The sequence below is a fragment of the Macrotis lagotis genome, chromosome 8 (genome assembly GCF_037893015.1).
Source record: "Macrotis lagotis isolate mMagLag1 chromosome 8, bilby.v1.9.chrom.fasta, whole genome shotgun sequence".
Lineage (NCBI taxonomy): Eukaryota > Metazoa > Chordata > Mammalia > Peramelemorphia > Peramelidae > Macrotis > Macrotis lagotis.
This window is the reverse complement of record NC_133665.1, coordinates 191941703-192085881: the sequence shown is the minus strand read 5'-3', so window position 1 is coordinate 192085881 and position 144179 is coordinate 191941703. Positions and strand designations below refer to the sequence as shown.

The window sequence follows — 144179 nt, the reverse complement described above, 5'->3', positions numbered from 1 at the left end:
TAGGAGTGCAAAGACCCTGATCGAGGAAATGAGAGCAGATGGACCTTATTTCTTTGTCTGCTAAATCAGAGAGGAAATCATCACCAGATTCACAAGTAAGGTAATGTAATGATTGGGAATCACTTGTGGAAACATTTGGGTGACAATCCAGGGAAGGGGAAATAGAAGCAATTTTATCATTGTAATAACTACAGACCTCCTGGACAGAAGGAAGATATGGATGAGGAATTTATAAAATTTATCTGAATTCTGACACCGAAGTTTGACATAGTGGTAATGGGGGACTTCAACTATTTACACACTGGTCGCATTTCTACATTTCTCTCTCTCTAAAGTAGAACATCTAATATCTTCTGAATTCCTGATTCTGCTGAGTGAGCTTTAATATGAGGACCCACTTATTCTTATCAAGATACCCGGACAATTGAATTAGTAACTAGAAGATTGATGAGTGTGGAATCAAGGCAAGTAAATGGGATCCTAAGATTTACAGGACAAAAGGGAGAATAAGCATTTCTATAGTTTCTCTTATGTTCCTTGAATGATACTAAATCACTTTATAAATATTCTCTCATTTGACTTAGAAAGAGATTATAGGTCACTTATAGGTTCACCTTATTTCCCTTACCAATAAAAAAATGATAGTCCCAAAGATGGGAAAGGCCAAGTGAAGTCCCTCAGACTTTCATTGACACAAAACTCTATTGTTATATTTTTGGTGGGAAGCATCTTCAAAAAATGCAAAAGAAAAGCAGGATGGCCTATTTGGATGAGAATTTCATACTTTTAGCAAAGAATCACTTCTTTTAGTTGGGCTCTTGTCATCCAGGTGACTCCTTCTCCTACTGAGGAGTTCTTGGTGGAGCCTCCATTTAGAGAAAGGACCCAGGGTAGCCACGCTTCATTACCAGGGTTACCAGGCCCTTTGGGGGTCCCCTCCCTGTCTCTTTTCTGCTCCTGTTTCCCCCCCCATTAGACAGTTGGCTCTTTTGGGGGGGTAGCCTTCCTTTTTGGCTTGTGTTTGTATATGCAATGCTTATGATATATAAGAAATACTTAATAAAAGTTTGTTGATTTGACTTGGGGTGACCTTTTGGCAATTTAGTTCAGCAAATACCTGAATAATCAGTTAAATAAAAACAATTTTAGTACCTCCTCTCTGCCAGGTGCTGTCCTAAACAAGACATACAATTACAATGTTGATATTGTCTGTGGTACCTTTTAGCAAAAGTGTAGCTTTCCTGATTATGTGTTTTAATTAGGTTGACTTTTGCTTTGCTTTGCCTGCAATCATTATGGTTACCCCTGTTTTGTTTTTGTCTCAGTTGAAGTATGATAGATTCTTCATCACTTCCTTCTTTTACATCATCTTTTTGTTTCAAGTGTGTCTCTTGTCAATGGTTATTGTTGAATTCTAGTTTCTAAGCCATTCTGCTCTCCTCTTCCATTTTATGAGTGAGTTCATTCCATTCACATTGATAATTAAAATTTCTAGCTGTATATTTCCCTCTTTGATATTCTCTATTTCTTCTTTTTTTTTTAGCCTTGTTCCCACCTCAGAAATCTATTTTACTTCTATTTCTTTGACTCCTACTTGTCTCTTGGGTAAGATGACTATTTTGTATGTATATATATATATATATGTATATATATATATATATGTATATATATATATATATATATATATATATATAGTCTTTATTTTTCTCTCTGTGAATTGGTTCAGATGAATATAAGATTGAATTTTCCATACACCTTTTCTTTTCTCCTCCTTTGTAAAAATTCTTCCTTGCAACTTCTTTTTTGAATTAAGTTTGACATATTTTTAAAAGTCATTTAGAGGGTTGCGTTGGAAAATCTCAGCAAAAATGCTCACTTCATTCCACCATCTCGACTCTGCTCCCATGCCCATTAGTTTTCACTCACTGGGCCAGGCCAGCAAATCTGCTTTTGTTGCTTGTGTCACTAAATGAGATTCTATCTGTCTCAATGCCTTTTCACGAATTTTGAATTACTTACCCATCACTTTGTGAGTTCCCTTCAAAGCTCAGTTCAAGTGGCACCTCATTTTAGAAGACTTTTTCATGTCCATCTCTCCCCATAACTATCAGCCTTATCCTCTGTATGATCTTGAATTTATGTCATATATACATATGTATGTCCATATTGTCTCTCCTGATAGAATGTAAGCTCTCTGAGGGTTGGAATTGCCTCCTTTTTATCACCCCATGTCTAGGAGGTCACCTAGTACCTGATACACACTCAGGGCTTGATAAACTCTTGTTGACTGAATCATCTGTAAATGAAATGGTGTGCTCCCTCCCTTCCAAGGCTGTTGGGAGATAAAGAATCTAAACTTTAAAATGTGATAGAAATGCTTATTAATAGAGTGTTTACAATCTCATGTGGCCCCTGCCATGTATACCATGATATGAGAGGATTTAAGGGAAGGGCCAGAGAGAGGCCCAGAGGAGAGATGGGGAAAGGTGTTGCTTAAATGGGACTTGGAGAGCCAGCAACAGGTACCCCTTAGGGAGAGGGAGTGAGAATCCCATGCCTGGCAGAGGAGGATAGCTGCAACAGACACAGAGGAGTAGAGGGTAGGAACTGAAGAAGGGATAGCAAGTTCCAGTTTGAAGCATACACTAAAAAGAAAGGAAGTCAGTGGGCTTCCATAAAACTGAATGGTAGGATGCCTATGGAAGGCCTTGAATGCCAGAATCATGATATTTTTTTCCTTGTCAAGAAATAGGGAAAGATTGAAATGTTCCTACTCGTAGCATGACAAGATTAGAGCAGCATGTCTCAGTCTTAGGCATAATTTGTACTTAAAAGTAAAGAAATGCTTGTGATTGTTACTCCATTTCTCCTGATCCCCTTTAGGGTTAGGCAGTCCCTTTATTTGTTTTCATTGACAAAGTTCCAATGGAGCCTGTAAACTCTGGGAGTGATACAGACAATGCTCCACCAAGTCATTTTAGACTTTGTGTGAAGAAAAGGAGAGGAGAGGAAAGGAGAGGAGAGGAGCCCCATTGTGGACATCAGCTGGTCCTGCTCCTCTCCCTTCTCCAAGGAGATGCAGGTTTGACCCTCCTGGGAAACAAGCTCAAACCATTTCCTGTTAAAAAGCTAAAGGTATTCCCCATTCCTCCCTGCCCCCTCACTCCAAGATGTCCCAAGTCTGACTCCACTGGTGACACCTGGATCGTGGGTTGACAAAAAGGATGACTTCCCTTTTCCACATGGCTGATTCCCAAGGGGGTTAATTTTATTTTCTGCCCTATGACCACAGACCAAGGTGATCAGAAATACAGGTGTAACCCTGGGTGCCTGTGACACTACCCAGCTGGGTTAGGAGCATGAGCCCCCCAAAAGCCCTTAGCCTGGCACCCATGGCAAAGGGTAACTCCTCTCTTCTCCAGCCCTTAGTCCAGTATCTAAAGCTTAATCCATGTTTATTGACTGACTGGTGCTGATAAGTAACACTGATAGCTGTTTCAGGTTTGCCAAGAGCTGTACAGACATCATTTAATCCTGGAAGCCTCAGCCCCAGTCAGCTATCTGACCTGGGATTAGAAAATGCTTTCAAACCTTTCTCATGTGGCCTCATGGCCCTCACAGCTGGGATTCACACCATAAAACCTTCAGGTCAGATGATGGTACTCCTCCTTCCTTCTGATAGAAGGGCCAGCTTCTATGGACACAAGAGGATCAGACTAGGCAGGTGAAGTCATCCAGTCCAGAGGCATCCCTCCACCTGGGAGCCCCGATTCTCACCGACCAGGTGTGCCACCATCCCCAGAATCTTCTGGCTTCTATTGCTGCTAGCACTGCTGCTCTCCCCAAGCATGCCCATATCCCTGACCTGGAAAGGAGTGTATATGTGTGTGTGGGGGATGTGCAGCAGAGAGACTAGCCTGGGGGCCAGGCCTATGGTCCTCAGCTTCCCGAACCCGATGGCAATCATCACTCAGAGGCCAACATAACTACAACAGCTAAACTAATTAAAATAGTGATGTGTGTGAGATTTATTATATTGTTATAATTATAATCATAATTTTGGTTATTGTCACACCAGTAGGTGGGAAATCTCTATCTCTCAATACCAGGAAGACACTGCAGGCCAGAAGACGGTTGGCCTGGGGAGAGAAGGGCTGGGCTGGCTCCTAGGACTCCCAAAGATTAACCCTAACTCTTGTTTACATAATCACCCCAATGTGTTCTGATGGGGGGTTGGGCAAGCTGGGTAGAGTGGAAACAGCCTCCAATTTTGTGGCTGTAGAAACTCCCCCCAAAAGAATTCAGTCAAACCAGTTTGGCCATTGTTCTCTGGGTGCTAGCTTCTGGGGCTTGCAAGCTGATTGGCCTGGAGCTGGAGTTGATTGAGAGGAGTGACAAACCCCTACTGAGACAGGCCCTGGGAAGGGATTCTTGGCAGCTTCACCAAACCCTTGACATCACCAGGAGCCTCTCAGGCTTGGAGAGAGACCCTCATTCCTAGGCCGCTTGGGACTTGTTGGGGAGCTGAAGCCCCCTCGTTGCCCTTGGCTCCCTGGGAGGTGAATCACCGGGGAACAGGGAAGAGTGGATCCACTGCCAAGCTCTTGTTTCTGAAAACATGTTTGTTGCTAGTAGTGGGTCCAAGGTGTCCCAAACACAGCTCGACAAAACAAAGTGTTTTATAACCAGGCAGGTGAGTCACTATTTTCATGCAGAACCCCCTGAGAACAGGTTTTGCTGCTTGAAGCTCCCCCCTCCCTGTTTTTTCTTTTTATCCTAATTAAAAAATTGCAAACTTTGATAACCATCACTGAAAAGAAAATGTTCATATACACAAACAAAGCTCTTAAAAATGAGAACATTGTGAAAATATAAGCAATTGGCAATTTGCAAAAAGAAAAATGCCCCCCCCCCCAAATCCCAGGTATGGTCAATTTAAAAAAATATAGCCAAAAAACTTGTTTGCTTAGGCAAGGCCATATGGGATAAGGATTAGATACTGAGCTGAAAGATAGAAAGCCCTGGGTTCAGATTCTACCTTACATAATAGCTGCATGAGTGTGTCAAAAGCCTCAATGTTCCTATCAGTAAAATGGGGTTAAAACAGTACCAATTTCCCAGGGCTGTCAATCAAATACTCTCTATATACCATATGCTTTACAAACCTCTAAGCATGACGAAAATATGTCAGGTGAGTTTTCTGTGGTCTCTCTGACCTAGTTTTCTTTGGTATATAGTTATTTGTTGAACTAATCTTATTTTCCCAGACATCATCTCTGCTCTAATTCCACATTTTCCCTCTGAAATCACTTCCATATTTCTTTGTATTCTTCACATTTTTCATTTCTTAAGGCGCAATAATATTGAGTTACAATGATACATCACAAATATGGAGTTATTCGTTTCCCAAGGGGTGGAGACAGGGGTGGTGACTAGTTTTTTTTCCCATTAATAAAGTTGCTCCAAATGAATAGATGAGTCTCTTTTTACCTTTAGTGATACTTAGAAAACTGCCCTAAACTTGGGACTATTGGGTCAGAAAGGGAGTCTAAGGTTCTACATTCTTTTCTTTTTTTAGTGGGTTTTTTTTTTTTTTGCAAGGCAATGGGGTTGTTAAGTGGCTTGCCCAAGGCCACACAGCTAGGTAATGATTATGTGTCTGAGGCCGGATTTGAACTCAGGTACTCCTGACTCCAGGGCCGGTACTCTATCCACTGCGCCACCTAGCCACCCCTTAAGGTTCTACATTCTTTATTCAGCTTATCATATTATGTCTTTTAAAGAAGGCATCAACTCTTACCTTCATATATATTTTTTAAAGTTTTTTGAAAGACAAATGGGTTTAAGTGACTTGCCCAAGGCCACACAGCTAGGTAATTATTAAGTGTCTGAGGCTGGATTTGAACTCAGGTCCTCCTGACTCCAGGGCTGGTGCTCTATCCACTCCATTACCCCATTACCTTTATATTTGACAAACAAGCATCCTACATTTCTTACTGATCTAACTGTTCTGGAGAACAATCTGGAACTATATTCAAAGGGCTAAAAACTGTACATCCCTTTGACCTAGAAATATCCCTACTAGGTCTATATCCCAAAGAGTTTTTTTTTGAAAAAAGAAATGGGCTTATTTATATAATATTTAATTTCTACTTTTATGTTAAGGCAAAGAGGTTAAGTGACTTGCCTCAAGGTCACACAGTCTCTCTGTCTCTCTGTCTCCCTGTGTCTCTCTCTGTCTCTGTCTCTCTCTCTTTGTCTCTGTCTCTCTCCCTCCCTTTGTAATAAGAGAGCAGAGAAAACCCATGATCTCGTTCTTCTCTCTGCAAATTTCAAGACTGCCCAGGTCCTGAAGGAGATTTCTTTGGCAAAGCTAACTCCTAGTCAAGTTAATGGTTAACTAGATAGAAGGTGTGGTAGAGAGGAAGTTGTGATCTAGGTTCACACCTGGGCTCTGTTAAGTATTCCGTTTTAACCTTGAAAAAGTTGTTATTTCCCTGTGCCTCAGTTTCCTCATTTATAAAATAAGAGTTGGACTGAAACTCCATATAGTTCTAAACCAATGGTTCTAATTTCCTAATATTAAAAAGTGAATGTGCCCTGCTCCTTGGTCCTTTACACCAAATTTGGAGATGGAGTGGTGACTAGTTACATACCTGAGATACATCACAGCCTAAAATTTGGCCTTCCAGAAGTAAACTGGAAGGCCAGGAGCTGGGGCACTGAAAGCCAGAATGGAACTCTACCTTAATTTGGAACCATCATTTAAAGGAGCTGGAAGGGTTTGGGGGAGAACCAAGGCAGATCCCTCTATTTACTCTGCTGTCTTGTCCAGAACACTACTTTGGGAGCAGAGAGGCTACTGTACATTGAGAACAGACTCCATTTTCTGGGAGGATGGCTGACTCTCCAGGGATCTCCTATGGCCTTAGGAGATGGGGAGCCTCGTGGTCCTGGAGATGGCAGTGGACCAGAGCAGAGGGAGAGGTGGCATGTTTACTAGTTCCCGAGTCAAGCCAGAGTTGGCAGAGTGGGAACCTTTCTGAATTTGTGGAATCTTTCCTGGGCCCAGAGGGACAGTTCCTATAGTCAGTAATAGACCTTGCCCTTGAGTCTAAATTAAGACCCTTGGTTAGACTTTTAACCCTTAATTCATACTGTGAGCTATGTGGGCTGTTTTTCCCCTGGTGGTAGAGCTTCAGTCCAAGGATTAGCATGAGATTTGAGGGTTGGAGGGAGGGAGTTGGCCTGAAAGAAAGGGAAACTTGAACTGGCTATGGGGTCCTTTAGGATTTCTATTCTCTGTCAGGGAAAATAAAGCTTGTCCTGTGTTGTTGACCTGAGTAACGACTTGGGAGCTGAGTATCTTTTCCCTCTTCTGTGACTGTCTGGGTATAGAGAAGCCTTGAGAGCTGGTAATCCTGACCAACAAGACTTTTTGTGAGATCTTCTCAAGATTGAACTCATTCAGACATGTGAGTCTGGAGCTTTGATTTTGGGTTGTGTGATACAGAAATACACAAATATGGGATCTACGGGGTGGCTAGGTGGCGCAGTGGATATAGCACCGGCTTTGGACTCAGGAGTACCTGGGCTCAAATCCGGCCTCAGACACTTAAGAATTACCTAGCTGTGTGGCATTGGGCAAGCCACTTAATAACATTTACCTTGAAAAAACCTAAAAAAAATTGGGACATATACTGAAGAAATTACAGGTTCTCATGTAAAGAGATATATTTAGCCTCCAGGCATGCCCCAGAGTTGGTGGGATGGGATCTGTAACTAGAATATGGCAGCTGAGAATGATATATCTTTTCCATTAGGAGCAAAATAGTTAAAAGAAGCTATGGAGCTTCAATATATATATTAGGTATAAGCATATGAGGAAATCCAGGGGCTGTAGGCAATGGAGAGCATTTAAGTGAGGATCAATGGATGCATATACAGAGTGACATCCATATTGTTTTGTCTACTACGGACCACCTGGGCAGACGAAGGGACTGGATGAGGTGCTCACATCTGGAACTGAGGAATATCATGGCTATAACTGAGCACTTCAATTATCTGCCTTTGGAGGAGAATTTTCTTTCTGGCAAAAGAAAAGCAGCTGGGAAAGGGATCACCAGGTGGTCTAGGGAGACTTTATAGATGACTCAGCCAATTAATCAGTCAGTTCCACCCGGAGAAATGCATCTCAGTTCAGGGAACCAAATGACAAAGATTCAACAGGATCTTCTTGGTTCTAGATTTGAAGTCAGCCACGTACCGCCCATGCTACTATTAGCATGACCTGGACAAGTCATTCCACGTTTCCAGGTCTCCATTTTCTTATTTGTAAAGAGAGTGAGTTAGATGATCTCTAAGTTTCATTTCCATGTCTAAATCCTGTGATCTTCACTGAAGGGTGGGACATCTTAAAATATTGTATTGCTTTCTAATGAGCAAAGGACAATTTGTGGTAGGTTTTGGGGATAGATGATAAAAGTCAATATTGAGGACTTTATTTTACTTTTTGATTAAAAAAATGGTCAGATGAAGTCACAGATGAGCTTATACATTGAAGAGGTTATTGATGGGGGCAGAGAATCCTGGGAGTCCATTTCAGAAGCATGTAGCTCTATTGATAGAGATTATTTCTCAGCCTGGGGTGATGGGGAATGAGGTTGTTTGAGGTAGATCTGGGAAAGAGATGCTTCCCACCCACACAGAATCCAAATATAATAATTCATGAAAGGGGAACAGAGATTATCCATCTAGATGCAGAGGTGGAAGGCTGCCTTTCAGACGCAGAAGATGACAGATAATTATCCAGTCTTTTGACAGCACGTCTGCTAGCTAATAATTCAAGCTAATGGTACAAAGCAGAAAACCAAGTACCTCCATGAACTTGGAGGCTGGAACCCCCGAAGCTCAGGGAGCAGAACTTTCCTCTGCCTCTGTCTTCTGGGGGAAAGGAAGATTCCTGAGTCTTCTGATGGGTTCACGTTGGAGAGAGGCCTTTCCTGAGGCTTGTCTGGGACTTCAGCTCCAATGACCCATCCCAGAAAAGTAGCTACACAACATCCCGCAGAGGAGACAGCAGACATGGAAATGAGAGGAGGACAGCGAGCCCAGCTCACATATAATGTGCCCTTTCCTTAGTGAGAAAATCAGTACAATGCAGTGTGTGTGTGTGTGTGTGTGTGTTTGGGGGGGTTCTTGATGGGTTTGAATGATCCAATCCTTATGAAGGTTCCCCTCTCTTGAAGCAGTCAAGAGGTGATTTGAGATACTTTTAAGATCTTATAAGATGAACATAATGTTGACCTGGTCCTACCAAAATAGCAAGGCCTTGTGTGTTTGTTCGTGTGTGTGTGTGTGTGTGTGTGTGTGTGTGTGTTTGAGCTCATGTTCAGAGGATCACAGCTCTGAAGAGGAAGGGCTCTTAGGAACACCAAGTCCAGCCTCCTCACGTTATAGATGAGGTGCACAGAGGATAGCTGACTGATACAGGTCACCCAGCCAGTGGCTCCCCCTGACTCTGAGGTCAGCTCTCTAACCACTCCGCTTCAGTGCCTCCCCTCAGTTCATAGCATCCTAAATGTGGCCACCAGTCTTGATGGCTGTGAATATAGATTACACTTGTCCACTGAAGTCTTAACTGTTGTTCCATCTGTTCCATCACCAGCCTAGAGGTGACCCTAGACTCTCAAACACCTCATCAGTAGAGGGTGAAGTCCATTAGGGTCCACTAAACTACAGTTCCTTGGAGGGTAAGCCTGGGGACAGAGAGTTTCTCTCTGGGGTGACCAGGCTAAATTTGAAGAATTTTGCAGGAAGTTCACCATTGGCTAATGCTTTTCTTTTAGCCCCAGTGGAGTGATAACTGAGGCAGCTGGATGGAGATAACAATGGACTCGGAGACAGAAAGACCAGAGTTCAAATTTTGCTTCAGATACTAGCTCTGTGATCCTGGGTAAAGTCTGCCTCTGTATCCTCATCTGTAAAATGGAGATAATAATAAAAGCTACTTTCCAGAGTTTTCATGGGAACAACAATGAGATAGTGTAGGTAAAATGCTTTGCAAACTTTTAAGGATTATTATCATTATCATTTTTATTATTATCTGACTTGGTAGAAGTAATAAACCACTTCAAAGATATGATAGATTCTTGAAATATTAAAATATCCAGTCATTGAGAAACAGTTGGGGTTTTTTTAGGTTTTTGCAAGGCAAATGGGGTTAAGTGGCTTGCCCAAGGCCACACAGCTAAGTAATTATTAAGCATCTGAGACCAGATTTGAATCCAGGTCCTCCTGACTCCAGGGCTGGTGCTCTATCCACTACACCACCTAGCCACCCCAATGGAACAGTTGTTTTAAACCATATTTGTAGGAATAAGTTATGCAAAACAAAGTTGGAGACTTGGTGAATTCAGTGACTATGGGCAGAAAGAAATGATCAGAATAATTATTCTTGACTTTCCTTGTTCTCTCTCAGGTGCTTCCTTATCTGGTAACAATCTTCCTTCCCAGAGATCTGATTTAATAGCTCCCCAAATGAGACACAAATCACTCTTGTCCGGTCTGCTCCTTCATAACCCAGAAATCCCACTGGGGCCCCTTGAGGGTTGTCACACGCCGATGTCACGGCTTGGCAGAAAGATGCTCTGGTCCAGGCTGAAATTTATCAAGCTCCCTGGTCCAGCGCTTTTGAGAGGACAGGAACCAGGATGAAAAGCTATTAAGCCAAAGGCCTATTAAAGGCTGGATGGATGGAGTCTCCGTCCCTCTGGCTTCCCATCCTTTTTTCCCCTTAGAGATGGTTAAACAAATTGTTTTGGTGCTTAAAACAAAATCTGCATTTTGACCAACTGGAACTTGGCTGAAAGTGAGCAATGAAGTCTAGGGACCACTTGGGAGGGGCCTTAGAACGTTTCTAGAAAGAAAAATGCACTTTCCAAGACATCATGTGTCATTCTTTCAAAGATGAGCTGAAATGTGTTAAAGTTTTTATTTTGCTCTAGTACGTTTTGTCCTGATAAATTGAAACCAGGGCTAGTTTTGTTTTTTCCCCTCAGTCCGGACTGAAAAGGATGTTAAAGACCAGAATAAATCGCCAAGTGGTTGATTTATGAAAGGTTTCCCCTTTGAGTGTAGGATGCTCTAAGCATTGGAACACGCTGGGTGAAGACAGAGGAGGTTGCTCCTCCCCCTCTCCTCCTCCTCCTCCTCTCCCCTCCCCTCCTCCTCCTCCTCACCCCCTCCTCCTCACTCCCCTCCTCCTCTCCCTCTTCTCCCCTCCCCCTTCCCATGGCTTAGCCTGGTGAAGGCTGATGAATGCTCTCTTAGATTAGCCAAGACCTCGAACAAGGACAAGAATGAACCTTAGTTAGGCAACAAGCATTTTGATAGTAATTTGTGCCAGGGCAGTGTGAAGGACTCAGAAAGCAAAAGGCAGGAGAAAGAAGGGCAGTCCTGCTGGGCTTGTGTGGCTGCTTTTCTAACTGGCAGGAGAGCCCATTGGCAGATGTTCTTATGTGCATTTCTTCCTGGGAAATTTTATTTCTTTTTTTTTTTTTTGCAAAGCAGTGAGGTTAAGTGACTTGCCCAAGGCCACACAGCTAGGTGATTAAGTGTCTGAGGCCATATTTGAACTCAGCTCCTGCTGACTTCAGGGCTGGTGCTCTATCTACTGTGCCACCTAGCTGCTCCTAGGAAATTTTCTACACTTTTGAGAGTGATGGAGAAATTGTTCATGTAAAACAAATATAAAAATGAATCTTACTACATTTTTTTCCCTCAAGAAGATGGTTGTTAAACATTTACCCACCCTCCGACCCTCATTCTCTGCCTCCAAGGAGTTCATATCTAATGAGAAAGACAAGACTTACAAGGAAGCTGAAAAGTGGGTCTGGTGATTGGAGGGGAGTCTCCTGGAGAGACTGGAATGAGCATCTTCCTTAAGTGGAAGTTCTGGGAGGAGGCATCTGATCAGAGGAAGATGCCCCAGGGATAGAGGGGACTGTCCAGAGGAGGAGAGAGACCTCAGGAAGAGGGACTGGGGCATGACAGAGGAGACCTAGCAGTTATCCTAGAGAGAACACAGAGTGCCATCGAATTCAACTACCATTTTATAGATGAGGAAACTGAGGGCTGGAGATTTGACCAAAGTCCCAGAGAGAGTGATTGTCTGAACCAGAACTCAAGCCCAAGTCCTTCTGGCTCCAAAACTTACATGTGCCATCTTTCATCCTTCAAAGATTAAGAAGGAATCATGTCATGTAGGAGTTGGGTTAGATACTTATGCTCTTGGGGACTCTCCTAACTTTGCTCTTCTCCTTGTAAGTTGGAAGTGCCACCTTCCATTCTGGGGGGGGGTCATCTTTTTATTATATAAATATTTTATTTGTTTTCAAATTATATACAATAGTAGTTTCTACCTATCATTTTTGGTAGGGTTTTGAATTCTTTCCCCCCCCATCATCCCTTCCCTCCCCCTTTCCCCCCACAGAAGGCAGTCTGATGATCTTTCCATTGTTTTGGGGGGGTACTCTTGTGGGTTACCCCATAATTCACTGTTGTGTTTCCCATGAACAGCCAGCAAGCAGCCCCAATTTTCTCTTAGCAAAGGTACATTTAAAACAATAGCCATAAAACATCCTCTCCCATCTACTGAGCTTGTGCTAGCCATACACCCTCCATGGGAAAAGTGGGCTTGGATTGAAGTTAATCAGTATGGGATGCCCGAGGGGCATGGTAACAAGCCCACCTGGTCCTACAGGACCCAGAATTCCTTTCTTTCTGCAGAGGATGTGGCTTTGCTGGGCAGATTCTGCAACTGAGCCGGGGCGGGGGGCTGCTCCTCTCCTTGGCTGGCTCTCTTGTCCATTGGCAGGCTCCAAGCTCCATGACTTCCTCCCTCAGGTGATTGTCTTTCTATATCCATCTGTGTCCGGAATGTCTCCCTATTGCCATCTCCTCACTTGTGTCTCAAACTCTCTGGAACTGAAACTTTTGACCTGCTGAATGGGGCCACTGTCTCCCTCTGGGTAAGTCACTGCTAGTCTTTATGGGTAAGGGAGGAGAGGAGAGAAACCGCCCCCCCAGTGTCATCCTCAGACGCTGTGGGATCCTATCTCTTCAGCTCCCCTGGTTTGCTGACCCAAGGGCCCTGACTAATTGGTTTACTCAACCGATCTTGTAGTTTATTTGAATTCTCTCAGGAAATGTTCACCCAGACCAAAGGGTCATTTCACTTTGTTAGCTGCTATTTGCCTTCTGGAGGATAAAGAATGTGGGCATCCCTCAACTTCCCTGCCCTGAGCCTCAGTTTCTTTCATGAAATGGAAATAATAATTAGATTGGTGGCTTTGGGGGTTGTAGTTCAATTCAATTCAAATTCGTTGTGAGAGGGGCACCCTGAGTAGGAGGAGAGAGCTGGCCTCAGAGGCAGGAAGAGCTGAGTCCAAATCGGGTCTTAGATATGTATCAGCTGTGTGACCTTGCACGCGTCCCTTCACTTTTGTTTGCTTTAGGTCCCTCTTCTGTAAAATGGGACTCCGGACTTGCAGGGTTGGTCTGAGGACCCATGAGATCCTATTTGCACAGTGCCAAGCAAACAGTAGGCACTTAATGCAGGCTTGTTTCCTGCCTCCCTTCCTTCTTCCCATTTTTTTAGTCTAGACAAGAGATAAAAAACTGTGTTGAGTGGAGAGTAGGGCCTGGATAGAAGCTCTTCTGGAGGTAGAATCCAGAGGATGGGGAATGTCTGCAGAGGAGCCTGAAGCAGGGAAGCCAGGTAGGCCAGAAAGCCCGATGGAATGGGCGGAAGATGATGCTGGGGGTGGGGGGACCCATTGCTCCCTCTTTCTGTACCTCTCTGTATAAACAGACATACAAGATGCACAGGCTCCTCGAGGCTCCCTCAAGGAGTTCTGAGGCTTCAGAGTGTCCTGGGAAAAGGACACCCAACACTATCTCCCACGTGAGTGTCCCTGGCCAAGTCACTTCACCCTGTTTACCCTGCTTTCCCCATCCACAAAAGGAGCTGGAGAAGGAAATGAGAACTCATTCCATTATTTTTGCCAAGAAAACCCCCCAAAGGGGACAGGAAGAGTCAGACATGATTGGAAACAATAACAAATGTGAGAGATTTAATATTTAGAGTATTACAAGGAGTCTTAAAAACATGCCCTCCCTCCTCACCTCTTCTCTACACACCTACCCACCCACTCACACAGACACACACACACACACACAGACACACAGACACACACAGACACACACAGACACACACACACACACACACACACACACACACACAGACACACACAGACACACACACACATACACACACACACGGACATGTGCTGTCTTTTTTATTAGAATAACAACTCCCAGATGTCAGGATTGGTTTTCCTTTTGTTTTTATGTTGTCCACAAGGCAAGCCAACCTGCCAATCTCTCTTGAGCCTGGTGTCCTACCACACAGTTCTGGCAAATGCCCTCTCCCACCCCTCTGTGGGCGATGAGCTTCTCTAGCAACAGTCTCCTGGGCTATGGCCCCTATTTGAAACCTTGCCTTCTACAGAGGGATGAAAAGATCTTAAGGCTGTCATTGTGTGTGTGTGTGTGTGTGTGTGTGTGTGTGTGTGTGTGTGTGTGTGTGTGTGTGTGAGACTAGGAGTATGTTGGTCTCAGATGCTTTGCCGGGCCTATAAAACCTGTATCTATCTCCCTACTTTGCCCTACCAGCTCCCGGCCCGTTTGTCTCCTGCTAAACCAAGCTTCCGTCTAAGACCAGGGGTTCAGCCTGTCCCTCTCGTGGCTCTTACCTCTTAGTAATAAATAAGAGACAGCAAGTGGCTCCGATTGATGGATTAATCAGTCAAGTTGAATGTTTTCACATTAGAACAAAGACTCATGTTTCTTGAGTCTCCAGTAAACTCAGGAAGTCTGAAGGGGTCAGATACCCCACAACTCATTGGGTTCTTTCCCTGGGGAGAGGAGAGAATGTTCTGGCTCTTCCCCAAACCTCTGCAAGAGCAGTGGCATAGTTTTTACCCAGTCTAAATTCCTGCTTGGATGTTCATCCCTGTCCCGATTCAAACATTGACTTTTAGACCTTGGTGGACCCTTTGCCAAGGCTTTGGGTCCATCTCTAGTCTGATGCTTCTCTTCCTTTCCCTGCTTCCTCCTTCAAGCCCCCAAGACTCGAGACAAGGGCAAATACAGATGTTGGGCTCTGCCTCATTTGCCCATCTGGTGACATTTTTCCTCCCCCTCTGCAGATATGATCACAGGCCCATAGCTTAGTCTCAGCATGAAGTCTAGTATGGTGTCTTTTCCTGGGTGTATGTCTATTTGTCTTCAGACTTTTCTCTGTGGACATTTCCTGCATTGATTGAACTGAACCCTACTCTATTTCAAAGAGTGAGGCAATGATGGTCGAAATGGCCTCGCAAACACCTTTTGAGTCCTAATATATTGTCTCAGTAGAGATTATGATAGAGGCAGCTCTATCATAGGACCCTGATAGTAGGCAGAAAAGAGAGAAGAGATGGAAGATGCTCAATGAAACTATTTGCTGTTATTCAGGTATTTTCAGACATGTCTGAGTCTTTATGATCCCAACTGGGGCTGTCTTACAAAAATACTGGAATGGTTTGCCCTTTCCTTCTCCAGGTCACTTTGCATATGAGGAAACTGGCCAATAAAGTTTAATGACTTGTCCAGGGTCACACAGCTAGTTTCTGAGGCCAGATTTGAATTCAGGAAGTTCCTGATTCCACTGCACCACCATTCAAATATAAATGAAAATTTAAAATCCATAATTCAGTCCATGTGGGTGTGGACTCCATTAATACAAATCACTCTCTGCCTTCCCATCTTCATGAATGTTTGTGGCCCCAAATTTCATTTTCTGGTAGTCAACCTTCTAGAGATGATCATCTCTAAACTTAAATGATTTGAAATAAATCCTTAGATCTGAACCTTCCTAGAAGGACAGGATGGGTCATCATCTTCCATAACTGATTTTTTTTAGGTTTTTGCAAGGCAAATGGGGTTAAGTGGCTTGCCCAAGGCCACACAGCTAGGTAATTAGTAAGTGTCTGAGACCGAATTTGAACCCAGGTCCTCCTGACTCCAGGGCTAGTGCTTTATCCACTGCGCCACCTAGCTGCCCCCATAACTGATTTTTTGATGAATTTGGTTCAATTCAGCAAAATTTATTGTGCCATTAATGAGCCAGGCACTGTTTGAGGTTCTGGGGATACAGTGCAAAAAAATTCCTTTTTTCTTCTTGGTTTCAAGGAGTTTCCGTTTTACTGAGAGATTATAAACCATACAAAGATAAATACAGAGTAGTTCTGGAAAGGATTTTTTTAAAGAAAGATTTTATTTATTTTGAATTTTACAATTTTTCCCTTAATCTTGCTTCCCTTCCCCTACCCCACAGAAAGCAATCTCTTAGGCTTTCTATTGTTTTCCATTGATCTAAGTTGAATGTGATGAGAGAGAAATCATATCCTTAAGGAAGAAACAAGTATAAGAGATAACAAGATCAGGCAATAAGATAGCAGTTTTTTTCTAAATTAAAGGAAATAGTCCTTGGTCTTTGCTCAAACCCCACAGTTCCTTCTCTGGATACAGATGGTATTCTCCATCACAGACAGCCCCAAATTGTCCCTGGAATGAGCGAGTCCATCAAGGTTGATCATCACCCCCATGTTGCTGTTAGGGTGTACAATGTTCTTCTGGTTCTGCTCATCTCACTCAGCATCAGTTCATGCAAATCCCTCCAGCCTTCCCTGAATCCCTCCTGGTTTCTCATAGAACAATAGTGTCCCATGACATATATATACCACAGTTTGCTCAGCCATTCCCCAAATGAAGGACATTACTTAATTTCCAATTCTTTGCCACCACAAACAGGGCCACTATGAATATTTTTGTGAAGTTTTTACCCTTTTCCCATCATTTCTTCAGGGTATAGACCCAGTAGTGGTATTGCTGGATCAAAGGATATGTACATTTTTGTTGCCCTTGGGGCATAATTCCAGATTTCTCTCCAGAAAGGTTGAATGAGTTCACAGCTCTACCAACAATGAATTAGTGTCCCAGATTTCCCACATCCCTTCTGGAAAGGATTTTTGACCTTCATCCCAAAGAGTCCCATTAGAAAGCCATAGCAGATATGAATGGCCCATGGTCTTCCTGGCACTAAGAGGCCAATGAGGCCCAAGGAGGACTTTTCTGAAGAACTATGGATGGAATCATGGAGTCAAAGCATCTTTGCTCTTGTCAAGTCCCCTCATCCAGGTGGAGATGGGGAGGAAAGGAGAGTCAGGGTGGTTTTCAGGCCTTCCTTACCCAGCCCTCCTTGGCAGGCCATCCCACCCTTTCATCTGGTCTAAGTTCCCCTTGGCCTCCCCACTTTTCCCTTGGCTTATAGAACAACTTAAGAGGGAGGATCCTATAGTAGATAGAATACTGAGAGAGAGAGAGAAAAATGTACTTCAGTCTGTGTTCAGATTTCAATGGTTCTGTCTCTGGGGTGAGTTGCCTTAAGACAGTGTTCTTAATCATAAACCCTCTTCTTTTGTGAACAGTTTGACATAGTGTATAGATAAAATACTGCCAAGTCAGGAAGACCCAGGGCCAGTTCTACCTCTGACTGAGTGGCTGAGTGACCTTGGACAAGTCACCTGAGCTCTTAGGTCCTCTAGGGTAGAGGTGTCAAATACTCAGAGTGACTCCCACACTCCTGAATGCAACCCCAACCAGATACAAATATAGTCCCTATCTGATTTTAATGTATTGATACATTAAAAAAAAGAAATATAGGAACATATGTGATTTCTTAAGTCATCTGTGGTCCACAGGGCTCCTTACGTATAGTTTAGTGACTTTGATCCTGTTTGAGCTAGATGCCACTGATATGGGGGCTCTCTAAGGGAAGGGCTCAGGTGGGAAGGGGCTTTAAACGTCAAAGAGAGGAGGTTGTGTGTTATTCTGGGTTGTAAGGATCCTCTAAGCAGGCAGGTGACTGACTCTGTCATCAGACAGAATTGGTCTGAATGGGGAGAAATTGGAGGCAGGGAGACCCTAGAAAGCTATTGTGATGGTCCCAGCACCAAGGTAGGGAGGATATGGAATCAGTGGAGAGAAAGGGATACTTCCTCCTGCAAAAGACTCAAGTTGGACTGAGCTAGCTTTGATGTTTGCAGGAGCCTTGGGGGCTGCTGGGACTCAGGGTGCAGGGCTTAGAGCCTCCCTGCAGGAGGACCTGAGTTCAAACCCAGCCTCAGATACTACTAGCTATGTGACCCTGGGCAGGTCCCTTCACCCTCTGGGTCTCAGTTTCCTCACCTGTCAAATGAGTTGGAGAAGGAACTGGCCAACCCCTCTAGTATCTCTGCCAACAAAACCCTAAATGGGGTCAGTCAAGTGAAGGGACTGAACAAAACAAATAGCCACACAGGCCATTGTTATTCCGCTTGTGATCGTGACCCTCCTGGGTAAGCTCTGGCTGTCTGTGAGTGGGATTTGTTGGAAACCTGGTAGAGGAGAGATTCAGGTGAACAAAGAGAATTCCTGGGGCTGGGAAGGGGAGCCCCCATTGGTGAAGCAGGCTCATTTGCATCTGGCAGTTTGGAATGACTGAAACCCAGAGCTATTAAAATGCTATTTCCTGTGTTTTTGATAATTCCCTCTGGAATGCTGGTAATCACTCCCATTATCTACTTAGAGGCCTCTGGGGGCTGGATTAGGAGGAGGCCCCCTCCAGGCAGCATCCCTGAATTGGGCTCCCAAGGGGCCCATAGATGGACAAGAAAATCACCTCCATTATGTTCTCCAACTTACTGAAGAGAAGGAAATTGGAGGCATCCATCCCCAAGCTGCTTCTTTGAGGCGAGAAAGGGAGAATGTAATAAGCTCAGGTCAGAATCTGAAAACAAGCCATTTTTAGTCTTCCCCATCCAGCAAACAAACACAAAAACAGGATGGGAGGCAAACTCCCCACGGACTTTTTACAAATCTCTTCACTGGTTTCCAGTCTTCCTAATCCATCCTCCTTATAGTTGTCAGTTTGACATTTTCAGACAGATTTGACCAAGTTCCTCATTTACTCAAAAATATTCCATAGCTCCCTATTACCTCTAGAATAAAATGTAAACTATTCACCCTTACATTTATATCCCTGTAATCTGGATCCAACTTGCCTTTCTCAGCATATCAAGAGAAGGAAACATATTTATAAAGCATGTGCCAGGATACTGCCCTAAGCATTTTATAAACATTATCTTATTTAATAATATTTATTGTCTCCCTTTACAATTGAGGAAACAGAGGCAGGCAATGGGTCCCACAGATAGTAGATGTCTGAGGCTGGATTGGAATTCAGGTCTTGGAACTCCAACCCACTGTACCATCAAGCTATCTCTTTGCATTTACTGCTATTTTACTGGATTGCCTACTTGCATTTCCCCAGACATGAAATTTGATTTCCTATCCTTTTCTCCCTCTTTCTACAGTCTCTTGTCTCCAGCTCTTAGATCCTGTACAAAGCTATTTCCCTTCTGAAAATCTTTTGTCCATCTTCAGTCTTCCATTTGAACAGAAAATTCTTGGGGTAGGCACTATCTCACTTTTCTATTTCCATGTATTAAGCACATCTTAGGAACTAACTGAAGGTTTCTTGAATCCAACAGGGGATTCCTCAGCCCTGGAGGTCTTCAGCCAGAGCCTGAATGGCCCCTGAATGTTGGACAGGGGCTGGACCAGCTCTAGCCACTGAGCTTCTTTCTGGTGTGACTCTGCCTCGGTGACTCTTGTGTTTTCTAGGGAATCTTCCAAAGATTGGGGAAAGGCAAAGTCAAGTCTAGAGTCAAGGAATCAATGAGAGCCTTCTCTGGGCTAGAATCTGAAGAGAGGAAGACATAAAAGGAGAGAATCCTTCAGGGAAAGAGAACAGAAGATTGAATGATGGCCAGAAGTAGCCAGCTCAGAGGACTGTGGGAGGCAGACTAGGCTTCCCAGCCCCTCTATGAGTTACCTGGGGCTGCTCCTAACTTCCCCAAGGTGCCCTTTCCTCTAATTATTATAGGCTCTCCAGTTGGGTTCAAGGGCTCCCAATGATGACCTACAAGCTTTCGTGGTCTGTTCCTGTCCAACTGGGTGCTTGGTTGTGTCACTTTGCTAAGCAGGCTTTGTGAGCCAGGCAGCCTTTCAGGTGCCCAGCTTCTAAGTGAAAAGGAAAAGGAGGAAGACGAAGAAGAGGGGGAAGAAGCAGATACTTCCCTTCTTCCTTCATTTTGTCAACCAACCAGTCCACTTATATTTGCTTAATATAAAGGCCTAGTACTGTTCTTTGGGGATAGGAAGAAAAGCAAGAATACAACCTCTACCCTTGTGTGTGATGGGGAGATAACATGCAAGCGTGTTGGCCCAGTTAAGCTGTAGACTGGCTCTACTGGAGGGAACTCAAAGAGAAGTTTAAGGAGGAAAAGAGAAAGGCTTCCAGGAGAAGGTGTGTAGGATTTGAACTGGGACTTGAAGGAAGCTGGGGAAGCCAGGAGACCAAGATGAGGAGGTTCCTTGACTAAAAGATAGCCAGAGGAAGTGCTTGGAGCTGGGAGAGGGAGGGTTCTTGTATAAATCACAGCAACTAATTGTGTTTTGAACTAATTGTGTCTTCTGCCTGATATATTTAATGAAAACTCTTTGGTTGGGGCTTATGAGCTTTGGTCTTTGGGGTATGAGGACCAGCAGAATATCTTGATCTTGGGATATCAAGTCTGGAGAAATCCAGTCTGAAAGTTGGGAGGCAATCCAGGCTATTGCAGTACTTCAGTAAGGGAAGCCTCCCCCTTCTCTTAAGGCAGCCCCCATATTTTGGTATAGCCCTATCCCTAATGAGTGGCTCCTGTTGCTAAGCCAAGATTTGCCTCTTGCTTACTTCTCAACCTTCCTCCAGATTCCATCCTCTGGGGTCAGTCAGGAAATATTCCATCCTCTTCTTTCCACATAGTAACAAAACTACTATCACTGCCTCTCTGAGTCTTCTCTTCTCCACAAGGGCATCCTCCAGCCCTTTAATTCAACCCCCATGCCAGGAACTTGGGGGCTAGAAGTCTCAAGCTTCTCAATGCCCCCCCCCCAAACTATGATGGTATTGATCATGTGCATGTATCGGCAAAACTCATGTCAAAAATAGAAATGGGATTGGGCCATAAACTGTTGACATTGAACTTGAATGCCCACAACCTGCTCCTTTTAGAATATCTTCTATTTCTTGTCCCCAATCAGTTTACTGAATAAGCAGATAGACCATATAGGCCGTAGTTTCCAGTATTTTGTTGAACCCATCCCTATTAGCAAAACTACTACTACCCATATGTGAAAATGGACCTATTTTAAAGTAATATACTGTTCTTGAACTAATAATTATGCACATGGCAAAATGTACAGAAAATGGATACTTCCTGAAGAATGAACGTTGAAATAATATTGGGTCTTTGAGGAAATTGGGAGCATCTGGAGTTTACAGAATAGGGGGATGACAAGGGTAGGTTTTAGGATGATCACTTTGGCAGGTGAACAGAAGAAAGGAAGTTATGGAGACTGAGGTAATTAAGTCAACAGTCTAGGTGGAGATGATGATGAGAGCGAGGGTGGGGGCAGTATGAGAGGAGAGAAGAGGACAATATGTCAGAGATACTTGGGGGCAGGGTAAAAATGACAAGGTTTGGTGCCAGACTGTATATGTAGGATGAGAGCAAGTGAGGAAATGAAGTTGCTTGGAGGATGTCAAATACGATATCAGTGCCCTCCGGGGATCCTGATGGAAACAACCCAGGATCCTGACCCTCAAATCCTTGGGAGGATCAGTATCCCCCAGGTCAGTGCAAGCTGCTTCTAGTTCAGTCTCCACTGCTAAGTTGTCATTGAGCATAGAAATCATGATGGTCATGGGACTCATTTTCATCACTAGCAGCAAAAACTACCCTGGGAGTGGCAGCTCTGCCCGCCTTCCAGGTACTGTCTTGCTTCTGGACCAGTCCTCAGAGTCTTCACTTGGGGAAGTGACACCTGGAAAGAAGGGATCAACCATACTTACCATCTGCTACTCATAGTTGGTCAACCTAGCTAAGCACAGCAAGGGACCCAGCTGGAAAAACAGGAGGTAGGTCAAAGCACTATCACCACCAACCACCTTGGCCATCATCTCTCCCCAGACCCTGGTGGAGACAGCCCAGCACAGTGAGCCCAAAGGTCATTTGTCAATAGTTCATTTGTTTATTCATTCATCCAAAGAAATTGGGAAGGTTAGAAGATGGGCGAGGCTTAGGTAAAGAGAATATCCAGAGGGCTATAATGCCCATCCCAATGGATTCAGGCTTGCTCATCCAGCTTGACCCATCTGCCAGAGTCATGATGGAGAGAGGAGGTTGGGCTCTTACTCAGTGATCACCCTATCAGAAAGGGTTGCCTGCAGCAGTCATCTCACAGGGGCAAGGGCTAAAAGCTGAATCTTTCTGATAATGCCCCTGCAGTTGCATCTCCTAATTAGAAGAGGGTTGGGGCTGTGAGGGGCTGGAATCAAGAGCTTCCAAAGAGGAGGGCAAAGTAGTGAGAGAAGACTGGGAGAAGTGTGGGTGATCTCTCTTCCCTTGCTTGGTCACAAATCCCTTCGAGAGGGGGTCAGGTTCCAGCAGCTTCCACACTGGTCTAGATAGCCACAAAATCCCCCTTTCTCCCTGATCATTTGGTGCTGTTATCTGCAACTTCATAGAATGACGCTATTTTCAAGTTTTAGAGGTTAGCTCATTCAAATGCACCCTGGATGTAGTGGAAGAAACCTGGACTCTGCTGATGAAATTTCTTCCCTGGCTGGGCCTCACTCTCTTCATCTGGAAAGTGGGGTTATGAACAAGAAAGTCCTTTTTAAAAACCATTATCTTATCATGTAATTTTGCTATCTCATACTTTATTTTCTTCCTTAAGGGCATGATTTCTCTCTCATCACATTCAACTGAGATCAGTGTAGACCATGGAAACAATGGAAAGACTAAGACTGCCTTCTGTGTGTGTGTGGGGGAATTGCAAAACTCAAAATAAATAGAATCTTTCTAAAAAAAGAAAGTCCTTTTTTTAATCTTCAGCCTTCTTGGTCACTGTAGCTTTTGATGCTGGGGGTCACTCTCTCCTCTCCTGGGTTTTGTTGCTTGCTTTCTCCTGAGTCTCTTCCTAGTTGATTGCCAGGTCCTTTGCAGAATCTTGCTGAATCATCACCCATGTCCTGCCCCCTAATTGTGGGGGTCCCCCAACACTGTCTCCTGTTCCTTTTCTCCTCTCTCCTTGACTCCCTGAAGTTCGAGCATTATCTCTGCAGAGAAACCACTAGATCTCACTAGCTAGGCTCTTTGAATTCTGGAACTGGATGCTGGGCATTTCTCTCTGGAGGGCCTAGAAACATGTCACTATGACCAAAACCAGACTCATTGAAGCTTTCTCAATACATCCCTTTGCAGAGTTGGAGAAGCCATAGAAGTTTTGTGGAAGCCTCCTCTCTTCTTCTAGTGTTCCGTGTGGTTCTGCTCCACTCTCCCTCACCTACATTTTCATTCCATTTCCAAGCCTAGGAGATCTGCCTCCATGGCCCCTCTCATGTCAGTCCCCTTTTCTCCACTCATAGTGCGATTCATTCACTATATATTTTATTGCAATAAACCTCCTAAATGGTCTACTTTCCTCAAATCTGACTGCTTCCCAGGTCTACCCCAACAGAGTTGTCAGTGATATTTCAAAAGCACAAGACTGATCTTGCCCCTCCCTATTCAGTAAACTCCAAGAACCCCCTTACCTCTATGATCAGATCTGAACTCTTCTGTTAGACATTTTTTTTAAATGAATCGATTCTATCTATCTATCTATCTATCTATCTATTCATTCATTCATTCATTTATTTATTTAGGGTTTTGCAAGGCAGATGGGGTTAAGTGACTTGCCCAAGGCCACACAGCTAGCTCATTATTAAGTGTCTGAGACTGGATTTGAACCCAGGTACTCCTGACTCCAGGGTTGGTGCTGTTGGACATTTAAAGCCCTTTTCAACTTAGAGATGCTCCACCTCTCAGCTTAATCTCTTTTCATAGATTGTACCAAATCCTCATCACCTTAGCTTTGAAGGCTGTTAAATAAAAGGTACCCCCCCCCAAATCCAGGGAACAGACCAACAGTTAAAAGTTTCAGGTACTTAAGGAAGGGAGAAGCTTTGTGGTATGTGAGCCCCTGGATCTGTTTAAAGGAGACAAGAGGAAAAGGAACCCAAGGTCCCCCTCAACCAAAGGGTCTAACAATGGGTTATTTGCCTAGTAGGAAATACTACATCCATAAATAAATTATTTTGGGAATTGAGAAGTTTGAGGAGGATGGCAGAAATAATTTCTCCAGACTGGCATAGAAAGAAAGATTTCAAGGTAAAAAACAGCTCTGTATGTTTTCCCTGGTAGCAGAGAAAAGAGTCAACTTTGGCTTTAAGGACGAATTGGTGATGGCAGTCCAGACCCAAGTCACAAGAGGATGAGGCCCAGGGAGCTCAGCTTGTCTGCTGAGGAGAAATATCAAACCCAGTAGGGGCCAGCCAGCTCCAGGACTCCATGAGAAGCAAAAGGACATTAGTATTCTCAAGTACCAGAGACATGAATTGCTTAGGTCATATGTGTCTCTCACTACCTTAATTATATATTGTTTGTCTGATCTTCCCATGGGTGTTATATGTGTGTGGGACAGGAAGTCACAGGTGAATCAGGGAGGCCTAGAATCAAAAAGACTTGAGTTCAAACGTGGCCTCATACACTTGACTAGTTGTGAGACCCAGGGCTAGTCACTTAACCTCTGTTTGCTTCAGTTTTCTCATCTCAGGAACCCAGGTTAAGTGCACCTACTTCTGCCTGTTGCTTGGAGAATGGAAGGAGAACATCTTTGTAAAGCCCTTGGTTTAGTGCTGGGGGGTACTAAGAAAATGTGAGCTATTTTTAATGATACCCTACTTTTATGATCTAGGGATAGAAAGAAAATTAAAGAAACACCAGGGAAACAGCATGCAAATAACTAAAAAACTGACTGGTGTGGAGTCACAGGAGGTTACTGCTTTTGTTCAATCATTTCAGTTGTGTCCAACTCTCCAGGACCCCATTTGGGGGTTTTCTTGGCAGGGATAAAGGATAGGTTTGCCATTTCTATCTCATTCTACAAATGAGGAAACTGAGGCAAACAGGATGAAGTGATTTGCCCAGGATCATATAATTAGGAAGTGTCTGAGGCTGCATTTGAACTCATGTCCATCTGATTCCAGACCCGGCACACTATGTGCTAGGGCACCACCCCAATACTTCTACAGGATTTTGTAGTAAGGACCAAAAAACCCAAATCACGCCAAGATGCATGAGATCCAGGAAAGCGTTCACACTTATGTTTAGCTAGAAGATTTTCTGAGGTCTGGGTAGAAGAGGCGGAAACAACTTTGTGGGATGGCGACATTAAATCAGAATGTTTCTGAGCGGCTGAGGTGGAAGGGAGATGCGGGCTCTGAGAGAGTAGAAGGCTGGTGGGTCTTGCAGGAGATTTTGGAAGGGGAGGAGACATGAGGACCTGTTGTGCTCAGTTCCCTGATTTAGATGGGGGTCGTGCTCTAGGAAAGCTCTTCTCAAAACCCAGTAGACTCAGAGAGTGGGATCTCTATAACTTGGCCACCATTTTGTTTCCTCAGGGTTCCAAGGGTAGACACTACCACCTCCACCACTACCTTGAAGTGCTGGAGAATGTCTTCCTAAGACTATGTGTGTGGGGTGGCTAGGTGACACAGTGGATAGAGCACCAGCCCTGGAGTCAGGAGGACCTGAGCTCAAATCCAGTCTCAGACACTTAATTACCTAACTGTGTGGCCTTGGGCAAGCCACTTAACCCCATTGCCTTGCAAAAACCTAAAAAAACCAAAAAACCTAAGACTATGTGTGCTTGCTCCCATGATCTTGGGTTGAGTATCAGTTTAGTCAGTCAAATTTACTTAGGTTTTAGAAAAGCTGCCTTACCAAGGTGGTTAAACTGGTTTAAAATAGCCTCTCCCACAAAATAGATTCTCTCGCAAGCACATGCAGAGTCCGGGGAAATTTGGTTTCAAGCTTAGGAAGCCCACGATTCCTGGAAATACCTCAGGTGGAGGCTTTAGAACACTGTCCTCAGTTTTAGGGTAGCCTTCTTTGAGGAGCCCCAGTCCAACATTCCGTCTATTGAGTCTATCTTCAGCTCATGCTGCACCCACTGTCCTAGCTGCTATTGGTCTGAGATCATGACTGGGACATCCATGCAAAGTGGGCATGTTCTGGGGTAGAGGAAGTTTTGGGGAGTGTCATGATAGGGAGGCACTCCCTAGATTACCAAGTTCCAAAACTATTCCAGAGGCCTGAGAAACAGAATTTCTAATGAGTTGAACTCAGAGCAAAGACTTGGTTTGCAGAAAAGGCCAGAAAGGAACCAGATATCTCTAGGAGGACCAGATATCCAGCAGTCTGTTCTGAGGTGCAAGATTAAAATGTGAGAATCAACAGAATATCTGAAATTCTGTGGCTGCTTTTATGGAGTGTAAGGAATGTTCTTAAATATATCCAAGTCATTGACATGCCTCTAATGTTGGGTGGGACTTGGGAAAGCCCACGAAGCCTGAGGAACTAGTGATAGTCAGAAGATGATTCATAGTACCTGAGAGCAATGGTGGAAAAGAGGTCGGGGTGCTGGGATTCAGAAGGCCGTCACACCCCTGGTTTTGTTCCCAACTGCCCAAATACTTGCCCCAGAGAAGTCCCCAGAAATGCAGCTCCTTTTGATTGACTGGCCAAAATTTAAGCATTAGGGCAGTTAAAAAAAAATGACAGAGTTCCTCTCTTAGAAACTCATTGACTGTATACATTTTGGTTGGAAAAAACAACCCAACAGCCCCAACCAGCAACCAGAATGATGATGTCAGGGAAGATGAATCTCTCCAGAGCCAAATGGGGGCCAACTCCCAAGCACAAAGAAGCCCTTGGTCCAGGGTCTCTGTGCTCCATCCCATGATCTTTCTCTCCTTGATGAAACATCAAAAGAGCCAAACTAATCCCAAATGATCCAATGTTCCACGATCCCCTTTCAGGGTAATTATTCACCCAAAAGACAATAACATTATCGGCAGGATCGTTGGATTTCTGGCTTCCGTTATCAACAAATGACACTCTTGCTCCCCCCTGAAATTTTAGCCTCGGGAGTTAGGTCAGTGGTTAGTCCATGAGTACTCTTGGGGAACAAAAGATACCTTTCCAATTAAACTTAATAGAGGGATAACTTCAGACACACAAAGGGGAAAAAAGACACTTATAAGTCATGGTGAGTTCAAAAGGAAAGAATTAAGGTGGCTACACAAAGCATCATGGGAAGCTCTATTCAAACCTGCCTGTCACAAAGGCTGATTAACAGCCGCTCCAAGTTGGCCTGATCACCAGGGAGTCTTACTGGTAAAATTGTTCCCCTCTCTGGAGAGAATCTCCCTGAACTGAATAAATGTTTCACTTCTGAATAGGATTCATGAAAGGGGGAGGGGGGGCGTCAAGAAGAAAGAGGTCTATTCAGGGAGAGATCTGAAATGTGTAACTCCAGACTGTTTATCAGCCTCCATGGCGGGAACATTCGTTATCGGTCATTAAGGTGCCCCTTGGTTAAGTGGCTATTTACTGACACACATTTAGGAGAGCCATCATGGGCAGGGAGGGCTCTGGCTGTACGTTGGGTCATTTTGGGAAACTGTTTTGTCAGTTCAAAATTTTGGAACTGAGATTGGGAGATGCTGGCGAGTGTTGGAAAATTCCTCATTTTGTGTGAGCTGGGATCACTACCCTGGGGCTTCAGGGAACCACAAATATTAAATAGTGTAATAAAAGAGCTTGGTTTTTTTCTAATGTAAATATCTCCCCCAGTCTGGGAGCCAATTATTTTAATCAGTTTAATTGCCTTTCTAGGTGGAAACATGCTTCCCCACCTTTTTCCAGAGTCCAGCCATCTTTTCCCATTGGATTGGACAATAGAAAAGGAGAAGGTAGACAGAGTCTTGGGCTACTTGGAGAATGATGGACATTGCAGCAAAACACACCCTGGGGAGGACAGGTGATTCTTTATGGCCCAAGAGCACATTCTTTAGGGAGAAGGAACACTCTTCTACTCTGCTTTAATGAACAAATAATGTGGCGCTTGTGACAACCCATTGGGAGCTATGGCAACACATAATGACATCATAAAAACCAGGATGACTTAATTGTAGGAAAGGCAGCTGGCTAATCAAAGAGAAACCTTTTGCCTGGCTCTGGTCCTCACTGAAAAGCCAAATTAATGTCATATATTTGAGTAGTATAAATAGAATTTAAAAAAAAATATTGTATCAAATGCTTGCAGGTGTGTGTGTGTGTGTATGCGTGTGATGGGGCGGGGGGAAGAACTTGGGGGACGTAAACTCTTAAGAATTCATTCAAGTCTATGCTATAAACTCTAAAGAGGAAAAGAAGGCTCCCAGCTGCCAGAGAAGCAAATTACTGCTAGGCTATAAAGTTGTCCTGGGGATATTTCTGCACTATTGAGAATGATGGAGGGGGCAGCATTAAGAGCTGGCCTCCATGATAAAGTGGGCCCAAGATGGGACAATATGGATCCCAGAGAGAGAGAGAGAGAGGAAAGGGTGGCCTAGGGGGTTGGGGCTGGCCTTGGAGGCATCAATGGCAGAGATGTCAAACGTGTGTCCTGCTGGCTGAATGTCTCCCACAACATGCAAACACTCCTGGACATGGTCCAAATCAGATTAAAATGCAATTTGGAATATTTTAAAAAATAAATAAAATATAACAAAACATAGAGAAAATGACATATGGATTTTCTGATGAGTAGCCCTCATTTCGATTTGATTTTGGCACCAAGGAGATCAAGTGATCAGTAGTACAGTGGATCTAGAGGTAGCGTGAGAAAGGGTTAATCAGGGTGCAGATGCCCAGGCAACTTGAGGATGCATTCTGTACTTTGGGGTGGCCTCCCAAGATTTGATGGAATTTTGACTTAGGGAACTGAGAAGTAATGAGAATGAAGGCAGTGTGTGAAAGCAAACACTTTCAACCTGTGCATCTTTACAGACAGAACTGTGCTGAGCCATGTGGGAAAGTTCTTACATATGGGGAGAGTGATGACAAACCTAGACATGGGGAGATTGGTAAAGGGTCCAGTTTGGTGTTTTAGTAATCATCTCTTCAAGGGAAAAGAGAAGGCAAGGCAGAGTGTTGGGAAGGAGAAGAAAGATTGACTAGTGATGGGTTTAGGATGCATCTTTGACCAGCGATGACTATAACAATGAGCAGCACAACCTAGCAATGGAGGCAGATGGGAAAAATATCCAGCTGATATGAAAGATCAATTATATAAACCAAGGGAGAGAGAGCCTTCCCTGATACTCAGAAATCCTCTTGTTTTTCATTGACTCCCTACCTCATCCCCTATAGCGGGGGTGGGAACCCTGTTACTGCCAAGGGTCATTTGGAGATTTATAACATCATTCGCAGGCTATATTTGGCCAGATATTTAATTCACCCCAAAAAGCTGCTAGATTCATTGAATTTCAAGTCCTGGCTGTGGCTGTCTTGGCAATGCTGCACCAAGACAAGCCGGGAGGCCAGAGGTTCCCCATCCCTACTCTATAGCAAATATTTCAAACCTTTTCTTTTCTACTTGAATCTCCTCAAACTTCACTCCAGAGTCAGCTTGGATGCCTTATCCTAATTCCTTGAAGGCATATCAGTGAAGTAGGAGCCCCAGTATGTTCTCCCAAGATGGCAAGGAATTGAGTACAGGCTTAGGGATAGACTGTTATTCTTGCTGTGTGACTAAGTAGGTGCAAATAATCTCTAGTTGGTTGGCCACCAGGTGGTGAAACGTTTGTTTATGCTAACCTAGGAAACAAAGGACAAGAGAAAATTGTTTCTCAGTCCTCTTCAGCTCTTTTTCACTTTGAAAGGTGGTACAGGGGATGATGGGAATGATATCATTTTATATCATTATTAATATTGATATTAATTAACTAATATTGATATTGATCATCTATTAATATTAATTTAACTCTGGGTATTCTAGATTCAGGTTTAGCATAGCAACATCCTTGTCCAGTGACAGCTGACTGATACACAGTCTAGCAATGGAGGCAGTCAAAGTATGTCAGAGTTGATATTTCATAATAAAACAAAATGGAGAGCAAAGAGTATCGTAAGATGGTGGCATGACTCTTAGACTCTCCTTGGAGAAGTAAATCAAACAGTTGGTGAAGTGCCCAAAGGTAAGATAGATGGTCTCATAGTCCCAAAGGTCTGGGATTCTGGAATATTCTTCTTCTTCATCTCAACCTTGTAGAATCCCCAGCTTGATTCATTGCCCAGCTCCTCTGCTAGGCTTGTTTGCTTCTATCTCTCCTCTACCTCTCTTGATTCCTATTCTGACTGTGTGGAAATTTTTTTTTATTCCTTTGTTCATAAGATGTTTTTACTATCTTGTATAGATGTCATATCCTCTCTTTCAGGATAGGAACTATTTCTCTCTCTCTCTCTCTCTCTCTCTCTCTCTCTCTCTCTCTCTCTCTCTCTCTCCCCCCCCATCCCCCTTAACCCCAGCACCTAGCAGGTACTTAATAAACATTTCTTAAATTGAATCGTATTGTGTGTAGCTGATGATTTGCTCAGTGAAAATAATAGTACCTGAAGAGCCAACTGGGGCAGCTGAGTGGTTCAGTGGATAGAGCACTGGACCTGGAGTCAGGAAGACCTGAGTTCAAATAAAGGCTTAAACATGTACTAGCCATGTGACCCTAGGCAAATCACTTAATCTCTGGAGAAGAAAATGGCAAACCAATCCAATTTCTTTGCCAAGAAAAAACCAAGGGCAATATTGGCATACTATGTAGTCCATGGGGTCACAAAAAGTTGAATGAACCTCTGATAACAATGATAACAATGAAAAATCAACAATGGCTGCCAAGAATGAAATCTGGAAATTATTTTACATATATACATGTGTGTGCGTGTATAGGTGAAAATATGCTTCAAGATTTGTAAAATAAACATGGTCAAAATGGCAGGAATTTCATGGCATGAGAAAGTTGTGGATGAGCTGTCAAAATGGTCTTCTCATCTTCCTCTTTTCCTCGACTCCTGCCTGTTTGCCAACAAATATTCTCGGCTTTTTCCAGTTATCAAAATTTCCTTTTTTCTTTCTACACCATCACGTTGTTGTTTCTCTACCTCTCTTGCTAAGCCTTCTGGGCCTGGCATTTGCTCTTCACTTTCTCCCCAAGTCCTTTTAATCTGGTCTTTCATCAATGACTTGATAACCAGACCATGGATTCCATCTCCATAAGCGTCTCCATCTCTTCACAACTTTGCGATCCTGTTTTGGTTGTTCTCTTTCCTTGGCTTCTGAAGCATTCCATTTTCCTAGTTCTCTGCCTTCCTCCTATGTAGTCCTTCCCTGTCCCCTTTGCTGTTCTCTTTTCTCTCCAACGGTACATGCTTAGCATTCTCATTCATGTCCATATCTCTAGCTACTATTTCGACATGGACAACCGACACATTGATATCCATGGTTTCCTCTTGGGATCAGAACTACACCTCCTACTCCAAGAAAGGCCCAATGGCTGTCTTCGAGCTCATAATACCCTGGACCAAATATACCTTTCCCTAGGAGCTGCTCTCACTTGGTTGCCCTGCCACAATCCTAGTTTCCCCACCCATCTCAGTTGCCTTGTGATATCCTTTTATTTCCATCCTATCTTTCACTTTGACATTTGCTTTTCTGTTGCTCAGCACCAACTTGGTCTAGGCTTTCCTGATCATACACTTCCTGCATGGTTAGTTTAACCTGTATAGATTTTATCATAATCTTTCTGATCACGCCTCAGTATGATTCTGGATTGCTCACCGAATATGTTCACATTTCTTAGTCTGGTACTCAAGGTTCTTAATACTGATGTAAGTCTAGTTTTACCAACGTGGGTGTCAGTCTCCAGCCAAAATAGCTACTTAAAGCCTTCATCACATAGCCATCTTCTTTGCCTTTATTCCCTCCATTTCTATTCTAAAAGTAAGGAGGGGATGCCTCCTTCCTTCCAACTCACCATTTCTCCTTGTTGAAATCCTCTTTATTCTTCAAGCTTTATCTATGGCAAGGCTGCAAGTGTCACCCATATGAGAAGATTATTTTGAATTGTCACTTATTAGTCATGTTGGGCCAATTAATGGAGACAGTACATCTGGGCAAACCACTAAGGATGTTCTGAGCCCTAGGCTATGAGTACAAATCTGTGTAACTTGCTTCCTTTTAAATAAATACACTTCTCACATTTATCTAAGTATACTTATCAGGCTGCAAACCCTGCAGTTGCCTTTCCCAGATTTCTGTTTAGACTAAGGGTTTGATTAGTTCCCAACAATAATTCATAATTTATTAAGTGGCTCTATTGCCCATTCCAACAGAATTTTAATTTGATCTTTGTTCTAATTCTGCACAATGCCCAAAGGATGCTGTATTCCTATGTAAATTAAAAGATATTTACAAAGAGGGAATCCAAATGAACAGAGTACTGCTGTAATAAAGAATTCTCAAGTAGTAGAACTCTGTGGATCACCCTCCATCTGCTATTATGACTTGCTGTGTTATCATGGGAAAAGGACAGACTTCTGGGTAGAAAAACATTTCCAAGGGTCCTCAAAATCAAAACACAGGGGAAATCGGAGAAAATGTAATTCCATATTCAGCAAGGCAGGTAAAATCTTTTCACTTCCAGACTTGTAGTATCTACTTTCTGCTCTTAGTCATCCTCCAGTTGAATCCATTGGATATTTTAGTCAGGTACGCTGGAAAACATGGCCACCATATTTTTTTCCAATGATTCCTCAAGAGATGCCACCCCAAAAGAGACTGAGAATGCCCCAAAGACCCCCTGACTCAGTGCTTATAGGATCTACACAATTTCCCTTTCATCACCTACCAGGCCATAAGCAAAGCACTCTCCCAGTGGACACGGCCAGCTCAGAGTACAGGAAACATGGGAGCACAAGGTGCTCGATCCAGAGAAGCACAAAATCCCACCACAAGCTTTTCACCTTCTTGCCAAACCTCCTAGATGTGGTCTTTGAGATAAGCTTCCTCAAGTCCATTGGGCTCCACAATTCTTTGTCCTTTTGGGGTCTACTGATATGAGCAGGGCAAAGGAAATCTATAGTCTCTGAAAAGTGGGAAGCTGTCCTAGGGAGGGGTGCATCTAATTTCCATGTTTCTAACTCCTTGGGGCTGCAGCCGGACAAAATTTCCCACATCTGTCCCTTTCCCCCTCAGATTGTTCCCCCTGCCCAATGTCTTATTCTCATTCCTCTCAATCTAATCTCCCCAACTCCCCTCTCCAGAGCTACCCACCCTGTTTTACTTTGTTCTCTGGAATCCCTGCCCCCAAGTTAACAAATCTATTTCTATCTCTTCTTTTCTTCCTCACACTTTTTTGTCTTCTTTTTCACACCACTAAGGCCTGGCTCCTTCCTGATGACCCAGCTGGTGTGGCCACCCATTCCAACACTAACTTCACTTGAACTCATGCCCCTAACTCACAGGGCAAAGTTGGGAGAGGAGGAAGAAAAAGTTGAAGAATCAGAAGAAAGAAGAGAAGAAAAAAAAGAGGAGGTGAGAGGGAGAGGCAATAGATGAAGAGGAGAGACAGAGACAGAGGGAGAAAGGAGCAGCAGGAGGAGCATTAGCAAAAGTAATAGCAGCCAGAAACCAGGCTCTGGAACCTTCAGCCTAGCTGAAGATGCAGCCTTTCCTTTTCCCTTGTCCATCTTGTCATTTCCTTGATTTGAAAAAATCAGAGAGGAGCAGATGAATGTGGTTCCTCTTGGAAAATCTTGGAATGATGATGACTTTACTATACTCTCTGTTTTCTGGTCATGTGTAATGGGAGCATAGTTTATTATCGCTTCTCTGCTTTTAAATATCCTGCTTACTAGTTTTAATTTTTTAATGAAACAGTGAAAGATAAAATAATTTTAGTTGCTTTTAATCCACAGGGTGGGATGATGTGGAACAAGATAGACTGTACATAATTCATAACAATAAGTTCAGGCAGGGAGGCCACCCTCTCAGTCTGGTTACCCCTAGATTGCCTAGAGACTCAGACAATTTTATGAACTTTATAATTGCTATTTTCAGTTCTTACTTTTAGAGAGAAAAGAACTGAGGTGGAACCAGAGCTTTTTTTTTTTTTTGTAAAGACTCATTTTCTAATTTCATTATCCCCAAACTGAAGGGTAATTCTTTTTTTTTTCTAGGTTTTTGCAAGGCAATGGGGTTAAGTGGCTTGCCCAAGGCCACACAGCTAGGTCATTATTAAGTGTCTGAGGCTGGATTTGAACTCAGGTACTCCTGACTCCAGGGCCAGTGCTCTATCCACTGCGCCACCTAGCTGCCCCTGAAGGGTAATTCTTATTGCGTCTTCTAGTCTTTTTCCTTTTCCTTTTTTTCCTTTTCCTTTTTCCAGTTACAAATAAGGAGAGTTTTCAACACTTTTTTTGGCAAGATGTTGAGTTTCACATTTGTCTACTTCCTTCCCTTCCCCCCTCCCCTTGATGGCTGGTAAGCTGATAATGCTTTTACATGTACAATAGTGTTAAACATATTTCCATATTACTCATGTTGTGAAGGAAAGAATCAGAATAAAAGGGAAAAATCACGAGAAAGAAAAAATATAAAACAAATTTTTAAAAGGGAAAATAATTAGCATTGGTCTGCCTTCAGACTCCATAGCTCTTTCTCTGGATGTGAATTGGATTTTCTGTCACAAGTCCTTTAGAATGGCCTTTGATCATTTAATACTGACTGATCATTGTTGAACTTCACAGAATGTTGTTAGTAATTGTGCAGTGTTCTTGTGGTTCTGCTCACTTCACTCAGAATCAGTTCATGAAAGTCTTTCTAAGTTTTTCTGAAATCTACCTGCTCATGATTTCTCAAAGAACCAAAGTATTTTCTCACATTTATACACCCAGATCTGTTCAGCTATTCCACAATTGATGAGCATCCCCTCAAATTCAATTCCTTGCCATTATAAAAAGAACTGCCAGAACTATTTTTGTACAAGTGGGTCTTCTCTTTTTTTTATGACCTCACTGGGATCCAGACCAAGTAACGGTATTGCTGAATCAAAGGGTCTGACACTTTTATAGTCTTTTGGACCTAGTTCCAAATTGCTCTCCACAATGGTTAGATCAGTTCACAACTCCATCAACAATGCTTTGTGTTCCAGTTTTCTCACATCCTCTCCAACATGGATCATTTTCCTCTTGTGTTATATTTGCCAATCTGAAAGGTGTGAGTTGGTACCTCAGAGTTGTTTTAATTTGCAATTCTCTGATCAAGAGTGATTTAGAACAATTTTATATGACTATAGATAGCTTTAATTTCTTCATCTGAAAGCTTCCTGTTCATATCCTTTGGCCATTTGTCAATTGAGGAATGCCTTGTATTCTTATAAATTTGACACAGTTCTCTATATATTTTAGAAATGAGGTTTTTATTGGAAAACTGACTGTAAAAATTGTTTCCTAGCTTTCTACATTCCTTCTAATCTTGATTTCACTGGTTTTATTTATGAAAAACCTTTTTAAATTTAATGTAATCAATATTATACATTTTTCATTGTATAATGTTCTCTATTTCTTGTTTGGTCCTGAATTCCTCCCTCTCCATGGATCTGCCAGATAAACTATTCCTTGTTCTCCTAATTGGTCTATGGTATCACCTTTTATGTCTAAATCCTATACCCATTTCAACCTTATCTTGCTATAGGGTGTGAGATGTTGGTTTCTGCCTAGATTTTGCCATACTATTTTCAGTTTTCCTAGCAGTTTTTGTCAAATAGAGAGTTCTTACCCCAGAAACTGGAGTCTTTGGGTTTATCAAACAGTAGATTACTGTTGTCATGTTTCTTTGGGACTTAATCTAGTCCACTGATCCACCGCTGTTTCTTAGCTAGTAGCGAACAGTTTTGATATCGGATGCTTTATGAAAGTTTTCGAGCTGGTATGGCTAGGCCATCTTCCTTCTTTTTGCGTTATTTTTTTCTTTATTTCCCTTGGTATTCGTGACCTTCTGTTACTCTAGATGAATTTTGTTACTATTTTTTCTAGCTCTATAAAATAATTTTTGGTAGTTTGATTGGTATGGCACTGAATCAGTAATGACTCTCTGGTTTTTCCCTCACCTAAGAGGAGAGAAGGGTAGTAGAGAAGAGAAGGTTACTTTCTGATCCAGTCCACTGGTGGGAGGCTATAAAATCAGTCAAGGAGAATTAACTCTGCCCACTCCTTTCCAAGGGATAAGCAGGATAACCCTGGGCAAAAATACCAGGCCTAAGATCTTAGGCCTAGGGCCAATACCCACTGTATCATTTGCTATCTCTTTGACTTTGTGTTAGTCATTTTACTTCATGGACTTCTAGTTCCTTGTATGGAAAATGAAGAAACTGAAATAGAGGACCCTTTAGGGACCTTCTAATCATCTTTCCCTTCTCCTCTGACCCCTCCTGCTCTGCTCCCACCCCCACCCCCCATTCTAGAGGAGAATTCTTAAAAGTGTTGCCTTCATTTTCAGATCAAACAACCTTCCAGGTGTGAAACCTCAATTTACATTCTATCTTTCAATAGTTTCTCTCTCATTTTGTGAAAACAGAATAGTAACTTTGAGGAACCAAGGCCAGTGGATTTCAATCACTAACCAACTAAAGAGAAACATGTCATTTTTCCATTCCCCATCATAATTGACTTTGGTCCTACAATAAAGACCCTATACAAACTCTAGTGAGAAATTATATCCTATAAATTCAGGACTGTGAGGTTAGCTAAGTGTTAGCATGGCCCCAGTCCCCCTAAAAAGCTTGCACCAGCTGCCAAAGCCAACAACTCCATCCTTGGGCCATGTGTTTCTCTCTCCTCTGGAAAATATGTTTCACCCTGTGATGGAAACGTAAACCACACCAACCATTGGATTTGTAAGAGGACGAGTTTTGAGAAGTTCTGTTTGGGAAGAGAGATCCAACTTTCCGTTCTGCCACAGAGCTCCCAGGAGGCAAAGGTGGCAGCAGCAACAACACCAAGAGCAGTGAAAAACCAGCCAACGAGGTCGGTTGCCTCCATAAAGATGGTGTCGTGACACCATGAAAAAGAAAAGGAAGAATCCAAGTCCCTGTCTGCTCTTTGGCGACCAGACAGTCTCATTTCCTTACTCACTACCGCCATCCTGGTGAGCATCCATGCTCTAAGCATTCCTATATTCAACTAAGCTTTTGAGCATCTGAGAGGTCAGACACCTGAGAGGTGATGGAGTCAAGGGGTGAGGAGTTGGCGTCTGGGGCCATCCATCTAAACACTGGCCCCCTGCTTCACACGTCTGCCTGGGGCAGCCACTGCCAAGAACCACAGAATGGAAAAAAAATAAAAACAATTTTCAAAAGAGATTTATGTTTTTTAATTAGTGAGTTCCATTTATTAATATTTGAAAAAAAATTAAATGAAAGGAAACCAACACATGCTTTTAATGTGCTTCCTGCCCACAGTAAGCTATGAACACTGGGCTTTTTGTTACTGGAAAGGAATGGTGAGTCACTGGAAGTGGCTTGGAGACATATGCTAACCTAGGATTAGAACCCGCATTAAAATGGAGACTGGAGCTGAAGGCTCACAAAGATGTTTACAAGCACCAAGCATGGCAGAATCCAAAAAAAATTTGCAAGTAAGTGGTGCCACCCTACTCAGACTGCTGCTCCTGAAGAAAAAAATTATATTACTGAGGCATCCAAAACATCCAGCTATCTCTTTAGCTGCATTCTCCCTTCTAAGATAAGAAATGCTGAGGAGAAGTGGCCCTCCATGCAGAAGACATGGACCAAGTTATCCTCAGCAGAGACCGGATCTTCTCTGGGACCATCATTGATCTACAGGCTCCACTATGTGGGTAGTCCCTCCAGTGAGTCAGATTGTGGCCCATCCTCTTGCAGACATATGGAGCTGTTCTTTTCTATTTCTTCCATGAACACATCTCAAGAAATGGGCCACTTAACATTCTGGGGGGACGTGTCCCCTTCTCTATTCTCTTAAAGCTGGCTCCCAGTGGACTGGTAAGATTCCAGTGGGGTAACTTTTCAAGTTGTGTAGATTTATTTTGTTGTTGTTGTTCATAATAGACCTTTCTGCACCCAGGAAATGACCACAGATCTCTTTCAAGCACCTATGCTATAAAGGCAAGACCCTGAGCCCTGAGAATCCCTATCATTGTTTAGAGAATACTAAGGGCCATCATTTGTGTAGTGCCTATTACCTGTTGGGCACTGCGCTAAGAATTTATAAAATGGTAGCCTCATAGCTACCGAATGAGGTAGATGCAATTTTTTTAATCATCATTTTGCAGATGAGGAAACTGAGGCAAGAAAGTGAAGTGAGTTGCCCAAAGTCACACAGTCATAACTGATGAAGGCCAGATGGAACTTGGGTCTTTCTGACCCTGGGCCTGGTATTCTATCCACTGAGCCACTTAGCTACCCCTCCAGTAAGAAAGCTTCCTCTCCCAATGCAGGTTTCCCCTGTTCTGCTGCTTCACATCCTACAGAGATGCTGGGAGATAGAATCACATGTCAGCATCGACCATTGGCAGAATTTGAACCTTGGACTTCTTAACTCTTGAGGTGAATTTTCTGTCTACTACACCACTGCCTCTTATGGCCTGAGAAGATCAATATGAAAAGGAATATGTCTCTATATAAACAAATATCTCATTGATAATAGCTACTGATTCCGTAATGCCTTAAAATTTGTAAAGTACTCATATATAGTATCTTGCTTAAACTTTGATACAACTCTGTGAAGTAGGCATAATTTTATTATACCCACAGCTGAAGCTGGAGGCCTAAGGACCTACAGTAAGTGTCAGAGGCAGGATCTGAATACAGATCTTACCAACACCAAATCCTGCTCTAAAAAGCAGAATGTGCAAAGAAGAGCTAATTCTAGAACAAGACCAGGAGACGTGACTATATCTATGTCCCCTCCCAACCCTCTCCTCCTCTGATCTCCCATGACTGGCAGCCTGCAAGTACCCTTTGCAGAACTCCTAGGTTGAGATCCATTTGCAGGGTGAGAGCATGGAGATGGCTTTTACCACAACCAGGAGGCTTCCTGGAGGAGGTGGCAATTGAGGGGACCCTGAAAGAAGGGAAGGATTTCCTCAGGTAAATCTAAGGCAGGGTCATGGGAGTACTTTTGGATGTGGGGTGGGAGTTCAGAAGACATCAGTTTAGATGGTTGGATAGTAAATACCCCTTCAAAATCACTCAATAATTTTTTTCTTTGCCATTTTGAGAATCTGAATCATGGCTTCATTTGCTTGTTTCTATGACCCTCATATTCGTAGAATAATAATTCTGCATTTCTAGGGGAGAAATCCAGAGCTGCACAAAAGAATGTGAACATCCAAAGCTCATCCTGGAGCATTTTCAGGACCTCACATCTGGAGACAAATGTTCTTCTGCTACTTCCCCAGGACAAGAATGTTTGCCACTTCCCCAGGACAAGAATGTTTAACGTCTGGCGCATCAGATCGATTTTCCAACTTCCGTGCTGTAGACTAAGGTCTGCTCTGGTGGCTTCCTTGGTTTTCCCTGCTTGGCATCTCCAGCCTGGAGCTTTGTGTAATTATCTCATCTAATTAAAGAGTCCACTTTCTGGGTTTATTTGGAAAGTATCCACTGTTGACATTTAAAACCAGGCAGGGGCAGGGTGGGGTGATTGGAGAGGGAAGTGGAAGGGAAGGGAGAATCAAGTTTGTAGCTGCTGGCTATTAGTGTAAATTAGATGATTCTTGATATTCTGACTTTGGACATAGGGTCTTTGGATTTTTTCTGAAGTGGCAGGACCCAAGACAACTTCAAAGTGCAATGTCTACTGAGTCAGAAGACTCAAGACTTGGGGGAGGCTCCTCTCTCATGTACCCACCTGCAAATCTCCCAACCTCCAACCTTTTATTCTTCTTCCCTAAACCATCCATCAGAACTCATATTTTCCCCATCAAAGCTGCCCCCAGGTTTAGCATCCCAAAAGTCATTGGAGGAGTCTTGGGGATGCATGTCAGGTTGGTTGAAAAAGTGCAGACATAGCTTGTGTTTTCATTAAACACATACATACACACACAAAGCCACTTATCTTCCTCTAAGATGAATGGTGGTCTGGAACTCAAGACCTCCCTGAGCTTCATCCCCTGACCAAAGATTCTAACCCTTCCTTAGGGAGTATCCAAGGGATGTTCACCTTTGCCTCCCAGGCTTTTGCTTTTCACCAAATTCATTAATCATTTGAATCCCTAGTTTTCATCAAAGTTCTACTCAAGCCTCACCCCCTCCACTTGGGCTTTCAAATTCCTCCAGCTACTTTCTTCTCCAGAGCCATCTGGATAGAGGGACCAGAGATGGATCAGGATGACAGGAGATGGTCTTGGTTGCAGTGGGAGACCCTGGCCTTTTTAAGCTAAGGTCTTTCCCAGGTGTCAGTTTGTCTGAGGCAGTGATTAAAGGCTAAGTAAAAATTGAGGCAAAAGATGACCCAGAGGAAACTCAGAGTTGAATTTAAGTGATCCTATTCAAATGAGGTAAATTTGTATCCAGAAGATTTCCCAAAACTCATCCAGAGGGACAAGTTCTTCCAGGAGGAATTGTAAGGAGAGTCAGTGAGTCACTAAGCATGAAAGAAAGAGCCTCCTGTTGGAGTGATTGGGGTGGCACCCTGTCCTCTTGTTTGGTTTCTAGAGGTGTCATTGTCCTAGGGAGATGCCCCTATTTCTTAGTCAGGAGAGTCCTGACAAATGCTATGGGGCTCCATGCACTCCTCCATCTTACCAGTTAAGAGCTATAGTCTGTCTTAACAATAATGATCAATGACCACAACAACCAACTAAAAGAGAATGTCTAAGAGGCATTTCCTGGAGGCTTGTCCCACCTTGGGTGGGGGGCAGGAGATTACTGTGCCTACTGATGTTCCTCCATGACTTCAGGAGGACAGCCTCAGGGAGTAGATGGCAGAGAGGAACTTGGTGGGGATGGATAGGAAGGGACTCAATCTCATAGTGTTCAGATTAGATGGGTATAATGGGGATGCAGCTTAGACCCACATCTATTTTGGAGCAGGAATAGGGGGGGAGAGTGGGCCTCTTAGCTCCTGGAAGAGTTGGGAAAGTCTTGAAAACAAGATCTGCTATCAGTCAAGGGCACACAAGTGTGACCATGTTGAAAGGCAGCAGACCACTGAGCCGGGGGTTTCAGGAAAACTTCAGAAGTCCCAGGTTGCAAACCAAAATGAACAAGCTGTTGATTTCTTTTAAAGACTTCTTTCACCAATACAGAGTAAAATTTCCAAGAGACTGAAAGAGACTACTGAGATTAAGGTGGAGTTCAATCTTCTAAAAGGGAAAGAGGAGGAAATTTCTTTCCTGTGAAGGGATGAACTCAATCAGCTCTTTGATTGTATCATGCTGAGACAAATGGGAAGACTGAGTCACAGAAATGTGTAGATTGATGCATACAGAGAACAACAGGGTTCAGAAACATGTCTGAATTTAGTGAAAGTTTTATTGTTCCAATAGTTGGCAGTAAGAGCTTAATCAATATCCATCCATCCATCCATCCATCCATCCATCCATCCATCCATCCATCCATCCATCCCTGACCTTAGTCAGTCAGTCAATAGACATTTACGCACTGAGCTAAGAGCCGAAGGTACAAAGAAAGACCACTACCACCACCACCACCACCACCACCAACAATAAGCCAAACTATTTCTACCCTCAAGGAGCTCACTATCTAAAGAGGAGGACACATGCCAACAATCTCTAGCTCAGATATATTGGAAATAATCAAAAGAAGGAAGACCTTGAAATGTGAAGAGGTTTGAGAAGAGACAAGAATGCATCAGGGTGGTGGTAAGACAGGCACTAGACAGAAAACACTTTCTAGGTGCTAAGTTTTGGAGGCAAAAGATACAGGCAAGACAAAAGATAGTCTCTGCCCTCAAGGAGCTTACATTCTAATGGGGAAAGATGACACGTCAAAAACAGGAGTGTGGAAGGGAGAAGGTACCTTCAGGGTCTTTTCTGGAAAAGTTAGCTAATCAGAGGTAGAAAAGTCCAGACATCAGAAATAGGGATGAGAGGAATTAAGGATGGGGAGTTTGGGTTCCTTCTCCAAATAGATGTCCTTACCAACTCACCAGTGGTGGAAGGAAGCCAGAACTGAGGGATATTCTAGGGTCAGATGGCCCTAGACCTTCAGGAGTTACTAGCCTCCCTGGGAGTCAGCTCAGAAATGTTCTGTGCATGTTTCATTGTCATTAAACATTCATGGTATCTCTCTGTAGGCAGTGTGGCAAAGCAGACCTGGTCCTATATTATAAACCAGAGAATCTGGGTTCAAATGCCAGCATTGCTGCCTGGGTGACTGTAGACCACATTTTCCTCGTTTGTAAAATGAGGGTTTTGGAATCAATGAGTCTGTGATTCCAATCAGCCATAAATCCAGGGTGCTGAATAAACCTTCTCCATAAGGCATGGATTTGAAGACTTATATAAACATATTTTAGAATTTAGCAGGCAGTGTACTCAATGGAAAAGGCCAACAAGGATCAAGCAACTGAGGATCCTGGTTCACGATGCAGCTCTTACACTTACTGCCTGTAAGTTTGGTTGAATTGGGTCCCTTCCCCAAATGGAGGTCCTTGCCAACTCACCAGTGGTGGAAGGAAGACAGAACTGAAGGATAGTCTAGGGTTAGAGACCCTAGACCTTCAGAAGTTAGTAGCCTCCCTGGGAGCTTGGGGATGCCTATCTCTTGGGACTCTGTTTTTCCATTGTGAAATGAAGGACTTGAATTAGTCAACTCTGGAGGCTTCTTTGCTATTTGATAATGCCCATCCTGGATCCTAAAGACCCTGCAAGAAAGGAAGGGACAAGTTTTCTGGTAGAAGTTCAAGAGCCACTTTTTGGGAGGCTCCATAGAAAGACACTTCTTATGTACACATTGAGCTGGGTTGTCTATAAGGTTCCTTTTGACTCAGAAGATCCAGAAGTCTATGATCCATGAGTTTCATTTAGAAACAGCTCATTCTCCTTAGACTTCTTGTGTTTATGAATTTTGTAAAACTGAGTCTTCTAACAATAGAGAGAAGGAGACCGATGCTTCTTTTTCCCATTCTTCCCTGGAGCAGTTTTATGGTCTGATCTATAACTGATCTCCCTCATCTGTTTCCTTGGGGTTGTGTTATGAGTCCCATTTAACCCAATCTAAAATTCCTATCTCTCCGAGTCAGGATAAGGATCTTTGTCTTAGGGTTATAACTTAACATTGAAGATAAGTTGCGGAGAGGCACCAGGACTTTGGGGCAGTTGTCCAAACCAAATAACCCAGGGGATTATGGTAGTTCTGCTTTCTCCCTAGAAGGCACATTGTTCAAGATTATTCTTAGCAGTTTTTAGGAATGTAGAACTCATTGGTGTCTTTCCCTCTTTTCTCTCTCCCAGTGAGAGACTAGGGAAAAAGAATGGTATCAACTTGGAGATAGGATAGCGGAGATCAGCACTGGAAAGCAAAGGAATTGCTCACTGATCAGTGGAATCAGAAAGACCTGAATTCAGATCATGCCAGATATGACCCCAGGCAGGTCATATGTACCTCTGAGTTGAGTTCCCTTATTTATAAAATGAAGGGGTTGGACTTTTCCTTTGAGATGAGTAAACTGACATTCCTTTGGGGAATGAAAGGAAAAGGGGGGCATTGGTAGACTATAAACTGAGTTTCACTTCAATTTCTGAAAAATTCTAAAGTGTATTATTAAAGACACAAGTGGGGTGCATCTCAAAAAGGAAATGGAAATCACAACAAACTCCTGCAGTTTCCTCATGAATAAATTTTGCTAGACTAGTTTCTTTCCCTTTTTTGGAAAAGGTTATTTAGTGGAAGATTGCAGGTGCTTTACACATGGTCCATCTACATTAAGATAAATGTTTTGGCAAGATTGTGTAGACAGGATGGTGAGATGGAGGTCCTAGTAGTGAATGGTTGAAGGCTTGACTCCAAAGAATCATGATTAATGGATTAACGTCAATATGGAAGGAAGTCTTTTGTGGGGTGCCTCAGAGATCTGTATAGTTTCTTGTTTTTATAGGTGATTGGGATAGAGGCATAGTTGACATTCAGGTCTACAGATGACTCAAAGATTGAAGGGACAGCTAACATAGAGAATGGAAGAGAGAGCATGTAAAAAGGTCCTCATCTGATAGATCTTTGGGTTAGGACTGAGATGATCAAATTTAGTAGGGATAAAGGTAAAGATTTATACTTCAGTTCAAAAAATCATCTTAAGAAGTAACACCATAAAGGTGGCCTAATTTAGGTAGTAGTTTATTTAAAATAATGCAAACAAGAAAAAGAAAGAAAAAGCATCAGGGATATTTAGAAAATTTCAACTTTATTCAAAAGAGTCAACAGCATTATTAGCAACCTGAAATGTTTCCTCCATCTTAGGTTACATTAGACACAGTGTTCAAAGTTAGAACAGTGACAGATGTCTTTCTGGTCAGACACTATCTGTCTAGCTCTGGCTATTCCAGTTTAAGGAAAATGGAACAAACTAGAGAATATTCAGGGAAGAAAGAGGCATCAAGAAGGGGGTCTTAGTTCATGCCATATGAGACTCAGTTGAAAGAACTGGGAACATTTCACTTGGAGAAGACTCAGGGGATATGAGAAATGTCTCAAAGTATTTGATAGACTGAGACAAGTTAAAAGAGTGAGATTCTGTTTGTCCCTAGAGGGCAAAGATAGGAGCATTGGAGTGGGAGGGAAGAGATTTAGGTTTGACATCAGAAGAAACCCCTACTACTTAAAGTTATCCTGAAGGTGAAGGGTGGCCTCAATGAATAGTGGATTCCCACTCACTGGAGGGCTTTAAGCAGAGACCACCTTGATGCACCATGGTCATGTCAAAAATATGGAAAAAGGGATTCTTGATCAAGCATGAGTGTTTCTAGAAAATGTATAGAGGGGAAGCAGGCACCAATGGCAAGGTTCCCCACAGACCAGAACACCAAGCATACCCGACGCTCATGAGTGGGTCACACCAGATGACTCTGAAGCTCTGTCATTCAATGCTTCTAAGGAAAATATTCTTTCAATTTCTCTGTGGTGTTAGGGAGAGAACAGTGCACTATCACCAGACTTGTCTTCTCTTTGCTTCCAGTAATGTTGAAATACAGTTTCTCTCTCTTCTCTCTCTCTCTCTCTCTCTCTCTCTCTCTCTCTCTCTCTCTCTCTCTCTCTAGCTATCTATATATGCATCTATCCATCTATTTATCATCAATCATCCAACCATCTATCCATTCATTCATTCATCCATCCATCCATCCATCTCTCTCTCATGTATCTCTGTAGAGTTCACAGATACCAAATTAAGAAACACTTCTAGATGAGCTCTAGATTATGTTCTAAGCTAATATTCTGTTCTTTCTCAAATGAGAGAACATTTGTAGAAGTTGTAAACCTTAAAGCTATGTGAATCTGAGCTATGAGCAGAAGGAGAACAAAGATGATGATGTCATTATGCAACCTTCTGAAGTTTAATGAAAATTACTGAGGGAAGCCCTGGCACTGTCCCAAGGAGGACCAGGTCCTCTCTTTTTTCCTTATACTGTATGATGTGTTTCTAAGTAGCCTCAGATACTTCCTAACTCTGATTCTGGGAATCACTTAACCTCTGTTTTCCTCAGTTTCTCAAGTATAAAATACATATAATAATAGTGTCAAACTCCCAGACTTGTTGTGAGGATCAAATGAGATAACTTTTTAAAGCACCAAACAGAGTTTCTGGTACATAATAGTCACACTATCATCATCATTATCATCATCATCACCATCATCATCATCATCATCATCATCATCATTACTAATAACAGACTAATAGCTGTACTTTTCCCCTTCCAGATTCTTATGGGGATCAGACTGATGTAACATACTTTTTAAATTGCAAGGCTTTATAAATTTAAACTCCTAAAGTATCCCACATGTTCCAGTCATAGTCAAGTTCTTTCCTTTGGGTGGGGTGTTGTGGGGCTTCAGAAAAAAGGAATTGAAGGGGGAAAGGGGAAGGACTAAATGTCTCTAGTCAGTCAGTGTGAGAGCTCTGATGGATGGTCCCTATATCTAGGAGTTAGTTATGTTCCAACTAATAATCTGCCTCAACTTTCTTCTAGTTTTGATAATAGGTGATTGTGGTTAAGAGTTTAAGGGTTTGCTTATTTAACTGATGAATCCTGCCTCCAAGGTGGGGCAGGGAGCACACCAAAATAGTGATTAAGATTGGGATCGTTCTACTGGTTAAAAGTCACTAACTCAGTTTCCTCATCTGCAAAACAGGGAAAGAAAATCTGTCGTTTAGTCCAGGACACACTGGCTCTTGAGCTTGAAAGAGGCAATGCAGGGAACGTTCTTTGTGTCAGTTTTTCCAGTTGTTATTATGACGGACTCTACCTCTCTTGGCTCTTTTGCCCCAAGCCTTCCATTCCATTTGTAAAGAGCATTTTGATGTGGGAGGATCTTTAAGTATGGCTATTAAATTGCCAAACCAATAGATTGGAAACAGAAGCCCTAACACGGGCGGTTAGGTTAGGAAGTCTTTCCAGGCCACCATCTCTACCGCTCCAGCACATTTGGGAATGTCAGAGGAATTCTTCAAATAATGGGGTAAGATGCATTCTCCAATATGCAAAATGTGTGGACAGAAGAAGGGATACACAGGCTCTTGCCACAAAAAGCAGCCCTTTACCAGACCTTGGGAAGCAGATGCAGCTATTAATGAATTCCAAAAGTGATCTCAGTCCCCTTTTATAAACACCATGGTTCATTTAACCAACACAAAACCCATTTCCTCCCTCTTGGGGCCTGGAGAAATGCACTCATTTTCCTGAGTTCATGTATCATTTCAAACCTCAAACTCAAGCCATGCTGGCTTGAACAGTCAGCCCATTTCTTTGCCCTTTTAGCCTACCTTGAGCCAAGATTGAAGCAAGTCAGAGCCAGTTGTGGCTGCAGTGAATTATTTTGGAAAAATAGCTGAAGATGTGTTCATTTGCTTAGGATTTTCATTCATGATAGAAGAAACTTTTTTTGGATTAAATTGAGATTTGGGGGTCTTGTTTCAATATGGAACTAAATGTATCTAAAATAATCCTTAACACTTGATTGAAGATATTTAGTAGGTTTATTAACAGAAGTGGTTTCTGAATCTAAACCATGGGTCAGAAAGGTCCAAGAAAGCCTAGATGGTAAATGGTATCTACCGTGACATCCACAATTCAATATCGACTGCCTTCCTCTTAATTAGTTGATCTCATGTCCAATCCACCTTTCTTTTCTGGAGAGTCTACCTTTAGTTGGCAGTAACACGAAAACACCACCTGTTCCCCTGAAGCTCTTTGTCCAAGATTTCATCATCTCTAGAAGAACTTTCTGGTTCCATTTAGTAGTGAGGTCTTCCCATCTGCTCTCTACCTCTTAACTACCTGACTTCCTTCTGTTCAAATTCCATTCTCCGTGAGAGACCTTCTTTGCTTCTCTGGCTTCCTGGCTCTTCCCCCATTTACTCTGTAAATATCACATATATACATACACACATACACCATACAAACACACACACACACACATACACACACACATATATATATATATATATATATATATATATATATATATACACACATAGTTGCATTTTGTATCTCCCATTAGACTGGGAAGTCCTTGAAAGTGGGGACTACTTTTTAGATTTTCTTTGTAGCATCTGTGATTTGCAGTGTGAGCAACCAGTAGGCACTTAATAAATATTTGTGCTACTGCTAATGATGGTGATAATAGTACTCACATAAAATGTCAGAGTATGCACACTGGTTGTCTTTGCTATATGCAAAGATATTGTCCTAAGATTTTGGAGTCATTCCATCATACCCCAAATTCCTACTTTGGAAACACAATGGACTCATTCAGAAATGAGTCACTAATCATTGGATCACTCCTCCTTTCTTTTCCTGATAATTCTTGGATGGTCTCTCATTTGGTGGCACCTCTGGATTCTCAGTAGGATTCCTGCTTCTCTCTGAAAGCTGCCCAGTGTCTCCTCCTGCAGGGAAGCTTCACAGCTGTATTGTGCCTGAGGGCCAGGAGTCTCCTTCGGCCTTCCCCCTTTGGATCTCCTTCTCTTCCCCCTTTCATTTTCCTGATAGAGGGCGAAGATTCCTCTGGACTTCATTCCATTCTCTTTCTTTTTGGTTATTGAAATGTTTTTCCTTTGAAGCATTTAATAAATGCATATATATATATATATATAAAGTTCACATATATAAATATATACACATATATTTATATATTACTATATATTTATACATATATATATACATATATATATATATATGTATATGTAAGATATTTTTCATGCAGAAACATTTAATTCTCCCTGGAAACCCTCATAGAAAAGACTTATTGGCAGAAGAACAGAGTACTTATTCTTATTTAAACACCAAAAAACATAGGAATGAAAGACATATTCCTTTCTATGATCCAAAGCATTTATCTAAAAGCAAGCAAACCCACCATTTCCACTATAATTTGACAAGGTACTAGGAATGAGAGTTGGATCAAAACTTAAATAAATACAGGAGACAAGCAAAAGAAAATGGAGATAAAACTATTTCAGCTAGTGGGCAACATTATGGTGTACTTAGAAAATCCTAGAGAATCAATAAAAAAATTTTGAGACAATTTAGTTTCAACAAAAAACCTTGATGAAAAATGAATCATACCAATCAGGATTTCTGCATTTAAAAAAAGCAGGAAGATATAGGAAAAGAAATACATAAAATAATAAAAAATAAATGTTTTAGAGTTAACTTGTCAATAAACAAATACTATATACACAAATATACCTACAAGGAAATTTTTACAAAATAAAGAAAGACTTCAATAACAGGAGGGAGAGTTGAGAACTTAGTAATGGCAGTCTCCAGTCTCACACTGGTTTACTCTCTCTTGATCCAAGGGGAATCTTGGAAATGTCAGAGGACCAGATTTGGACTTTTCATTAACGCAATCATCATAGTATCCCATAGAGCAACATTATTACCGGTGTTGTACTCATGAACTGGGTATGAATTGGATATGATTTGAAGGGATCTGCAAAGATTCTATGAGAAGTGATTCCAAACCTAAAGTGAATAGCATAATGACTTGGTCAAAATCTTCTAGGAATGGTGAGTTACCACTTTGTTCCATGTATTCTGAGTTTGAGTCCACTTTTCCCTGGACTCTAGATGTACTTGTTTTGTTTTGTTTTGTTTTGTTAGGGTTTTTTTGCAAGGCAAACGGGGTTAAGTGGCTTACCCAAGGCCACACAGCTAGGTAATTATGAAGTGTCTGAACCGGATTTGAACCCAGGTACTCCTGACTCCAGGGCCGGTGCTTTATCCACTGCGCCACCTAGCCGCCCTCTAGATGTACTTGTAAAGAGCATCCCATAGACTTTTTGCTTTCTATCAAGAATTTGTTTTCCATCAACAATTTTCTCTGTGCCGGTCTAATTAAGTCTAGCTGATTAATTTAAATCCATTCATAATTAATCAGGGAAGCTCTTGAAAGGGGCATAAAAAAGGCAACTACCTCCACTTATCCCTAGAATCTGAAGGGAGACCTCACCACCAAGTTCTAGGGCTCTGGCCTGCCAGGCTGAGCGGGGGCTAAGGAAGTATCTACATAGCCTATTTGCTGTTGTCAATATATAATAAGGAGGGCTCTTTCTTCTGTATCCCTTGTTGCCCTTGACATCAATGTCTCAAAATTATGATTAACAAAGGTCATGGCCACATAGTGTAGACACAAGTGATAGTCTAAACTCTTGGGTGTGATATGTTTATATTGCACCAGAAACCTAATTCAACTCAATTTAATTCATTTACAAATATTTAAGGAGTGCCTAGAATGTGCTGGGTATGATTCTAGAAGATGCAAAGACAAGAATGAAAAGTGCCCTTGCCTGTGTTAAGGAACCCCAACTCTATGGGCAGCAATACTGTGGACACAGGAAAGTCAATGCTACAAAATGAATACAAACACACTTCCAAGGGGAGAAGATGCTGAGAACTGGAGGGAGAGGATAGGTCTGGGTGAAGGTGGGCACAGACTGGGAGGACAGCTGCAAGGGAGCCCTAAGTGAACAGCTACTTTGCAAAAACTCCACATGGTCCAGAGCTAGTGGGATCTTCCTTGTGCTCCTGGGAGGAAGGGAATATCGGGGGCTTTCTCTAAAATCTGATGGATGATAACTGCAGGATAATATTTTTAAAAATAGGTTAGTGGCAAATTAGGGTTTTTCTGTATTAAAGTGTATAATTTGGCTTCTTGTTTTGCTGGGGTTCTAGAGTTTAAAAAATGAGATTTTTATCCTTTCAGGACTGATTTTTAACATTCTCAGCCTAGATTCTCCATGGGCTAGCCTAATTGGGCCGGCTTGTAGATAATCGCCATTCCAGGGATGGCATCTGTTCCTGGGGTGTTTCCCATTCATCACCCCAGCAGCCACAAGGCTGAAGTCACTGGTCAGGAAACAAGGACTGATAACCTCCTTCCCCAACTTCCTTTTCTCAATCTGTCTTGACTTAACTTTGAGAAATGGAAGATAAAATTAAGCTGTGACTGATGCATCTTCTCAATTTGGATTTTCCAAAGAATAAAAGTGGAAAGTCGTTGAATGCAACATGATTCAGTCATATGGGCAGTGCGGTGACATCAAAACAAACTCTGGGACTTAATCTATGTTTGAGCTAAGAGAGCCTTGTCCTTTTCATTGGGAGGGGACTTGTGTTTTCAAAAAAACTGGATCAAGGCTTATGAGTGAGATTTTTATTGAACAAAACTCCAGTTTTGACCTTTGTTCTGAAACGTGACAGGTACCCAGGCACCCTGAGGGTCAGGGAGAGGCAATAGACAAGATGGAAGAAATAATGAAAGGTCTCCAGGAGACATCAGAGGCTTGACCTGATCTTTGAAACCCTCTTTCTCTAAATGAACTGATGATTCATCCTGAACTGTGATATAGAGATAGTTACTGGGCCCTCTTTCCCTCCTTAGCCCCCTATAGCCTAATTCTTAGCATGTATCAATGGATCTAAAGAGAATCCTGGACCCCATTAAAAAGATTCAGTGACAGACTCATTGGTTTGTTAAATTTTCATCCATGCATTGTGAAAGCTCTGACAATTCCTAAAATGGAAAACAGCAGAATCATGACTGGGGCCATGTTGAGGTGGGGCCTTAGAGTCCAGGGTCCTCATTTTACAGAGTAGTAGACTGAGGCAGAGAATTGTTAAGTGACTGATTCAGAAATAGCTAATCAGTCGATAAGAATTTATGAAATGCTTACTGACACTATGCTAATCATGGGGGCTACAAAGGAAGATAAAATCATGTCTCTGCCCTCAGGGACCTTACATTCTAATCACAGAAACAGCAGGCAAGCCCTATATGCAGTCTAAAAGGGAAGTGATCAGGAAGGAAGTTGAGACAGTGAAGGGGGGGGAAGGTGGGGATCAGGAAAGATCTCTTGAAGGAGATGGGGTTGGAGCAGAATCTTGAAGGGAACCAGGGAAGGCAGGAGGAGACAAAGAAGGGCAGCATTCTTGCCTTGGGCATGTAAGGGTCAGAGGCAGGGTCTTTCTGATTCCAGTCCTCTATTGCTCTCTGGGACATCCACTTCCGGGGATGAAGCCCTCTCGTTGAAACTGGATGGATGTCCCACGAGCCTCCATGTGCAGAGGATGTCCAGGTTCGCCATGACTCATGCCTACATCCATAACTTCTTCTGCCAAGTCCTTGTACAGAGTACCTTGGCTACTCTCCCTCCTTCCACCCAAGCTTCCTGTTCCATGTTCTCTGAGCCCATTAGAATGTAAGCTCACCAAGGGCAGGGACTGTCTTTCTTTCTACCTGTTTTATTTATTCCTCGTTCACAACCTATCTAGCTCACAGCAAATACTTTAAATATTAGTTATTATTATTCTAGAAACTTCTTCATGCTCTGTTTTTACTATAGGCAGGTAGCTGATTAATAAAAAAAGAGACAAGTCCAAGCTGCCAAGACATCCCATGGGTGGTAGATCAGACCCAGATTTTTCCTTCTGACCTTCCTGGACCAGAGTCCTGGACATATCTTGAAATGGTCAGTTAGTTCTATAATGGAGGGGAAAAATGGAAAAGGACAAAAGGAGTATCCACATCACTGTGTCTTCCCATCTTGGCCCCCAAGTCTATCAGACTATCAGGTGAGGTCTGGGTTACTTCCACTGTGGCTTAGGAGAAGGACCCCAGGATTTGGCCTATGGGGCTTATCAGATCACTAAGGGGAACAGCCCGTAATGAAGCTTGTCATATGAATCAGGAATGGGTATGAATGAATGAGTGTACTTTAGAGGGTCTCAGAGGTGGACCTTGACTCTAAAACATCTTCCTCCAAGGATCCATGAAATGGATGAAACTCCTAACTTTTGCTATGTGATTTTGAGGATTTGGGATGATGACTTCTGACTTGATTTGTATGTTTCTAACTAAACAAGCCCTTTATGGTGTATAAATCCCCAAAGAAATGTCTTCTAGTGTGGTGTCTTGCATTTCAAATAATCCATACCCATGAGTCTAGGCACCATTTCTCCCCTGTGGCTCTAAAAGGGATATTTGCCTAAGAATATCTCAGAATTTTGTTCTTTCTTGGTATATAACTGAACTGATTCCATGCAGCCAACAGCAGGACATTCTCCTTATTGAGGATACACCATTGGTTTCCCATCCAGGGCTGTACATGGGTGTGGGTCCCAATGATGCAATCTTGGAGGAATAATAATGAGCAGACAGAGTGGAGCCAAAATCCTGGATACAATTCCCCTGGTAGAGGAGGGAAAGGGAAGGGGGGGGGGGAAGGAGAGACAGAAAGACAAAGAAAGAGAAAGAGACAGAGACAGAAAGACAGAGAGAGACAGAGACAGAGAAAGACAGACAGACAGACTGAGACAGAGAGACAGAGAAAGACAGACAAGAGACAGAATAAGAGAGAGTTGGAGAGAAGAGAGGGAGACAGGGTTAGCAATAGGGAAAGAAAGAGAGACAAAGAGTGAGAGAGAAAAAGACAGAGAGAGAGACAGAGAGAAAGCAAGAGAGAGAGAGAGAGAGAGAGAGAGAGAGAGAGAGAGAGAGAGAGATAGGCAGAGTGATGGGGGGAGCCAGAGGGAGAGAGACAGAGATAGAGAGACAGAGAGACTGGGGGGAGACAGAGAGAGAGAGAGAGAGAGAGAGAGAGAGAGAGAGAGAGAGAGAGAGAGAGAGAGAGAGACAGGGAGAATAAGAGAGATAAGAGAGAGTTGGAGAGAAGAGAGGGAGACAGGGAGAGTGATAGGGAGAGAGAGAGAGAGAGAGAGAGAGAGAGAGAGAGAGAGAGAGAGAGAGAGAGAGAGAGAGAGCGCAATAAGAGAATGAGGACAGTTGCGATCCCCCCTGGGGTTTTCTGAAGGACTTTCTTTTGTCTGTATTTCTATCACTTCTCTACCTGCTGAGTTGATTCTTTCTCCCTTCCCCTCTAAGCCTCAGAATCCGACTCAGCCTCTTCCTTTTCCTTTGTTTGGTCTTGGGAGCAGAAGGAACGGGACCCTTCTATCTGCAGCAGCTAGAGAATTTCAGCTCGTAGGTGGGAAGGCCATTGAAATCCCAGGGCTCGGCTCTATCTTTTGATTTCTCCCCTTCTCTGTTCTGTCTTTCCCCTTGTTCTCTGGGATGACAGTTAGGAGGGGGGGCGAGGGTGCTGTTGCCTTCTCCACTGCTTGCCTTTAGACAGAGACACACAGTTCAGGAAGCTATCTGATTCTTGTATGAATTCTTTTATCCTCAAAGGGACTTCCTGCAAAGGAAACTATTCGTTTTTCACTATCGGGTTTCTGCTCCCCATGGTGTCTAAGAAACCATTCATTTAATTTTTGACATTTTGAGCGGATTTGGAAAACTAAGCCTATTTGAAAAGACTTGCTCCTTCATAGGAACAACGAGGGGGGAATGTGAAGAGAAGGAGACAGAAGAGGGAAGCATTCCTCGACCATGGGGTCTGGATCCATGCTAGGCCTTGGCATCTCTTTTCAAACTTTTCAGTATAGTTCAATTCAAACCAACAAATATTTGTTGAGTGCCTGTTTTGTACAAGATGCTGGGGGTAGAAGGAGAGAGAGAGGGCAGAGAAATAAGAAAGATGTAGCTCCTGCCCTCATAAAACTTGCATTCTTCTGGGGAGCAATAAAAGATACACAAGTAAATATGATAAAAAGTGGAGAATGAACCAATGAGTTCCAGAAAGTCGGGTTCATCAAGGAAAGCTACTGCTTTCTACTCTACTGCCCCTCGTACCTTCCATAATACTGCTTAACCTGAAAAGTTGTCTTCTCTTTCATTAAGATCCCTGCCTGACTGGTTTGCCCTAGTCAGAGACTCATTTTAATGCTTTTTAATTGATATTTTGTTTTATTTTTCTAATTACATGTTATGAAAGTTTTCCAACATTAATCGACTTGCTTTTTTTCTACTACTCTCCCTTCCCTTCCCCTCATCCTCCCTTCAGTGGTGAACAATCTGGTAAAGGTTGTACATGTTCATTTGTGTTTAACATGTTGACATATTAGTCATTTTGTGATGAGAAATTAGGACTAAGGGCAAAGCAAGAAACCATGGGATAGGAAGGAAAAACAGAAAAGAAGTTTTTATAACATGAACATAATCCTCATTCAGATTCTGTGTGTTGTTTTTTAGTTTACTTTATTTTGTTTTCCTCTGTATGAAGATGGTGTAGTCCATAACAAACTCCCAGGGTTGTCCTAGATTTCTTAACTGCTGAGAGGAGCTGCATCATCACAATGTTGTTGTTAATGTACAATGTTCTCTTGGTTCTGCTCCTTTCACTCTGCATCAGTTCCTGGAATTCTTTCCATGCTTCTCTAGAATCCGACCATTCACGATTTCTTCTAGAACAATAGTACTCCACCACATTCATGGAGCATAACTTGTTCAGTCATTCCCCAGTGGATGGAAATCCCCTCAATTTCCAATTCTTTGCCACTATGTAATCAGTTGCGATAAATATTTTTCAACATGTGGGATTGACTCATTTTAATTCAATGTCCATTTATTAAGTTTATATTAAGCAATCTGCTAAAGAATGATCAAAATGAAATTCCTTTCTTCAAGAGTTTGCCTCCAGTGGTGGAAGTGGGAGCAACGATGGAGAGGAAAAGGATGACATGAACCCAGGTAAGTAAATAGAATTATAAAATAATTAAGTAAATATAAAGTATATAGGACAAAAATATGTTAGATGCCTGGGTATTCAAAGAAGAATGAAAGAAAAGGAATTACTTAATGACTTTTTCAGATGATTGGAGGGAGAGATAGGGAGATTGCTTTCTAGGCACCAATCTTTCCACTTCCTGCTTATGTTCTCCAGAGAAAGAATGAGCCACCAGAGAAATCAAGGGAATCTTATCTCTGGCCTTCCCAATAACTCAGAGACTTTTATAAAGGTTGCCCAGAGAATATGCAAAGCAAAGGATCCACTCTTGGATAACTAACCTGGGATACCCTGGCCCCCAGACCAATGCAAATTCCCATGAGATGAATTTAGCAAAGTGGCCTTTGCAGACAGGTTGTCTCACTAAAGAAATGAGATAAGAGTTTTGACTTTGTTTAATTATTAGTGGCTTAGAGGGGAAGGGGAAAGACAGAACAGAGAAGGGGAGAAATCAAAAGATAGAGCCGAGCCCTGGGATTTCAATGGCCTTCCCACCTACGAGCTGAAATTCTCTAGCTGCTGCAGAAAGAAGGGTCCCATTCCTTCTGCTCCCAAAACCAAACCAAGGAAAAGGAAGAGGCTAAGTCAGATTATGAGCCTTAGAGGGGAAGGGAGAAAGAATCAACTCAGCAGGTAGAGAAGTGATAGAAATACAGACAAAAGTGGCTAATTATTTGTTGGCTTAAAATTCAATCCCAAGGAACTTTTCTTTGCCAGCCAAGAGAAGGTCAAGATGACTTAGACATCCTATAACTGTGCTTTCCAAATGTTCTGGTCCTCAGGTTTTGTGTTAACTCAGGCTGGCCCCCACCAGTTTGGGTTGGATATGGGAGGCTCTGATTCAGCTTGCTGCCCCATCACTAGTCACACCAATAGAGAAAAGAATAATCAAAACTAATTTTTCTAGAGTATTTTATGTTTTTCAGGGCATCTACAGAAATCATCTCACTTGAGCTTCCAAACCATGTTATAGGTTTTGTATATATCTGGAATTATCAATACTTGCACTACTGGTGCTAAGAGGTGACTCAGTAGATAGAATCAGAAAGACTCACCTTTCTAGCTTCAGTCACTCACTAGTTATGTGACCCTGGGCAAGTCACTTAAACCTCTTTTTCTATTAGTTGACTGGAGAAGGAAATGGCAAACTACTCCTATATCTTTACCAAGAAAACCCTATATAAGGTCATGAAAAATCAGATATAACCTATTGATTGAATAACAACAAAAGGACTCAAGCCATATATTTATTACTCTTGAGATCAATAACCATTGGAATTCTAGAGTGTTTAGAATATATGGGTTACAGACAAAATTTGATAGATTATATTAAGTGATTTTCCTTCACCTCACAGATCACTATTCGCCATATAGTTGCACAGAAATTTTCAGTATATATTGTGTTGTGCTGCCTCCTAGCTTCATGTCATAATTTCTTTGAATTTTTCATCCACTTCATGGTTTTATGTGGATAGTCAAACTGATTTCTTTCACATTACTGTGGACTTTATTGAACGGGGTGCATAGTACTCCAGGTCTTACAGTTATTAATATAGTATCAACTGTAAGTGGAAATATTTGGAGAGCTTGGTCATGGATAGATTTGATGGAGAATTCTCAGTATCTTGTGCAGGATATCCTCCATGACACAGGCAACCATCTTAGATGAATTTGTCTATGTTTTATACCTTTCTTGGTCTCAATACTCAGTGGGTTGTGGGAACAAATTTATCTTTGTAATTATATCTATCATGGAATGTTTGTTATTGCTCAAAAATTTGGTATGAGACCAAATTTTGGCACAAGACCTTTTTTCTCATATGGCTGTGCTTCCAGCAATGAGAATGAATAAATATGTGAATTAATGAATGAAAAACTATTTATTAGTTTCCTATTTGTCAGAAGCTGCTAAGCCACTGGGATTATAAAAACCCTTGACTTCTATTTGTCTCAGTTTCCTCTTATGTAAAATGAAGATAATAATAGAATCTCTGTGCCAGAGTTGCTATGAGGAACAAAAAAGAATGTAATTATAAAATGCAAGACACATAGCAAATTCTTTAGAAATGTTAACTAGTTTATCCATCTCTTCTAGGAATTATGGTTGAATGAGTTGCATCTTTTTTTTGAGACTTCATTTCTTGTGGATTTGTGTCTTGGACACCTTTATCACCACAATAACTTTTGTGGTGATATTCTTTGTTGTTGTTGTGTTTTATTGTTTGCTCCTTCTTCCAGCCCACTTTCTGATGATGTTAGAGTCAGATTCTATGTACTCCTGAGGGGGAGGTCTGGGCTGATCCTGTGGCTGCCTTCTTGGGGGTACTGTGTGGTGTATTGCTTCAGGATTTCAGTGACTGCTCAGGTTGGGAACCTGCAAGCTTTCAGAGGACAAAGTCTCATTTATGTCCCCCTGATTTCATCTCTGTGAATCCCTGATCTGGGTTTGGGTTTTAACCTGCTACTAGACTTAGCCACTACCAGCCCTTTGGAAATCTCTGTTGATTCACCATAATAGAGCTTCAGGTTCTGTTCTAGAATTCTTGTGTTGGGTATTTCTCTACTACTGCTTGCTCCTAAACCTGTTCTTTCTTGGGGTACCACCATCCAGGTCACCATTCCCTAGGTCCCCTCATCATTTCCCCTTGGATCAATGATTAAGACTGAGCAGTGCTCAATGATACAAGATGGTGCCATCGAGATATCCCAGGGTAGGTCTGAGGATGCCCTGGGAATGGTCTTCTCCTTGGGATAAAAATGCTCTCTGTATAGTGTTCCTATCAAGATCCCCTTCCACATTTGCACAGGCCTCATTCTTTGCCTCCCAATACTGAATGATTATAACTTTATCTGGGATTTCCATTGAGATTGGGCTGGTACATTTTCAAGATCTGTTTGGAGGAGGCTTTTGGGGAGGAGCTCTTTGTGCTCTTTTTCAAATGATCTTGTACCTGGATGTTATATTTTCCCACCCCACCCCAACTCCCACCTCCAATGCAGTGGGAAACATTTGAAGATAATTCTAGTTGGGTCTTAATCCAGGGGGAGTGCACATATTGTCTTCTGACACAGAGCAGAAGCTTAATGTGAGTTTATGAAACTGAACTGAATGGCTGGACAGAATGACATTCCTAGACCTTCTTCTACTCTAGTATTCCTGTTTATAAAAAGGTACTGGAAAGGAGGAATGCTCTAACTGAAGGATGCATTTCTTTCCAAGATCTCCAAACTCCACACCAGGAATCTCCCAGGAATGAGAGCTGGAAGCTATCAGATAACTCATCCCTTCTAGCTTTCATTATTCTGCAGACAGAAGATTGAGATCCTCTGAGTGCACATGATTTTCCAGAGTCCACCCAGAAGAGTCAACTTTTTTTAATTAAAAAAAATATTTAAGGCAATGGGGTTAAGTGACTTGCCCAAGGTCACAAAGTTAGGCAATTATTAAGTGTCTTAGGTCTGATTTGAACTCAGGTCCTCCTGACTCTAGGCTTGGTGTTCTATCTACTGTGCCACCTAGCTGCCCCCTAGGTACCCTTTCTTTCCCCACCCCAATCTCCTGGTCTGTCCCATGACCTAGTCACCTTTAGATCTCATCCATGCATAAAGGGGTTTGAGACTAATTGAAACTCTTTGGAGGAAGGAAGTCTGTTTTTGCATTTTTCTCACTGCCTAGGACAGTATCTTGGGTTTAGGTGGGACTCAAAAGATAGAAATGTTGAGTGAATAAATGTGAAATCCTGTGCCTCACAAGTGACTGGAAGATAGAAGTAATTAATATTAGTTGACTGGCACATCCAGGAGGCTATGAAGGGAATGGAGAAAGGAGGCCATGTATTTTTCTTTTTTCTTTTGTTTTTGTGAAGCAATCAGGATTAAGAGACTTGCCCAAGGTCATACAACTACTTACTGTCAAGTGTTTGAAGTGCATTTGAACTCAGGTCCTTCTGATTCAAAGGCTGATGCTCTATCCACTGTGCCTCATAACTGCCCCCATATTTTTCTTGAATGACTTGAGTGAGTGAGAGGAAGGTCTTGAGGGATTTAGTGTCCTTCCAAGAGTACCATCTATCCTTCCAGCTAGTGCTTCACAGTGGCTTCAGGAACCAGCATTCCCAAATCCACCCAAAAAAGGGCTCCAGGCGTAGTTTCCTCTTAATAGATGAGGAATTCAGCTAGAATGTGAGCTTCGGCTTTAGTGACTGAGATTTCATCAGCTGAATCCTTTCCTAGCTCTGACTGGCTGGGCTGATGGATGGACACCCACAGGATTAGAGCTGGGAACAGCCTGACAAGGTGGTTAAGAGACTCAAGGAGATCAAACAGAGAATCGGATTTCTATTTTTGGATCTGATGCCTACAGTGCAACATTGGGCAAGCCATGCCCCCATCCTATGGCCTCCCTTCTCCAGGAGTCTGTCTTATGTCTTTTCTCTCCAAGAGGGTGAATGCATCATTTCCCAAAGGGTGAACATCGTTGACCAAGGGATGGTCTCATGAAGGTCTCATAAGGATGGTCTCATCCTTAAAACCCCAGAAACTCACCCATAACTGGAGACTATTATCACTGGTACAGGTGGTTTGTGTCCCTAGAAAATCAATGATATTCTTCTTCCCTGGGAGCCCTAAAGGTAATTCAAAGGGTTAGTGTATTTGGTGCTATTGCTCACGAGCCCCCATTCTGTGTGCTCCTCAATATTCATCAAGCAATTGACAATTGACTTTTATAAAAGGGACATTTGCTAAGAAGGAAGACCAAGAATAACAGTGAAAATAAAACTCTGCCCTGGGGACAACAGCTGTCAACTCCAGGTTTTCCTACCTTTCAAGATTCCCAGGAAATAGAACATAGGAATAAACTCAGTCTTATTCTTATTTCAAGAGCAATTCTCTCACCTACTACTTGGCAAGTCTGCAGCAGGAATATCAGACTCCATGACTGGCTTCCTGGGGTGTCTCAAGAGACCAAGTGGATGTGACGAATTCTCTTCAATCAGACATAAAAAAACCAAAAACCAAACACACACACACACAAATAAAAAACAAAACAAAACAAAATCAGACACAAAATACTTCCTGTGTGGTATCATCTGCCTTTGCCGGGGAATCAAAGCATTTTATTCCTTCCAGATTTATCGGGAACTTATTTGCTTTGTACATTTGATTAAATAATTGATGTAATAACTGGCATTAAGGATCTTATATTAATTGGGCTTAGAAGGAAAATTACTCACCCTAACACCAAGTTCTTAAATGTTTGTTGAATGGAAATGACTATGCCAGGAAGACAGAGTCTCAAGTGATGGTTTGGAAGCTAATTTAATTGTATCAAGCAGGAAAAGAAAGGGAAGGAGGCCTTCACTGGGAATTTGAGATGGCCGTAGGACCACTTACACTAACTTGGATCAATTCCCTGGCTCTGATCAGTCCCTCCCTGCCCAAAAGCTCTTCCCCAAGTAGTTGTACTTTGGGTATCTTTTGTGGTCCCTGGGCTTTTTCTTAAGACTCACCTGCAGCCACAGAAAAATTGATAAATAGTAATATGTCTAGAATAATTTTGCATATACATACATATATAAGCATATCTAAAACTATATCTATATAGATATCTATTTATTATATAACTATATCCATCCATCCATCTATCCATCTATCTCTCTATTTATCTCTCTCTCTCTATCTGCCTGTCTGTCTATCTAATCTCTCTCTCTCCTATCTATCTATCTATCTATCTATCTATCTATCTATCTATCTATCTATCAGAGGCAGATAGATTGCACAGTGGGGAGAGTCAGAAGGACCTGAATTCAAATTTGGCCTTAGACACTAGCTGTATGACCTTGGGCAAGTCACTTAACCCTGATTGCCTTACATCCAGGATTATCTCCAGTCCTTCTGATTCATATTTGGCCCCTGGTCCCAGATGACTCTAGTGGTGAAAGTGAGAATAGTCACACAGTTAGATAATTATTAAGTCTGAAGCTGGATTTAAATTCAGGTCATCCTGATTCCAGGGCCGGTCCTCCATCCACTGCACCACCCAGCTTCTCTACCTCCCCTTTGAAAATCAAGTATATTAAAATACAATTGTCAATTTTTTGGACAGAAAAAGAAATTATGAATCATACCTTACCCTTAAAGTTAAGGTCCCCTGGGATCTGGGAAATGTTTGATTCAATTAGGAGGCAAAGTCATCTGTTGAAGAGATGAATAGTTTAGGTGCCAATAGAACCTGAGGATTTGGAATCATCCTCGATTTTCAAACCAGTGCAGTATGATCTTACTTCATAATGCCATGAGGTATCAGATTGAACTTTTAGAGTAGTCTTCTAATATTCTATTGCTTGCTGCTTGAAAATAAATAATGGTCTCTCTTCTCCAGAAACTTATAGTCAGGGGTGACTAGGTGGTGCAGTGGATAGAGCACCAGCCCTGGAGTCAGGAGGACCTGAGTTCAAATCGGACCTCAGACACTTCATAATGACTTAGCTGTGTGGCCTTGGGCAAGCCACTTAACCCCATTGCCTTGCAAAAACTAAAAAAAGAAAAAGAAGTTTATAGTCTAGTAGGAATGCATAATGTTCTTGCAATTTTACTTTCCTCATTTCATAGAAGAGGAAATTGATGCTCAGATATAGTGTGCCTTGTCTAACATCATACAAATAGCAATGAAAAGAGACTGGATTGGAACTCACATCTTTCCTGAGTCTAAGTCAAAGTCAACAAGACAACGTGCTAAATGCTGGGGATACAAGCACAAGCACATACAAAGGAAGATCTTGCTCTCCAGGAGATTTCTCTTTAATGGGGAAAGACTTTTTTGTTCTAAAGAAAGCAAAAGCTGAAAATGGGAGTGGGCAGGGGTTAGTAGCAGCAAACAAATGCAATATGGAACAAGGACAGATTAGACTAGTACTCCAAGGACTAAGGATTAAAATGTCTTTTCTAAAAAGCTTTCAAAGTTTAGCTGGTATAAAGCACTGATTGCTATGAGGGAGCCCAGAATCTCCATGAACCAGCCAGTTCTTGCCAGATGGAGAGATAGAGAAGCCACCCAGAGCACAAGCATCACTTTAGAACACTAACTCATTTCTTAGTTGTCAAAATCTTACCCAAAATGATGGCGGAAGATTCTAATGAGCTCCATCTCATTAAACGAGCCAGTACTGGGTGAAGAAATTAGATAGTCCAATGGATTATTTTGGGTAATAATCCAAAGAGGTCAAGTCTTCTAAAGGGTAGCTAAAGGGGAAACCAGTCCAACATAAATCAATGGTGTTTCTACATGATAACAACCTAGAGGAAATACTCAAAAAGGAACCTAAAAAATGCATTTGAGACATGGCGCATACTCAATGCTTGTATGGATTTAGGTACAAAATTAAAACCACAATAACAACTTAAATAGCTAGCTCTTAACTATTCAATGTTCTTGACTGGAGCATGCTAATATAATTAAAATGACAAGACTATCAAAATTGACTTACAAATGTAATGATGCATGGACCGGACAACCTTTTGAATAATTACAGGAGCTGATGTAATAATGAAAAAAGAATCTGAAGACAATCCGGTCTCAGATTGAGATCAAAGAAAAAAACGCACCGCTGGATTTAAAGTGGAAAACAGGAGGATCACAAATAGATGAAGCCTATCTCTCAGCATTTTCTGGAGCAAAGCCTTTGTTTTCCCCATCAGTAATAGTGGCATCACCACCCAGAGCTAGGTTCTGCTAGTACCCTAAACTCTAAAGGACTGAATAATAACAGCTCTGAAGAAGACAAAAACTGGATGGGCAGCCAAAACAGTTCAAATACACACACTCACGTGAGTGTGGATGTGTTCCTATGCTTGTATATAAATATGAATAGACATTACAAATTAGGCTGAAAGCAAAACAATTTGGGGGTCAAGTTATCAATTCTTTAGCTACCTGAAAGAGGAATTGCTGAACGATTAGGAAAAAATTAGGTTGAAGGCAGCTCTTTGGCACAGTGGAGAGAGCAATAAACCTTGGAGGACTTGAGTTCAAATTTGACCTTAGACACTGCCTTTGCTGTGTGGCCTTGGGCAAGTCACTTAATACCGATCGTTAGAAAAAAAAGTTTGGCATTATTACTGAAAAACCAAAACCAAAACCAAAAACCAAAAAAGTAACTAGAGGCAGGCGGTGGCACGGAATTCCGGTGACTTTGGAGTCAGAGGATGTGGGATCCAGTCTCAGTCTTGGTCCTTAGTACATCTCTGAACATGAGAAAGTCAAATCCTCCTCTAGATTCTGGTCATCTTATCTATGAGATGAGTGGGTCGGACTAGTTACCCTCTGAGATCTCTTCCTTCTCCAAGACTTCCCTGATGATCTAGGAGCACTTCCTTATATGCTCCCTTTCTCATATCTAAAAAGCACTCTGAGAAGGATCTATTCCCAAATGAAGGATCTCATTGACCAAACGAGGTTTCCTGATTCGAGGAATAATAAGGGGCCTTTGTAGTACAAAAGAACTGAATTTGAATCCTACTCCTGAAACATACTGTCTATGACTCTCAGTAAGTCCCTTAACCTCTATACAGGGTGTTTGAAAAGTGATCATGTAGTTTTAATCCTTTAAAACTTCAAACTGTACACTGATTTCTGGGACACCCTGTGGATGGTCATGTTACTCTGAAAAGGTAAAGGAATCCTTCCACTGCCCAGATAACCCTCTAGGACTTGAAACTGTAGACTGGTTCTCATCTGCATAAAATGAGAGATTGGGTTTCCTCCCCATCCCCAAAATGACAGACTATGGCAAAGCGACAGGTCTTCCCCACTGATATTCAATAGAAGATCCCATTTTCATAGAGACAGAACTACTGAAATGTCTGAATTTATACTTTGTTATTTATTAATAAGCTTTGGTTTGTTAAAACAAAATAACTGCCTATTGACTTGCCTCCCAAAAGGTCACCTGCACATTGCCTGACATTATCCAAGATTCCTACAATGTCCCTGACGTTAAAGAGAACCTGGTTGATATTGGTAATCGTATCATCTGATCGTCCCTCTAAGGGGAAGAAAACCACAGTGATGTGCTTGCCAAAGGTGCTGGCCATTACCATCGAGCAGTGGGATCAAACACAATATCCCTTTTACTGTTATTTTGTTAAATATTTCCCAACAACATTTTAATTTGGTTTAGATGCACTGGGGAGATGGCAGTACACAGATGCTATCTCTGCTATGGAGGGTGTTCTTTGGTCTTGGGATCGTGGTTTTAGAGTTGGGAGGAATGTCTGTCTGTTTAATTGAGATCTTCTTCTTAAGCATTTTTAATTTCCTGGAGACCCTTGGCAGCAGTTTGGTGTGTCCTATAGACCATTCCTCAGAATAACATCAGCTTGCCTATATTACTAATGGAATGAAATGCTAACTTTCAGTTATAAATTAATGAAAGTAATCAAGTTCACGGGCCCTAAAAAGTCTATCCAGAAGGCTATCCTTGGACCTTAAGTTAGGAGTCTTTGAACTATTCTGACCCCCTTATTTTACTGATATGGAACTGGAGGCCCAAAGAGTAGTGACTTGCCAAGATATCAGGTATCAAATGGGAAAGATGGGATTCAAGCAGCATCCTCTGACTCCAATGCTGATCTTGAGACACAACACTATGGGCCTGGAGCCCAAATGGCAGAAGGATTCTAAATAGATCGTGAGAGTTCCCAGACATTCCTATATGAGGTAACATGGATTATGATCAAGGTCTCTTCCTCTGATGCTTCACCTTGATGCAGCCCTGGTTTCTTCCAAGCTAAGCCATCAAAATGCAAGTCCTGACATGCATCGCCTCCCTGGCCAGGCTGCATCTCTTGGCTAAGCTAAACAAGAAAACCTCAGTCCAAGAAGATGAACCACCAGGTGATACATCTTACAATGACCAATTGCTAAAATGCATTGGCGTCTTGACCTATATAAACAGAGGAAGAACACCACGATGAGATCATAACCTTTGATATCAAGACTGATAAAAAGAACCGATACTACTGAAAACCTCAACTAGTGTTTGTACTTGGCCAATGCACTTTCCCAACAAGAATGAGCTGGCTGCAACTCCTCCTTTGACCTGGAGTCTGGTCAATTGCCATCTTGGCACCCACTAGGGCCGCTTCTGTTACCACTCAGCAGCTGCAGGGCAAGAGCTGGGTGACTCATATTTTGGCTCCTTAGCAGGTGAGCCATGAGCAGAGCGGGATCAGTTCTTGCCCTTCAAATATCCTTTTGCCAAGGGAAGATAAAAGCTCACTGCAAGCTTAGCAAAACCCCAAATTGACTTGAGTGATTAAAATCAGAAGCAAAAAAAATGTTCAGCACACCCAAGAATCTTCAGATTCATCAGGAGATCTTAAGCCAGGGTGTGAGCTGCTTGTCTGTTCATGATTGATAGAATATAAAGATCTGATGTCAGTTTGGGAAAGTGGAAGAGGATCTTAGCTAAGGACACCCCACTCTGTGTAAAGAGAAAAAAACCTGTGGTTCTGCATGTGGGGACTATTGCTGTGCGCTGGTTGGCTCTTGGGGGCTCTGGTACCTGCTTAGACCAGCTCTATCAAATTGGGCTAGTTATCAGCTTCCTCGGGTCTCATCTGTAAACTGAGGGTACTGAACGTCATGGTCTTGAAAGATTGCTTCCAGCCATAGGTTGTGATCATTCACTGTTATCCATCTGAAAGTTCCCATGGCATGAACAGGGTAACTCAATAAAGGTCAACACAGTCTCCATTTTCTAGAGAACAGCTCATCAATCAATTTGCCAAGTGCCCACCATGTTCTTTGTATAGTGGATAGTTAGGTGATCCAGTGGAGTTGGAGGATCTAAATCCAAATCTGACCTCAGACACTTGATACTTATTAGCTGTGTGACCCTGGACAAGTCACCTAATTCTTATTGCCTCCCATCCAGGACCAGCTCCAGTCTTCCGGATCTATCTCTGGCCACTGGACCCAGATGGTTCTGGAGGAGAAAGTGAGACTAATGATGAAGCACAGCCCCCCACCCCTTCCTCAAGTCCAATTCATGTGCTTGTCTGGGCATCTCTGATGTCATGATCTTCACAATACTGAGACAAAAGAGAAATAGCTCCTACCCTCCCAGAACTTCGGTTCCATCAAGCACACAAAACATAGACAAGATAAATTCAAGGTAATTTTTTGAGGGAGACAGACAGACACTCCAGGTCAAAGTGATCTGCTTTAATCCCCTCTCTCTACACATTTGCACAGAGCACCATCACCCTCAGCATTACCATCAAAGGTCATATTTCCTAGTTCTTTCAGTAATATAACTTTTGGGTTTCTTTAAGGGCTGGAGATGCCTGGGGATTTGATCCCAGATGTGTTATAGACATGTTGGGAGGGGAATGGGAAGTAGGTGTACCCCCAGTTGCCCTCAGCATGACGGATGGTCCAATCCCTGTGGGAGGCTAAAATTAGCTTTGTCGGCCCAGGTGTCCTGCTAGAGAATGAGGAGGGGTGGGGCAGGATGAACCCTTCTATACATCCTCGTTTCCAGGACCACTCCTCAGTGGACATCTTGGACATGTCCCATGGACAGCTTGCTTGCTCCAAGACATGGGCTGGGTCCCCAGGTATCAGCAGGAAATTACACTGAGAAGTGGGCAGAGGGCACTGCCATCAGTGCCCACCAGCCTTCATTGGCCTCCAGTGACACGCATGTGAATGATTATTGAACAAAACACATGCAGACAGCACCCTCCCAGGTCTTTTTGTCAGTAACTACACATGGTATATGGACATTTAATGGACTTTTCACTGAAAACCTCTTGCTATTCCAATAGCTTCTGTTCAAGGGGGTCCCCATTTCCCCACATCCTTAGGGAACACCATAGCAGACAGAACACAGGATTCAGAGTTAGGAAAACCTGATTTTAGATCCTGATTCAGACACTTAGTTGGGGGACCCCAGGTGAATCAACTTCTGCCAACATCAACTGTAAAATGGGTTTTATGTTTTACATTTTACATTTACCCCTACCTCCAGGGTGACTGTAAAGATAAGATGAGATCACACGTTCAATCCTTTATAATCCTTAAAGTTTTATATAAATATTAATTGTGATTATTATCCCTTCCAGGACATATTCTTCTATTGCTGGGAGGAGAGAACTGGTGAGGTTTTTAGTTTCACACATTATCAGTCTACACCACAAATATCAGTGACAGAGGGGTTGGGTTGGATCCTGGGAGGAAAGTGGCGTAATGGCTGGGGGAGCAGTGAAGCCTTCACCTATTTCAGAAATTTGCTGAGGGCTAGTCCTGGTGACCATCGGTGGTGACAGATCCAAAAAGACAGATCCAAAGCTGTGGCTGAGTGCCAGGCTTTTTTCTCCTTGGTTAAACCTGTTAGCAACTTAATGGGAGCACTGGTTCCTTTGTGACATTTACAGTCTAATTGGGTAGAACAAACCTTCCCATAATGCTCCTGGAGATACAGCACCAAGGCACATAGAAACATGAACAAAATGAAAACTAGTCAGTCATTATAGAACATAGAGACTGAGCCTGGGAAGGGGGCCTAGTGGCCAACAGGTCCAGTTCATGCCTGGATAGGCAGGTGCCCAGCCCCAGGAAATTGTCTACAAGTGGTCATCCAATCTTAGACTGAAGATCTGATATGGGCATCCAGCTGCCCCTGAGCCTGACTAGCCAGAGGTGATGTTCTTTCCCCACTTCTTATTTTTGACATGACTTCCAAATGTTGAAGACCTGTGATTGGGTCAATCTGTCAACTCAGCTCACCACCCTCCTTTACCTCTTTTGTCTTTGTTCACTCCTAGGTCTCAATAGGTTCATCACCTGGAGTCAGAGAGTCTGGGATCTCCTCCCACTCCAAAATGAGCACCTAGATCCTGCAATAGCTTCTTAGCTTCTTGCTGGGTCTCCTCTCATGGGTTCACCAGCTTGGCAGGCTCATGGGGTCATAGATTTCAGGGATAGAAGAGACTTGAGAAGCCATCTCATCCAACACCCTCATTTTACAGAACATAGCAGCATGGCCCTAAAGCTGGAAGGAACATCAGAGTCCAGCTATTCCAATCATCTCATTCTGCAGATGAAGAAACTTGAAGCCTGTGGAGGTGAAGTTGCTTAACCCAGGTAACACAGGGAAAACTCAGAGACGGGATTTGAACTTGGGTCTTCTTGACTCTATGCAAGGTCCCTTCTAGTTACCTCTAAATGACTGAAGGTCTGACAGTGCTCCCGGGGGCATCAATCTGAGCACTGGTTTTTGGAACTGTGGTTTAAGGTGAAGGAGTGGAGGGTGTTAATGCACTGAACTCCACTGGAGAGCCTGCATGCTTTGGACCTGAATCCAGGAAGTCTAGTGCACGTCCAAGTAATGCATTGGTGACACATGGCTGTGAAGTGCATTACTGGGACTCACCTTAGACTTTGGGGTCCCCTGATGGGAATCTCCTTTTCCTTTTTTCCTTCATTCTCTCTTCAGACTCTCTGCATTTCTCCATTGTTCCAATGGTAGTGAAGGTTCTTAAGGTTCAACGAGGTGAGAAGTAGGTTCAGGAAGTGGGGAAGACCCAATGATGCCATTTTTTTTATTTGGAGGAAGCCCTGGGCAACAGAGGAGATCACGAAAGACCTCTTATACTAATGACCCATTAGCTAAATTTTGAAAGGAACTAGGGATTGTGAATTGGAAGAAGAGCATACTGGGAAGACAAAGGCAATACATACTTGAGGACAACCAGGACTCAACTTTCCACTATGTCTCCACCCCATAGAAGGTTCTACTTCCCTCTGCCCCTTTCTGGATCAGCCTGACCCTACTGAGCTAGCCCATCCCCTTCAGCTAAGGCTCTCCTAGGTGAGTGGTGACGCCTTGATTATGGCCCTAAGGGAGTTCAGCAAAAGAAATGAGCAGGTTTTTTCCATTCTCTGGCATTTCCATTCAATAATTCCCTTAAAAACATAACAATAACTTTTTTATTAAAGCAGCTCAGAATCAGCATTAATCATTACAGGCAATGTCTAACTCACCAATCAGGTTTGTTCCAAAAGGGAATTTGCTGACTTTGGGGAATTCTGAGTACACTTACCCATACACAAGTGTGTGAAAAGGTGGTTAGCTTCCCAGGCTAACTCACGAAGGTCCATTTCTTCTGTAATATGGCACATTTTCAATGAAAAATGTAAGAGAAAAAAATTCCATTGCAAGGCTAGTAATTGGACAAAACAAAAACAGTCAATTAAATGAGGAATAGGTGTTTATTGTGTCCTCTGGGCCTTACAGGGAATTCAGATTTAATTAAAGGAGAGTGAGAAAAGAGGGTGGGGGTTTGGGGAGATTTTGAGGAGAATTTCTTGGTATTGTGAAGGGCTCTTTCTTGAGTCTAATTTCTCTTCAAACCCCTGGCATTTCCTCTCCTTGAGATCAGTGTCTCAACCGTGATTAGAAAGATGTCTGGGAGTCAACACCAAGATTTGAAAAACAGAGGACAAGATTTTCCTGAAGTAACTAGGTCAGGGTTAGGAAGACTGAGGGGAGAAAGGAAGGGTATAGAAGGTGTGTGTGTGTGTGTGTGTGTGTGTGGTGTCTATGTTAGTCTGTGTGTGAGGTATGTGTGTGTGGGTGGTGTGTGTATGTGTGTGAGGTGTATGTATGTGTGTGAGTTGTGTGGTGTGTGTATGTGTGTGAGGTGTCTATGTATATGTGTGAGGTGTGGTGTGTGTATGTGTGGTGTGTGAGATGTGTGTGTGTGTGTGTGTGATATGTGTGTGTGTGAGGTGTGTGTGTGTGTGTGTGTGTGTGTGTGTGTGTGTGTGTGTGAGGTGTATGTGTGTGTGTGAGGTGTGGTGTGTGTGTGGTGTGTGAGAGGTGTGTGTGTGTGTGTGTGTGTGAGGTGTATATGTGAGGTGTGTGTGTGAGGTGTGTGTGTGTGGTGAAAGAAAGAGGGAATAAGATGGCAGCCTGTCTAGGAGTCTCCTGAAGGAGTGGGGTGGGGAAGCAGAGACACCAAAGTTGATGAGGAAGAACAACTGGGTGGGCTGGTTCCCATGTGGGAACACTTTCCAGGGATGCCACTGGCCCAGGACAGCTTAGATGCTGTTGAAGGTTATTGTGAACCTGGTTGAATGGGATGAATGGAGAGGGCTGTGAGGTCGGTCATTCATATATGGGGGATGTGCTAGCACATCCAGAAGTATTCTATATGATGAAAGTCAATGTGGCCCAGTAGATGGGACCAGGAGGACATGGGTTCATGTCCTACTTCAGATACATCATAGCTCAGTGTTCCTAGGCAGCACTTATTTCAAAAATAAAACTTTGTGATCTTTTCTATTTTGCAATCATTTCCCAGTGGCTCTTCCTCTCCCTTTCACAATAAAGAATAAAAGGACATCACATTTCACCCCCCAGAATCCTCAGCCTCTGGGGGTTCCATGGACGGTGCTCCTTTGTCTTCTGTCACCAATGACTTGGAGTCCCTTACCAACAATGTCAGGGGTTCTCACAGCACTAGTCTCAGCAAGTCCTACCTTGACTTAATTTCAAGAGTCCTGACCCAGGTAGGATAAAGAGAAGATGATCTTTCCATCTCCATCCATCCAACCATCTAACCATCAACTTTTATCAAGCTCTGCCAGCATTGGGCTAAGCTCTACAGCCCCTGCCCTCAGGAAACCCACAATCTAATGGCATGACTCTTCTTTCTTCCTTTTCAAAAAGATTTTATTTATTTATTTTTCTAACTACTTGCACTAGTAGTTTTCAATAATCATTTTTTGGGCAAGATTTTGAGTTTCACATTTGTCTCCTCCCCTCCTTTCCCTCCCCCTCCCCCTGACAGAGCAATCTAACAAAAGGTCTCCATGTATAATTATGTTAAATGTAAAAGAAGAATCAAATCTAAATGGGAGAGGGGAAAAAACCATAATCCATAAGGCAAGTATTAAGAATTGAAGATAGTAAGCTTTGGTCTGCATTTGAACTCCAAGGTTCCTTCTCTGGGGGTTGCATCCCCAGTCCTTTAGAACTGTCTTGGCTAAATGCACTGCTGAGATGAGGAAGACCATCCGAGTTGACTGTCTCACAATGTTTCTGTTGGAGTGTGCGGTGTGCTTCTGATTCTGCTTACTTCACTCTGCATCAGTTCATGCTAGTCTTTCCAGGCTATTCCAAAGTCCTGATGCCATGACTGTTTAAAGAGAAAGTAGCCCCCCCCACCAAACTGAGAACTTACGGAGCTGCTTTTTCTATAACTGAGAAGAGATTTCTTTCTCTTTTCAATCACATTGTGCCAGCACAACTGTCTTCCTTTCCTCCAGTTCGATTCTCTTTTTTTCATTTTTGTTGTTTCCCCGAGTCCATGTGATAGGGGTTGGCATAGGACCAGGTCCCAGGGAGCTGGGAAAGATTGTGGCATATTAGGGCTAGAAGCTTCTAACACGCCTATGAGTTTCTTTGGTTCTAGATGGATTGGAACATCTGGGAATCCAGGGATGGTGAGAAGGAAGGCAGCCAGTGAGGTATCCTTAGCCCTGGAATTTTGCTCCCCCAAATCAGGAGTAAAGAAAATAAAAGTTATGGGGAGGAGTGGAATTCCAGATAGATGGGAGTCTTTTCTAAGCACTATGCATATCCATGATAGAAGGGGCGACCTTGGAGAGAGATGAGATTCTCATCACTGGAAGTATTCAAGCACTAGCTGGGGGACAGTTTCTCAAAGAGGGCTTCAGGTCAGGACTTCGGATGCCTCATAGTAATTAAGTCAATAATCCATGAACATGTCTGCCTCTCTTTATTTCACCTGATTTCTAGCCCATCCAGATCCATCTGGGAAAGAAATTGCTTTGCCATGACTCTTCAGGGTATCTGGGGATAGAGGCAAGAATATGGGACTGGGAATGAGGGATAGGAGAAGCAGATCTCACCTTCACTGTGCTGCTTCCTATCTGGGTGACCATGGCCAGACCTCCCTTCTCTGTGTGCCTCAGTTTCTCAGACTGTGCATTGGTGGGGTGTGCACTGGATGACCTCTAAGGATCCTTCCAGCTCTGCCAGTCTAGGATCCTAGGAGTTCCATCCTTTTCCCTGTCTGGGGCTCCTGACACTCACATAGAGTTTTACACATGGAAGTGATTCAGAGAATCCCAGAGGGGGCTGGGATCTCACCCTTATCTCCCTCTGCATGGCTGCCTGCCGACAGCATAGATGTATAACTCCCAGGGAACATCCAGCAAACAGAAGGGAGGAACACCCATACATCACCCCATTCTTTCTTTCAAGAAGAATTTCCTAATTTCTGTAATCTCTTGGCAGCTCTATATTTCACCGCTTTATCCCCTTCCGCCCCATCACTGATCACTGATATGACTTTGGGCAGCAAAGAAATCAGTCTGGAGGCTCCGGCTCAGCTTTTCCCACCAACTTCATTGCCATTAGAGCTGAAAATGAAACTTTGCTTCCCCATGTGAAGAAAGCCCAGAGGCCCCCGCCCGCCCGCCCGCCGCCTTTCACCAATGGATTTTCCATCTGTGCCCAACCTCTTGGCAAAGACTGTACACGCTGGCGATACATGTGCTAAATTATTGCATTTTACTGTGTTTTGAATTATTTCATATCCGACCTGTATTTGTGGAGCTATGTGGCAACCGGCCAATTTTCTCATTCTGCCTGACTTTTCCTCTTATATGGATTAGGACTGGGCCAGGCTGAAAGCCTGGCTTTACAGATGAAAATCTACCCAATGTGGAAGCCAAGTCCAACACCAGCACAAATGCCCCACTGTTCACCAGTCGTAGCTTAAATATGCAGCTGTTCCATGGGGCGGTAGTGCTCCTTCAGCCCCGTGGGGATAACTGACCATCTCCAAACAGTCGGTGTGTGGAGCTTCAAGGACCACTTTTTAGGGACATGAAGAGAGGCTGAAAGAATTCTCTTTCTGATCCAGGCTAGACTGGATGTCACCAAGACCCCCTCCCATTGTGAGAAGGCAGGCTTCTGAAATTCCATGAGATAAAAATTGGGAATAAATGATAGAGGATGGTGGGGGACTGTGAAATAAAGAGAAGAAGGGGGGGACTGGAATTGTGTTCAGGAGATCTGGATTATTTAGTTTAGTATTCTCATTAACGAACAGTAGTATTGGACAAAGTCCTCAATCTCTCTGGTCCTTGATGGCCTCATTTTCAAAATGAGGTGGTTGGAATAGAGCAGGAGTCCTTCATTTGGGGTTCAAGATCTTTATATTTTCAATGGGTGGGAAGTGAGGATTGTTTTTTTCTTTTTCTTTTGCAAGGCGAAGGGTTAAGTGACTTGCCCAAGGTCATACTGCTAGGCAATTATTAATTTGAACTCAGGTCCTCCTGACTGGTGCTCTATCCACTGTGCCATCTAGCTACCCTGAGGATGGTTCTTTTAGGAGGTCACCTTAGGGGGCCTTATGAAGGATGCTGTGGTCCTCAGAACTTCCTACTGGAATGCCTGCAGGCCTGCAGATTGTCAGTCAGACAAGATGATCCTGGCTTTAGCTGACCCGTTTTGCAAGTTAGAATCTAGGGGGCTGCTCACCTATGCACATGCAGATTCATCCTGTCCCACAGGGAAGAACCCCTTATTTTCTTTTAACCCATGAACTGATTGTCACACACTCACAATCCGCCACCCTTTCTCAAGAGAGAAGTAGCCCCTGGGGTCTGTTTCTGCTTTTCAGAGTCAGAATCTCAAAGTCCATGGGAGTTCCCAATGGCCTGTGGGTTTTGTTTATTCTGCTCATCACAACTAAGAAGGAACCTTTGCCTGCACTGGGTTACCCCAATCTGACAGCTTTGAATGAATTAAAGGGCCCTTTCACACCCCAGTGGGCTCTGACCATCTCAAGAGAAGTTTGTTCTCTATTAATAAATGCTGATGATCATTGTTCTTGACAGTGCTGTATTTGTATTAATTATTAAGAATTATTCCCTGATAGTAAGAACCGACCTGATAATTAAGATAATAATTCACCTTTCTGCAGCCTTCAGATTTTACATTTCTTCCCAGGTATTAGCAGCCCCATTCTCCAGATGAGAAAGCTGAGGGGGCCATAGATGAGGTCAGTGAGCTTTTGTTGCTGCATCGTCCTGGTGTCTGTCCTTGTGACTCCTTGGGTTCCTTTTGCCTTTCCTCTTTCTGCAGAAAAGTTAACACCCCCTTCTCCCCTCCCCCATCTCCAAAGTACCAAGAGCTTATATTAGCTGAGGCTGTTCAAGTTGCAGTGGTTCTCATTAACCCAAACCCAAACTTAAAACAATAAACTTGAAATCTCATTAAGAAATTCCTTCCCTTCTTGGTCATCTATAAATACCCTGGACTCTGCTTCTCTGTCTCTGTCTCTTTGTCCTTCTGTCTCTGTCTCCCTGTCTCTCTCTTTTTGTTTCTATCTCTCTGTCTGTCTTTCTTTCTCTGTCTCTCTGTCATGTCTCTGTCTCTCTTTTTGTTTCTATCTCTCTGCTTCTCTGTCTCTCTTTTTTGTTTCTCGCTGCTTTTCTCTGTCCTTCTGTCTCTGTCTCTTTTTATTTCTTTTTCTATGTCTCCCTGTCTCTCTTTTTGTTTGTCTCTGTCTTTCTTTCTCTGTATCTCTATCTTTCTGTCTCTGTCTCTCTATCTCTCTTTTTGTTTCCATTTCTCTGCTTCTCTCTGTCCTTCTGTTTCTGTCTCTCTTTTTGTTTCTATCTCTTTGACTCTGTATCTCTCTGTCTTTCTTTCTCTGAACTTTCTCCCATGAATTTCTTCTATGATTTCAGTCCAGCCACTATTGCCTTCCAAAGTCCATCCATCCTGGGAGAACCAAATAACTTAGAGAAGTGAAGATTATTTAAAGACTAACCAAAAAATATAGATTATTCAGATGGACAAAGCACCAAACAGATTCAATTTCTGATTTGCACCAGGTCTACAATTCTCTTTCCTGAATTCATGTTTCCCTAGTTTAGATAATAACTCTCTATTGGTCTCTTAAAAGGATTTTATGAGAGTGTTTTCTTTCCAATTTTGAAAATATTTTGAAGTGTATTAATTTTTTTAAAGTTTAATAGAATTCTCCTGTAAATCCATTTGCCTCAGGCTCAATTTTCCTTTTACCTCCCTACACTCCCCCCCCCATTCCTATAAAGACAGTTAAATTTTGTTTTCTGAAATGGGATTGTTTAAAATTTCCATTTGGTGTTCTGTTAATTGGCACATTTCATATTTCTGTGGTATAGGGCAGTTTGTAAGAATGGTTTTTACCTCTTTTCTACTAGGTGACAGCGATATTTTCAGGGGACCACCATGAGACAATGATGACTCTCAGGTCCAACCCCCTCCCCCCATTTCTCCTAGTGACATTCAAAGATGCACGAAGGGGGCACTTTGGCTTTCTCTGGTGCTCACCCCAGACTCTACACAGAGGACGTGCCTAGTGAATATTTAGTGATTGTGAAAAACTTCAGAGGACAGGGAGAGTTCTCCATATTTACTGACACAAGGAGCAGAGGCACGAGGACCCTCTCTGTCCTTGTCTCTGTCTCACTCTCTTCCCCTGAAGCCTAAGGTTTGTTGTGCCATCCAGGACCTGATTTATTACATCCCAGTCTTATCATCATGGGGGTAGAGTGGTTGATGGCGAAAGACGGAGAAGCTAGGGCAATAAGGGTATCTGCTTTGGAAATTTCCCCTTTGGTTTTTGAATTTCCCTTTATTCTGTTTCATCAGAGTTGCGAAAGGGGTTCAAGTTGTAATCAGGAAAAAACCTGGGTTCAGATCTTACCTCTGATTCTTTCTGTCTGTGCAACAATGGACAGAGATGGAGAGCACCATCATGGCCGGCCTCAGAATCCACCAAACTTGCCTTTGAGTTTGGCCTTTGACCCTGGCAAATCACTCAGTATCAGAGTTTTTCAGGGTAATTGTTAATACCACAAATTACAGATGAGATACCGATCTATAATTTTTAAGGAGTTTCAGCCTCAGTGAAAGTGCAGTTCTTCGTCCTTGACCCCCACACTCCTGTCCCCCCAAATACCCTTGTCTTTTCCTTTTAAGGAAATTGTTAGGTTTCATGAGACCACATGTACCAAGTTCTGCAGGTGCTTAAAATTTACATATCACTAGATTAAAAATTGTGAAAAGGGGCTTGAGTCTTAAACAAACATTTATTTAGGGCCTTGCTATATTAGGATTGCATATAGTGACTTCCCCTTTATTTTGCCAGAATGAGCCCCATTGTTTACCTTGCTCCCTAGGGATCATCACTATTACACTCCTGCTGCACAACTTCTATCAAACTGCTCACTACTGACCATGGCCAGTAGTGATGGAAATGAGCCCAACCTTTAAAGAAGGCCAGTTTTTAAATTGTCACTAAGAGTTTTGGTGGTGTCTTATCCTCCATGCATTCCTCAAACATTTATTTGAATTGAAAACTTTTAGAGAATCCTTTTATCTCCATCTAAAGTAGGTAGGGTCCATGGTCAGGAAAAAATCTTTTGTCATTTGATGCTAATTAATCTATTTGAATTTATTGGGTGCTTGCTACTTTTAGGTATTATGCTAGGTGTTGGAGATCCAACTATAGAATGATAGGAAGTGAGAAGGAGAAAAATGGAGAGAGAGTGAGACAGAGAGAGAGAGAGAGAGACAGAGAGAGAGAGACAGAGAGAGAGACAGAGAGAGAGACAGAGAGAGAGAGAGAGATGCCTTCTTGTTTTTTTCTGGTTCAGTTCTCAGTTTAAATTCTACCTTTAAGAAATCTCCTTAATATGAATTCCTTTCCTCTGAGATTATCTTCACTTTATCTTTTATCTTTTTTTCATACATAACTAAAGGCATGCTGTCTCCTCCATCCCATTAGACTGCAAGTTCCTTGAAGGCAGGAGCTGTCTTTGGTCTTTATATTTGTTTTTAGTGCAGCGTCTCGCATATGATAGGCTCTTAATAAAGGCTTATTGAATGTACTTGCTTCAATCCTGACCCTAAATAACCAGGAAACAGGGACAGGATCCTTATTTTAACTCTACGCTGGTCAACTGGTCTTCCCAGTTCTATTGAGTCTCGATTCTTGAACACATTTCCATGGCTTCTTGCCAACAAGTGGAGGGGGAATCAGCCCTTACCTATCTATAGGACTTCTATCCCTCTGTCCTGTCTCTGTGGGGCAGTACTGTCTCATAGATGCTGGGGGGGGGTGGCAGGAATTATTGGGGATTCATCCAATCAGAAGGAACTCTTGAACCCCATCTCTGGCAAACCCCTTTTCTTTCTTTTGTCTTCTCAAAAGACTTCTATTTAATAGAGTTGATTCTATACATAAACAGACAAAATGTGTTTGCATATAGTATTGGCTATCAATATAAAATCAATAAAGCAATAGAACATACAACCATCAAATATCAAAACACTGATTATGGCCTGGGCCCCCACCTCTCTCAGATACTCCCCTTTCCCCAGACATCTTCAGATATGACAAAGGATCTCTCCAAAGCAAGGAAGTCAACAAATATAAGAAATACAACAAATGTTGGAGTGGGGTTGATTTTGAGTGTCCACGCTGCCCCTTCCAGTGAGCAAAGGAGCATGGACAGTTTGCATGTGGTGTTTGACTCCTGTCCATAACTGAAGATTCAGGATCTCCAAACCCAGGATGGCAATGCTCTCTGTACAGGAGCATAAGTTCTGTCAGGATGGACTTGGGGGGAAGACAGAGGCTTCCATGCCTATATTCTTCTGTTGGGTGACTGTATTTTGTTAGTTCATGTCTTACAGTGGCAACTGAGTAGACCCAGCAATATTTATTGCCATACCATCATGGTGGCTTGATGTTTTGAATATGGCACCACTGGGCCATCTCATCATGTCCTTCCAATCAGCTGTTTACCTTGATGACTCCAAGATTCTAGATGCTGGGAATGGGAGGTAGAGAGGGGAGAGGTACTACATGTAAAGGGTAGAATTAGTTCACTTGAGTTATAAGACTTCTTTTGGCTATGAATCTATAATGCTATGAATCTGATAAGTAAGTCAGAGAGGAGTCCTCCCCCCACAAGATATAGTTGAGATGAGTTTTTTGCAGTTATTGGGGGCCAAGTTAGGACAAGAAATCGTTTTGTGTCACCAGTCTCATTGTCCTGGTCTGAGTTGTCTACTGTTCTACGGTTGAAGTTATGGTCATCTTTAGATCAGTTGAAATGTTGCCAAATAGTCAATTAAAATGAGCATGACCCTGTGGAGGTCCTTATCATCAGCTCCTGATTGATTGATTGGTGTGTGTGGAGAGATGTGTGAAGGTTTATATTACTGGACACTTGAGGATGGTATATACCAGGACACTTGGATATGCAGAAAGATCACTCCAGAGCATAGAGAGGGTTCCCCTTTGGTAGGTGTCTTAACCTTCTTTGTGCTCATGGACCTGTTTGGCCCTTAGGTGATGCCTATGGAATCTTTCTCTGATTCATGTTTTGATGCCCACAGTTTTTCTTTTTTTTTGATGGTCCAGGCAAATCTATGATTTTATTGACCTATGTTAAAATATGGAGGGTGGTCATAATCAAAATCAAGCTACATTTTGACATTTACCTAAAACTAAACCCGTCTTTTAATTCAACTCTCTACAACTGAATTAAGTTCTTATTAACATAGCCTACATCTATAATGGAATAAAATGCTGAATTTCAGTTAGAGGTTGGTAAAAATAATGATGTAATTTTTCACTTCATATAAGTTTATAGCTCCTCTGAAATTTACCCATGGACCCCAAGGCAAGAATTCTTGGCCTAGAAAGAGGGACTTTGGGTAGATGGAGTCCAGTATAGATAGATCTCAAACTGGAAGGGATCTTCAGACACATCCAATTCCCTTTTCTTACATTTGAGGAAACTGAGTTCCTGGGAGTTTAAGTAACTTTCCAAGGTTGAAGGATTTGAACATGGGTCATCTGATTCTGGAGCCAATGTTCTCCATCTAAGTCCTGGAAGGCCTAAGGCATCAAGACAGGGAACTCACAAGGCAGGAAAGCCCATGAGAAAACCATTCCCTCTCTTAGAATGTTGCTGAGGGCTGGCCCTGATTATGGACAAGAGGGGAAAATGGAGAAGTGAAGGGGCTGTGATGCAAGGCAGATAATAAATGGGTTGTAATTCGCCTGCACTATCAGGAGTGGTCCGGAGTCAGCTCACTCCCCTGTTCCTTGGCCTTTCATGCCTTGTGATCTTGGGTTCGTGAACCTATAGAATTACAGACTGATGCATTTCTGGCACCAGGGGCTTCCCACTAATGAAAACCAGGGCCCAGCTGCAGCTGCCTCCACTCCAGCTAGGGAACAGACCCTGCTAACATGGGAGGACACGTGGTGGGTTGGACTCAAGTTTTCCACAGTAGTGCTAAGCTCCATTTCCAATGGTTGGTGTGGACGAGGGGGCTGGCAAGAAAGAGGTTGGGCCCTGCCCAGGAGGGAGATTATGAGCTCTGGGACTGGGGCAGGGGAAGATCTAGGGGGATTGCCTCTGAGCCTGCACAGGAGAGGCGGAGTTGGGGGGGGAGGTGCCCAACAGGTAGAGATTGAAGGAAGTTTCTTTCTTCTTTCTTTCTTTCTTTCTTTCTTTCTTTCTTTCTTTCTTTCTTTCTTTCTTTCTTTCTTCCTTTCCTTCTTCCTTCCTTCCTTCATCTTTTCTCTAATCCTTTTCTCTCATTTTTCTCCCTTTCTTTTTTGCCCTCCTTTGTTTCCTTCCTTGCATCTTTCCTCTTTCTCCTTTTACTTTTTTTCCTATTGCTTCTTTAAATTTTCATCCTTTCTCTACTTTTCTTTCTTTTTTTGTCTCTGTTTCTCTCTCAGCCTTTCTTGTGTTAGCAGAGAGCTGGTGCTGAAATTTCTTTTGGATGTCATCTAGTAAATAATCCCACCCCCCCTTCTCTAGATGGGAAAATTGAGACCCAAGGACACAAAAAAGAAAAATGAAGAGCTAGACTTTGGTCTCAGTTCTCTGGCTTCAGATCCCATTCTAATGCCCCACAGCTGTTTCTTGAGCCTCTGAACCCCTAATCTCAAGCCCCTTCTGTTTTGTGAGAGTGCCCTAGAGCTGACAAACTGACTGGCTGGCCCACTTTGGAATGGAATCTTTCCACAAGGACACCCAAAACAGGAAATAAATTTGACTCAAATTGCAAGATCACCAAATTCAATCCCTGTGGGAAAGTCCCTTTGTTTTCCAGGAGTTCCCCTCCCTGGGATAGGGAAGCAGCAGACTTAATCTGAGGAATGGGTTGAAAGCTGGTCACTTCTGCAGGAGCAGCTCCGAGTGAAGGAAAGGTAATAAGGTTCATCCCAAGCCAAAGACCTGGAGGATCTGGACTCAAATTCCAGCTTTGTTACTCCATGTGACCTTGGATTTGTTCAATTTCTTTGGGTCTTGGTTCTGTCATCTTCAAAATGCAACACTTGAACATGATGACCTTTGAGGTCCCTTCAGTCTCCTAAATCTAGGAATTGAAAAGTGGTGAATTCTTGGCTTCATTTGAGAAGAACCTATCAAGAGGTTGTTGATGGGAAATTTGGGTCCCTGGGAAATAGCTGAGATTTCCCCCCTTAGAGTGGAGGAGATGAATAATTTCTACCCAATAAATCGCCTCCCCTATTACCCCCACCATCTTCATCTCCAAGTCCAAATATTGCCTACCCATATCTAGGAAACTAAAGGAAAGAAAATCATTCCCTTGAGTTCTACCTTGCCTCCTTGAATCCTTGATTGGGCTGCTCCTGGGAGACCTTCCAGAAGGGACCTGAGTGAGCATTGAGTTGAATATATACATTGACAAAGGAATCCTCAATAAACACATACCCACCAACTAATGTGTAGGTCCTTATGGGAGACTCAAGGAGGGGGACCCCACTACCACCTGAGGCAGCCCACCTACCTCTTTTTTGGGTAGCACTGGCTTCTAGACCATGCCAGGTATTCCAGTAAAGGAGCTCAGGTCAGTCACACAACCAGTAAGGCAGGAGGAACTGAGATTTGGGGGAGTAGGCACTGCTTCCTCAAAAGATTAACATAAAGAGAAGTTGGCTCCTTGGGCACATTTGTGTCCTTCCACCATGAAGGGCCTTTTGGATAGGGGATTTCTTTTTCCTGTACCAGTCTCCTCTCCTCAAGCAGCCTTTGGGAGTCACCTGATCCAGGGGCTTCTGGCTGAGTCTAGCAGGCCCATGGGAGCTTCCCAGAGGAGTTTGACCTTGCTGGGAGGAAAAGAAGGCACAAAGCCTGGGGACAGGGGGTGGGGAGCTACTAGGCAGAGCCTGTCCTCTAGTGGGGGGCCAGGGCCCTATCTGGGAGGAGGAGCAAAAGGGCAAAGAAATATCCTCACAGCAGAAAGTAAAGTCTAAGAGAAGGTCAGCTTCTTGAGGACAAAGACCATTTCATTTTTGTCCTTGAATTTTCTGGGCCTGGTCCAATGTCAAGCCCATGGGTCAGGGCTTTCTAAATGTTCATTGATTGGTTTACTAGCATCAGATCTTTGGGGTGGCCATGTGGCATGGTCAGTGTGTCAGCAGGTATTTATTAAGCTATGTTCTAGGCAGTGGGTTAAGTTCTAGGGACACAAATCTAGGGATAAACTCTCAGAGAGTTTGTGCTCTAAGGAGGAATGATAAGAAACCAAGAGGAAGCTGAAAGGGGAACAAGGGAGGGGCAGGGGCATGGAATGGAACAAAGGAAGGGCAGGAAGTGAAGAGGTGCCTGGACTAGGGGGGGGCTCCTGAAATGAAGACCATAGGAGGATTTCTCTCTCCATGGTCTGAGGGGCCTCTTGATGAGGGAGGAGTAGTAGGGCAGATGTGATCTAGGGGATGAAGAGGTTCCTGGGGCATGATGGAGGCCAAAGGAGAGCCACAGGGTGGGTTGGGCATGAGGAGATAGCTGCCCCAGGGACCTTCCTTAGTCCAATTGAGAGGAGATGACCAGACTTCCAATCCTCACCCTGACGTTACCAGCTGTGTGATCAGGACCCCTCCCCAGCCTCTCTGAGCCCCAGCTCCCTCATTTGCATTGCTCTTTGACTTTTTGGCCCAAACTTCCTATTTCCTCTTAGAGTGGAAACCTTTTCCACCTGTGCAGAGAGCCAATTTCTCTCCAATATAACCCTTCTGGGTGGGTTTGGCATGGCTTCTAGAAGTACATGAACAGAGCTGGACAAATCGGAAAGGAGTTCTCTGTAAAGGTCAGCCATTATGACCAGGAGCACCTGCCTACCGCCTACGTGACAGAATATCATTAGGCCATGGGAAGACCACTGACCCAAGAGGCTGAAATCCTAGGTTCAAATCCTCCCTCTGGTCTGCCAATCAAGTCCCAGCTTCTCTAGGCCTCATCTTCCTCATTAGTGAAAGGAGTCTGTCAGCCTAGCAGGCCTTGCTGACCTGGTCTCTGTGCAGCTGGGCCTCTAAGGCCCGACTCCTCCATCTGGATGATCTAGGGGCCCCAAGGCCCTGATCATTCCAGGGTCTCTGGGTAGACACTGGTAAAAGCTCCCACCATTAGGCATCTCCTCTGCCTTGCTCTCTTCCTGAAGCTCATATTTAACCAGATGAAATATAGAGATTTATGAGAAAGAATCCAAGTTTGTCATTCTCCAGGTAGCCAGCTCGAGAGCCTCCTGGAGCAGCCTGATACTCATCGCCAGCCCATGCCGGGAGCCGCCAGCTCTCCTCGGGCACCTTTGTGGGTGCCAGGAGCTGTCACTTTCTGAGGCAGATGGATTATTTTCCATGAGTCAGGAGTGGGAGAAATGCAAAGGACATCTCCTTCTTTGCTTTAACCTTGGGGGGGACGGGAAAAATCTACTTTGGACATCTCTCCCAGGGAGGGAAGGAACAAGACACAGATGCGGCAGCCTGGAGAGCGCCGAGCATCCCCCCACAAGGAAGGGCCGGCTCCTGAATACATCTGAATAATAGGCGGGCGGCCAGAGGCCGGCCTGGGCAGCCAGCCTGCTGGGGAATAAATCACACTGCTCCCTGCCTACAGCCCATCAGATTTAGAGGAGGCGGCCAGCTCCTCTCTGGGAATGGCGGGCCTGAAGTTTGGGGAGATAAATTCAAGTGGCATTGCGAAGACATACTTATAGATCACATATATATCTTGTGTGTGTGTGTGTGTGTGTGTGTGTGTGTGTGTGTGTGACTATGTATATCTGTGTCTCTGTGTGTGTGTGTGCACATTCCTAGAGCCCTATGGCATCATTTGAACAGCCTCCTGACTCTTCTTTGAACAAGACGCTTCCTATCCAGACAGCAGACATTTTTGCCAACTGCCCCCATGAGTCCCAGAGCCTCTCCCTCCTCATCTCCATCTCCCAATTTCTGGCTTCCTGGAGGTTTTGGAGAAATCCCAGCCTGGATAAGCAGCTTCCTTCAACCCCACTTAACTCTAAGGCCCCCCTTCTCTTCCTAGTTACCCTGCTTAGCTTTTGTATATGTTTATTGGTCTATTATCCTCCCTTTAGATTGTGAGCTTCTGGAGGGGAGGGCCTGACTTTTGCCTTTTGTGTCTCCTCAACTCTTATTCCAGTGCACACAAGAAACCCTTGATAAATGCTCTCTCTCTCTTTCTCTCTCTCTCTCTCTCTCTCTCTCTCTCTCTCTCTCTCTCTCTCTCTCTGTCTCTGTCTCTGTCTCTGTCTTTCTCTTTGTCTCTGTCTCTGTATCTCTCTGTATATCTTCTCTCTGGCTCTCTCTCTCTGTCTCTCTCTGTCTCTTCTCTCTGTCTCTCTCTCTGTCTCTCTCTCTCTGTCTCTCCTCTCTGTCTCTGTCTCTCTCTTTGTCTCTGTATCTCTGTATCTCTTCTCTCTGTCTCTCCTCTCTCTGTCTCTGTCTCTCTCTCTCTCTCTCTCTCTCTCTTTCTGGCTCTCTCTCACTCTCTGCTTCTCTCTCTCTCTCTCTCTCTCTCTCTCTAGATGAACCTCAGTATAGGGAGAAGGTTGGGGTCATTAAAATAACTATATGATTTCTGAAAGAAATCCAAATTCTACCTTAACCCAGGTGCAGGGGTTCAAGCTCTGAGTGTCCTCAGGCCACTTTCTAAGACCATTATGTTACAGACAAGTTGTCAATCGGCATTTGCAAAGGGATTTTCCACACTTGGATTTCCCTGTTAGGAACAGTTGCAGAACTGGAACTAGAATCTCAGTCCATTCACCCGCTGTGCACATGCATAAATACACAAATGTGCATTTACTCTCATGATTTGCACGTGGGCAACCATTTATGCACTGTTCTAACTACCCATTTGCGTCTGTGCCCACAGTCCAAGCTGACAATATGGATATGAATTTCCTCTCAACAGGCAGATCTCCATGTCCAAGTTTCCCTCTGGGTCCACAATCACTCACAGTGATCTCCGAGGAGCCCCCACCAGTGTATTTATATTTCAACAGTTGTTGGACACAATTAGCTCAAAGCAGAGGAATTCACCGAAATGACACGATGACAGGAAAACCAGCAGCCCTCCACAAAGCAGGGGGCTCACTCTTACAAATACACCAAGTATCCTCATGGAGAGTAGACAAGTGGGTGGAGACATCATGAGTGGAGAGTCCGAAAGGTTGGGAATGCCAGTGGCTAGGGACACCAGCTGATGGGTTTGTGCTGCTCCCTCCAGCCTCAGTCTTGACTGGACCTTGCCAGACACTCCTCTCTGAGATACTGCTGTTTGCCTGGTTTTTGCCATCTCTGCTGCTCAAGGAATCTTACTTAGGAAGGACATAAGCCTTTATTGAGCACCTACTATAGATCAGACATATGCCTTGGGTCCTGCCCACAACCCTGTGAGGTGGGTGCTATTATTATTCTTATCATTTGAAGACACTAAGCAGAAAGACAGTATATGATTCACTTAGGGTCATGTAGCAAGTATTTGTGGTAGTATTTGAACTCGGGTCCTCCTGAATGCAAACCAGGTATTCTGGCTCCATTTCTTCCTGAGGCTGAGAGACTGAGTGTTCCATTGGTGGAAAGGCCAGGAGCTCAGTGTCATTAGATGGAAAAAGTTCTTGGCAGGGAGGAAGGTGTAAGACGCATGGAAAGGGAAGAGGGGCCAGCTTAGGGAGGGCTTGGAATGTCAAACAGCGTATTAATTTGTTCCTGGAGGAGAGGGAGCCACTGCAGTTTATGGAGGAGGGGGTCTAGAAGTAAATGGCTTTGGCTGAAACAGAGTTACAGGGGACAGTCAGAGCTTATTATGCTTCTCCAAGTGGGCTGAGTTCCAAGAATTAGCAATATTTTGAAGACAGGGAAAAACTTTTAAAGAGAGAAGAAAATGAGGGTGATCTGGAAGAGACTGGGGAGGACTTGGGGACAAGTGTGGTTCAGGGAATCACATTAGACAGTCAAGAACGGTTTGCTCATTATTTGGAGAACATTGCTATCTCAATATTCTTTGTGAGCCTCAGTGGATCAGATGTTCTGGTTAAGGTCTGGGGCAAGAAAATTTTGACCTAAGACATAGGGATGTTTACTGGACTTGGAGTACATGCTATGGGGAAGATTTCCAACAAAACACAAGATAGTGATATGGTCCTCATTGATACAAGAATGGCACAGAAAGGTACATTCCCCAGGGATGTTAGAAACCATAAACTCAGACAAGATGGTGGCTTTGTAGGGAGAAAGTCAGCACGGAAAATTGGCGTTTTGCCCAGTGTTTCCACTTCATCAATGTGCATGGTCAGATCTTGTTGCTGTTCAGTTGTGTCTGACTTTTTGTGACCCTCCCCTCACTCCCCATGGATCACAGCACACTAGACCTTTTGGTCCTCCACTATTTCCCAGAGTCTGACAAGGTTCTTGGTTCCATGATACTATCTGCCTCTCACATCTTTCTCCCTTTGCCTTCAATCTTTCCTATCCTCATGATCTTTTCTAATAATCCCCCTCTTCTCATTAGGTGACCAAAGTATTTAAGCTTTAGTTTCAGTATTTGTCCTTTCCATGGATAGTCTGACCAAATTTGATTTGATCACCTTATTTTTCATGGGACTTCCAAAAGTCTTCTCCAGCACCACATGGTCAGACCTGCCCTTTAGGAAAGTCACATTAGGGGCTGAATAAAGGTTGGATTGGAGTGGTGGGAGACTAAAGGCAGGCAGACCCCCAGCTGCTTGCTATTATAATAGCCCACATCAGGGTGGGAGTAGTGTCAGAGGAGAGAAGGGGGCATAGATGTTGAGTCAAAATTCTTGGGTCTTGACAGCATCTTGGATATAGAGATATGAGATAATAGATGTGTCTCCAATAGGGAGCTATGAGAGAGCAGGAAGAGTATGGGATGACTTCAGAGGGACTGGAGGAGGGCGTTGCCCTCTACAGGGAAAGAAAAGGTGGAAGTGGGATAAGACTTAAATGGAAATATAATGAATTCTGTTTTAGACATGCTGAGTTTGAGATGTCTTTGGGCATCCAGTTGGAGATGTCTGAAAAGCAATTGGAGACGGAAGATTGGAGATCCCCAGAGCTTGGGGCAGGAAAGGCAGATCTGGATTCACCAGCGTAGAGACAGATGCTAACTAAATCCATAGGAACTGAGTGGAGTAATATAGAGGGAGAGGGGCATGCAGCTAGAAAAGAGTTCAGGAGAGAGTCTTGGGAGTCACCTGAGCTTGGAGGTCATAGGAAATCTAGTGCCTAAAGTTTTTTTTAATTTTTTAAAAATGTTTTTATTTATTTAAGGCAATGGGGTTAAGTGGCTTGCCTAAGGTCACACAGCTAGGCAATTATTGTCTGAGGTTGATTTGAACTCAGGTCCTCCTGACTCCAGGGCTGGTGCTCTATCTATTGTGCCACCTAGCTGCCCCTAGTGCCTAAAATTTTAAAGCAAAGAACTCTTCAATGTGGTATTATTCATAAGGCAATTCTCAAAGTTAGTGCTGCTCTAAAAATTTCCTTTCTTTTCTGGAAAGTTAGATTCTGGATCTTATTATTTGGGAATTCATAATTGACCCTCCTCTACCAGGACTGGGTTTCTCAGGAAGCAATATTTTGGAATAATCCCTTTAGACTTTGTAAGCAGTCACATTCCTCCTTGGGCCATGTGCTTCGATAGAAAGTCACCATTCCTAGTTTTGGTGGGTGTGAGGAGACAACCTCCCCCTTACTGTGCTTGAGATGAGATACAAGGGAAAAGGTGAAGACCCAGTCCTCTTGAACTGAGCTCACCCTCTAGAGATGAGTGTGCACAGAGCAGGGTCCATTTACTTTTAATGGGTCCAAGGGAAGTAATGAATTCTTCATCTGCTACTCATAAGAAATTCTGTGTCCAGTGACCACAGATTGGTTATAGCGAATGACCAAGAGGTTGACTAGGTGGACAATTTAATAAGAGACTGACAATGACCCACTTTTTATTGTCATTGGGTTTTTAGAGAGTCCCTTACAGACTTATCAGGCTATTAAAAAAATTCCATTGGATCAGAGACTTTTCCATTTAAAGTCTTATTAATCCAAATTGACCAGAGAAGCCCAGATCAGGGCCATGAAGCAGCTAGAAAAGAGTTCAGCTGAAAATTATTTGCAGTTTTGAAGTGCACTGTAGCTCAGGAGGACTTCACAAGGGAACAGCTAGAGTCTGCTGAAGTCAACTCCCACCAGTTCAGGAGTGCTGATCATCACATTTGGAGAATGAGTGTTTACATCTTGGAAACCAGCAAATATCACAAATCAGGGCTGATTTTCTGTGGGATTTCTTTTTTTCTTATTTTCTAGACTTCAAATAATGATGGAAAATGCAGACTCAGCTTACAAATGCATCGACCACACATTTTTCAGTTGATCTGTTGTTAAACATCTCCCAGCATATCCTTGGTGATGTGTTTGTGAATGGGACATGAGAGTTGTTTTAAATAGTTACATATCTGCCATATGCAAGAGTGATGGATCACTTTGTCTCCAGACATCGGCCCTATTAGCATTGGCTGGAAGTTGCAAAGAAGAAAATTTATGATATAAGAAAAAACCCACCCTAACAATTGCAGTTTTCCAAAGGGGGAGTGAGTCTCCTCAGGAAATCAGAGGATCATAGCTGGGAATTGGGCGAGATCTTAGAAGTCATCTCTAGTCCAAACTTCTTACTGTAGAGATGAGGAAACTGAGGCATGTAGGAACATAAATACATCATAGGTACAACAGAGATGCCTAATACATTCTTCATTATTGATTGAGAACTTAAATAATTTTGTCAATTAAGTAGCCGAGTTGGGATTGGAACCCAGGTTTTTAAAGTATCAGAAGAGAGTAGGTATTCAAAAGCTGCTTGGTATTCAATTATTATCCCATCAACAGTCTTCCTACCATACAAGCTAATGAGCTTCCCATTTTGGGAGTTCTCTGAACAAAGGTCAGATGATGGACTTGGGGGGATTCGTATTCATGAAGGGGTTTTGGTCGATGTGTTGGGGCAGATGTCCTTGGATATCTCTTCCAGCTCTGAGATTCTGTGTTTCAATTGATGTTTTCCTATCTGTAAGGAAATATAAAGATGGTCCCACTTGAGGTGAAGCCGGAGCAGCAAGCCAGCCCACACAGGAAGAGGATTATATTTTTACCTTCTTAATGTTGGGTCAAAGGGAGATGAGATGATTGGTGTGAATTCTGGTGCCCACTGTCAGTCAGCTCCTCATATTTATTCAGGAAATCTTTTCAAATACAAAAATAAAAGTATCTCTTGGGGCCTGTGATTCCAAGGACTCTGGTTCCCTTGGGGGACACATTTTGCTTTCTGAATCACACCCTACTTCCTGGATTGTCCTCAAGGCATTTTTGTAGTATCCACACTACCTTTGGGACTCCTCATTGGTTTGTTACTCCATACCTGCATAAGAAGAAAGAAAAGAATATCCCTAGTCTCCCATGTTCCACTGACCCATCCTAGTGAAAGACCTAATTCTAAAAGTTGCTGGAATGGGAGGTTCAGATCAGGAAGAAATAAGCTCCCAGTCCAGAGAGTCCATGAATCCCTTCTCCCCAAAGGAAGCCCGAGTCCCAGGGTCTTGTTTCCAAAACTAGAAAAGTCTTTGTGGAGGCAGAGCTAGGGTCAGGCGGGCAACCTCCAAAAGGCTCCCCGGCCACCTGTATTCCTGCTTCCGCTCCACTCCACTCCCAACACATTTTTTACTTAATGACGGTTGTACAAGGGTCACATTCCTCAGGTCCCAAGTGCAGATAAATCTATTGCTTACCGCTCCTCAGTGACAGGGGCTTCTCACAGTCCCAAGAGGGGCTTCCTTCTGATGGAATCCGACTGCACTGAGGGGAAGCTGCATCTTGTTAGCCATCAACAATTAATCCGAAAGAATGGCCAAGTGGATCCTGGGCTTCATGGCCACCGTCTGGCTTTTTGGCTGGCTTCTGGAAGTCGATTGTTGCAGCTGAGAGGAAGGAGGGCGAAGACCATCCTCAATAAAGGGCATCTGGGGAGGAGAAGTGGGATAGCTCCTTAGGCAGGTAGGTAGATGGCAGGTAGGTGGCAGAGGACTTAGACAGCAGGAAAGCCTGGAATTTGGGGAACTTTTGATACTCAAGTGGTGAATTCCCCTTGGTTCTGTCTTTACTCTAGTGAGTCTTAGAATGCCATAGCTGGAAGGGACTTTGATCTAAGCCAATGCCCTCATTTGGTAAAGTAGGAAACTGAGGCCCCAGTGAGGGGAAGGGGCTTGCCGAAGACCTCATAGCTCCATGGTTGCAGAGAGAAGCTTGAGAGCAAGCTTTCACTACTTGAAAAACACATTTTCATCCATCCTTTCTCATTTGAAAGTTTTATTGCTGTCTTTTGTACCATTTTCAAGCCTCTATATGCTTCTTCCTCTATCTTTAGAGAACCATCACTTGTCATAAAGTATAATGAGGAAAGAAAAAAGAGGGTTTTGCAGAATCAACCCAAATATCAACTAAGTCTGACAGAATAGGCAAAGTTCTGAGCCCATGGTTCTCCACCTCAATATCGAGGCAGCTCAGTGTTCTTCTTAGCACCCTGTGAACACCAGGCCTCACTCGTAGATCCTCCTTGCCTATGCTCACCACATTAAAAAGTGGCTTCAGTTTCCATCTCTCATTGGCTAGGAAAGTCAAGAGTAAAAAACATATATATGTAAATGAAGAAGAGCGAATATGAAGTTTAAAGCCTTTCCATCATTTCAGGGTGCTCCTTTACACATCTGATTCAACTCTAGAAGCCAAAGGTCTGTAGTGCAGCAGGGTCTGGGGCAGAGAAATGGAGTCCAGGCCTGGTCTTCTATTGGAGTCTGTCTGATGAAATCTGAAAAACAGTTTGTACCATTAGAAACCAAAGATCCCATTATCATTTCATGAGGGGGGAAAGTTTGTCGTATCATGGATTATACTTCTCCACAGATGACTTCTGGTTAAGTCTCAGCTCAAAGACTGTTGGGCATCTCTATGTGAGAGGCATTTCTGCAGATTGTTACCACTGGACACACTGGGTTTGTACTCATGATCAATTGTGTGACATTGATCTAGAATTATGGTCTTTCAGTCACTCAGAAGTGGGGATCATAGAGGAGCATGTGAGAAAGATCCTTAGACTCACCAGCAGAAGATGTGGGTTAGAATTCTGCATTTGCCACTAATTAGTTGTAAGTCCTTTCTTTGTTTTTCTACTTCTTGGCACATTGCCTGTCACATAGTGGCTATACATAATAAGTGTTTGTGAGATGACTGTCTCTATCTATCTATCTATCTATCTATCTATCTATCTATCTATCTATCTATCTGTCTGTCTATGCATGTATCTATACAGCAATCTATCCCTCCAACCCATCTATCCATCTATCGCTTCATTCATCTAACTATATCTATATCTATCCATCCAATTTATCCATCCAATCTTTCTTTCTTTCTTTCTTTCTTTCTTTCTTTCTTTCTTTCTTTCTTTCTTTCTTTCTTTCTCTTTCTTTCTTTCTTTCTTTCTTTCTTTCTTTCTTTCTTTCTTTCTTTGTCCATCCAATCTATCCATCCATCTAATCATCTATTCATCTATCTGTCCATCCATCCAATTTATCCATCCTTTCTTTCTCCATCCAATTTCTCCATCCATTCATCTATTCATCCATCCATCTTCTTTATTTATCCATCCATCCTCTTTTTCTATCCATCCATCCATCCATCCAACCTTCTATTTATCATCCATTCATCGTTCTATCCAACCATCCAGCCAATCAGCCAGCCAGTCAGCCAGCCAGCCATCCAATTATCCATCCAGCCATCCAGTCAGCCAGTCATTCAATCATTCATCCATGCAGCTATTTGTCTATCTATCTAGCTATCACCTATCTATCTAGCTAGCTAGCTACCCACCCACCTAGCATCTATCTAGCTATCATCTAGCTATCTTTCTAAACCAGCACCATATCAATGTCAAAAAGGACAAAGGTTTCATGTGCAGTGCTCATGGGCTGGGGCCATTTTTGGAGACATTTGAATCAGAAGAAAACCACAGTCCCCTGAGACCACTCATCCTGACTCTCGATGACACTCAGTATTAAGAAAATGACTCCATCTTTCTTTTGTATGAAGCCCTTGCACAAACTCTGCACTCTCTGGCCCCACACAGACCATGTCTACATATGCCTTGCATACACAAACACATACACACATACACACACACATACATACATACATACATATGGGGAGAGAGAGAGGAGAGAGGAGAGAGGGGAGAGAGAGAGAGAGGAGAGAGAGAGAGAGAGAGAGAGAGAGAGAGAGAGAGAGAGAGAGAGAGAGAGAGAGAGAGAGAGAACTGAAAATCCCTTAAGGGAAGGGACTGGGCTTCTTTTGTTTCTGTGAGCCTGGTGCCAAGTCTAGAGCCTGCCATATCACAAGTGTTAGGGCTACTTGACTGATTGTACATGTTTCCTGGAATCCAACTAATGTTGCCTTCTTGTAAGCATTACCCATTGCTCCAACTTCTGCCCTCCAAGGACAAACAGAATAACTTTGATCCTTCTTCTTTGTGAGAACTTCTGAAAGAAAACGCTCAAACATCACAGTTGCTCTACCCCACTGCCTCCCTCCAACCAGGTTTCTCTCCTCCAAGATAAATACCTCCTTAGGCCATTTGATTGATCCTCCTAAGGTGTAAGCTTGAATCCTTGTGCCATCCTCTGGATATTCTTTTAGAATAACAACTCATTCCTATGACACTTAAAGCTTGTGGTGCTATTTAAAATAATATCTCATTTGGTCTCCACAATAACTCTGGGAAGTACAGGCTATTATCATTTTCAGTTTATAGATGAGGAAACTGAATCTGAGAGACATGAAGTGACCTCTCCAGAGGTCAGACACTAATAAGTGTCTGAGGCAGGATTTGAACTCAGGTCTTCTTGACTCCAAAGTCAGTAGTCTTACCTACTGCATCATCTATCTGCTTCAATATCTCTCTTTAATGTTTTATCATGATACAGCACTCATGATGAAGTCTGGTGGTGACAGAGAGCAGCAGTCCTCAGGACCACCCAAGATCAAGCCCATTTCCTCACTGCCTTCACTGTTTCATCCACAGAGCTGCTAGTCCACTAAATAATACCAAGTTTTCTTTGCAAAACTTTTCAATCATCCATTTCTTTATCCCTTAAAGTCTAGTTTTTGAGTTCCAGTGTCTGCCGATTACATTTCATCTTCTCCATAATCTTTTCCCTAAGCTCTTCCATCTCCTTCCCTCCTCCCATGACTTATTGGAGCTCCTTGCGTTACTTCTATTATCCTAACCCTCATCTCAGCAGAAGCTTTTGGGGTTTTCCATCTTTTACAAGTCTGTGCTTTGCAAAAATTTATTTTTCCTTTTTTTCACCCACCTAGCTTCTACAATTTCATTTGCTTGATTATTTACCCAATTATGCATGTAAGAATTGATTTATTTTCTCATTTTTTACCTAATTGACCTATTTACAGGACAAAACCAAAGTGGACAGTTGCATGACAGGAAGGAGGCAGGGCTTCCCCTGCAGTCTGGACCAAGGGCACAGCTACCTCTAGAAACATCTCTGGGCTAGAGACAGCAGTAGCCATGGTTGACCTGCCTCTGGAAGTTTGCAGAACCATAGGGCACCAGAGAAACAATATGCTGTGGAGCTCACTTGGTTTTTTATGAAAAAGGAAAATCACCAGATGAAAAAACAGAGACCAAATGACAAATAGCCTCAAGAGAGATAAAGTGACCCAACTGGATATGGCATCCAAACTCAGGTCTTTCAACTCCAAGTCAAGGTTGGGGAATGATCTCTTGCAGTTAGATGACTTCTTGGTTTGATTTTTGGGGGACAGAGAAGTTAGAGCTTCTTGTTCAGGCATTGTTTTGTGAACAGAGTAGAAGAGAGATAGGGAGGAAGAGATGTCGGTGAAACATCAAGAACATTGCTATTTATAATTTCATCTAATTCACATTAAAAATTAATTTTTTAAAAATACATCTGAAGCAAACCATAGACTATCCTTAAGAAATCACCCCCTAGAACAACTTCAGGAAAGTGGACTAGAGGATTTTCTTTTTTAATTTTATTTTTATTTAAGGCAATGGGGTTAAGTGACTTGCCCAAGGCCACACAGCTAGGTAATTATTAAGTGTCTGAGGCCAGATTTGAACTCAGGTACTCCTGACTCCAGGGCCGGTGCTCTATCCACTGTGCCACCTAGCTGCCCTCTGACTAGAGGCTTTTCAAGGGTGTGAGCTCATGGCTTCCCTGACATTGAGATTTGAAGGCATGGCATGTATGGGAGTGTGAAGTGATTGTCCCCTTGCCACCCTTGCTCTTGTGATGAATTACTTCAATGGTACAGCTTTGACGGGAAGCAGATTGACTGCCTATTTGACAAACCCTAAACTCATTTACCTTAAGGAATGCTCGAGGCTGTAGGGAGATCTTGAGGAAGAGGTAGGGATGCACCAAAATGTCAAAGGGTTGTCCCAGTGTCTACCTCAACTTCCTCTCCTTCCAAGGAGGATCAAGACTATCAGATAGTGCTGTGACCAAAGGAGCAGACCACACTATCATAGTCACTTGGTGACTGAAAAGTGGCCACACCACAAGTTCCCTTGAATTTTTCGTTTGTGGATTGCAAAAACAAAAATTAAAAATAAAAATTACTCAGGATGACCTTAAAGGCCCTGCTCCCCACAAGGTCTCTGCAGTATATCTGTCAATAGCACATGGGATTCCATCTTAGACACAAGCACAGTAATATTGGATTAACTGATCCTCTCATTATCTATGACCATCCCAGATGACCTAAAAACAGGCATTGTATGGTCAGATTTAGGCCTGGAAATAACAAAAGGAGGGTGAACTGTAGAATGATTGGTTACCATATGAATCCCATGGCTAAACTCATTGGAGAAGGGTATGAGATATGATCATCTTCAGCTTCTTTGTTGTCCTGAGTCTCCTTACCCCAACTTTGAGGATGTAAATTCTCCTATGCTCATTGATAAGTTCCAGGCTACTGGTTCTGGTCATACTTCCAGTCAGTTCTGGAAAGCCCTTAGATATTAGCAGGGTTGGGATTTTGTACTACACAGATGAAGGAAATCAGATGCCACCATCCAGGGTGAGCCATCACTTTTGAACAATCCAAGGGTCATGTTCATCTTTGAACATTTCAACTGTGATAGGCCAGAAGGCACCCAACACTGTGAGAGTTGAGAGGCTTCCTTCAAAATCAGGAATTGCTCTCTGGGCATTCACCAGCTGCTCTGGTCATCCCCACCTGTCCGTCTATCCCTTTTCCTTTTCCAGGGGCTGATCTAACTGGTCTGGATCAGACAGGTTTGGCAATGTCATTTGCCAGGGTCATGGAGGATGGGCTGTACAGACTCCAAATGGAAGTTGGATTCCCTTCCAAGGTGATGGTCTCCAGATGCTGCTATTTGTGGATGATGCTGAGAAAGGTCCATCCAGCTCTTGGGCAGTACAAGGTCTCCTCAGCAAGAGCTATGGCTAAAAATAACAGCCTTGCAAGGACAAATCAAATGGATTCTGTTCAGTTGTTTTTCACTGTGTCTGAATTTTTTTAAAAAAAATTAATGAATTTATTTATTTATCCACTTTTTTGTAAAGATAATTTTTAGCATTCATTTTTTTGTAAATTTTTCTCTCTCTGACCCTTCCTTCCCCTTCCATCTTAGGATAGCAAGTAATCTGATATAGTACATGTTCAGTCATATTACCCATAATTACAAATTAGTGATGCTATGAAAGAAGAATCAGAACAAAAGGGACAAACCACAAGAAGAAAAAAAACAAAAAAGCAAATTTTAAAAAAAGTAAAAATAGTCTGTTTTGGTCTGACTTCATATTCCATAGGTGTTTCTATGGATGTAGGTGGCAGTTTCCATCATAGGTCTATTAGAATTGTCTTTGATCACTGTATCACTGAGAAGGGTTATTTTTTTTTTTTGTTTGATTTCTGAAAGTCATTGGGCTTAAGTGACTTGCCCAGAATCACATGGTAGGTGTCTGAGGTTGGATTTGGACTCATGTTCTCCTGACTCCAGGACCAGTGCTCTATCCACTCTACCACCTAGCTGCCCTGTGTCTGACTCTTTGTGACCCCATTTGGAGTTTTCTTGGAAAAGACCCTGGAATAGTTTACTTTTCCAGATAAGGAAACTGAGGCAAACAAGGTTAAGTGATTTGAGCAGGGTTACACAGCAAGTAGGTGTCTGAGGCTAGATTTAAACTCGGGTCTTCCTGTTTTCCTGACTGGCTCTCCATCCCCTGCACAATTAGCTACTTAAAAAATACCTGGCTTCAGAATGATCATGGGCTTTAGATTCCAAAGGGACCTCTGAGACTATGCAATCTCATGCTCTAATTTAACAGATGAGGAAGCTAAGTCTGGGAAAATTTATGTGAGTTGCTCATGGTGCTAAGTAGCAGAGGCATGTTTTGAACACAGGACTCCTGAGTCTAAACCCAACACTTTCTCTCCATTATGTCACCTCGCATAAAATTGAACAGATTATGACGTCTAACTAGATGGGTAAACTGTTGGATGAGTCTCTCAAATGAGATGTTAGGCCAAGGGTGCTTCAGAAAGGTTTGTTTCTCTCCTTCCTCCTTCTCTCAGTATATACATCTTAGTCAGTCCCTGCTAGTGGATGAATAGCAGGGTCCAGAGCTGAATAGAAAGGTAATGTTGGGGTTGATTTCGTTTGGGAAATCAAGGCAGGCCAATAATGACCAATAATGCCAATAAGGACCAAATGACCAATAAAAAACTATTCTCTGCCATAATAATCCGTTCTTTCAGCACCAAGATTCTCCCATTGATGACACATGGCTGTGATTGATGTGACTAGGACTCACTCTTAAAATAAACCAAATTTTGGATGACCCAAGGTGGAGTATTAGTTGTCTGCAGTATGTTATTAGCGATGATTTGCATCCTAGGCCAAGTACGACCGAATGATTAGGTGGGCTGGTCCTGTCAAGAGAGTGAGGGATAACCTACAGGTGGTGCCTGTCAGGCTATTTATCTGGGGATTTGAAAGCGCTGTCTGGGGACTTTTTTTCACATTTATTTATTTGTTTATCCATTTATCTATGCATGTATCTATTAGTATAAGCAATGGCTAATTGTAGAGAAGGAAGAAGTCTCATAAAATGCCATCTCTCAAGGTTAAAGGATGTGCCAAGAGTACTGGTGTGAGCAGGGCTGTGAATCCTACTCATGACTTCCAACACCCCAGGTCCCATATGCTTCAGAAACAGCACTCACTTTGGAGTTAGAGGACACGAGTTCAAATCTGTCCTCTTTTTTAATAGCCATACAACCTTATGCAAGTGACTTAACCTTCCTGGCCCTCAGGATTCTCAGTGGAAAGAGAAGGATGGGCAGGCTCTGAACCTGAGACCACTTCCAGTTCTAAATCTCTGACCCCGTGAGTTCTGTGATGTGTTGGAGCCTCAGTTTCCCCATCCTGCATTACAAAATGAGGGAGTTGGACCAGATGACCCCTTTGGTCTCTCCCTGCTCTGATTCCTCACTGTTCACTGATGGTCAAAAGAAGGAATTTTCCTTAGACTGGAAACTTTGGCCCATTAGGGCAGAATAGTCATCTTAGAAAAGTGTTGAATTTCATGTCACTTCCTCCAATAAAAACACATGATTTAAGAGTCTTTTTCCTAAATTCTGTTTTTAATTTTTTTCAAAAAAATGTCATCAAATAGAAATTTCTTAGATCAAGATTTTAAAACAGGAAATATGACTCAGGGAGCTGGATCTCCCCCAAGGAGCGGCCTCCTCAGCTGTGAAGAGCTGTTGTAATGGGGAGGGAGCCTAGAAATAAGACTGTTTGAATGGGGGGGTAGGTCACTGAGGACTCTCAGGAGTATGAGAGAAGGGAAAGGGAAAGTCAGTTCTGTACCCCCCCCCCCCCAGGGGGGACGTTAGGGGGCCAGTGGGGGAGGGAGATGCCTTTGGGCTAATGAGCTCTCTCCAAACTCAGCCTCTGGGTGATGATGGAGGGCAATTCAGAGGGACCTTCTCCCACACCAGGGGGAGGAAATTGCTGAATCCTGAGCAATTGGAGAATGAATGGCCACTGATGGTAATTACAGGCCTGCCCTTCTTTGCCCAACTCAAGGCTGCAGACCCAGACTATTGTTTTCTTTGGGGGGGCCAGGCTGGGATGGTGTTCCTGGTTATTTTTAGCCCCAGCGAGGGATGTGCTCTGATTCAGTCACTCTCTCCTGATCTCCTAGGTATTGTCCAAACCCCAGCTTTTTCCTGTGACAATCTGATCGTGTTTCATGAAGAGCCCGGCTGCTCATTTCAGACACGCCCCAGATTTCAGGATTACATTGAGATGTTCCATCTGGGAAGATGGAATAGCTGATGTTTCTTTTTGACCTGATCGTGTGGATTATGAGCTCACATTTCCAGGGTACAAGGACTTTACAAAGACTATCTTTTATTCTCCCAGTAACCTGTGGTTCATTACCTTATTTTATAGATGGGGAAACTGAGGCCCAGAGAGGTGAAGTTACTAGCCTAAGGTACTCAGCTAGTAAGTATCTGAAGAGGGGATCAGAGCTGTTTTCCTTTCTCATTCACCCTTCTCTCCACTTTACAAAGATCATCTCATTAGACCCTCGCAACAGTCCTATAAGGTGGCTACTGCAGTATCTCTTATTTACAGAGGAGGAAACACAGATCTGAAAGGTCCATGGTCCCACAGGGAATGAATGGGTCAGAAGAAGGGTTTGGGGGAAGGAACTTGGGCTCCAGACTCAGAGGATCTGGATTCAGATTCCATCTTAGATGCAAACCAGGACTGGGTCAATCACTTCCCTGCCTTAGACCAGTTTCCTTATCTGTAAAATGAAGGGATTGGGTTAGATGTCCTTGAATCGCTCCCAGAGTCATGAGCTGATGAAGTCCTAGCCCTTGCCATCTTGGCCATGGGGGACAGATAGACATGGGCAGTATGTCATTTGTTTTTCTTAACTCTCCTTGGTAACAACAGAGGGTTTTTTCCCATTTTAGAGGAGAGGGGGGACATCCTTGGAAAGTTATAGCAATGTGAGCAAAAAGAGCCTACTTTGCCTCTGACTGAAGCCCAGAAGGCTTTCCCCTACTACCCTCTGACTGAATAAAGAGAAACAGGGAATGGCCAAAGGAAGGGATGAGCCTGAGCCTCCCTCACTGGAACTGTGGTGGTGAAGAGCCACAGCATCCATCAAAGGTGGGGCAGGCCAGAGGGTGCCAGCCCCCGACTAGAGCAGGCACCAGGCTGAAGGGATGAAGCAGTGGATGGGGGTCAGCCCAATCCTTGTCCTGCTCCTCTTTCACTCCCCCAGGATGTGAATCTCAAAGGAAAGAAAACAAGTCCATAGAAACCACGTGGAGTTTAACTATGGAGAAAATACCCACAGATGACCAGAAGAGAGAATTATTGAGGAAACTGGGAGGGTGGAGGGATGGAGTGAATCAGGGAAGGCTTCCTGGAGGAGGTGGTGACCGTGCCACCTTCTCAGATAGAGAGGAGGAAGGGGGCGCACAGTGGGAGATGGCGTGTCACATATGTCTACATATTAAAGACCATTCAAGGCCTCCATCCCTGAGTTAGGACTACACCCTAACATTCTGGATCATGAAACAAATGGCTCTGTTGGCTTCATTCCTTGATGATGTTTCTATGGTTGTGATTTCTCAGTCTTGGACGAGCTTGCTTTTTGCCCTTTAGAGCCTAGCCCTTCTTCATGCGTCAGTGCCAAAGTTATTTCCTTCAAGAAACCATCAATTATGGAAAAATTCACTTTCATCTGTTAAAAATGTTTAAGCATCTACTATATACTGGAAATTAGAGTTCTAGAGTTCTAAGGATACCAATGGAAACCAGTCCCTGCCCTCAAGGAGCTTCTGCTCTAGTGTGGTTGATCTCTTGGAGGTCCAGACAGTCTTTTGTCTCTTTCTGTACCCCCACACTTTTTTTTTTTTAGATTTTTCAAGGCAATGGGGTTAAGTGGCTTGCCCAAGGCCACACAGCTAGGTAATTATTAAGTGTCTGAGGCTGAATTTGAACTCAGGTCCTCTTGACTCCAGGGCCGGTGCTCTATCCACTGTGCCACCTAGCCACCCCCTGTACCCCCACACTTAACAGAAATCTGGTATACAGTTGGTTCTTAATAAATGTGGATTGATTGATTGATAGTTTCCTGACATGTCTCCAGGGTACCCATTCCAATTCCACAGAGCCTGCTGTGAACCAGACCCTGAGCTGGTGCCAGTGTTTTTAACATGCCCTGACCTTGGAGAGATTTCTTTCTACTGTAATAGGGGAGAGGGTGACACAGAATGTGGCCAGACAAGTAAATAGGAGTGAGGTTCGGTGGGGTGAGAAGATGCATCCCCCCAAGGAGAGCCCCAAAGTTTTCCAGAGGAGGTTTGTGCTGAGCCCTGAGAGAAGACCTGGATTCTGAGAAGGGTTCTTGGTATGGGGGGTGGTAACCAAGTATGGGGAGGGACTGGGCTGGGCAGCAGCATCTGGGCAGACATATGGAAAACCAGATTCAAGGTCTGTTGGACAGAAGATCCAGCCAGAATGGGAAGCAGGTGTTAGAAGTGTCGATCAGTCTCCAAAGTAAGGGTGCCTCAAAAATCAAAAGCATGACACTGAATCAGGGAGTCACTAAGTGCATTAGAACTGGGAAATGAGCTGAATGGTTGAGCTGAATGACATCCAGAGGGATGGAGGGTTGAGTGGAGGAGAAGAGGGGGAACCTCATGTTGTCTGCCCTGGATTTCTTTGGTAAGGTTGTTGTGACTCAGTCAGTTTAAACTATTTAATTCTTATATGGGGAAATGATATTTGTAACTCTTAAAAATGTTATAAACCCTAAGGTAGTTTGAAAGAGGACAGATTGAAGACTCGCAATGGAGTAGATCTTATAAAGGAGGCATGACTGGAAGATCCTTTATAATGGGGGGGATAGAGTGAAGGGTGAGTAGCCTTATTATTATATTATTAAGGGAACTTTATTCTCATCAGAACTGTGTGAGAGCATATCATAAGCTTCTGGTAGTGAAGTAGGGAAGCAAGGGGTCAGGATGAGGGAGGGGCTCATAGAAGGTTGTATGGAATAGGGAGGCAAGGGTCAGAAGTAATTTAGAGGGGTGGCTAGGTGGTACAGTGGGTAGAGCACCGGCCCTGGAGACAGGAGGACCTGAGTTCAAATCCAACCTCAGACCCTTAATAATTACCTAGCTGTGTGGCCCTGGGCAAATCACTTCACCCCATTGCCTTGCACAAAAAAAACCCTAAAAAAAAAAAGAAGTAATTTAGAGTTCTGAGAGGGATGAGACAAAAAGTCCCACAGAGAGTAAGATAACTAGTGAGGAAAAATACGATGGAGGGAAATACAAAATTAGTCATTGTAACTTTGAACCTGATTGGGATGAACTTTCCCATAAAAGGGAAACAGCAGAATGAATCAACAATTAGAAACTGATGAGCCACATATAGAGTTAAAATCAAAGGCTGGATTAGCATTCATTTGCTTCAGCTGATGTAAAAAACCAAAAACAAATGCAGGAGTGGCAATCATGATCTTAGAAAAATTTAAAGCGAAAATAGATTTAATTAAAAAAAAGATAAGAAAAGGACATCATGTTAAATGGTACCATAGATAGTAAAATGATTTCAATACTAAACGTATATACAATAAATGCTATATATATTAAAGGAAAAGCTTAATGAATTGCAGGCAGAAATTGATAGCAAAATTATAATAATGGAGGAAATGAATATTCCTTTCTCAGAAATAGACAAACTTGACCAAAAGGAGAGGAAGAAGTCAAAGAGATTAATAGAATCTTAAATAAGCTAAATAGGATAGAGATCTGGAAAGAATTCAATGGAATGAGAAAGGTATATTTCTCAGCATTACAAAAACTGACCATATGTAGTGGAGCACAAAAAGTTTATAGATAAATGATGAAAAGCAGAAATAATAAATGCATCCTTTTTTCAGTTGACAATGCAGTTTTTAAAAGGATCATGGAAACAGATTTAAAATTAATTAAGAATGATTGGGTTAAAAAAACAAGTCATAGAAAAGTATAAATAGTTTTATGAAACAGAATGATTATGAGACAACAAACCAAAACTTATGGGACACAGCAAAAGTAATAATTGGAGAAATATTTATATTTCCAAATACTTACATCAATAAAATAGAGAAAGAGCAAATCAATAAATTGAGCATACAAAAAGCCAGACAAAGAATAAATTTAAATTCCTCAATTAAATTCTAATCTGGAAATCTTAAAAATTGAAGATGAGATTAAGAAAATTATTTGTAAGAAAACCACTGAATTACAAAATAAAATTAGGAGTTGATTTTATGGAAAGAAAACTATAAAAATAGATAATCCATTGATTAATTGGATCTTAAAAACAAGAGGAAAAAAATTAAAATACTAGCATCAAAAATGAAAAGGATGAATACATCACTAATGAAGATGAAATTATGGCAAATTATTAGGGAGTTATTTACCCAATTATTTACCAACAAACATAACAATCTAAGAAAAATACTTACAAAAACATAAAATGCTCAAATTAACAGAAAAGGAAATAAAATCTCTAATTTTGAATGAAGAAATTAACAGGATATAAAAAGAACTTAAACTAAAAACATCAGGACTAGCTGGATTTACCAATGAGTTCCACCAAATATTTAAAAATCAACTAATTTCAATGATAAATAGATTATTTGGAACAATAGCAAAAAAAGTCCTATCAAACTCCTTTTATGAAACAAATATAATGTTGATACCAAAATTAGGATAAACAAAAACAGAGAAAGAAAATCATAGGTCAATTTTAATAATGAATATTAATGTAAAAATCTTAAATAAAAGCTAGCTAGGACACTAGAGTAATATAGACAAAGATTAAACATTATGGCCAAGTGGGATTTATAGCAGAAATGCAGGACTGATTCAGTATGAGAGAAGCTATTAACATCATTGATTACATCAGTAACAAAAATAAAAAAAAAATCATGTGATTATATCAATAGATGCAGAAAAAGCTTTTGATAAAATACGTCACATATTCCTATTAAAACATTTGAATATATAAATATAAGTGGATTTTCCCTTAAAATGATAAGCAGCATCTACCTAAAATGGCCGCCAAGCATTATCTGTAATTAAAATTCTTCCCAATAAGATCGAGTGACTGTAATCATCAATATTATTCAAAATTGTACCATAAATTATAGCAAAAGTAATAAAAGAAAAAAAATTGAAAGAATCAGAATGGGCAATGAGGTAATAAAATTATCTCTTTTTGCAGATGATATGATGGAATTCTTGGAATATCATATTCAACTACAATGTTACTTGAAACAATAATTTTAACAAAGTAACAGGATATAAAATAAACCCACATAAATCATAAGCCTTTTTATATACTGCCAACAAAGCCCTGTAAGAAGAGATAGTAAGGGACAGCTAGGCGGCACAGTGGATAGAGTACCGGCTTGTGGAATCAGAAGAACCTGGGTTCAAATCCAACTGCAGCCACTTAATAATTGCCTGTGTGACCTTAAAAAACAAACAAACAAAAAAGAGATAGTAAGATATTTCATTTAAAATAACTGTTGGGGTGGCCAGGTGGCACATTGGATAGAGCACCGGCCCTGGAGTCAGGGGTACCTGAGTTCAAATGTGACCTCAGATACTTAATAATGACCTAGCTGTGTGGCCCTGGGCAAGCCACTTAACCCCATTGCCTTTCAAAAACTAAGCTAACTGTAGACAATATAAAACAGCTGAGTATAACTTCTAAGACAAACCCAGGAACTACATGAACATATATATGAAAGACTTTTTATGCAAATAAAGTCAGATTTAAATAATTGGAGAAATATTAATTGTTCATAGGTGGGTTTGAGCCAATATGATAAAAATGATAATTCTACTTAATCTAATCTACTTATTCAGTGTCATTCCAATTAAAAATTATCTATTTTATTGAGCTAGAGAAAACAATAACAAAAGGCCAATAATATCAAAGAAATTAATTAAAAAATGCAAAGCAAGGCTGTCTAGCAGTACCCGATCTTAAACTGAATTATAAAACGGTGATTATCAAAACTACTTGGTACTGGCCAAGAAATAGAATGATAGATCTGAAGAAAAGAAATAATTTAAACACTAGTAAATAATTATAGTAATCTTGTATTTTATAAGTGTAGAGATTTAAAATTGAGATATAAGGATTCACTATTTTGTAAAAATTATTGGGGAAATTGGAAAGCAGTCTGGCAGAATAAATCAATATTTTACACCATGTACCAAAATAACCTCAAAATGGGTATAGAATTTGGAATGTATAGGGAAATATCACATGTAATTTAGAAGATTCTGGACTATATTACAATTGGATTTATGGATAGTAGAATAATTTATGAATAAACAAGAGAAAGAGCACACTGTGAGATGTAAAATGACTAATTGTGATTATGTTGAATTAAAAAAGGTTTTTTCTAACCCATACCCAATGTAGTTGAGATTAAAAAGAAAGCAGACAATTGGGAGAATTTTTAGACAGTTTCTTAGCTAAATATATAATGAATTGTGTCAAAATTTTAAGAATATGAATCATTTTTTCAATTGATAAATGGTCAAAGGAATGGATAGTATTTGAAAGAAGAAACCAAAGCTATAAATATAATATATAGTCATACAAAAATGCTCCAAACTACTCTTGATTAGAAATATGCAAATTAAAACAATTTTGAGATACCATCCCACAAGTATCTCATTGGATAAAATGAAAGGGAAAAGGACAAAATTGAAGAAACTGTGAAAAAAATTAGAACACTAATATACTATTGGGGAACTGCGAAGTGATCCAAATGTTTTGGAGAATAATCTGGAATCATGCCCAAAGAGTTCTGTTTATACATATCCTCCTCCTCACAAATTCCACACTTAAGTCTGTTTCCCAAGGTGATCAGAGGAAAAGGCAAGGAATCTATATGCTCTGAAATATTTATAGCAGCATAGAAGCAAAGGATTGGGAATTGAGGAGATGCTCATCCATTGGGGAACAGCTGAACAAATTGGGGTATGTGATTGTGATGAAACGGCAGGGTGCTGCTGTAGGAAGTGATGAGCCAACTGGTTTTAGACAATAATGGAAAGACTTGGATGAAATGATGAAGAGCGATATGAGCAGAACAAAGAGCACTTTGTATAGAGTAACAGTAATATTGTTCAAAGAGTAACTGGGGATGACTAAACGATTCTGAGTAATATGAATATTCAAATCAACTGAAAAGAACCTGTGAAGGAAGATGCTCTTTACCTCCAGCAAAAACCCTGATCTGTGGAAGCCTGTGTCGGAGGCTTCCACATACATGTCTGTATCCAATGTTGACCTTATATAGTGTGGGACGGAGGGGAAGGTAGGGAGATAGACAAGCTGAACTCAAAATCTAACAAAAAAATGAAGGAATTCATGGGTTAAATGCCATAGATATGAAGACAAAACTGAAACAGCTTTGCCCTCTAGAAGTGGATATCCTAAGAAAGGGCAGCCTGCATGCATGAAATGTTTCCCTGGGTCCTCATTCAATATATGAGTGATTCACATGGGTTCAGAGGTGGCGCCCTTCTTAAAATCTCTAATACAACAGGTAAGAATGGGTTGACAGATTCCCAGGATTTGAAGCTGGTTAGGTTAGCCCTCTCATATAGATAAAGCCCAGAGATGATGAATGAACTTCCCATGGGCACACAGGAAGGGGGAGACACTGTTGGGAGTCACAATTCTCAGGTTCTTTCTGTCTTAGCACCTGCCTCTCAGTCTGGAGGTCTGGCTGTGTCCTTTGGAGAGAAGCATCCTCACCAAGGATTATTTGGAGCCAGTTCACTGGGCCCTCCTAGAGAGACTCTGCACTGAATTTCCCAGAACTGACGCTGAACCTGAAGCCATGTACTCACCACCTTTAGGACTGGGGAGGGATGCGTGGGAGATAAAGACACTGAAAATTGGAGTTATTTAATAGTATGAACTTCTCCTCAGTCAAATGTCAAAGGGGATGAGCTCCCACGGAGGGCCTCCCCTTGTCAGCTCCGTAAGTAACCACAGACAGGTTTCCTCATCAGCAAACTTGGAATAATGCCAACTGAATTACCCAACCTGCAAGACTGTTATGAAGAATGCATATGTAAATCTGAAAGCACCACGGAAATGCCACTCAATCAATAAACAGTTATTAAGCCACTCCTTGGGATAATCTGAAAGGGAAAACACCTTCCTGCTCTCAATGACTTCATGGTGTAAGGCATAGTGGGGGGTGGGGTGAGACAACATTCAAGTTCAACTCAGGGCAGCAGGTGAGGCAGAGGTGAGCCTCACTTCTGATTGTGAAGGCTTGAGTACATCCACCTGGCCAACCCTTCACAGTCAGAGATGAGGCTCTGCTCTGCCTCATAGGCCGCCCCTCCCCACACATCCCTGGAAATAATTACAAGAGGGAAAACACTAGAATTAAGAGGAGGGAGAGGATGAACCCTTCACTGAGGTTAGAAGTTCCTCCAAGAAGTGACAATGATTAGGTTGTCTGTCAGTTGGTTAAAAAACAAAGGAAAAACAAAAACCAAACTTTGTGAATTGAGTGAAAGAAGCTACTATCTATTTCTTAACCAAAGATGAGGCTCCATCTTGGGACCAACTCAAAATCAGTGCCCCACTTATGCCCCACTTGTATTGACTCATTGAAACTTTTAGCTCAGTGATCCACTCAGCCTTCTTGGGGGACATCTGTCCCTAAGGAGACTTACTTCATTCCTCCCTTTTCCATGAAAGTCTTTGCAAGAACATTAGCTAATGGTGTGAGGTCATTAAGATTTCATCCTGTAAGTCACTGCATGGTTACAAGAGAAAAGAAGGCGGAGGATGCAGGGCTTTAAGTCTGCAAAGAGCTGAAGATCCCTTTGTTATCTCATATGATCCAACAGCTTAAGAGCATCCGAGCCTCAGTGACTTACAGAGTACATGGATTATCTGAACTGAACTGAGTACTGCTCATGAGGTGACCCAGGATCTCACATTCATCTCGTTGTCTGGATCTAAAGGGACTTAGGGGTCATCAATCCAGCCTGATGCCCCTGGCATTGAAGCAGACTTCCCAAAAGTAGGTAAGTGAGCCAGATGGCATCATTCCCATGGCATCAGCCTTCTTTATCCCTGAACTTCATGGATGGTCACCATCTCCCAGAAATGGGCACTGAACAGGGGAGATGAGCTTAATTGACTCATTTTACAAATAGGCCTAACAGTTCTCATGTAACTGTGTGTCTCCAGAGACAGCTGACTGGTATTTTGGGAGGAAATTTCCCCAAGGGCCACTCTCAGCTAAAGTCACTGGTAATGAAAGAGGAGGAAGCAAGAGCTTGCCCTTCCCAGGCTAATAGGCATGGCAACCCAAATTAAGAACTGGTGAGAACATCAGAGGAGAGGTCCTCGTGGGCCACCCTCTCATTTTACAGATGAGGAAACTGAGACCTAGAGAGATTACCTAAGTAAGCCTAAGATCACCTAATTAGTAAACACCAGAGGCAGGATTTAAACCTACATCCTGTACCTCCTACAAAGAACTGAACTACTCTGCTTCCCTCTGCCAGGGCTCCTTCCCAAGGAGCAAGGAAGGAATTTTCTTCTCTTCCTTATTCTCTCTGAGAAGAAATGTAGCACCATGACTTGAACAGTCAAAAAGACTTAACAGCTTTGAATTCTGCCTCAGACACTGGTTAACCAAGTAGACTCCATGTCCCCATATGTAGAGAAAACACTAACAGGACCAATGGGGAGGATCCCATGAGAAAATGGCGCAGAATACTATACAAAAGTGAATTTACTATCCTTCTCATCATTATTCTCCCTTGGATCTACACTTGAGACTCTCAAAGAGCTGATCATTGTTCACGTATTTGATCTGTTTATTGGTGCTTCCATAGGGGCCTCTCTAGCCCATAGGATCACCCAATGGTCAGACATGGCAGGAATAAAAGCAGTAGCTTCAGGGTCTCCAAGGAGGGCCCCACATCTGGCCGGGCTAGGAGGCATAATTACTGTTAATGTCCTTAAGAAAGGCTGCAAGTCATTAGCAGTCTTCAGGAAGGACTGGCTGAGGAAGGTAGGTGCCCTCTTTTTTATTGGGGGGGGGCTTTGGATGGTCTCAGAGAGAGGTTGGAGGTTGCATAGAAAGACTATGGAGGAGGGAAAGAGACACTGAGTCAGAAATTCACTGGACCCAGAGCCAGGCTGGTCAAGACCAAGGAGAGAAGGGAGAGCCTGAGAGGAGGGCTGGGACTGAAGTAGACCAGGGAGATTAAAGGCTGAGCCACAATTAAATCTCTTGGCACCTCAGGAAGGAAGAGAAAGAAGCTGGGCCCCACTTTAATTGAGCACACAGAGGCCTTGGGCAGATGAAGGACTTGTCTAGCATCAGGTGGGAAATAGGGAGCAGACATCCCCACCTGAGTACCCCAGGCCCCTCACTGTTTTACAAGGAGGCAATCCTGCCCTTTGGACAGGAAGGCAGAGACAAGAGGTAACCCTGGAGAGAAGCTGGGGAAGCCAGGCTCCTGCCCCAGACCATGGTCTCTGCCAAGGTTTTTTTCTTGGGGAGACCAAGAGGATCCTTCCATGGCTGCAGGGATGAGGCAGGGCAGATATCAGCAAAAATTAAGAAGCTTAAATAAAACCTTTTTTTTAAATGAAAGAAGAAAGATCTAGAGTCTGTTTGAGGATAAAGCATGACACATGAGTGATAGCCAGAGGGCTCCCTTCTCCAAAGAAGAAGGGAGGGAGGCTGGCCTGGAAGCCCCTGCCCAAGGGCACCCATTGCAGAACAGCCAGGGAGCAAGGCTACTGCCTTGGAGGACAAGCCCTTATGCTGAGGCCTCTGGGAGAGCCAACCAGGACTTCTTCCCTAGCACTGCTGGCATCTGAGCTTCTTTGGGGGTGAAACAACCTTCTGTGGCTGTCAGGACCTCCTCCTCTCCCATTCTCTAGGCTCGAAATTACTTTGGACATCAGTTAGAGGAGGCAAAGAACAAGTGACTCTTGTGCCCACTCAGAATCAGGGAACTAAGTGTCTGCCACCCAGAGGGCAAGGACTTTTGGGAGTTTCCTTTGTTTCTCTGTAGCCTAGCGTAGAGTCCCAAAGATAGTGTCTATTTGTTGCTTGCTCTTACTTGTTTGGCATTCTCTGCCCTCATAGAACTTATGATCTACTAGAGAGATGCACCAGGCAAATGAAGTAGGGAGTGACGGGGCAAAGGAAAGATGCCATGCCCCTGAGCAGGAGCTCTTGACCCAAAGTCTGGGAACTTAGTTCTCCACTATCTTGAGAATCCTATTTCCATAGAATTGATTTCCTTTGTCATCTCAGTATGCTGTACTGAGCATTTGAAAATATTCTGAGAGGGGATGTCCAGGCTTTAGCAGACTGCCAGGGAGTGTCCATGAGCCAAAGAAGTTGAGAACTTCAGTCCTAGGAAGATCTGAGGAAGGAGGAGCCCTCCCTGGAGCGGGCAAGCAGGGGAGGCTTCGGTTGGATGTAGTGCTTTGAAAGAAGGGCAATACTTCCCCACTAGGAAGGAGGAAGCAAAGGTCGAAAAACTGGTGTCAGGCAGGATTGGGCCGACCCACAGAACTCCCCGTCCAGTTGGGTTGGTTTCTGAGTCCACATTAGTTCGGGGTCGGACAGACGGTGGAAAGTAGTCCAGTAAGACCATAAGCATGCCTCCGATTAGGCATTATCCGTCCTACACTTCCCCACCCCCTAGACATGCCATTAAGGGGAACAAAGCCAACAGAAAATGGAGCAGCATCCCTGGCCATTGGGGGCATTCTCATTGCACCCAGACAAGCGTCTTGCTGTTTCTGTGTTTCCCAAAGGCAATGTCACCAAGGCCCTGGACAAGGGGACCCTTATGTCACAGAGGAAGAGGTCTTCAAGCTAAAGGAATCCATTATGTCAAGGCTGGGCATGGTCATAAAAACTGTTTGACATTAATGTCTCTGAGCTCAGCCCTGAAGGGGAGGAAAGGGGTTTTACTGGCAAATGTGGGCTCAACTTAGAGGCTTTGGGCTGGTTTTTTGTTTTTGTGATGAGCAGGAAGGATCTTGGAATCCAAGTACATCAAAGTCATTCACGCAAGTTGGTCTATCTGCTGCCCAGTTTTCCTTTGGCTTAACTACCGAGATAAATTAGAGAGCTGACTTGAAAAAGAATTTAATATAAACGTAATAATAATAATAATAATAATAATAATAATAATAATAATAATAATAAATGTATTTTTCCTTATCTCCCTCCTCCCCTTTCCTCTTCCCCAGGTTATCACAATTGTCTTAAAATAGGAAAAGAAAATGGGCTGATCCTATATGGAGGGGAAGAGGGAGGGGTGACAGGTGGATGCCTCATGGGCTCCATTGGCACCTTCCTTATGCCAGGGAGAAGGGAGGAAAGCCTTGAGTAGACGACTTGCAACTGACTTAGGGGAGCCTCTGGACGAATGTCTCAAAGGATGGACAGGCTTGGAGGAGTTGCAATCTGCTTCACTGGAGAATTAACAGACATTGATTAGTGTTTACTATGGGTTAGATAGTGCACTAAGTAATCAATGAAAATTCCTAGATGGATGAGACCACATATCCTCGACAATATTTGAGAGTAAATAGCTACAATAATGGTTTCCCCACTGAACATCTTTTGGAACTTTTAAAAAAAGTTAACCAAAGAGCGGAAACAGAAAGGTCAAAACACTGGATAGACTAATTTTAAAGGAAACTGGGCTGACCTTAGGGACAGTTGAAAGAGACTTTAAAAAGCAGATCAGTGGAACAATAAAGCTGGAGTGCAGAGGACTGAAGAGGAAACACATTTTCCATCACCTACCTATCAGTCAGAAGATAGATTTAAAATGCAGGAGACACACATTAGTTGTTTTTGTTTTATTTTATTTTCCCTTGTTCACTGAAAAGGGAGCAGTGGTAGATAGAGATAAATGCTTAAAATTTAAAATGTGTAATTAATATTTTCATTATTTTTAATTTAAATATTTAAATTTTAAATAAGCATTTAAATTAAAACAATTAAAAGATGAATTTTAATCAAAGGAGACTCACATTTATTTCTAATCTGAAGGATTTATATCCTCTAGGCCGAACTGGACCATTTAATTTCTGAAGTCTTTCCAAACTTTGCCATTTTATTCAAGTTTGAGACCTCTGCTACTGATAGACTCCTAGGCTTTGGGGGTCTTGTTTATGATAGAGAAATAGATGAACCCTTAAATTATGTACTTTGACTAATGTGGAAATATGTAAGCATGATGTATAGCCAATATTGGGTTGTTTTCTGTCATAGGGAGGGAGATAGAAACTTGTGGAATGCAAAAGCTTACAGAAAGATGAATGTTGAAAATGATCTTTGTATGTAATTGGAAAAAATAAAATAACATTTTAAAAGCTAAAACATTGACTCAGACTTCCTGTGATGCCTCATTCTAGCTTGAATGGAAGCCAGGGGTCTCCAAGGTTCTACCAATGGAACATGAGTTCTGACAGGTCCTCCCAACTCGACAGGCTTGGAGAGAAGGGATACAGAATGTTTCTGACGTTCACAGTTTGTCTGGTATCAAAGTTATTAAAGCCAGAGACTGGTTTCTCTATGATGGAACTATTAAAGGTATGATAGGGGTAGAGAGTCATCTTCTCCACATTAAAATAGGATGACCAACATGGAGTTGAATCCTTTAAATATTTTTAAATGAAACTTTAAAAAATACCCCAATGTTTTAAAATTGGGAAATACTGTTTTGCTAGTGTTTGACCTTTTCTGATTGTTTTTCACTTTTTAGTGCATGTTTAACTAAATTGGTATGGCTCCTTTTTATTTTTAGGACATTACACAAATTTTCAAAGCAGAAAAAGTGAATGCAGATGATCTAGGGGCAATTCCATAGTACTGTTAAGGACTCCAAGCTTCTCCCGGCTTCACAGGCTTATCTTGCTAACCCTCACGTCCTTCAGGTGTGCATTGATGGGACAGTTGATGAATACCATCACATGAGAGGCATGTGTTGTAAAATGACTCCTACACGGTACAAATATAGCTTATGTGGGGGAAAGGACATGAAGCATGGTATCAACCAGAAAACCACTGGACTGATCTAGTGGGGTGAGCGATGGATAACCACTGAACACCCGGGGGTTCCATTCCTAGTCACCCAATGGCAAGAGCTCTGAAGGAAGGAAGGCTGCCAGCACATTGGGTGGACAAACTGTAGTGGATTGATGGTAGGATCTAACCAACAATGGCAGAGGATACCACCAGAGTTGGTTTGTTACAGGTCTTGTAGGAAGATAAGACTCAGTGAGGAAGAAGTCTAAGTTTTCTGGGGTTTTATTTGCTTTCCTTTAATGTAATGGCTTACTGGCATGTAGTCTCTTCCATTAGACTATGAACTACTCATGGGCAAGGACTGATTTTTACCTCTTTTTGTATCCCTAGAAATGAGCAAGTTGCCTGGCCCATAGTAGGAGCTTAAGAAATGCTGTTGATTGACATATCAAATTCTTCAATGTATAGTTGAGGAAATAGGAGGATTGGAGAATATGAAAGAGATTGCCCAAAGCCTTACAGCTGATTAACTAACAATAGAGAGGGCACTCAGGTGGTACCCTGAATAAAGGGCTAGGCCACCACTAGCCAAATGAAATGCTGTTAGTTTTAAGTGACTTTTACTTGTAGTAGTCTTCAAGTGATCTGTCCCGAAAGGTAAGAGACCCTTGGCCAAGGGTGACTAATCCCACCTCCCTTTGAAGGTGGGCAGCGCACCACTTTAACTGCTCTTTCCTTTATAATAAGGGGAGGGGTGCCCAGCTTCCTGGAAAATTTGAGGTGGGACTGTGCCTGCCTGGAAAAAGTGGCATTTGATTGTGTCTCTTAGAGCCAAGGTTGGGCTATTTGTTTTACTGACAGTGAATTTGGAAGGTCAATGGGCTGCTCTTATTTCTAAATAGAGGAGGCTGGTCTGGATGAGCTGCGATGAGCTGGGCCTGGATCTGCTGCACATTCCAGCTCTTCTTTGTATGTTCTGGTTGGTCCCCAGCCTGAGGAAGGACCCAGACCACCATGAGGGGAAGGATGATGGCCCACAATGCTTTACCTCTTCTGCAGCAGTGGACCCATAAGGAGGAATCACATGCAACTAGACACTTGCCTGGGCAGGTGGAGCCTGTCTCTTCTCCTTGGTACTGTTGGTTGCTAATGGACTTGGGTCCTCAGGACTCCAGACTTATCCATTGTGCTGCCTTGATGCCATCTAGGACTTTGAGGGAGATGGTGCAGCGATGGGTGAAATAGGAAATATTTAATTAGCAGTCCTGCATGATGCTTCCTATGCACTCTCCAAGCACAGAGTTTGATAATTGTTCAGACTGCGAAGTAGGCCCATATCTGATTCATATCACACATCGAGGACTCTAGACATCTCCCTTCCCCCTCTTTGGGATCCTTGAACAAGAACCAGCACCAAGCCTTGAATAGTGGCTTAGCCAGAATATTGGGATGGGGGTCTAATTAGAAGGAGAAAAGGGAGCCTTGTGTCCTCTTGTTTCAGACCAGGGTCCCCCAGGACTGCACCACCTCCACCAGTACAGAGCAGAGAGGAGAAAGGGTCCCTTGGCCCAACAGTGGCTCCTAATGTTGGACTAGAATACTGGTTGAGGAATTCAGAGTGACCTCAGGGCAGTTTATACCATTCTGTTTGGCTGACCTTTCTGCATTCATCTTCTCCCCTAATTGTTTCTGTCTCCTTAATCTGACACCCCCTCCTCTCCCCTGCCATGTATACAATTTGAGATACAATGATGGAGAATAGAGTCTGTTAGAAGAAGGAACTACAGGTGTGGATGGGTGTGGGGAGAGGGCGGCTTCCACCTGTAAGCAACCACCTCTGCTCCTCCTATCAAGAATGAATGAGGAGAAAGAGCAAAAGAGGTTGGTGGTTGTGCCTTCAGTCCTCAAGCCCATTGAAACTGACCATAAAAATAAAGATTTTAAATTCCACCATTCATGGTCAGGAAGTGACTGTGTGTGTGTGTGTGTGTGTGTGTGTGTGTGTGTGTGTGTGTGTGTGTGTGTGTTTGGGTGAATAGCAATTTAGTGAGCCCTCAGAGCTCAGCCTGGCTATTTCTTTGCATCCTTTAAGCTCTCAGGGAAAGCACCAGACAGTATCCCCCACACACTAGTGCCAGCCCCAAACCAGGATTAGGAGAAAAGTGAGTTACAAATCAGCCTCCCCTTCTGGAAGACACACTCCACTTCCCCAAAGGCTTAAGAGCACAGGGACCTTTGTCAAGCCAATTATAGACTGAGGCAGTTTTTTTCTAGAGAAGGAGAGAAGGAAACTCCTCTTCACATATTTTGTCTGAAGAACGGATAATAGAAAAATCAGGAAATGGGGAATGGAGGCATTTTAAGTCATGGAGATTGTACAGCTCCATGGTGAAATAGTTCCTTAGTGGTAGACATGGGCATTGTGCTCATTTGAATTTGCCTCCTGGTACCAGACTTGGGGAATCTGAAACAATGCCATATTATTAGAAACCATGGAAAAGACCTTGAATTTAGAATTGGAGTACCTGGATTTCCATCCATTTCTATTTCTTGTTACCCTTGTGACTTTGGGCAAAGTATTCCAGGATTCTACTTGAACATTCCAAAAATATGAAATGTAAAGTGTTTGTGTGTGTGTGTGTGTGTGTGTGTATGCATGCACGTGTGTGGACTCAATGGTAGTGGTATTTCCTGCTAGTGACCCCATGTGAGGAGTCTGAGCTATACAATGAGAGAATCTGAAATAATTTGCAGTCTTCTCTTAGACTTCTACTTTCTCCACCATTGGCAGACCATAATCCCCAGAGATCTTTTCACTTGAGATAATTCTGGACCATATTTTCCCATAAGTCCTCCCTATGAAATCTACCCTCAAATACTGGAAGGTCAATTTTTGCTTATTTGCATAGTCGGAATATTAAATTGGAGGGGCCCTAGGAGGACCCCTCATTTCTCAGAGCAGGAAACAGACTCAGAAAGAGAGACTTCTCTTGGATCTCCCAGAATAAGGACCTTGGTTGGCAGGGGGGGACTGATGTACCTCTTGGATTTCCATCTTTTGTTCAATGTTGCCTCCCTCACACCTCTCACAGAAGTCATCTTTGATGACATGTTGGACATGGTGTAATTATTCCCTCCTCATTTGCCCTTTATGTCATTTATAATCTTTATTCTGATGATTCCTTTGTGTCTCATAATTTACAGCCATCAAGCATCCCTGGGAGATGGTCCCCTCCCCACTCTGCAGAAATAGACTCAAATGGCAAAATATTATTGATGGGAGCATATACTATGAACCACCCATCCAGAAAGGAGAAAAGAATCCCTGAATCAGGAATGGGTCTCTGCTCTGGAGAAGTTCACGTCATATATGGAAAACAACCACACAAACATGACAAAGACATGGTAAGGGGGAGCTAAGCACCAGAGAGAAGGCATTTTATTAAAGGGGGGAAGAGAGAGAAAAGCTAACTTAAGAGAACATCAACTCTGAGGAACCACAGCATGGTGCCCAACAGGTAGTAGGCACTTTATATTTTTTCCCTTTCCATTTGTCGTGACTTTGTCTCCCTGAGAGCTCACAACATGTTGCCTTAAACCACCTATCACCCATAGCTTGTTATAGATATTTTATTGTTGCCACATTTCCTAGTAGCATGGTAGACTTGTAAACAATTTCTTTATTACATTGGATTAAATTGAAATGTTAAGGTTCCCTTTCTTCCCAGACTGCTTAGATTTCTCCTCTAATTTTAATCTTCACTGAAGTGTGGTAGTTACTTGAGTAGCTCTCTCCCTTGCTCCCCTTCTTGCTTAGAATGAGTTGGTGGGATTGGGGGTAGGGAATCCATTGCACATTAGAAGGATCAGGGATAGATTCTTCTCTTTGAGAATCTGACTTCAGTAGTTTTCTTCTCAGAGATCAATGATATTTCCAAGAGACTAGAAGTGTCTATGAGCCTTCAAAGTCAGCCTGCCGCAGTTGACTATGACCTTATAGATCTCAGAGCCCAGAGAGGAACAAACCCCAGATGGACAAATGGTTAAGCATATCTGTGTCCACTTCCCTGAGGCCCCCAAGACTATTATGTCTAAGTGCCACTGAACCTTGGGGGAAAGGACAACTCACTCTCAGGAGGCGTTATTTCTATTACGTCTTCTTTCCATTGCTATTTGGATAAACCTACTCTATATTAAATGGATGGGGAACTTCTCAGCTTTCAGGAGAAAAAACTAATGAAGAGCAGGCTCATTTAGAGGAAAAAAAGACAAATATCTGATATTATTCAAGGTGGAGGTTGAGCCATGTATATTATAATTGCTGTTTTTAAGTCCCTGAAGTTTGAATCTGGTTTGTGAGAACGCAGTACTCAGGTTCTAAGCTATGCATACTTCTTTTCCTGCACTGCCCTTGGTTGTGTGTGTGAAACCATCTAGTCAGACAATTCAGAATGATCTTGAAGGAAGAGGATGCTCATATGTAGAGGGTGCCAGGAACATGGCCGGACAAGGGCATCCTACTTTTTACTGAGATGTTTGTCAGGGTTAGTCCTCAAATTATAGGGTCTTAAAGAATGGCTAGCCTTAGAAGACACTCCATCATGAGTATTTGAGAAGGAGCTGAGGGAAGCAGAAAGGACATTTCAGCCAGGTCATTAGAACATGGTCAGCTCTGAGTGGAAGAAGTCACTGGAAAGCCATTACCTTCCATAGATTTCCTCTCTGTCCCTATCAATCCTATAAATTATCTGGCTCCAGGACCAGAACTTGAAAGGGTGTTTTTTTTCTTGTAACAAATTGTCCACTCTTGTGCAGAAAATCAACTGAAGAGAGAAGCCCAGGCTTTAAATGGGTCTCAAATGTCCCTGCTGTTACTGAAATACATAGGCAATAAGGGAGCCTTCCCTCTGCCCCCCCCCATCCAGCCTAAAGCATCCCCTAGTCCCATAAAGGGTCTCTCTGCCTCCAGGGTGCCTGATTTCCATTCATCTGACAATCTTCTTCCCTCCTTCCCTTTCTTGGTCAGGATTCATCTTCTTAAACATGTTTGGTTAATTGCTTTCCTTTTCCCATCACAATCATTGGCAGAAATGCCTACTTCCCTTCCAAAATGAACTTTGTCTTTTGACAATAAAGGAAAACCTTTAGGCAAAAATTTGAGGTGGTACGATAGAATAGAACCAGGGATAGAGTACCAGGATCTGGAGTCAGGAAGACCTGGGCAAGTCATTTGACTTGTCTGAGCCTTAATTTCTTTGTAAAATAGGACTAAAAATAACACCTCACTCCAAAGGTTGTTGTGAAGAACAAATAAATACTATTTTAAAGTGATTTGCCAACCTTAGAGCACTATTTAAGAACTAGTTAATATTAATAATCATACTTCTACTTCTATTACATTTTAATTACTACAATTGGGCCCCAATCCCCCAATATAATGACCGTTTCAGACAGTGTAGGCACCACTGTGTCCTGGTAGTCCCTCACTACTCTTCTGAGAGGAGGGAGGGCTATAGAATTATCTGAAACCAAAGTCACAACTGACTTCTCAGGTGCTCGGGGCTTGGTTTCCTGTGAGTGAACATTTAATTCTCATCTTTGTCTCATCTATGTCATTTCTGCCTAGACCTTCTGACTCTGCTGCTTTTGTGCCTAATCATCAGATCGTATGGACCTTCTCGTGTTTCTCTAAATGAGTCATATTCTTCATTTCTTATCTATGCAATAGTCCTATGCCATAACTTGTTCAGCCGTTACCAGTTACTAACTTTAGAGATCATAATGATAATAACTAGAGTTTATATGGTGCTTTAGGCTTATAAAGAAATTGATGCTGGTTATTTTTTTCTTAAAACCCCTTTTAGAATGTTTCTTCCCTAACAGTCTGTAGAAACCATCATTATGGCATTATCTAAAGAATAAAGCCACACTTGAGATTCTACCCAAAATATAGCTTCCTTTTTTAAAATTTTATTTTATTTTATTTTTCTTCTTTTATATTATTCCAATAATCTTGTTGTGAGAGTAAACATAAACCCGCTCCCCTAAAAAAGATGAGAAACTTCAAGAACAATGAGTGAGAAAAAAAATGTACTTCAGTCCATTAAGTTCAGATTCCAATGGCTCTGTCTCTGGGATGAGTTGCCTTCCCTATCATAGCCACCAGAGAAGTTGCTTCAATATTTTCCCCACAGTTGTTATTACTAGCTGTGTTTCCCTTCACTCAATTCCTTCCCACTCTCTTTGATTCTATTCTCTCTTTCCTTTCACCCTGTCCTTGTTCAAAATTGTGTTGTATCTGAGTACCTTCTCCAATGATCTTACCTCTCTTCTATTACCTACTTCCCCTTTCCCTTCCCCATCCCCCTTCTCCCATCCCTTTCCCCTAATTTTTCTCTAGAGTAAGATAGATTTCCTCACCCTATTAAGTGTGTATGTTATTTCCTTTCTGAGCCATTTCTGAGAATGAAGGCTCACCCATTCCCCCTCACCTTCCCCCATTCCACTCCATTGTAAAAGCTTTTTCTTGATTCTTATGTGAAATATTTTGGTCCCTTCTTCCTCTCCTTCCTCTTCCTCCCAGTACTTTATCACCCATTGACTCCATCTTTTTACTATATTATGCCATTATAATCCCCTCCTTCCTGTGTCCTATCTATATATGTTCCTTCTAATGGCTCTTATAAATGGCAAAGTTCATATGAGTTATCAGTATCTTCTTCCCATGCAGGAATACAAACGGTTCAACATAATTAAGTTCCTCATAATCAGTCCTTCTCATCCACCCCCTCTATGATTCCCCCAAGTCCTGTACTTGGAGACCAGTCTTTCTGTTCAGCTATGATTGTTTCAATAGGAAAGTTTGGAAGTCCCCTGTTTCATTGAAAGTCCATCTTTTCCCCTGAAAGACGATGTTCAGTTTTGCTGGGTAGTTGATTCTCGGTTGCAAACCAAGATATTTTGCATTCTAGAATATTATATTCCAAGCCCTACGAGCCCTTAATGTAGATGCTGCCAGATCCTGGGTAATCCTGACTATAAAACCATGGTAGTTGTATTGTTTGTTTCTGGCAGCTTTTAGTATTTTCTCATTGACTTGGGGGTTTTAGAGTTTGACTATAATATTCCTGGAAGTTTTTCTTTTGGGCTCTCTTTCAGGAGTTGATTGGTGAATTCCCTCAATTTCTATTTCACCCTCTGCTTCTAGGATCTCAGAGCAATTTTGCTGAATTATTTCTTGAAAAATGAAGTCTAGGCTCTTTTCCTGGTTGTGACTTTCTGGTAGCCCAATAATTTTTAAATTATCTCCTCTGATTCTGTTTTCAAGGTCAGTTGTTTTTCCAATGAGATACTTCACATTTTCTTCTAATTTTTGTGGTTTTGGGGGGAATAGTTTTCTTTCTTCCTGATTTCTCACAAAGTCATTGGCTTCCTTTAGTTCCATTCTGCATTTGAATGAGTTATTTTCTTCAGAGAGTTTTTTTTAATATACTTTGTGGTCAATTCTGCTTTTTAAGGCATTCTTCTCCTCATTTGCCTTTTGTGTTGCTTTTTCCATTTGGCTGAAACTAATTTTTAACATATTCTTTTCTTCAGTATTTTTTGTATTTCTTTCACTAAGCTGCTGATTTGGTTTTCATGATTTATTTGCATCACTCTCATTTCTCCTCCCAATTTTTCCTCTGCCTCCCTTAATTGCTTTTCAAAGTTTTTTTTGAGCTCATCCATAGCCTGAGCCCATTTTATATTTCTTTTGGGGGTTTTGGATGCAGAAGCTTCGATTTTTTCATCATTTGAATCTTGCATGGGACTCTTCTTTTTCTTTTGTTTGTTCATTTCCTCAGCCTATGACTGATTTACTGTACTTGCAAGGCTTTGGAGTTTTGGGGGGACACCCCACTGGGATCTTAATTTCTCCAAGGTCTTAAGATAGACTTTGACTTATTTCTTGTCTGTACTTTGATATGTGGTTCTCCTCTCTTCCCTGGAGCTGTGAAGAGGATCCCTGCTTGGCTATAGTGATATGGGGGTCCAGACTACAATCTGAATCTGAGTGTGGGCAAACATCTGAGTCCTGCCCCAGGGAGAGTAGAGAGTCCTCTGCAGTCTCCCCTGACCCCCTTACCATCTGTGAGCTGTGGGCTGGAAGTGGAGTCTGGTTTCCCTGATTCCCATTGCAGGTTCTCATGGTAGGACTACTCTGAGGCCATGCTAGCTCCACACTCATCCTGGTGTGGCAGAGTTCTCTCACCATCCCTTTAAGCTATTCCAGGTGATCCCTGGGCCAGGAGGTCTGGAAACCACCCCCTCTGCCATGGAGCCAGGTGCCCCCAAGGATCTAGGCACCTGACCTGGCTGCGCTGCTGTACTTGCAGCAGCTTTTTCCAACCCCCATCCTGGTGAAACATACCTTTCCTGTGGAATTTCTAAGTTGTCTTGGGAAATTGTATCATTCAGTCTTTCTGGGGGTTCTGCCCCTCTAAATTTTGGCTAGAGTTATAATTTGATAACTTTTGGAATTGGGGGGGGGAAACAAGTTTCCTGGAATTCATGTCCTCACACTGCCATCTTGGCTCTGCCCTCCATAACTTCCTTTTTTGAAAAATGTATCTCCTACTTCTATATTAGGGAACTTGATTTGTTTTTAATTATTCTGATAACTGTGTTTCCAAAATAATTGGCTTCTTTTTTATTCCTCTGAATTTTATTTTATTTTTTACATTTTAAAATATGATTCTGAAAAGTAATGTATGGGCACCCCCCAATAAAGGTTAAGAGCCCTAAGTTACATGACTAGGATGCACAGTGGCTATAGCAGTAGGCATAGAGTGAGTCCAAATCTGGCTTCAGACATTCACTAACTGTGTGACCCTGGGTGTCACTTCACCCTTGATCCCTTCAGTTTCCTCAACTGTTAAATAGGAATGAGAATAGCTCCTACCTCCCAGGGAAGGTATGAGATTCATGAAATAGTACTGGTACAACCCCTCAGAGTGCCTGGTACCTGGCCAGTATCCAATAAATCTTATTCCCTTGCCCCTTTCCCTGATCCACGGAGATCACTCTGTTTACTATCCCTATGCCAACTCCCCCATTGGCTCCTGCACTAGATGCTTTCCCTTCTTATTTTCCTGCCTGGAATGCTTCATGTCCACATGAGTCTCCCTTTCTGCTCCTGCTTCTTCTAGCCCTGATTTGTCTACATTGTTCAGGTGGGGAGCTTGCCATCTCCTGTTCAATGTTCCTGTACTGTTTCCTATGCATTGGGTATGACTCCTTGACTAGACTATACGCTCCTAATGGGCTTCCATTAGTCTTTTCCAGATCTGGCACAATGCTCCAGATTGGCTTTGCTATCTCCTCTAGCTAAGATACATTAGAGTGTACACTCCTTCCTAACCATAATCTTCCCTCATGCAGTTTGGTGATATTGGACCAGCAGAGTATCTGGTGATGAGCTTCTCCAGACCAATGCTTGGAGATCTGGCCCACCATGGGCCTACACTCAGCCTTCCTGGCTGGGTAGGAGCTGTGTTCTGTTGGCATATTTTTCCAAAGCTTAGGGTCACATATATGGCATAATGAGTAATTGGAGGAAGACATGAGTATAAGAATAAAGCCAAGAAGATTAAATTCATTTCACAAAATCCCAGAATCTGCAAGCTGGAAGACCTCAGAAACCTCTCATCCAACCCACACACAAAGGAATCCACATTTTATCATACTCACTAGGTGGTCATCTAGCCTCCACTAGAAGTTGAAGATCTCCAATGAGGGAGAGACTCTCACTTCCTAGGGTGACTCATTCCAGACAGTTCTGATTACTGGCAGGTTAAGAAAGGGGAGTTTCCCTCACTCCAGGGTCAATGGATTGTCTTAGACTCTTTGACAAAGCTCACCATAAGAGCTTTATATTGAAAACTGAACATCTATGGAGAGGGAACATGTCCCTGATGTCTTGAATTCGTTCTTCCTGCAACCTATATAGAATAGCTAGACTCACTTTCAATTCAGTTTAGATGATGGGAAGTAGTTAAAGATTGAGGTGTTGGACTGTTCTCGGACTCAATGTGTGATAGGAGTTGTTTACTTGCTGCTGGGGCCATATCTGTGAATTGGAGTCCTGGGGTAGACATTTTCTTCAGAAAATTCTTCAAAAGTGAAGTAAAATAGAAGGCTCCAGATCAATGCTTGGGGAAAATTCATGGGTGGGTGGTGAGTTGCATTACTGGAGTGACTGCCCACATTGGTGACATCAGATTCTGTTGGAGTAAAGCCCTTGGAGCTTCCTTGCGGGAGAGTTACAAGGTAATAAACAAACTTCATAGCTTTTTTTTCCCACTTGGAAAAGAAAAAGAAAAACAATGCTCTGATTTGATAAGTGATTGTTTTATTTCACCTCTGTACCCCAAATGGTTTTCACTCCAAACATAATCACAAGGAAAGATATATAGGATCTTGTCGAGTTTTCTTTTTGCCCAAATAATTGAAGTGACCTGGAGCATAGGCCCTGGAAACAAGGGATACAAATTACATTGGCTGCTGGGACAGGACATTTTGACAGTGTTGGGATAGAAAACGCCCTCCTTTGTGGCTTGAATTCCATCATCTGTCCCTGGAGGGAAAGCTCCTGAGAAGAGGCTCAAATTCATGCTTCGGCCCCGTCGGAGGCCGGCCTGTCCATGGAACTGGTGGAATTGGCAGGGCCCTCCGGCTGGACCTGGCCAGCACCAGAGAGCGGTAATATTGCTCTGGTGGAAAATTCAGCCCCAGCAGAAATTGCACATCGGTGGCCAGCAGCAGCACCAAGTAGCCTGGAAATCAACCAGAGTATTAGGAAAACAAATGCCCACAAACCAGGGAAAATGGTCAGATCCGCAGGCTGATGAAAGACGCTCCAAAGGCTCCAACAGGCTGATTGAGAAGCAATTTCAGTGCTTCCCGGGCCTCGGGTGCGAGCCCTCCTTGCAGCTCCAGTCTCAGTGTTTTACTCCAGAATGTGTGAGAGGGCAGAGGATACTGGATGGAACTGGAGGAGCCGTGTGTGTGTGTGTGTGTGTGTGTGTGTGTGTGTGTGTATGTGTGTGTGAATGTATGTGTGTATGTGTATGCATGTGTGAATGTGAGTGTATGTATGTATGTGTGTGAGTGTGAATGTGTGTGTGTGTGTGTGTGTGTGTTGGTGTGTAAGTGTATGTCTGTTTATATAAAAAAAAACCAAAGAGAAAAATGCTTTTTGGCTAACATACCTGTGATCAGCACAGTATCTGAGCCAGCCCTTCACAGGCTTTAACCTTCTGTGAGAGCTAGTTTTACCTCAAATGGGATAGAAAGGTCACATGAGACCAAACAGACTTGGGCTAAAGAGACTCAGGATTGGGGGGGGTAAGAAAGAAGGAAGGAAGGAAGGACTGAGCGAGAGAGGGAGAGAGGGAGAGAGAGAGAGAGAGAGAGAGAGAGAGAGAGAGAGAGAGAGAGAGAGAGAGAGAGAGAGAGAGAGAGAACACGAGAACACCATAATCATACACTCCCAAACTTTGGATCTCTTTCCAACCATGACATTTCCCCCCTCCTTATAGCTCTCTCCTCTTCTTCAGACCCATAGGCTCGCTCCCTGCCCACCCTGGCCCTCAGCCCAGAGCACCACAGTGACAGAAGGCTATCAGGACCATTGGTCAGTGGTCACAGTAGATGCACCAATGGGAGCCTGGGATGGTAGCTTTGGCATGCACCAGTCTTTCTTTCTTCCCCTGATGGCTATTCAGTTGACGCAGTCTGGAATAATAAAATGTGCTACAAACTCAAAGACTGTCTTGGGGGAGGGGGAGGAGGGCAAGATGGATAAAGGAGGGGCGCTTGGACAGGCCTCCTGGAATCCTCCCTGTGGCTAAGAACAAAGGGTGTGCTTTGAAAGTCCAAAAACACCCAAGCTTCCTCCCTTTTAGGTCATTGTGGACTGCAGCTTTGAGCATCCAACTGAAGTCTAACCTGTCTGGGGCTGTTTTTCTGCCCCCAGAATCCTTTGAGAAATTGAAGTTAAGAAAGAAACTAGAGGTATGTCAGTGGCAATACTGTTCCTCACTCCAACAGAACCTCTAGAGCTCAGCAGGAGACTCAGAGTATCTCCATGCAGAGAAGTGCATTTAAAACAATTTAAATGACCAGGTTTAATCAATACAATTAATTGTTCTCTGGATAAACAGTTAAGAGGTCAATTGCTATTAACAATGGCATAAATCATTGATGACTTGGCTTCAGCCTACCTAAGGGACACAGCTTTCTAGATCTTGTGATCTTTGAACAATTCTTTATCTGGTTCCCAGTGGAGGTGTTGGGGATACTAGGAGGAACCCAGAGGCAGGGTCTCTACCCTCCATGACCTGGTTTCCTCTCAGGAGAGCTAAGACTCTCATGCCATTAACTGTCACCAGAAAAGAGACTAAGAGATGCATGACCCTGTAAGCAATCCAATGAGGAAAAGGACCTTCAGCTTGACCCAGGGGAAAGGTGGGAGGGCACCAGGGAAGGCCCCATGGCAGCTGAGCACCTTGAAGGTCTCCCGGGATTTCAAGTCAAGAAATGGGCTGGCAGAGAGGGCTTTGCAGGTAAACTTCTCAAAGGCAGGGTTGTACATTTTTGTTTTTGCAGCACAATGACTGGCACATAGTAGGTATTCAATAAATGTTGGTTGATTGATCAATGGACAGTGTCAGTCAGGGGTGGGAAGCAGGGAAGGGCATTCTGGGTCTGAGGAGTGGGGCCAAGAAACCACTCAGGAAGGAAGGGACATGTGAAGATGAGTAGGGAGGGAGGTTGGAGCTCTGAACAGCCCTTTGTCACACTGGCATGTATGTATAGACATAAAGGTGGACCTTGGCCTTCTCTGGAGTAGATCTTGGATTCTGAGAGAGAAATAAGAAATACCATTGTGTTCTTATCCCTTACACCATAACTATACCCTTCTCATTGGGGGGCAATATTTGTGACTCAATGTTTCTATTCTGGAGCTGACAAGGACCCCTCAAACTATCTAATCCACATCCTTTATTTTCCAAGCGAAGAAACCAAAGACCAGAGAGACAAATCGATTTCCCTAAGAAATTGAGTCCTCACAGAGAATCACAGTTCTACAGCCTGAAAGGACTTCAGTGGTCATCCAACCTAACTCCCCATTTTGCAGATGGGGAAACTAAGTCTGGGAGACAGGTAGTCATTGTTAAAGTCAAGGTTTGAGTACAGGTTCTCTGATTCTAGAGTCAAAACAAAAAAACATTCTTTAAGTGTCTATTATATTGAGCACCATGATAAATGTTAGAGTCACAAAGAGATGCAGAAACACACACCTCACCCTCCTGGAGCTCTTGAACCCCTACTCTGGTGGTCTGGCTAGCATCCACTGGCTCATAGCCTTCAGTGTTGATGAATCCAGGATCCATCAGTGTAGGGAAGACTGGCAGCTCTCCTTGTTCCCAAGTCTTCTTATCTTGTGGGATTCTTGTTTATGACCTTGTGCTGCTACTTTCCATTGAGGGTCCTTGAGGACCTGCTTCTGTGGATAGTTCATGGACACCAGGGGCATGTATACCACCCTCACACAGACCCTGACATCTTTGCTTTTTAAGGAACTTGCTTCTTTGATCATGTCGTAACTTGAGAAATGCTCTGGGTCTGGATTGAGCAGATGTGGGGTGAAATCCCAGTTTCTCCATCCATAGAATATGGGTGTGTATGAACCAGACCATTTCTGAGATCCCTCCTAGTTTTGAATCCATCATCCCAGGATCATCCTCAACTTCAGTTTCATCATCTGGATATTCTGAGATCCCTTTTATTTCAAACTTCACCATCCAATGATCTCTCTGAGACCTCTCAAAGGTCCCTCTTGACTCAGACTCTTTGGCTCTGGGCTCACTCCAACATGTCTCCATTGGGTGTGCAGACTTTCTCTACCTTCGATGCAGCATTACTTTGTCCCATAGATGACCTGCATTTCTGGTTTTTGTGAGATGATCCAATTCCCTGGTTTGCAATCCAACATGATAAGGAGATTGTTGCCTTGGGGCTGCACAATCCCATCAGATTCTACACTTTCTCAGTCTAGTCCTTAGGGCCCTCCATCACTGGGTATCAAAGACGTCATTCCTCACAGCATTTGGATTCAGGTTTTGAATCCTAACTCTGCCTCTCAGTTACATGAAGCCCTCCTGGGCTTCAGTAGAGCAACAGAGAAAAGGACAGTGTTGGAGGTGGTGAGGTCTGGAGCCCCTTCCAGTTAGTAAGACTTCTATGGCACCATGATCTCCCCATTCTCCCTTCCCAGACATGTTCCACTACTCCATTCAGAGATTCCTCCCATGGCTGCCCTTTCTCCTTTCTCTCCCAAGCTGTGCTCAGGAGGTTTGCTCATGGGGCTCGAGTCCCTAGAAGATCAGCTTTTTGAAGAGACAGGTGCTCTGGTTTTTGCCTTCGTAGCTCTGCCTCCTGCACAGAGGCGGGTATATGGTAGGAGCTTAAATGTAGGTTTTGTGGCTGTGTAGAGCTCCTGGCTTCCAGAAACATATATTTCATTGGAAAAGCTAATACATCGTAGGCTTCTTACAGGCTAGAATTCCTTTTTTTTAATCAGTCCACATTTCACTGGCAAATAATTGATTTCCCACATCCCTGTCCAAGCATTGTCTTCTCCTAGAATGAAACTTTCTGTTTTCAGGGAAATCTGCAAGATATGGATACTGGTGGCAAAGACCCAGCTCTTCCAGGGAAGCCTGTACAATTAACAGGTCAACATCTGGAAGGTGAGGTTGGGTGACCACCTCACAAACTGCATTTCAGTTTCTTTTTATTTTAAACCCCCTCTCTGAGTTTCAATTTTTTTATCTGTAAAATGGGGGTAATATTGATGATTGTGACCTCCAATGATGCTAAAGTTCTCTAATGTTAGCTATTTAGACTTGACATTAGGAAGCCCTTCCAAAAATGCAAGCTATTCTCAATTGGAATGGGCTGGTCCAACTGGGGATGGGATGCCCCTCAATGGAGATCTTAAAAAAGATAGTTCATCAGCTCTCAGTTTCTTGGACTTTGTGATTCTTATGATGGAACCTCCCTTGCTTTTTTGCCGTCAGTACTCTGTGAGAATTAGTTTGAGGTGTGCCATGACTTCCAACTTCATCTTCCTTAGTATCCTCACCTCATTGTTACTCCCAGCGTCTTCAACATGATTGGCATTGGGGGGGACCCAGCCTGAAGTCATCAACACTTTATAGGAATTTGACATCCCCCAAAGGAAAGTGCTTGTCTTTTAAACTTTCCAACAGTAAATGATGTCAACTCTCTAGTCAATGGGGGAATCAGAGACATTCCTACTCTACCCATGAGACTATTGCTGTCATCCTTCAGCAGCATTTTCCAGACTCCTGGGCATCAGTTGTAAAAACAGGTAACAAAGTGAAATTGGAAAAGATGGAGCCCAAGAGCCATGTTTGCTTGGGTGAAGAAGTTTCAAATCTTGTGATTTAGGGATGAAATCAGATCTCAGTTCATAGTGAATTAAGAGGCCCAGGACCAGTAACAGATATGGTTCCTGTATTTTGGAGTTGAAGGTAGAGAGGACAAGGAACCCTCAGAATTTGGGGGGAAGAAATCTCCAAGGATGGAGAAAACCTTATTACTGCCAATCCTGGGACCTCCCCACAGACTGATAGAGGAGAGGAGGGTTGGTGAGGCCTCTTGAAGGCCAAAAATGAAAAAGTAAGGGGGGAATACTGGGGCAGCCTCTGCTCAGCAACCTAAATATCCTGTGATCCAGTCACCATATTTTTTTCTCAAAACTAAAACAAAGACACATCTCAGATGGAAGAGTTCAATGAGTCTCTGGTCCAATTTATTTATTCTTTTATGATCACCATGTAGGTATTTTTCTAAGACCTAGGTCTACCCAGCCTCACTATTAATGTGCCCTAAACCCCAACCTCCAGAACTAAGGCCTGCATCCAAACCCCAATTCATGAGAATGGAATTCATTCTGCTATTAAGCTAAGGGAGACTCAGGGGAATCTTAGAAGCTCTGGCTGATACTGGTAGTTGGACTCAGCAGCTCTTGGGTTCTCGTGATTGAGTCCTGGCCAGAGCCAGCTTTGGCTGCTCACCAAAAGGGCCTCCAGCCCATCCAGTGAGGACACAGATAAAGCCTATTGCAGAGGTGTTGAGGACATATACGATTTATTACCTGTAGTTATTGCTCAGAGCCTTTACCCTCACAGGCTTCACCTCTCAACGTCTTTCTCTTCTCAGCAAATTCGTCTCTTCCCAGTTCCCTATGGTGGCTTTTACTTCCTACCTGCCTGGTCTTTGCCTGTGCAGTTTCCCCCTCTTGCCATGTAAACAAGCACCTAAAAAGCTGAGTTCTCAGCTTCACTTATCTCTCTCCTGCCAGCAGCAAGTTTGACTTAGTCTTTTTTGTTGTTGTTTCTGCAAGACAATCGAGTTAAGTGATTTGCTCAAGGTCACACAGCTAGTCAAATATTACATGTCTGAGGCCCGATTTGAACTCAGGTCCTCCTGACTCCAAGGCCAGTGCTCTATCCACTGTGCCACCTAGCCGCCCCCAAGTTTGACTTACTCTTGACCCACTTGGGGGCTCCTAGTTACTGTTTTAGGGCAAGATCAAGCACCCCCCCATATTTCAATCCGTCCCCCACCCCGTGTCCTAGACACAGATTCTAGGAGATTTGTTGGATGTGTGTCTTCTGCTTTCCACAGCTGGCAGGCAACAGAGGGCACGGCAACCCAGAGAGCTGCTGACAAGAGAGAGCAGGGCAGGGTACTGGGCGGCTTTCATCAGGAGGTTCCTGACAGCCCGGGTGTTTGTTCAGTTTTCTGGGCATCCTGACAAGCATTGGGAGAGATTCTGGCTGCTCCTGCCCAAGCAGCCCCAGCATCTGCCCTGGAAGCTGAACTCCAAGGTGAGGCTCAGAGTTTTGGGGGACTGGAGGGTGTCAGGGGAGCACAGGAGACTGGACCAAGGTCCACAGTAGTGGCTGAGGAGCTAAGGGTCTATGGGGGGCAGCCTGCCTGGTCAGCTTCCTCTCCATCGGAAGGGCCTGCAGACACAAGTCCAAGAGTGAGGCATTGTGCCAAGTTCCACTTCTCATTGTAGCTAGATAGGAAGCCCAGAGTCAGGAGCCAATGAGAAGAGGTGGGTAGCAGGGCTTGTGAGAGCTCAAAGAGGGCAGGGGGAAAAAAAAACCACTCACCTTCCCCTGGGTATTCTAAGCAACAATTAAGAGTACAGGGAGTGAATGAAGATCAGTATTTCCTGCAGGATAAAATGGCAGCCACAGCCAACCCAATTCAATTCAACCCAAGGTTTATTAGGAGCCTACCAGGATCTGAGCTAGGTACTAAATGAGAATGCACCCTCCCAGAACTCAGGCTCTGCTGGTGATAGGTGCCCATGCCCCAGATAAGTCCCTGCTCTACTAAAGGAAGAAAGGACCTCAAGGAGAGGGGAAGGTTAGAGAGGGTTACACGCAGGAGGCAGCTACAGAGCTGCCAAGGAAGATAAGCTCTCTAGGGAGGAGAAGTGAGGAAAGAGGGCATTCTCCTCAATGTACAAATTACAAGTGATAGGAGTGGGAGATCCTCATTATCATCCTAATGAATAATGATAAATAATAAATGACCACAATTATAAATAATAAATTCATCATCATAATTAACAGTGATAAATAACAAACAATAATTCTCATAACAAATAATAAATTGGTCATTACCATCACAGTTGGTGAGATATTTCAGTTTGCTGTAGAATCACTGAGGTCCCAAGTGAAGTTGAGGCAATGGATCATAGATTCAGTCTCCTCCTTGTTCCTTGGGTTCACGGACTCAAAGATTCAGAACTGGAAGGGTGCACAACTCCCTCATTTTACAGATGAGGAAACTGAAGCCCTGAGAAGAGTTGCCCAGGGTCATAGAGTTAGTATTTGTGGCAGGATTAGAACCCATATCTTCCTGATTCTTAATGTTCTATCCACTATTCCATCCTGCCTCTCTTAGTCTCCATTTTTCTTCTGTAAAATGAAGGTAATATTGGAGTACTTATCTCATGGTTGTAAGGATCATGAAATTATATATAAATATCTAGAGACATGAATACATGCATATATACATCAAAGTAAATATGCATGTATATATCATATATATTATATTATGTTACATATACATATGTATATATACATATATTATATATGTATATATGAAGTGCTTTCTGAACCTTAAACCAATTCACCTATGTGCATGGACAAACAGATACACCCAGCTGATGTTAGTTGTTAGTGTCTTGAACACCGATTTCTATAATAATCATTTCCTCAATTCTTTGGGGATCCCATTTCCTGCTGACCATTTGTGCTTTGTCCTTTCTATTTAAAGATAACAATCATTTCCGACTATTTTTAGACTTTTATCTTTCCCCTGAGATGTCATATCATATTATCAATTGCCTCAGACGTGGTGTCCCAAAAGCATCTTAACTGGATGTATCAGAGCCATCTTAAATTCAACCTGTCTCCAACAGAACTCATTACCTCCTTCTCCATTTCTGGTGTGGGCATCATCATCTTTCCAGGCACCCATATCAACCGCCTTAGAGTCACTCTCCCTCAACCCATGTCTTCATCATGGCCTAAGTAGGCATGTCTAGTCCCCCACAGTACCTTTCACATCTCTCCTCTTCTTTCTTCATCTCTATCTAGACCTTCATCTCCTCTCACCTGGTCCTCTCCAACCCTCTCTATTCCATCTTCCATAGAATGATGAAAGGGATCTTTCTGAAAACCAGCTCTAATCACATGACTATTTTAATCAAAACTCTTCACCTTTTAAGATCAGCTACAAGTACTCCTGTTTGCCATTTCAAATTCTTTATAGCCTGATATTTTCTCATCTTCCCACACTTTCTATTTTTCTTTCTTTTTTCATCAACACTCTACGGTCTAGGAAAACCAGCCAGCTTCCTGATTCTGCAGTGGTCATACATCATAGTATGTAGCCCATGGACTCAAAATCAGGATATTTACTATCTGTGTGACGCTTCCCTTCTCAGTTGTTCCATCTGTAAAATGGAAGGGAAATAATAGTACCCCCAATTCACAGGTTGTTCGGAGTGTCAAATGACATAATAAATTAAAATGCCTTGCAAAGTGTAAAGTTGTATACATTTTATTTTATGATAATGATGTGTGACTTGTTCCTCATATGACTCTGTGGGATTTGTGCTCAGTTTCTTGCCCTTGGTTCTAACTTCTAAAGGTGCTGTTCAGCGATATAATAGATTTATGATATTTTCTCCCAGGTATTACAATTATCACTCAACCATTTCTTCTCATTCTGAGCAACAATTCTGCTTTCTTCTTCCTGTGGAAGCAGTGAGAAAGATAGTCAAGGAAACATGAGTGGTCACAGCTGCTCCATTTGTCTTCATGTTTTGGCTCTTCCTCAATTTCCCTGCTGAAGAACCCATAGAACATGTAGTTGTTTTGTCCTACTCCTTTACCAACTCAAAGTCCAATTAACAAACCTATGTCCCATTTCTCTCAAACATATGGCCTCTGGGTTCCTAAATTGTTTTTGCTTCTTATATATTGCCTTTCCTAATTACATGGGGAGCTCCTTGTTCACTCTGTAGCACAGTGCTTGGCACATCGAGCTTAACAGATGCTTCTCATCCATCCACCCACCCACCCACCCATCCATCCATCCATCCATCCATTTCTGTAATCCACATGTTGGTAGAAAATTGTGTTTAGATTCATTTGACTAATAGAGGAAAATTGTCAGTAAACTCATATTTCTACTATGATTTGGAATAACAATCCATCTCTCTGTGACTTGTACACATATGTGCACATTTGTATACACCCGTGTTCCCCAAATTTGTATTCTAGGTTGTTTTCAAGGCTTTATTCTTGGCTTGTAGCTTTTTCAAGTTAAATAATCTGCCATCATTGTAGTAGCTGATCTTGGTGCCATTTTCTTCCTCATTGAATGTGTCTGGCTCTGCAGGAGAAGCATCTACCCCATGGGATTGTCCGTGGGTCTTCCGCCAGCCCAGCCCACCTCCCTCCCCCATCCTGTGTCTGCCTTGACAGACTATCTCATCAGCTGCAGCACTTCTTATGGCCCCAATGATGGGCTCACAGCAACTCTTAAACTGCAGAGATGGGCTCACCTACAATGACTTCCTCATCTTCCTAGGCTACATAGATTTCACAGTACACCAAATAGACTTAACTTCAGCATTTACCAAGAAGACAACCCTGAAGACCCCATTTGATTCATCCCTCATGGACACAGTAACTTAGGCTGGGATGGCCATTGCCAGGGCACTAACAGGAGGTTTTGGATTTATCCATCACAACCACACCCCAGAATTCCAGGCCAATGAAGTGTGCAAAGTGAAGAAATATGAACAGGGCTTCATCACCAACCCTGTGGTTTTGAGTCCCAAAGATAGAATGTGAGATGTGTATGAAGCCAAGGCAAGGCATAGTTTCTGTGGAATCCCAATCACAGATAATGGCAGGATGGGCAGCCATCGAGTGGGCATCATCTCTTCTTGTGACACTGACTTTCTCAAGGAGGAGGTACATGACTGTTTCCTGGATGAGATCATGACCAAGCAGTAGGATCTAGTGGTGGCTCTTGCAGGAGTCACACTAAAGGAAGCTAATGAAATCTTGCAGCAGAGTAAGAAAGGGAAGCTACCCATCATGAATGAGGATGGTGAGCTAGTTGCCATCAGTGCCTGCATGGACTTGAAGAAGAATTGGGACTACCCTCCGACTTCTGAGAAGCAGCTTTGGTGTGGGGCAGCCATTGGTACCCATGAGAATGCCAAGTATCAGCTTGACTTATTGGCCCAGGCCAGTGATGATGTGGCTGTGCTGGATTCTTCTCAAGGAAGCTCCACTTTCCAAATGAACATGATCAAGTACATCAAGAAAAAATACAACAACCTCCAGGTTATTGTGGCAATGTGCTAACAGCTGCACAGGCCCCAAATCTCATTGATACTGGAGTGGATGCCTTAAGGGCTGGCATGGGCAGCGGCTTCATCTGCATTACACAGGAAGTACTGGCATGTGGGTAGCCTCAGGCAACAGCTGTGTACAAGGTCTCCAAATATGTTCATTGCTTCAGGGTCCCTGTCGTTGCTGGCACTGATGACATCCAGAACGTGGGCCACATCACCAAAGTTCTTGCCTTGGAGCTTCCACAGTGTTGATGGTCTCTCTATTGGCAGCTATCACTGCCCCCCCCCCCACCGGAGAGTACTTCTCTGATGAGATCTGGCTAAAGAAATACTGGGGGGATGGGCTTCCTCAGTGCCATGGACAAGAATCTGGGTGGCCAGAACTGTTATTTCAGTGAAGCAGACAAAAATCAAAGTGGCTCAAGGGGTGTCCAGGGCCATGTGGGACAAAGGGTCCATCCACAAGTTTGTAACCTACTTGAGTGCTGGCATCCAGCACTCCTGCCAAGATATTGGTGCTAAGAGTCTAACTCAAGTCAGAGCCATGATGTCCTCAGGGGAACTGAAATTTGAGAGGATGGCATCTGCTCAGGTGGAAGGAAGCATCCATGGCCTGCATTTGTATGAGAAGTGGCTCTTCTGAGAAGTGCCATGTTTGCTTTCACTGCTTCTTGCCTCTCTCCTCTTGCTTCTCCCTCTCTAGGTTTTTCTTTTTTTTAATTATTTTTTTATTTAAGGCAATGGGGTTGAGTGACTTACCCAAGGTCGCACAGCTAGGCAATTATTAAGTGTCTAAGTCTGGATTTGAACTCAGGCCCTCCTGACTCCAGTGCCGGTGCTCTATCCACTGTGCCACCTAGCTGCCCCCCACCCAGGCTTTTCAATAAAAAACTGGATATGGAGAAAAGTATCTGATAACATTGCTGACAATATCATACATGCTTGCATGGGAGCAAGCATGGAGCCCTGCTTCACTCCATAGGTGACTGGGAAAGCTCCAGAGCATTGTCTTCTATCCAGAACTTGGGTAATCATGGAGATCTACTGCTCCAGGCATCACATTTTCACATAAATTTTCCCAAGCCCTAACAACTGACAGTCTCAAAGGCCTAGTCAAGATAGATGAATACTGTGTGCAGAACCAACAGACCCAGAGAACAAGACATACCTTACAGGGAAGACTGAGATAGAAGGGGAAATCAGGAATATCTTAAGGAAGTGGTTTTTGAGATGAGTAATGAAAGAAGTCAGGGACAGAAAGAGGCAGAAGTGGGGAAGGAGACCATGCTAGTGGTGGGGGTGGGGGTGGGGAAACCAAAGGGCAAAAGTACAGAGACATTGAGATGGACAATGGAATGTTTTTGACAGGAGCAAGACTAAGGGTCATGTGGCTGCTTTTTAGAGTGGATGGAAAGGGATGAGATTGAAGTGCTGAGCAAAGACCATTACATCGGATCCTGGAGGCATTCGGGAGCCAATGGAGTTTGTGGAACACGAGGACGATGGAGCTCTATACTTAGGAAAATCACTGGCAACAGAATGTAATATGTATCGATGTGGGGTGGGACAAGGTTAGTTAGGTCATTATTGCAATGGATCTGAAAGAGGGTGGTAGCCGTATGAGTGGGGAAAATAGAGTATTTATGGAATAGATGTTGTTAAGATAGGAGATAGGAAAAAAAGTCAAGATTTGGCAACCGATTGGATAAATGTGAGAGGAGTTAGAGAGAACCTGCAGAGAGCTGATGCTGGAGCTCACTGGAGATGGCAAGATTGCCAGTTGAGATGATACATAGAGAAAAGAGAAGAGGGCACTTGATGCACTGCTGGGGTACACTCATGGCCCAGAGGGATTGGACAGATGAAAAGCCAACAAAGGGGACCAAGGGAGGTCCACAAAGAGGCAGGAGCAACCCAAGGAGACAGCAGTATTCCAAAAACCCAGAGAAAAGAGTCTCCTGTAGCCAGTGATCAGCGGTGTCAGACTGCAGAGGTCAAGGACGAGGATGGTCAAGAGGCCATTAGATCCGTCAATGAAGAGGTCACTGAGAGGCAGAGAAAAGTGGCAGAATTTATGGCTTCTTCTTTCCTTTGCACAGTGCTCTGTGTTTGGCCTGCTCTTCAAACAGACTCTGAATTAAATGAATGGACTCAAAACCTCAGAGTCCCAAGTCCCCTCGAATGACACTAGAAGTTGTAAATTCATGGCTGGCAGAGAAAGGAAGTGAAGACAGATGAAGTGAGTGGGGATGAGTGATCGCTGGACCCATCCCCTTAAGAACCAACTGGCTCTTTTTAGGATGAAAACTCAGAGAAAGCAAAACAACAAAACAAAACCCCCCATGGCTTCAGTTTGGTTTTCTTTCCCCAGTCTAGGTTCGGTCCTCAAAGCCCCTCCCCTACTTTTTAGGTTGCTGAACATTACTTTATGCTGATTAGATGATGATCCCAGGGTTCCAGTGTCTCCTGACAGATTTTTCACGTCAATGAAAAAGGTCCAGACAGACTGAGGGGCTTGGTTGTCTGGAGAGAGCCTGGCCCAGCCTCCTCAACCTCTCCAAAAGAGAACAGTGGGCAGGAAGGCAAATGGTTTGCATTGTTATTAGTTAATTAATTTTTTTCCCCCACTGTGTCCATTGATGGATTCCAGAGAGATGGAGAATGTACCTTTTAGCTCTGGCTCAGAGCCCCAGTTGCTAAAGCAATGTGAAGTCTAAGGCCTAATGGAATCCACAGCCTAACCCCACCAAACCTTTGTTTATAAATAGAGATATTTTTTCCCCTAATAACAGGAGGCAGATGTTAAGCATCATGATTCATTTTAAATGTGCTGGGTTGGACTCTGCAAATGAAGTGGGGACTGTGGAGCCCCACCTTATTTATGTCCTTGAGGGGCAAATAAATCCCAATTGTATTTTTCTGGTTGCTTAGGAGGGTTCTGCTGTACTAGGTAACCAGGCCTTCTGCCTCAATTATCAAAGCTCTTTGGCCCTGGCTCTCTACAATGTCAACTGGTGTCTTTAGTGCTCCCTTAACTGGACCCCTCCTCCAAGCCTCCAGAACAAATGACTGGGCTGCCGCTTCCATTATACAAACTTATTCTTAATTAATTCAAGGTTATGTTAATATGTTCAGAGAGAAATGCTATGGTCAGGTTAGGTGGATTTCCATACATGGGTATTTAATGATCCCCAAGTGGAAAAGGGCATTGACCCTCCCAGTCACACGGCACCGAAGGAGTTAGAACCCTGACAACAAACCCCTCTCTTCAGGAAATTAGCACTAACATCACTGCCCCAGGGAGCTGCCACCAGGAAACCCTCCAGTTGGCGACTTCCTCCTGGGACTTGGGGAGTCCAACCTCCTGACTTTGCTTATTGTTTTTCAGTCTTTCTTCACTCCAGACGTGCTCATCGGGTCTGTGGTCTCCTGCCCAGTTTGCCCCGGATGAAGCCAGATAGGTGCCTGGGCCGTCTCAAGACACCTCATGTTGGGGTAGCCAAGAGCGGAAGGCAGTTTTATTTCAACTTGCATGTTCTCAACCTCTTTGGAGGTAAGAGAACTTTCCAAATGGCCTAAAAGCTGGTTAGACCCCCAAACCACACGCTCACCTGGGATCTTCAGGCCCCACCCTGCAAACCCAAGAAGATGGGATGCACTTCGTACATTTTCTTAGGCTATTCTAGCTTGTTTTACAGGAAAGAGAGCAGGTTTCTGAGGTATACTATGCACAATGCCCAAAGAGCCTCTGGGGACCAGAAGAGAGTAGCGCCTGTGGTCATTTGCACCTCTAAGGCCCCGGGATGAGTTATCCCAGGCTGAGTTATGGTCTGCCACACCCACATGGATTGCTTTGAAGGACTGCCTCCCTCCAACCTCCAGACCTTAGTCTAACTCAATATAGGCCTTATTCTGACTCAACAGCCTCAGAACCCCTCCAACACACTCATAAAGAAGGTAATAAGCTTATCTCTAATAGCTGTCTGAGTCTCATACATTTCCTTAAGGGCTCAGAGGACTTTCTTTTGAGAGGAGTGGAGGTGGGATGGCTGTGAAGAGATGAGGACAGCTTTACCCTCTTGTTCCAGGAGAGAGCATTCAATGGTCTCCTCAGCAAGCAAACTGAGCAATGAATTCTCTAGCCTTGATTCTGCCTCAGATGCCATGCTTACCTCACCCAGGTAGGGTACCTTTCATCTCCACCCACATGTGAAAGTGGATTAAATAGTATCTCTGCTGCCCACCTCCTATTCCTTTCCTCAGCCCCACTTTCTCCAACTTTACCACAACACCCACATGCTTTCTCCTTGATATGAAGGTTCATGGCTATACCTCTATCCCTCCTCTTGGAGGCAGAAGAGCATATCATAGTAGAATTCAAGACCCAAGGAAGGCCCACCCTCAACTTGGTCCCCTGGTTTTTATTGTACACAAAAGCTATTGTGTCCCTCCTACTAGGTAGAGCATGTCTAAGCAGGTGCCTGACAGGAAAATGGCAAGATTTCTTGGAAGTCCCAAATGTCCAAGATAGAAAAGGACAGGGGGTACATCCATTTGGCAAAAGAGAAAACTGAGGTAGCTTAGAGAGGCACATGTATTTGACTTTTTTAATCAGTAAATTAGATAAAAATCATATCTGGTATACCCATCCCACCAGAGGACAGCCCTGGAGTGAAATGAAATCTTGATAGATTCTAAGAGAAATGCTTAGTTGGAACCATCCTCAACTCTTCACCCTTCCCCATGAAGTCCATCAGCTGTCAAGTCTCATCAGTTCTAGCTCTGTGCCAAGCCTGGCATCTGTCCCATCTCCACTCACACAGACACTCTCCTAGTTCAAGCCCTCAGCACCCTCTCTCTGACAATAGCCTTCTAATTGGTCTTTTTTTTTTTTAGGTTTTTGGGGTTAAGTGGCTTGCCCAAGGCCACAGAGCTAGGTAATTATTAAGTGTCTGAGACTGGATTTGAACCCAGGTACTCCTGACTCCAGGGCTGGTGCTTTATCACTGTGCCACCTAGCTGCCCCTAATTGGTCTTCTTGTCTCAATTTCTCCCTTATCTACTCTCTTCTCTAAAGGCCAAAGTGATAGAACTGAATGACAACTCTGTAAATTACTTAGTACACATAGTAGATGTTAAATAAATCCTTGTGACTGTCCTCCTAAGAGCTTCTCTTTTCCTTTCCCTCATAAGCTACCTTGGCCAGGTCTCCAACTCCTCTCCTAGCCTTTCTTGGTTTTTGTTTTTGTTTTTGTTTTTGTTTTTGTTTTTGTTTTTGCAAGGCAATAGGGTTAAGTGATTTGCCCAAGGTCACACAGCTAGGTAATTAAGTGTCTGAGGTCAAATTTGAACTCAGGTCCTCCTGACTCCAGGGCCAGTGCTCTATCCACTATGCCACCTAGCTGCCCCTTCTCCTAGCCTTTCTAATGATATTCAATTTTTCTAAATACATGCTAAGGTAGTTTTCAACATTCATCCATTTGCAAGTTTATGAGCTCATACTCTCCTGGACTTTCTGACTGGTCTTCCTGCCTCCATTCTCCCTCCCAGTCATTTTGAAACCTCTGCAAGCATCTTCAGCTGAAGACTCTGTCCTGATTGATCAGACCATCTTTATATGACCAAGAAGAAGGTGCTATGGAATTGGGCCGGGAGGACAGAATTTTCATTAACATGAACACTGATAGAGCCAAGCATGATACCGGAAACCTGATTGGTCAATGGTGAAGCACCAATCTGTGGCAGAGTTCTCATCAATAATGAATGATATGCTTTATCCATCCCTGGAAGGCTTATTTAATGCTAAGTGGTAGACCAAGGGAAGGGAAGCCTAGATGGTTCCTGTCCTCAAGAAACTCATCATCACATGGAGACAAAAAGTGTTTCTGCTAGTTTCATTCTGAATTTTAAGGGAAAGAGACACTCAATCAACATAGGTATGAGATTTATTGACGATATGCAAACCAGAGGGCTTTAAATATACAAAAGATATGAGAATATTGCATTTCCTGCCACCTGAGTCTCAATATGAGCTTTTATTCCAAGAAATGAGGCAGCCAGCGTTAGTATCTGGAAACCAGGCCAGCCCAAAGTGCAGCCTAGATCTGAGTGGCTTGGGTTAGTTTGAGGTAATAAAGTTGTATCCTCCAAAGGCAAAGGAGATATGGAGCCTCTGGCAGAGATGAGCACCACATCTTAGACATCTTGGGGTACAATAATCATGAGTAGGCCTGATAAGAAGCCCAGCTGCCTCCCCCGTGTTCTGAGGGACCATGCATGTACAGGCAGCTTCCTTACAGGCACCAGTATGTGTGAGACTCTACCAGAACACGCCAGTGCCCAGAGGGAAGCATGTCTGCTTCCTGTCCAGGAACACTTTTATTGGTCTGTACTGCCTACAAAGAACGATTCCACCATCCTTTTGGCAGGTTGATCCATTCAGCCCCTATTGATTCACAGAATTTCACTAGTGGAGGAGACATTTGAGTCCATCTGCTTCATCTTGAACCAGTCAATGCCTACTATTTTCTTTTACTTTTTATTTTTTTAAGGTTTTTTTTGCAAGGCAATGGGGTTAAGTGGCTTGCCCAAGGCCACAGGGCTAGGTAATTATTAAGTGTCTGAGACCAGATTTGAACCCAGGTACTCTTGACTCCAGGGCCGGTGCTTTATCCACTGCGCCACCTAGCTGCCCCTATGCCTACTATTTTCAAAGTCTTTGTTTAGGTCCCAGAAATAAAAAGACAGAACTCATCTTTGTCTTCAAGAAGTCTCTTCAACCTTTTTGGAAAGCAATTTGGAACTATGGCCAAAGGGCAACAAAAATGTGCATACCCTTTGATCCACAATGCCACTACTGGGTCTATACCCTGAAGAGATGATGAAAAAGGGTAAAAACATCCCTTGTACAAAAATATTCATAGCAGCCCTGTTTGTGGTGGCAAAGAATTGGAAATCAAATAAATGTTCTTCAGTTGGAGAAATCAGGTCTTCCTGATTTCAAGACAGGCTCTCTACTCACTGTTTTATCTAATTTTCTGAGAAAATCAAACTGTGGTATATGTATGTCATGGAACACTATTGTTCTATTAGAAACCAGGAGGGATGGGAATTCAGGGAAGCCTGGAAGGGTTTGCATGAACTGATGCTGAGCAAGATGAGCAGAACCAGAATATTGTCCACCCTAACAGCAACATGGGGGTGATGATCAACCTTGATGGACTCGCTCATTCCATCAGTGCAACAATCAGGGACAATTTGGGGCTGTCTGCGATGGAGAATCCCATCTGCGTCCAGAGAAAGAACTGTGTGGTTTGAACAAAGACCAAGGACTATTCCCTTTAATTTAGGGAAAAAACCTGATATCTTATTGTCTTATTGTCTGCTCTTGTTTCTCTTATACTTCTGCTCCTTAAGGATATGATTTCTCTCTCATCACCTTCAATTTGGATCAATGTGCAACATGGAAACAATGTAAAGACTAACAGAATGTCTTATGTGGGGGTGGGGGGAAGGAGTAAGATTAGGGGAAAATTTGTAAAACTCAAAATAAATAAAATGTCTATAATTTTAAAAAATTCTATTCAACATAAATATTCTCATTAAACTAATTCCTTTCCCCATCTCACCATAGTCTCTGGAAGTTGCTCCTTAAAGTTCATTATAAATATTGAAAAACCCAAGGGAGACAAGTTTGGCTCACCTACTCTCTTCACCATGGGGAGACTTCTCAACTTCTAGAGAGAACTGGGAAGTAAGGGGTTCCTAATTGCATATTTTGAGCTTCAGATGATCTATAGGGGAGGGCATGAAATTAATTATATATTCATCATTCAGGCTATAATCCTTATTGTTGTTGAGGTTTTTCAGTCATGTCTGACTCTGGGACCCCATTTGGGGTTTTCTTGGCAGAGACACTGGGGTGCTTTGCCATTTCCTTTTCCAGATCATTTTAAAGATGAAGAAACAAAGGCAAACAGGGTAAAGTGACTAGCCCAGGGTCACTTAGTTAACAAATCTGAGGCTAGATTTGAACTTAGGTCTTCCTGATTTCAAGCTAAGTTCTCTACTCACTGTTCTATCTAGTTTTCTGAGAAAATCAATTAAAGACTGCTGAGTGCCACTGAAAAGGGGCTGCGTTTGAAGTCAGGGGTTGAAAACTCATCTCTGGTCATGGGTAATCTTTTTAATATTTCTGAGACTCGGTTTCCTTATTGGTAAAATGCAGATGATATCTGTAGCATCTCACTTGATTGTTTTCAGGATCAGATAAGACAGTGCAAGTAAAACGTTTTCTAAATAGTTATTTTATAAAATTAAAATGCTTATAAAGATCAATCCTATTGATTGTATTTGATGAGGAGAGAAATTCTGAATCTCAAAAGCAGTTTGTTCTTAGATTCCTGTTTTCCTCACCCTTCAAAGGCCCTGCTACTGCCCATTTCCTCTATCTCTTTGCTTTGGGTTTGCAATAATCTTAGTTAATTTTCTAAGGACCATTTATTGTGTTTTTTCTTTTTGCAAGGCAATGGGGTTAAGTGGCTTGCCCAAGGCCACACAGCTAGGTAATTATTAAGTGTCTGAGGCTGGATTTGAACTCAGGTCCTACTGACTCCAGGGCCAGTGCTCCATCCACTGTGCCACCTAGCCGCCCAGGATCATTTATTGTTGAATCTAGTACTAGTAAGAACATAAGAGACTCAGAGAAGGTCTTGTCATAGGACTTACCCAAGGTCACAGAGCTAACAGCAGAATTAGGATATGAACCAGACTCTCTTGCTTACACATCTACTACACCTGGAAATAATTAGGTGAGTGATTTGATGAATGAGGAGAGACAGGAGATGGGAACAGTGGGAGTAATCTTTGAGTCAAAGTCAGAAGACCTGTGGGATCCCCTGCCCAGATCTAGGTCTTCTGATTTGTAAAAAGAAGCTGAACCAGATGTCCTAAGCAGGTAGTGTGGTGTAGTGCATAGAACACTGAACTTGGAGGCAGAAAGACCTGGTGAGAATCTCGCCTGCAACCCTGGCTCTGTCCCTTAATATTTTGGTGTCTCAGAATTCCTACTTGTGGAATTGATCTCTAAAGGACCTCTAAAGCTGAAACTCTAAAGGATTCTTCTTCTGCTCTAAATTTGTGACTCTGGGACTTCTAAAACTCTCTTCTTAAATTATGATTCTGTGAAAGGAGAAATGAAAGCTAGCTTTCTTGGGAGAGTCATGATCCTGGATGAATGACTCCCATCCCCTTTGGAATGGCATCCAAATGATCACTTGGTGGCATCTACTTTCTGGTGCCATCTGACAGAACTTCACAGAAATTCTCTCCCGTGGGTCATCTTGAGTACACTCTACACCATTGCGTTTTGGTTTGGGTTTTTCCCACCATAGAAGAGTTGTCATATCGGTTGCATGGGTATTGGATGGGTGTGTAGCAGCTGGCAGGAGCCAGGATGGACCATAGAGCACGGAGTCAGTTTACAACAGGTCAACCGATATCCAGGAAACCCAAGAAACTGGATGGACTCAAAGGAGGAACTATTCCAGCTCTACTCTTGGCTTCACGAATTGTTTTGTTCTCCTCCTGTGAATATTGAGAGCCCTAAGCATTTTGATTTGGAAGAGCCTGGGAAAGGCCCATAAGCAGGAATGATGTAAAATGTGAGACGCCTTCTGATGCAGTCTCGGGAGGCATGCAGAATGCAGGGTCTTAGGGAGGAATGGATTACCCAGGCCATAAATCAGTGACTAGATCTGAGCCCTAATCCAGTTGAGATTTCCTTCTCATGTTTTACAATGGTGGAAGCCAAACAGCAGATTACCCTTCATTGTTCTGGTCAACCTCTCCCCTTCTCGTGGTGTAAAAAACATGAGCTCCTGAGAATGGGAGGAGCTGGAGTGCCACCCCAAAATTTTTGGGCTCCCAAGGAAGGGCCATAGATCATTTGATGGCAAAGAATCCTAAGGGTGCTTGAAGTCCCTGATATCATACCTTTTGCATTGTGATGGACAAAGTTGTATTTAGTTGGCTCCCCATGAATTGTAAGCATGCACAGAGCTATCTTCCACTGGATTTCTTCTCATGTACTATAATTAATCAACCACTCTATCAAAGAATAATCATCGATTAAGTATCCATTGGAATTGTACTGGGGGCTTCAATATAGTTACAAGGAATGAAACAACCCCTACTGACAAAGAGTTCACATTCTAAATGGGAGAGGTGGAGAAGTAAGTAAATAGAGAACAAGTCTAAAGGAATAAACACAAAGAAATACAAGTAGTAAAAAGCAAGGTTCTTTAAGAGGCACAAGGATTCATTTTTATAACAATTTGTTTGCAAAGCTTTACAACCCTTTGAAGTGCCTGTAGCAAAGACAATATACCCATTCTCCAGATAAGGATGCAAGCTGCTGGAGGTCAAACAGATGCTTCACAATCCTATAAAACAATAGGGGTCCCCATTCCCCCAAAGATTGGCCTAGTTTGAAGTATGCTTGGATATGGGTCAACACTGACTCAAAACTTTCACAAACTCCAACTGATGATTTTCTCTTATTTGATAACCAGTAGTTACATTAGTACCAAAAAGACACTAAAACATAACGACCCATCTTGGGAGTTTTTTAAGGACTTTACTTTATTTTGGAGGCAATCAGGGTTAAAGTGACTTACCCAAGATCTCACAGCTAATCTGAGATCATATTTGAACTCAGGTCCTCTTGACTCCAGGGCCAGTGTACTGAGCCAACTACCCATCTTTTTGGGTCCCTCTTTTTACCGACAATAAAATCCTTCCTTTTTTTGTTGGCAT

General features: G+C 42.9%; 1 pseudogene; it reads left to right on the top strand.

Moving 5' to 3' along the window:
• The first annotated feature begins 68629 nt into the window (after window positions 1–68629).
• Window positions 68630–134007, top strand: LOC141496592 (inosine-5'-monophosphate dehydrogenase 2-like; annotated as a pseudogene).
• The last annotated feature ends 10172 nt before the right edge of the window (window positions 134008–144179 follow it).